Here is a 144,179-nt window from a genome sequence, read left to right as displayed (position 1 = left end):
CAGGCTAGTGCGGGATGTTAGTAAAATTTGTAGTTCTAGAAAGGTCATTTTTGAAATGCTGATAAGATTGGGTTTGTTAAGGGACGGAGATGGCCTCGGTGAGGCATGTGGAATCTGTCCAGGAGCCGAACATATTTTTAATGAGTGTACCAGGTTTAGGAGCTTTCTCCAAGATCTGATTGACAGAAGTTTCCCACAAATATACTACGAGAATAAAGAAGAAGAAGTATCTGCAAACCCAAGAATTGGAAGATAAAGAATTTGCTTGTGATGCTTATTGAAATGTAATCATTTTTAATTAACCTCACTGCTTTGCCCGGAGCCTTGGGCTTCCTATTTTATGGTTGACACTTTCTTTTGCATTTGGTTTAACATTAAATCATGTTTGTTTCGTTTTTTTTTCTCGTGTCTTAAATATTTTTTAAAATCAAATAACATGGATATGACAATGAATGTTTTGAAAACAATAATGTTGTTTTTCCTAATTTTGAGCACCCTATCAATAACATGGAAGATGATTATGATTGACCCGAAACCCTCTCCAAAGTTAATGATATTTGTGAAGCAAGATTCTAAAGAAATAAAACTCCATCAAGTAAAGGTTGAAATCTTTAGTGTAAGAGAAGAAAGCGAGAGAAAAAAGGTAAAAGTCGACACTAGCATGAAGAAAGAGTTCAACACGAGTTATTACTCAAGCCAGAATGTCTTCAGAATCAAAGATGAAGTACAAAAAGCAGTTCGATGCGAGATTTTTAGCTGGGGCAAGATACTCCTAATAGGTGGCAAGTATCGTGTTGAAGAAGGACTATAATGAGCAAATGCATGTCGTCTATCATGATTTAAAGACAATTTCTCATTGTCGCAAACCTGAACAATCAAACTTCCCATCGTCGTCCCAAAGATGAATGGGACTGTCAAGGCCGCTAATAAAAAGATATCAAGAGGAATATACTTTCAGTTACTACACATCGGTACGCATGTCGACTAGGGCAACACCTTTTTCTTTGGTATATGGAACAGAAGCAGTACTACACTTCGAGGTAGAAATCCCATCCCTACAAGTGTTAGTGGAAACCAGTTTGAAGAATCAGATGGAGTTCAAAACCGGTTTGATCAGCTCAATCTCATTGCAAAAAGATTGACCGCAACATGTCATGCGCAACTATACCAGCAAAGGGAATTCCAAGAAGGTGAATTGGTCCTAAAAAAGATTTTGCCAATACTAAAGGATCATAGGGGTAAGTGGACTCCAAATTATGAAGGCCCGTATGTGGTAAAGAAGACTTTTGGTGGTGGTGCACTTATTCTCACCAGAATGGATGGAGAGGGGTTGCCTTTTCTAGTTAATTCTGGCGCAGTCAAAAATTTCTAATGATTCCATGATAGGGAATGCTTTTAAAGTGAAATTGACAATATTATATTGTTTTATTCAATAAATCTTTTTTCATCTCTTTCATAAGGTCGTTCTTAACTTTCAAAATGCCTCCCGAAAATAATAAGCATCACAGGCAGATTCACTGGGTGCGAGTGTATTCTTAAAGGATGTCGTAGAATTAAAACAAAACAGGAAGTATTTGGGTCGCACATGAATTTTCACCCACACATTCATGCATTCATCATAGTGTAGGCATCATCATAGGAAAAGCATGGCACATCATGCATCGCCAACATTCAACAGGAATTCGTAAATTCGATAGAATACAGTTCAAGGAAAATAAATCAGTGACAAAATTCAGAATTTTCAAAAAAAAAAAAGTGCCCAGTTTTCATCCTGGCACCCAAGCACAGTTTTCATCCTGGCACCAAAGCCCAGTTTTCATCCTGGCATACAAAAAAAAAACCCAGTTCTCATTCTGGCACCAAAGCCCAGTTTTCATCCTGCCACTCAAGCCCAGTTTTCATCCTGGCACCAAAGCCCAGTTTTCATCCTGGCACCAAAGCCCAGTTTTCATTCTGGCACCAAAGCCCAGTTTTCATCCTGACACCAAAGCCTAGTTTTCATTCTGACACCAAAGCCCAATTTTCATTCTGGCACCAAAGCCCAGTTTTCATCCTGGCACTCAAGCCCACTTTTCATCCTGGCACCAAAGCCCAGTTTTCATCCTGGCACAAAAAATAAAAAAGGCTTTTACGAGGTTCGTGCGCCTCTCCATTTAATTTTACGAGGTTCGTGCGCCTCACCATCAAGTTATACGAAGTTCGTGCGCTTCTTGATTTAATTTTACGAGGTTCGTGCGCCTCACCATCAAGTTATACGAGGTTCGTGCGCCTCTTCATTTAATTTTACCAGGTTCGTGCACCTCTTCATTTAATTTTACGAGGTTCGTGCGCCTCACCAACAAGTTATACGAGGTTCGTGCGCTTCTCCATTTAATTTTACGAGGTTCGTGTGCCTCACCATTAAGTTACAAGGTGTCATGGCTCTTCTGCAAGGTCCACAAGGTTGCTACATGCTCTACCAGGTACGCTCCGAGGTAATCTCTTTCCTTTTCCTTGGACCCAAACGAAATTAATGTCTTTATCTTTATTTAGCTTTTACAAGGATAACACAAAAACTCTAAGGTTCATGTTATCCAGCAAAATCCAAATAAAAAGGGGCAGCTGTCAACACCCAATTTCGTCCGGGTAAGTAAATATTTAAAAATAGTAAAAAATAGTAAAAAATAAGATAATAATAATTAATGGTGGGTAAAAAGGGATAAAATGATGACTTTAATACAATATTTTTGAAATGTTAGTTTAATATGGTAATGATTTGAATTAATATTATGCTAATAATTACAAACAATAATTAAAATAGTATATTAACATAATTTGTTGCATCAGTTGTTTTTAAAGAGGAAAATATGATTTGTTTTCTGGCAACCATGACTATTTCTTTCCCTATTTTGTTTTATTGTCATTTAATTCACAATTAAAGCAATTCTTTCCCTATTTTGTTTTATTATCAATTAATTCGCAAGATTTCCAATATATTATAATGTGTGTATATAAATATGCACTCTGTCATAGAGAAAAAAGGAAAAAAGGGGAGAAAAGAGGAGGGAGAAATATTTTGAAATAATAGAGATAACAAGAGTACTGAAGAATATAGAGAAAAGTAAGTTCTCAGGTTAGAGGAACTCTGCCAAAAGAGATTACCAGGGGAGAACTAGGGGAATCCTGAAAGCTAAAAAGGTATGTCGCCTCTGCACCATTCTGTTTTCTCTTTTTATTGTACTCTAATGTTTTTTTTCTAAAGGTATGTTTTTTTTATACACAAATAATGTTTTTTTTTAAATCATAATTTTTTTAAGTATGTGTCGGCCTATGGTCGGTTTCTTTCTTTTTCCCACCATTTTTAAATAAATAAAAAATACAAAATCCTCAAAACCAAAAAAGATGTCAATCTTGTTTAAACCAAATCTTTTTCGGATTCACTTTTTTTCAAAAAAATCAAAATCAATCAATAATAATTTTTTTAAACAAACTCACAAACATTTTTCTACATAAAGAACTACGTGATCCCTGATTGTCCATTATAAATGGATGTACGTAGGACCAAGGTCAATTCTTGTCGGGTTCATAAAACAAAAAATATTTTTTGTCTCTTAATAGTTTCTTTATATTTTTTTTAGGGAAAATTAAACATTTAAAAAAAACCACGTCAACCATTTTACGTTTAATTAAAGGTACTGCCTTTGGGCAGGCGCGATAGGGTGCTAACACCTTCCTTATGCGTAACCGATTCCCGAACCTAAAAAATCTACTTTTCGCAGACCATGCCTTATTTTTTGGTTTTCCATAGTTTTTCCATAATAAATATGGTGGCGACTCCACAAATTTATTTCTCAAACTCGTTTGTTTTTCAGCTCGCCGTCCCGTCGCGGTCCTGGTTGCGACAACTGTCTTTGACTGTTTGCAAAGCCATGGTTCGTTTCTCCTTATTGTTTAATATAAAATATGAAAACATTAGACTATCATTTTAATTTCATTATATTTTATTATGTTAATGTGATGAATTTTATTTGATCTGTTAGCATTTGATTTCATTAGTGAAGTACGTTCTCTGGCGTTGAAGTGGTAAACAATGCATCATAAACTTAAAATTTGTCCATTGAAGATAAAAAAACAAAAAAAGAAGTGATTTTGAATAGGGAAAAGACCCCATTTTGTGAAAAAAAAAGGACATCTATCGTCTTGGTTCAAAACCAACCAAGGCAAAAGACCCCCACATACTGTCTGGGTTCAAAACCGAGGCAAAAAGTCTACCCCTTTTTACCTCTCCAGTATATTGTTAAGACTTCGACAAGTGCACCAAATCGTATCAAGTAATAATAAATGGTAACACCAAGTATCGTATCCCAGAAGACTCACGACACTAAACAATCGTGTAATTACTTAACTAATTAAGACTGAAAAGCTATTTTGTTGGTTTTTAAATGCACATGCAACAAAAAGTAAATATGAATGCAAATTGATCAATTGAGGCTTAACACAAGATTGAATGAGTGGTGTTGATGATATGAGATGATTATGTTGTTGGGGTTTAGATTTCACCTTCCTTACTTTCATGCATATACTTTCATGCATATAAGAATTCATCTTCTTCATTAAATTGTTAACGTTACTTTCTAAATTACTTAAAACCCGACCCCTTGGCATAAACATCCTATCCTTAATTATTAGACCACAATCCCTTGCATCCCTAACAATCAATTTTGCATTACGAACAAAAGCTTAAGACAACCAAACATCCTATCTCTATCCCTAGGCAATATTTCTTTTGGGTGAAATTCTCTAGATCATGGTTTCTAGGTATTTCCCAATAATAAAGAAATCCAAACATCATGCTATGAGTGATCAAAACATAACAAGCATTGAGTAATGGAGGAAATCACTAACAATTAATGAAAGAAGCATAAAAAAATTCAGAACATATTCAAATACATGAAAGTTTAGAGGTTACATCTTCCCCAACAACAAATGAGTTTAGTACTCCATCATCATGGAGAACCTTGGTGTACAATGGAGGAATGAGATAAAAAAAACCTAGAAAGAGAAGAGGAGAGCTCTCGCATCCCCAATCTGCCTCCAAAGGGGCGAAAAATATGTTTTTATGCTTCAGCCATCAAAAGATACCAACCCTAGGGTGAGCAAGTCCTTAAATAGATCAAAAATTGGCCCATAAGCCCAAGTCGCTGGCGCTCAACGTCCCAACTAAGGGCAAGCAGGCGAAACTGCGAGAGAGGTGGCGCTCAGTGACCCTCAGAGGGAAGGCAGGCGCTCAATGGTGTAGCTACCTAGTGCTCAACACCCCTAAAGGGGCCCTCAACTTGACTAGGTAGCGCTCAAGGCCCCTGACCTAGGGCCCTCAGCTTGACTTTTTTGCACTGCATCTTTTTCACTTTTTCTGCAATTCTGCTTGCTTCTTGTGGTTGGTTCAGCTCTATACATTGATGGAGGTTCTTCCAAGCACATTATTAGTTGCAAAATAAAGGGATTATAGATGAAATTACATCAAAGTAGCCCAAAACACAATTATTCATAAAACTAAGATAAAAGAGAGGATTAAGCAAGTTCCAAGTTAGAAAAGAGTTGATTTTGTATCAAAATTGCATCACAGATAATGGTAAAATCAACCGTTATCACAACCCCAAACTTGAAACTTTTCTTGTCCCCAAGAAAAATGTAACTTGGCTAAAACAAAATAATCACACTACAATGGTCAAGCACGTCAAAAATCATTTTCTTAAATCACTCATGTATGCTCATCATAGAAAGATCAGTCAAGATATAATGATGTCTTAGCCAATCAAGCTTCAACTACTGTGCTCACATAACAATGAATACACAATAGATGCAAAACCTCATGAGTGATCAACAACCAAGCAGAATGTTAACCTATAATGCATGGAACCATTCCTCACCAAAGAAAGTGTTTCACTCAAACTCAAAGGTGTATATTGAGGTGTTGATGTCTCTTTCACTATACTATCACAATGTCACATAAATCAACTTTTCCCTTCATTTAAACATACCAAAACACATTTGAATGCAAGTTATCATCATAAGGTCTTTTCAAGGCTTGTATCGTGGTTGGGCTAAGAAGAAAAACTGGTTTTTCTGGACAACAAAATTCCTTGAGTTAAGAGAGTACACAATTTCCTTCACCATTAAACATTAACTCTCTTTCTCCTTTTTAACTTGAGAAATCACTTCTTAACTTAATCCCAACTTTTAATCATTTGAGCACATCCTCTCTTTTCTTCTCTTGCTTTTCTTTTCTTTTACTTTGCTCAATGCTCTCTTTTTTTCTTTTAATTCTTTTTATTTTCAAAAAAATTCCAATTTCCCAACAACCTCAAACTTGAACCATTCTCCTCTACCATACAAACATACTTAACTCAACTCAAGGCAAGGATTTCAAAAGGTTTTTCATATTCAGGCTCAAGGTTCAAAGGGTAAAACATAATTTTTTTTCCTTTGGGCATAGGGTTAACTATTTGGCATTGGCTTAAGGAAAAAGAACAGATGGCCTTGATCATTTGAAACAAGCAAGCAAATAGTTCAACAGAAAAACTTAGGCAAAATCAACTATGATTCCAAAGCAATAACATTCAATCAACAATAACTCTGGAGTCCAACCTCTCACCGGTTAACTCAAGTTCCACAATTTGATAAATATTTTTCCCAACATATTAATCGCAATTGAAATCATGCATCTGTTTTTAAAACAACTATGAGCAAAGACCATCTATGCTTAAAAGCTAAACAATCATTAACTCAACTAGCATCTCAAAACAATTAAGCAAACACCAGATAATATTACTCATCACAACCAATTCAAACAGATTATCACCAAACCATTGCAACACAATTCATTAAGCCAAGTACATAAGCAAGCTAAAATAAAAACAAAATAACAAAGTTCAAAAAACATAAACTAAAGAAAGAGAAAAATCCTGATCTAGTAGGATAGCATCCATCAATAGATCATGTCAGTAGCACCCATCAGTAGATGTTGTTATTCACTGCCCTTTTCCATAGCAGCATTTATCAGTAGATGTTGTAGCATAACAGCATCCATCTGTAAATGTTGTCAGTAAATCTTCATCATCCTCTTCCATAGCAGCATCTATCAGTAGATGTTGTCATTCATCATCCTCATCATAGAAGCATCCATCAGTAGATGATGTCATCTGAGTCCCCCACTAGCTTGGGCCTGGTCCACGGGCCAAGACATGCAATTGTTACTCGAAGAGGATGACATTGTTTCACAAAACGTTGCTTTTTCAAAAGCATGCGGAAGCGTTTAATTAATTTTTTTTTCTTAAAACACAAACACATCTGATACCTTTTACTTAAAACTCGACATTCAAAACAAATTAAACAAAATATTTCCATCCTCCAGTTACACTGAAGAAATAATGAAATTACAGTCCAAATAACATTCAATTTATTTAAAACATTCAAAATTCCCATTTAAGGTCGCCACTCGCAAATCCTCGCATTATATTGCTTTATCTTCCTCTGTCTCATCATCTGCTCCCGTATAACATCACGCATTATACGATCATCGCATTCACTAAAAAAAACAGGGTAAGCTAACTGAAACAAACATACAATCCATTCACAATCCTTTAATAATACATCCATAGTATTCAATACAATTAAGCACACCCACTAAACATATTATCACAATATCATTGTTCAACAAAATTACTTTTCCTCTTATCAAAGTATTACAACATGACCTCATTCGACTTACTTACCAAAGTAGCATAAACAAAGTTCTTCTGTCTACTTACCAAAGTAGCGTAGCAAGACAACACTGTCTACTTACCAAAGCAGCATAGTATAATTACTCCGCCTACTTACCAAAGCAACGCGGTTTATATTATTCTCTTTATCTCTTATTCCATCTTGTCATCCTTCCTATTTACCAAAGTAGCACAGATCACCCTGCCTACTTACCAAAGTAGCATAGATCACCCTGCTTACTTACCAAAGTAACCCAGATCCAACATCTTCCTGCCTACTTACCAAAGTAGCCCAAACCAACATCCTTTTGCCTACTTACCAAAGTAGCGCAAACCAACAAAGTTACACTTTCATAACAGATTATTCATATTCAACCAATAATCTCAAACCAATCATGCTCAACAAGCATGTAATAACCAATTAACGTTTCCCAATTCAATTTTGTCTACTTACCAAAGTAGCACAGATTAACCAAACTACATTTTATAACATATCATTCATAGTCAACCACCATCCATCTCATCCAATAATCTCAAACCAGTCATGCTCAACAAGCATATTGAAACCAACCGACATATATCAAATTCAATTATCTCTACTTACCAAAGCAGCACAGATTAACCAAATTACATTTTATAATATATCATTCACAATCAACCATAATTCATCCCAACCAACCATTCTAGACCAATCATGCTCAACAAGCATACAATAATCAATCAACATAATATTAATTCAAACATATCATTAATTCATTCTGCCTATTTACCAAAGTAGCACATACCCAACAGAATACACATCTCCAAATTTAATTCATCCTTAATTATACTTAATAAAGTATATTCACATACATTGCATTCCATACATTTCCCAACACACCATTCACAATTAAACTCACAATTTAATTATCCTCAACCATACTTAACAAAGTATACTTACATACAACTCATTTCCACATCTCTCATCCCACCATTCAAAATCATATTCACTATCTTATTTATGGCATCCTTGATTCCCCACATTTAGGTAGCTCATACAGCTTGAGGACCCTTATCAACAGTTCCAAAAGACATTTGAAACCCCCAAAACCTCCAAAAACAACTTCTGCAGCACGCAGGTGCACCCAGGGGTGCTCGGTGGGCACTAGAGTGCGACCTGCAAAGAAACCAGTAGTGTTGGGGTGCCATGACAGCAACCAGATTCGCGTTTTTCACCCAAATCACAAATTCAACACTTCTAACATCTTTTCAAACATATTTGGAGTCTAATATCACTCGACAATCAACCACAAACATCATAAACATCAACCCATCCATTTTCTCATGCAAAATCAACTCTTAAAGTGCATAACCTTATATTTTTCTGCACAATTTTACCAACTTTTAATCACTCAAACAACTCCAAAAATGAGCCCAATCCATCCCCAAACAGTTTACACACATCACCCATTCATCCATCATCAAAAACATATTTGAAGTTGCAACATTGATAACAGTTGAAAAACCGTTATTTTTATACTTAAATTTGACTTTAAAGACAACCTTTATGACTTAGAAACTAGCTTGGAATCATGTTTTTATTGAAGTTTTGGAAATAAGAGAGTTGGACAGGTTTTATGCTTGATTTCCTTGTTTTTGCAGGCTTTTGAGATGATTTGAGTGAAAGAAGTGAAGGAGCTAGGAGTTGGATTCAGAAAAGGAAGAAAAAGTGCATAATAGGAAGAAGCCGTAAGTACCTCTCAGCATTATTTACCGTTGAGCGACACTTTGAAGACTCGCAGTCACTGCTGAGGGGCAAAATTGCAGCTGAAGGGCAGAATAGCAGTCACGCGCTTATCGTTAAGCGGTATTTAGCGTTGAACGGCATTCTTATGGGCTTGGGCTCACTTTTCTATAATTTCTAGAATACTATATAAGGTTTTATTTGACCTAGGTCAGTCATCTTTGGCTGGAACGAAGCAAAAACACACTATTTCACCCCTTGGAGGAAGATTTTGGATGCTAAGGCTCTTTTGTCACCTTTCTAGGGTTTTATCTTTCACTCTTTCATTGTATTTCATCTAGTTTCACCATGAATATGGTGAACTAAACCCTTATTGTTGTTGGGGAATCAATGTAATCCTTTGAAACTCTCATGTATTGAATTTGTTCTTCAAGATCTTTTTAAGATACATGTTTTCTTTCATTAATTGTTAGGGTTTTTCCTTTGTGCTCAAAGAATGTATTGTTTAACTCATTCGATGTCATGATTATTTATTTTGTCGATATGGACACATACGGGGAAATCTAGATCTGGGGAATCTCTCCCAATAGTAGTATAAACCTAGACATAGGAGTATGATGGTTGGTTGCCTTTAAACTTCTGTGTTGTGTAATGCATGAGTAATTGCTAGGGAGACAAGACATTTTTTTTAATCTTTTTGTGCTAACAAATGTTTTCTAGGGGATTGTGTCTAATGCTTGCAGGATGCAATTTGGACAAGAATTTAACTATATGGGCACTCAATTCTACCAAGGTAATCTCAACCACTGGTGGGAACCTCACTCAAGCATGGATCAAAGTCAATTGCGGCAAGCTGCTGGACAATTTGAGAACCAACCACAACAACAATGGTAGCAACAAAGCTCTCTATCAATGGCAAAGCTGGATGACGTCTTTCAACAATTTATGCAAGAGTCCATCTTCACTCAAAAAAGCATTGAAGCATCATGTAAAAGGATGGAGATGCAGATTGGTCACTTCATTGAGAGATTGGAAGATTTTGGGGTTGAAACTAAAATTAACCCTAGGGAGGAATGTCAAGCCATGATATTTGGAAGTGACAAGACTTTAGATGAGAAAGAGATAGAGAGAAAAGAAAAAGAACAGTTGAGTGGGAAAGATAAAGATGTAGAAAATGAAAGAGAAGTGGTTGAGAGAGAAGAGAGAAAGAAATTTTATGTGAAGATTAAGAAAGTGAGTGGAAAAGGAGAAGAAAAAAAGAAAGTGAGGGAGAAGAAAATTTGTGTGAAGATAAAGAAAGTGAGAGAAAAGAAAAAGAGGACGAGAGGAAAAAAGAAAGAATCATATGAAAAACCTCGTCCTCATCCAAAGAAGTATCATAGGAAAGAGAAGGATTTTGAGCGCTTTAAGGAAATCTTCAAGAAATTGGAGATTAAAGTTCCTATGATTAAGACGTTGCAACAGGTTCCTGGTTTGATCAAATTCCTAAAGAAGTTGTAGAAAGAAGAAAAAGAGAAGATGAAACTTGAACTTTATTAGGTTAAGCTAGTGACGTTAAAAGAGCGCTTGTTGGGAGGCAACCCAGTGATATAAGAATTTTTAATTTTTGGTTTGGTGATGTAATTTTGAACTGTTGGTATTTTTGTTTTGGTTATAAGTTTGTTATAGGGTTTACATCTACTGATGGATATTAGGTGGAAAAGTATCTACTGAAGGATACTATGCTATCACACTAATAAAATACATGGAATTACTGACGGAATTTTATCGACGGAATCATTTTCGTCGGTACAGGATGCATTACCGACAGATTTTATCAACGGATGTAAAAAAAGTAATTACCGACGAATTTTGACCTTCGATAATTACCGAAGGTCAAAATCCGTCGGTAAAGCCTTCGGTAATTACCGACGAACAACATTCGACGATAAATCTGTCGGTAAAGCCTTCGATAATTACCGACGAACAACATCTGTCGGTAAAGCCTTCGATAATTACCGACGAACAAAATCCGTCAGTAAAGCCTTTGGTAATTACCGACCAACAACATTCATCGGTAAATTCGTCGGTAAAGCCTTCGATAATTACCGACGAACAAAATCCATCGGTAAAGCCTTCGATAATTACCGACGAACAAAATTCGTCACTAAATCTGTGCGTAAAAAGAGCGGCAAAATTCCCGCCCATTTTCCCTCTCTCACTGCACGAAGAAGACTACATTTTCATCTCTTATAAATCGTCATTTCTTCTTTCAAGAGCATTTCTCACCTTCTCTGCAACCATTTTTCACTCTCGTGCAACCATCTTCCCATACTGCCATCGCTGTCGTTGGAGAGCGCCACCGCTGTCGTTGAAGTGTCACCACTGCCATAGGAGAACTCCACCACTATCGTAGGAGAACCACGCGGAACGTCACCTCTGCCGTTGGAGAGCGTCATCGTTGCCTTTGGAGAGCGCCACTGCTGTCGTTGGAGAGAGTCACCACTACCATGGGAGAGCGTCGTCACTGCTTCCATGGATGCTCAAAACCTAATTGAGGAGTTTTGTTAATTTTAGGGTTTCTAAAACAATTGGACAACCTAACTTTAGTCTTTGATTTTGGTTTTGGAATGAATTGGATTGTTGTTTTGGTTTATGAACGAAGAAAGTTTGATAAAAAAAAATTAAAATTCGAGGAAACAGACAAAGGGGAAAGAGGAAGAAGATGAACCAGATTGAGATATTTACCGACAGACTTACCGACGGCTTTTTCCTTCAGTAATTACCGACGGATTTTTTTAGCCATTACCGACGGATTTGTCCTTCGGTAATTACCGACGGCCATAAAAAGCCATCGGTAAAGGTTATCGACAACATTATTACCGACGAAGTTAGGCCCGTCGGTAATCTGTCGGTAATCCGTCGGAAAAATGCCATTATCAACGGATTTTTGACGTTTTCGATGGATTTTGATCGTTGGTAATAAATGTTTTTTTTGTAGTGTCAGACACCTACTGATGAGTGTTGATGAAAAGTGTATACACCTACTTATAGGTGTTGGTAAAAAAGATTTGCATCTACTGAAGGGTGCTGGAGGATTTTGGGTCAGGCTCGTGACGTTAAACATACCTAGGAGGCAACCCAGTTGATTGAATTTATTTTTGTTTGTTTGTGTTGATTTTGTTCTAGTTGCATTATAGGGATTGAATGTTTGAGTGATGTGAGAACCTAAATACATTGGGTGAGTCAGAGACATGAGTATAAGACACCTAGGGTAAGCTAGGAAGAAGGAGAGTTGATGCCGCAAGTGCCGCTCAGCGGTAATTACCGCTGAGCGCGACTGCTGCAGACTTGGGTGGACCATTTTGGTTTAATTGGACTCAGCGGGATTAGGCCCATTAGGTTATTTTTATACCCTAGGGCGCGACTTTGCTTCTATTTTCATATCTCCCTCTTCCCACACACTCTTAAGCACTCTCCAAAGAGTTCTCTTCACTTTTCCCTTCTTCCCCCTTCACAAAACCTCTCTTTCAAACACTTTTGCATCAAGTTTCCATCCAAGTTTGGGGTTTCGTGAGAGCATTGTTGTTAGGGGTTGATTTCTTCATATCCCTAGAGCATTCTAAGATAAGGAGTGTTTTAGGGAGTTGTTTGTGGTTTGCTAATGCTTAACAATGTGTCTTGTGGTTTTGTGAATTGTGCTTGATGCAGGGATGGCCACCTCATCGGGCAAAAGAATCAAGACTATAGGATCCTAGAAGAAGGAGAGGAGGAAGATTCGAATGATAGCAGGGGTTGATGAGGAGTTGAGATAGCATCTACTAATGGATGCTATCAGCACTAGAGCAAGATTTTTCTTATCTTTTGTTTTATATTATTGAATTTATTTGCTTCTGTTTTTAGAATAGGGTTTGATGTACTTGGCTTAAAACTTTATCTGTGTGCAATGGTTTGTTGATGCTATGATGTTTGTGATGAGTATTGCTTCATGATGTTAATTATATTGATTGATGTTGAGATGATGCATGATGTTGATACACAGGTGATTGCTTAAAATATTTTGAAACAGATGCACAATGACTTGTGATTGTGATTATGATACTAAGTAGGATGTTTATCTAAATGTTGGAATTTGAGTTAACCTATGTGAGGATTGAACTCCAGAGTTTTTGTGAGTAAGTGTCATTACTTTGAAAGCATGAATGACTTTGCCCAAGTTTTCTATGATTGAATCACTTGCTTGTATGTGTCATCTGATCAAGGCCATTTGTTGTTAACCCTTTTTAGCCAAAATGCATGATTTTAGCCCACTGAAACAGAGCACTATGTGTTCTATCCTTTGAACCTTTAGCCTTGAACATGATTTGAAAACCCTTTGTGAAAATCTTTACCTTGAGTTGAGTTGGGAATATTTTGTGGTATTGATAAAGGTTCAAGTTTGGGGTTGTTGGGAAGTCTAGAAAGGAAAAATAACAAGCATTGAGCTAAGAGATAAGTAGGTGAAAAGCAAAAGAAAAAGGGAAGAAAAGAAAGACAAGTAAAGCTCAATGCAAGGGAAAGTTGGGAATAAGTAAGAATGGTTGTGTTTAAATGATGAAAGTATGAATGATTTTCTTAACTCAAGGATTTTGTGATCCAGAAAAACCAATTTTTCTTCTTAGCCCAGCCATACTACAAGCCATAAAAAAGCTCTTGTGATGATAATTGCTTGTGAGTATATTTAATTATGGTTAAATGAAAGGCAAAGTTAATTCATGTGACATAGTGATAGTGGAGTGAATGAGTGACCTCTTATACACTTGTGTATTTGAGTGAAACAGTTTATCTGGTGAGGAAAGATTCCATGATTACATCTTTTCTTGGTTAATTGATCATTCACGATCATAGCATCTGTTGAATATTTTGTGATTATCTGAGCACCACAATGAGCTTAATTGAATCAAGGCATGTATTCATCTTGACTGATACTCTTTATGATAAGCTGATTTGAGCAATTACTTCTCTTAAAAGAAAAGGTTTTGAAATGTGTGTCTCGCAACCGGGATAGCGACGGGACGGCGAGCCGAAAACAAATGATTTTGGGAAAAAGATTATGGGAGTCGCCACCATAATTTGTTATGGAAAAACTATGGAAAACCCAAAAAAAAAGACATGGTCTGCGAAAACTAGATTTTAAGTTCGAGAATCGATTACGCGTAAGGAAGGTGTTAGCACCTTATCGCGCCTGCCCAAAGGTAGTACCTTTAATTAAATGTATAAAGTTGACGTGGTTTTGCAAAATGTTAATTTTCCCTAAACAAAATAATAAAATAAAAAACTATTAAGAAACAAAAAAAATTGTTTTATGAACCCGACAAGGATTGACCTTGCTCCTACGTAAATCCATTTATGATGGACAATCAGGGATCGCGTAGTTCTTTATCTAGAAAAAGGTTTGTGAGTTTGTTTGAAAATTATTATAGATTTAGATTTTTGAAAAGCGAACCCGACAAATATTTGGTTTAACAAGATTGATTTTTTTGGTTTTAAAGATCTTATATTTTTTTATTTAAGAATGACGGGAAAAAGAAAGAAATCGGCCATAGGCCGACGCATACTTATAAAAAAATTATGATTATAAAAAAACATTATTTGTGTGTAGGAAAAATAACACATTTAGTAAAAACTTCAGAGTACAATAAAAAGAGAAAAGAGAATGGTGTAGAGGTGACATACCTTTTTAGCTTTCAGTACTCTCCTATTTCTTCTTTGGTGATTGTCGTTGACAGAACCCTTGTGGGTGAGAACCTATTTTTCTCTATACTCTCTTTCTCTCTTTTTATTATTTTTGCATATTTCTCCTTCTCTCCTTTTTTTTCGTCACCCCCTTTTTTTTAATCACATGGTGCATACTTATACACACACATTGTAATATTATGGTAATTTTGCCCTTAATTGTGAATTAATTGACAATGAAGAAAATAGGAAAAGAAAATGCATTGGTTGTCAGAAAACAAATTAAATAATATTCAAAACATTGATTATCATTATTGTCAAAAAATTTGTCCATTTTTAAAATCATATTTTTTTAAAAGCAACCGACACAGCAAATTATATTAATATACTATTTTAATTATTGTTTATAATTATTAGCATGATATTGATTCAAATTATTACCATATTAAACTAACATTTCAAAAATATTGAGTCTGGTATTATAGTTATTATTTTATCCTTTTTACCCATCATTAATTATTATTCTCTTTTTTTATTTACTTATTCGGACAAAATTGGGTGTTGGCAACTACCCCTCTTTAATTAGATTTTGCTAGATAACTTGAACTTTAGAGTTTTTGTGTTATCATAGTAAAAGTTAGATAAAGATAAAGACACTAATTTCGTTCTGGTCCAAAGAAAAGAAAAGAGATTACCTCGAAGCGTACCTGGTAAAAAATGTAGCAACCTTGTGGATTTAGCAAAAGAGCTGTGACACCTGTGGAGGGTGTGTCATACCCTATGAACATCGCTGGAGAGGTTTATGAACCTCCTAAATTTGATGGTGAGGCACACAAACCTCGTAATACTTGATAGGGAGGCGAACCTCGTAAAATTTTATGGTGAGGCGCACGAACCTCGTAAAATTTGATGCAGAGGCGCACAAACCTCATAAAACTTGATGGAGGCGCACAAACCTCGTAATTTGTTTTTCTTTTTTGAGTGCTAGGATGAAAACTAGGCTTTGGTGCGTGATGAGTGCGTATTTATGCCCACATTTATGCTTTAAAGTTAAAATTTTTTATGAGATTCATGTGCTTAAATGATTGATTTAAAGTGAATTTGTGATGATTGGAATTGTTGGGTTTGAGAATTAAAGAGACGTAAAAAGAAAGTTTTAGCGCATAAATTATTCTTGGATTTTCTAATATTTATTTGTGCAGTTGAAATTAAAGCTTTATTGGTCTAAATTGCAAATTAAGGCCCAAAATCAGGTTTTATTTGGAAAATAATGTACAGATGGGCCCAACAGACAACTTTTACCCTTGCACCGCCCAAAATCCCTACATACACTCCTATTTCTAAAACAGGCCAACAACCAAGCCCAAATACTAAGCCTTTTCTCCTGCAACCCCTAAATTTTCCTATTCCTGCCACTAACTAAATCAGACTCTGTCAGATTCTGCCACGTGGCAGTCCACCACTAATAGATCCAACCACCCAGATAATGTCACGTCACCATCTTCTTCAACCTTCAGAAACAGAAACCCTAATCTAGGCAAACCCTAGCCGCCGCTCCGCTTCCGCCAGGCCATGCGTCGTCGCAGCCATCATCATCGCCCCACCACGCTGCTATCCTCCATGGTAGCCACCGCATGCTACACACCACCTTCTTCATCGGCCAATCACCATCTCAGACCTTCTAATCCAAAAATCCAGAAACCCGATCGCGATCTTCATCGTGCCTCTCCTTGCGAGTTCAACAATCTCGAACCATCCATCATCTTCACCACAGCACCACTGCGAACAATATCGGGCCACCCAGAAACGTGATCTCTCTCGTTAGGACACCATGCCACCGCGCTGCCAGCTTCTTCCACGCACAACAATCATCACCTAAAGCCGTCAGTATCCGCACAACCAACGCCATCGCGAGATCAATTCTACCTCCAGCCTTCATGTTCGACCACCATGGGAACCTGTATCAAAGCCAGACCTGCAAGAAAAGAAACCAAACAGTCCAGCAGTTCGCGACTGCGGCGTCGGAAGCCCTTCCTCTTTTCCTCATGACGGTGTAGAAGCAAAGGGGCAAGTCCTTTCCCCAATCTGAAACCCTAATTGGGTAAGAAAGAGGGTTGCCACGTGGCGAGCTCTCATTCATCGCGTCCTTCCTCAATCAAAGTAAGTCAACACTGCTTAAGTTTGGTCAAAGCTGGTCAACAGGGGTTCTGGTGCAATTATTGAGAATTCTGAAGGGGCTAAAGTGCAGATAGAGGAAATTTTAGGGTATTTATGCAATTTTCGAAAGTCAAAAAAAGCTAAAAGATAAAATTCAGTTGTTGAATTAATTAATTTGGGAATATCAACAGAAAACATCTTCCAAATAATGTTATAATTATCTAAATCTTTTAGTTATTAGGAAGATATAAGATAAAAGATTCTGTCAACTGAATATTCAAAGTCCAAGCCCAATCAAGCCCTATGTAAAGAGACCTAGGGGACTTCACTTTATTGATTCATTCTCTCATACTCCTCTCACTTTTCTTTCATCTTATATTCAACTCCATTCATGGAGAGCAAAGCATCTAGGGCTATTCTGCTGTAATTCCATGATGGATTCTGAGGTTATGTTCAGTTAATGCAATTATTTATTTTGATTATTGATTTAAGTTGTTATCTCTCTATGTCTTTCATCTCTCTATCTTGTTAAAAGTAAAGATTTTTGCATCATAATGTGTTTGAATCTACATGCATATTGATTATATGAGTTCTAGGGTTTCTAGGTTTAGTTCAGAATCTACTTTGATTTTATTTAGGAACTTTCATACGATTAAATGGTTTTTACTATCAATTGAGAATGTACTTTGGTTGGTAGTAATAATTTCAACTATAATTAATTGAGAATTTACTTTGATTGATTAACTTTTAACTTAGTTAAATGCATGATCGCCCTCAAACACAATAGACATGATTAAACACAATAGAATTTGATTGAGAATGTACTTTGGTTGAATTTATTGTGAATAATCTAGAAAGGTTTTGCATTTGATTGAAAATTTACTTTGGTTAAATGCATGATCGCCCTCAAATTAATTAAGAATGTACTTTAATTAATTTGAAACTTAAACAATAATCAATTGAACAATTATCCGTGAATAACCGATGATGCATCTATCTTGGAAAAGCAGTGGAATTAGCCTATTTAATCATAATTGTTTTTAAGTTTCTTATTTGTTCTTTAAACATTCTCCAAACATTACTTTTATTCTTATTGCATTGCATTCATAAGATTGAAATATTTAAAGGAAATTTCGTATTCATTGGGAGATGACTCAGGGTTACTTTAACCCTATCTACTTTCTTAAATACTACTTTGCAATACTAAAGTTGCCTTCAAAGGTAGTATTAATTTGATAGCCTCAACGACAGCTTATCAGTGCCAGAATGAAAACTGGGCTTGGGTGCCAGGATGAAAACTGGTTTTTTTTTTAATTCTTTGGTGCCAGAATGAAAACTGGGCTTTCTTTTTTTTTTGAATTCTTTGGTGCCAGAATGAAAACTGGGCTTCGGTGCCAAGATGAAAACTGGGCTTTCTTTTTTTTCTTTTTGGTGCTAGAATGAAAACTAGGCTTGAGTGCCAGGATGAAAATTGGGCTTGCGTGCCAGGATGAAAACTAGGCTTGCGTGCCAGGATGAAAACTGGGCTTGCGTGCCAGGATGAAAACTGGGTTTTTTTTTGTGCTAGAATGAAAACTGGGCTTTGGTGCCAGGATGAAACTGGGCTTTGGTGATAGTCATGAGTGGGCGCATGACCTCCCCATATGGGTATTGCTGATGTTGCATGAACTCCCCTTTCTTTCCCTTTTTCCGGATTAAACAATTTTTTTGGAATAGTGGTCGAAGATGTAATTTTCCCATTCTTCAGCTCAATCTCAATTCTTTCGGTCTATGATGATGATACCAGGGAAATTGAGAGTCACACTTTCGATCATATGCTTATGAAAAGGTGGTTGTAGTATACTTACAAACATTGCAACCATCTCCTTGTTCTATAGAGGTGGCTCCACCTGTGCTGCCAATTCTCTCTATAGTTGCGCATACTCCTTAAAAGACTTCTCCTCTTTCTTTGCCATGTGGTGCAATTGTAACCTGTATGGCACAACGTTCATGTGGTATTTGTACTGCCTTACAAAGACATCCGCCAAATCTGCCCAAGAACAGATATGAGAGAATTCCAGATGTGTATACCAACTCAATGATGATTCAGCCAAGCTATCTTGAAAGAAATGGATAAGCAAATTTTCGTCATGAGCATAAGCAGCCATTTTTCGACAATACATGGTCAATTGGTTTTTAGGGCATGTGGGATTATCACACCTAGGGCTAGGCTCAACCTCGCCACATCACCAAACTCATAACTTTCAGACCCCTCTATGATTTTCAGCCTGTCTTCCAACACTTCAAGTTTACTTTTCGCTTCCTCTATGTTTGTGTGCATGGTGGCCTTAGTCGAAACATCATGTGCAACAACTGTGTGAGGAGACTTGGATATTTCATTCACCTTCGTCTCTATCGTGTGGATAGGCCCTTGAGCTCTAGTACGCTATTGGTTATGGGAAATGCCAAAGAAGTTTGCTTTGTCTCTGAGTGATCTCCAATGGGCAGCGTGTACCCTGGAGGCAAACTATACATTGGAAACATGAATTGTATGCCCACAACATTATGTGTTGGAGGATGAGCCTTATCCTCAGCCTTTATAAACGAAGTCTCTCTTGCAACCCTCATGGCTTTCAAAGCTTCCAAGATTTGACCGATTTGATCCTTTAGTTGGCCAATATTAGCCTTTACAGCTTCACGTTCCTCTTCCGAAACTTCCATAGCTTCAGAATTTGCTCGAGTCCTATAAGGATGTCGTGGAAGTCCTGTCATATTTTTTTACTTTTTTATGCTTTTTGGGTTTTAGTACTTCCCTGCATTCTACACCATGGTAATGCGTGCTTGCTGTATGGGTGGGAATTTGTGTGAGATCCTCATTCACCCTTTTTTTGTTTTGAAAATTCTGAACTTTTTCACTGATTACTTTTTGAAATGATTTCCATCGAATTCATGAATTCTCGTTGGAGTTGGCGATGCATGGTGTGTTATGTTTTTTCTTCTCTTTTCTTTGAACCCCTATGATGATGCATGTATGATGCTGAATGTATGAATGCATGGACCTAAAATGAAAAACCTTGTTTCGACCAAAACCTAATAGAAGACTTGGCTAACTAGAAAGAGGAAACCTAGATGTATGCTAAGCTTTTTGTATTTTTTGAATGAAAGAGATTTGATACCCACATAAAAAAAGTTCCAAATAAAGTTTCTCATTGACGAAGATATATACATGATAGTTATTTATGCAGATAAATGGTTATGACTTTTTCATGATGCAATACTATGAAAGTAGTTTTTTTTTTTTGAAAAAAAAAAGCAATGTTCTTCCTTTGATTGATTTTTTTTTGTAATATTATTTTATTTTTGCGAAGTCAATTTGAAAACAATGGATGTCAAAAATTTTGAAGTCTGATATTCAAAACAATGCTTGGCATTTTCTTTTGACATTGATATGTGCATGCTTGAATTCACAGAAAAGTTGAAAGTGGTAAGGGTTTAAAACATTTAAAGGACACTAGAATAACCACGTTGGCGTGTAATATGTGAACACATCAAAATGAGTATGGAGATATGGATCAAAGCTGCCCCAGTTTTTAGGCATGGGTTTTGTTCAAGATAAGGAATGGGTATGGAAAGGATTTATCGAAAAAAGATTGCCCCAATTGGTTTGATTTTCTTTTGCATGCTTTTGGTTAGTTAGGGAGTTCCCAAATAGCACAAGCGAGAATAACTTTGGCAAGACCAATATGCTATTGTTTGTGGGTAGTATTAGTGTTTGTTAGAGTCAAACTCTTTTTCTTTTGGGGAAGGCTGGAGGATGAGTGTTTTCAAGCAATGCGCACACACATATCACAACAGAAAATACTATCAATTACTTAAAATGTTTGATCACAAAAACATATGATAATGAATTACTCAAAATGTAATGATTTCCTTTTCTATGCTTTTTTTTGCGAAATGAAAATGATAAAATTTTTTGAGAAATATTTTTTTTATATTTTCCTCTTATCACATTCGTTTGTTTTTTTCTTCAAGAAATTGAATTTGAAGAAAACTATCAACTGGGCCCAATGGGCTTAAAAAATGTTCTTGTTATAGTGAATGAAAATTAAGTTTGTCATTTCAATTTTTCCTTGTGTTTTGAAATTTTGATTTTTTTTTTCAAAAGCAATTCTTTCTTAAATAACATGATGTCAACCTGACCTGTTCAAAAACGTTTTTTTTTTTACTTTTAAGACTCAAAATAGGTTACATTAAATTATGATCGCCATATTTTCGAAAATCTTAACTTAGATAAGTTGCCCCTGTTTTTTTTTATTCACTTTCAATTTTTTTATTTTTTATTTTCTTGCTAAAAAGATTGCTTGCGATCACTTTGAGGTAGTGCCCCTTATAAACTAATTTTTTTTTATGGATAAAATGGATGATGGAAAATGATGAAGAAGAAAACTATTTTCGTGATTTCATGTTATAAATGCTTCAAAAAAATTAAAGTTTTATTAATTCATTTGACTAAAAAGTGTTTATTTAGCCTTATTAATTTATTCATTACAACATGACATTTTTGTTTTTTTTTTTTAAAACGTGACACATCCATTATTATGTAAAAAGAAAATTAAGGGAGAATGATAAAAATATTGTTAATGCATATGATGCACGTGCCAAAAAATAATTAAAAGACAACATGCTTTTTTTTATGCTTTTAAGGTAGGTCACATGTCTTAAAAGGTCTAAGCATTGTATATGCAATCTCACAGGGATTGCTTCCTAAACCTAAAATAAAGGCCACCAGAGTTATGGTCCTTTTCACAGCATTTTCCACAACAGTTGAGACGCAACTAGGTGTGAAATTGCATGTGAAGAGAACAGACACTGGCTGGGGTTCTCACGATAGCCAAACTGGAAGTAGTCCAAACGTAACACCGCTATGCAACCCCTCTAATTCTATGTTACACTCAGACCCGGGTATAGGGTCTCACTCATGATATGTACAGTAATAATTATTCCAAAAAGAATAAATAAAACATATAAATAAATTACCAAAATGAATAAAGACCAATCATATAGATAAATAAAGGGAAAAATACAATAAAAAATAAAATAAAGAGAAACCACATCAATTTTCACATTTAATTAACAAGCCCTGATTCTCTAGCGTCCCTAGTGGAGTTGTCATCTGTCGCAACCGGGATTGCAACGGGACGGCGAGCCGAAAACAAACGAGTTTGGGAAAAATATTTTGGGAGTCGCCACCATAATTTAGTATGGAAAAACTATGGAAAACCAAAAAAAAAAGACATGGTCTACGAAAACTATATTTTAAGTTCGGGAATCGGTTATGCGTAAGGAAGGTGTTAGCACTCTATCGCGCCTGCCCAAAGGCAGTACCTTTAATTAAATGTATAAAGTTGACGTGGTTTTGCAAAATGTTAATTTTCCCTAAACAAAATAATAAAATAAAAAAAAACTATTAAGAAACAAAAAAATATTTTTTGTTTTATGAACCCGACAAGGATTGACCTTACTCCTACGTATATCCACTTATAATGGACAATCAGGGATCATGTAGTTCTTTATCTAGAAAAAGGTTTGTGAGTTTGTTTGAAAATTATTATAGATTGATTTAGATTTTTGAAAAGCGAACCCGAAAAATATTTGGTTTAACAAGATTGACTTTTTTTGGTTTTAAAGATCTTGTATTTTTTATTTAAGAATGATGGGAAAAAGAAAGAAACCGGCCATAGGCCCCGCATACTTATAAAAAAGATTATGATTATAAAAAAAAAATTATTTGTGTGTAGGAAAAATAACACCTTTAGTAAAAACTTCAAAGTACAATAAAAAGAGAAAAAAGAATGGTGTAGAGGTGACATACCTTTTTAGCTTTCAGTAGTCTCCTATTTCTTCTTTGGTGATTGTCGTTGACAGAACCCTTATGGGTGAGAACCTATTTTTCACTATACTCTCTTTCTCTCTTTTTATTATTTGTGCATGTTTCTCCTTCTCTCCTTTTTTTTCGTCTTCCCTTTTTTTTTATCACATGGTACCTACTTATACACACACATTGTAATATTATGGTAATTTTTCCCTTAACTATGAATTAATTGACAATGAAGAAAATAGGGAAAGAAAATGCATTGGTTGCCAAAAAACAAATTAAATAATATTTAAAACATTGATTATCATTATTGTCAAAAAATTTGTCCATTTTTAAAATCATATTTTTTTAAAAGCAACCGACGCAGCAAATTATATTAATATACTATTTTAATTATTGTTTATAATTATTAGCATAATATTGATTCAAATTATTACCAGATTAAACTAACATTTCAAAATATTATGTTTGGTATTATAGTTATTATTTTATCCTTTTTACCCATCATTAATTATTATTCTATTATTTTATTTTATTTTATTTACTTACTCGGACGAAATTGGGTGTTGACAGTGTGGAATCATTGCATTGATTGGTTGAAAGCTAAGTTACATCTTGTTTGCTTGAAGACAAGAAAAGTTCTAAGTTTGGCGTTATGATAACAGTTGAAAAACTGTTATTTTTATACTAAAATTTGACTTTAAAGACAACCTTTATGACTTAGAAACTAGCTTGGAATCATGTTTTTATTGAAGTTTTGGAAATAAGAGAGTTTGACAGGTTTTATGCTTGATTTCTTTGCTTTTATAGGTTTTAGAGATGATTTGAGTGAAAGAAGTGAAGGAGCTAGGAGTTGGATTCAGAAAAGGAAGAAAAATTGCATAAAGGGAAGAAGTCGTAAGTACCGCTCAGCGACATTAACCGCTGAGCAGCACTTTGAAGACTCGCAGTCACCGTTGAGGGGCAAAACTACAGCTGAGGGGCATAATAGCAGTCACGCGCTTACCGCTGAGCGGCATTCTTATGGGCTTGGGCTCAATTTTCTATAATTTTTAGAATACTATATAAGGTTTTATTCGACCTAGGTCAGTCATCTTTGGCTGGAACGAAGCAAAAACACACTCTTTCACCCCTTGGAGGAGGATTTTGGATGCTAAGGCTCCTTTCTTACCTTTCTAGGGTTTTATCTTTCACTCTTTCATTGTATTTCATGTAGTTTCACCATGAATATGGTGAACTAAACCCTTATTGTTGTTGGAGAATCAATGTAATCCTTTGAAACTCTCATGTATTGAATTTGTTCTTCAAGATCTTTTTAAGATACATGTTTTCTTTCATTAAGTGTTAGGGTTTTTCCTTTGTGCTCAAAGAATGCATTGTTTAACTTATTCAATGTCATGATTATTGATTTTGTCGATATGGACACATACGGGGAGATCTAGATCTGTGGAATCTCTCCCAATATTAGTATAAACCTAGACATAGGAGTATGATGGTTGGTTGCCCTTAAGCTTCTGTGTTGTGTAATGCATGAGTAATTGCTAGGGAGACAAGACATTGTAAACTAGTGATTATGATTAGGCTTTCTTCGCCAAGACATCAGGTTTAAGGTAATTTAGAAAGTGGCATTAACAATTAATGAAGAAAGATGAATTCTTGATTACATGAGAGTGGATAGGATTAAATTGATAAACCCCAAAACATATTCATTCATATATTTCAAACCATGTGTTCTGTTTCTTCTTGCCCATTGATCAATACATGGATTCATATTTACTTTTCAGTATTTTGCATTTAAAACTTACAAGAATTGGTTCTACAAGTCTTAGATAATCAATAAATCACATAACTGTCTAGGTCGTGAGTCCTTTGGGAGAATGATACTTGGTCTTACCAGTTTTATTACTTGATACGATTCGGTCACATTTGCTGAGGGTTAACAACCATGCTTAAGTGAGTTTCCCAAAACTCATCAGTTATTCTACTCATCAAAAACATACCTTTAGATCTAGCAATTTCTAGCACATAAACTTTTATAACATCAACATCTTAATGGTTAGCTCATATACTTCCATCTTTCCAAATATTTCCTCACAAACCATCAATTCATCCATCCAAAATTCATCAACCAACAAAAACACCCAATTTTCATATTTAATTAAAAGTGAGGTAAAACCATCATGTTTCTCATCCCATTTCACAACCCAATCTACCAAATATTGCACATACATATAGATCAACATGCTAGAACGAAAATCCACCATCAATCTAACATAGATCAACAATTTTTTTCATCATAAAGTTCATACCAAAATTCATAAATCAAAGTGAGATTAACAACCCATTAATTCAACTTCTTGAAATCATACCATATATTTAACCAAACCAAATTTCCATACAATCCATCACCACAAACGCAAATCAACAAAATTCATGATTACATCCACAAAAACTCTAGAATCAAAGTTTGAGTTAGCTCCCCTTACCTCTTGAATATTTGACCACTTACACTTCCTCTTCCAAGATAGCAACTTCTCACCTCCTTGCTAGACCAAGTCATATCCACTCTTTTGCACTTAGAAATTTTCGTTCTCCTCTCCACAAGTAATTTATTTGCCCTCTCCAAAACTCCAGATCTAATTTAGACTAAAAGAAAAGAGTCTATACAACCAAGGACCCATCTCCATGATGTTTAGCAAGAATAATTTCAACATCTGATCATCCTAATCTCTTTTCCAGCCCCAAAATCAAGAAAGAATGTCTCCAAAGGGTCCCCAAAATATTCCTACGTGGAAAAGGCAGCCAACCAGCTCATTCTAGTGCAACTCGCAAAAGGAAGATCACCGTTCACGCTCGGGCACCCCACAAAAAGGGCGCTAGGCTGGAACTTTCTCAGCAATCGCGCACTTGGGCGCCTCAGAGGGAGGGTCAATGGGGCGCAAGTCTCCTAGCAACAAAACTTTCACAACTTCGATAGTCCAGTTGAACCCTTTCCCGAAGTCGAAAATACACGTATGAGTACTCAAATCGAAGCTCTTTGAGCCTACTATCCAATGGAAAAATAATCACCTCAATTGGAAATTTGTAGAAAACGTTATAAATAAAATAGTAAATCATGTCAAAGTTGATAACATTCTATTTTACCTTATAACTTTAACTTTTTTACAACTTGGTAACTCTTAAGCTTCAAGGGTCTTACATATTGCACCATTAACCATTAATTACAAACAAAATGCCAAGATATTCTTACAAGACTAAGAACTTTAAATATATTTTCTATCATTTCTTATTACAACCAAAATAAAGGTTGAATACCAAAAAAATAACTTTTGTGGAGAGAATTTACAATGTGACTTTCTTACAAAGTGTTACTGCACATGAAGAAAGATACTTTAAAGATACTATAAGTTACACTTGTTCTTTATGTTACTTCTATGTGGTGCTTTCGACTTTTATGCCTTATTTTTTTTTACTCACATAACATAAGATTAAAACACATTACTGACATGTAACAACATAGTACATCATCAACAATATAAATTTTCCTATACATGACTATTTATGATGTCATTATATCATTAATGAAGAAATTGATGTCATCAATTATAAAAGAAAATAAAAAGAATATTATCTCGTTAGTTTATCACTATTATTTTTCTCTTAGTTCAGTCACGTAAACTCATATTCATCTCTGATTAAATAATAAGTTTATATAAATATAAGAGTGACAAAAATGATAAAACTAAAACTAAATTAAATTACAAAGCAAATTGAATAAGGATGCATAACTACATATATTTATTGAATAAAAAGAAAAACATTTTATGAGAAAGGAAAAAAATTGCAAATATATATATCAATGTATAATGAGAAAAGTTTTAAAGAAAAACTAGATTTTAAAAAATAGTTATGAGTAGTATTTAAAAGAGGTTAAGAAATATAAGCAAAATGAAATTTGTTCGTTTATTAGTTTAATTAAGGAATATAAAATGATACCAAAATAAAACAAAAACGAAACTACAATTAAATACCAAAATTTTTATATGATATTAAACAAATAGTTACACTTGTTAAGAGATGAATTTTAAGTCTAATTCAATCTTACAAAATTGGTTTATTAATCATTTATATACTATAAATTGATATACATCAAGTTGAGAAAACATTTTCATATAAATCCTTGTACTTCATTGCAAACCTTCATGCTTATTTTGTCTTCAAACAATAGATTCAAACGTGCCTTTGTCGGTGGCCTTCTGGTTAAGATTATTTCCACAAACCATTCCTCCATATCCATATTGTTGAACAACTAGCACAGACGAGCGTGAACCAAAATTGTTTGACACCAAAATATCCCCAATAACTCCAAGTTCTAAGCACTCACACCACTCCAACAAATTTGAGAAGACCTTAGAGTTCCTACAATTCCCTTGTCCAACTATGTAAATATCACAACCAATTTTTTCTATCTCTTTGAGGACTACAGGGATATCTTCCTCACTATAAACATCAATCTCTGAGTAGGATATTGTATCGCTATTGTTAACTATTGTAAGTCTAAATGCGCTTATATACTCTTCATCTAACTCTTTTTGCTTGTCCGTATCTATTACCTCAGATAATATCCCTTGTGATTCATTGTGAACTGAAGCATCTATTTCTGCCGCTTCACCCAATAGAAGAATTCGAACCAGTGAGAGTTGTGTTCCTGAACGTCCTGTCATCCTCCATGCAATGGCTAAGGCTTCACGATCATCAGGACCCCCAACAAAGACCACACAAATATGAAGGTTCATTTTGGGAACTAACCCAAAATCACGATCAACAAATATTCCCACGGAGCAGGGAGCACCTTGCATTACATTTTGATTTATATCTTTATATACAACACTGGTTACTTCTAGAGTACCTTCTAAAGTTAATTGTTTGTGAAATGGAAGTAGAATTAAGCTTGTGCGTTTCTCATATGCCGAGTGGTATATGTCCTCATGAATAGTTGTATATGCTGACACCACATTTAAGGTCTCAACTCTAATAGCATTATATGCCTCTTCAAGTGCATCAAATGTATTGTGAATGCTTTCTAACTCTTCCTGTGACTTGGTCAGGTTTTGTTCTCTGAGTTGGTTACTAGGCTTCCCTATATGTGTAGCAACTAAGGCAGCAACACGTCCAGTAAGTTCAACAAGGTACAAGGCAAAAACATGCACAGGGGAAACTCTCGTAGGGTTAAAACATTCAATTATGCTAATCATGCTTATAGCTTGGCGAGTATTGTGAACACACGCTATAAATCGGAGCTCTGCATTAAGTCTTAGTTTTTGTATGGTCTTTAGCTTGTTTTGTTCAAATATTTGTCTTGTTTTGTAGATGGCATTGACGACGGGAGACACAACTATGGTCATCAAAAGAACAGCAGAAGTTATAACGGCATAGGTAGGTACAGAAAATATCTACAAGAACATATCCCAAGAAGGTTTAGATTAGACTACAATTATATATATATATATATATATATATATATATATAAGAAATTAAAGTAATTGAACAAACAATTTTAAATAGATCAATACCGTTCTATCCCAAGCAATGTTTAGCATTATTAATGCCATGGCACCTTTATTATTCAAAATCATGCCCAAGGTCAAACCATCTCGAATACGCATACCAAAGAAAAATGTGACAAATAAAGTGCTTAAAATCTTTAAAGCACACAACAAGAGTATAATCACAATTATAAAGGGCCAACTTTCTTGGGAGAAAATTGTGATCAACATAAGTCTCATTCCAGATCCACTAAAGAAGAGGGGTACTAAAAAGCCACTAACACAATCATCTGAAATTGACATGACCAATTCAGCAAATTTTCCATGAGGTAAAATTAATCCAAAAATAAAAGCCCCAACAATGGCATGTGCACCAAGAAAATCTGAAATACAAGAACAAGCTAAAACCCCCATGATTATAAAGAGCAATTGGTTATCATTCCATTCATCTTTGTTTGCCTTGCGATCAATAAACCATTGAATGAGTGGACGTACCACAAATATGCACACAACAATGAATATTGTCGTGCATAACACGGTGTAGATGGCTTCTTTACCATTAATTGAAAAGGGAACAAATAAAGTGAAAAGAATCCAACCATAGGTGTCACCTATCATGGCTGCTGTTAAAGCCTCTTTGCCAAGACCAGTATAAACGAGCTTAAGCTCAGAAAGTGTGTGTGCTACCACAGGAAAACTTGTAACAATGAGAATTAAAGTCCAAAGTATATAAGCATTATTTGTATTTTCCTCAAGGGGAAACATCATATTATGTCCATAAACTTTTCGAAACAAAGCATACAAGCATGGTGCAACGAGTATGGGAAAGACGATTCCAGCAATCGCAATACTTGCAGCTTTCTTGTTCACGTTTAGAATGGTATTTAAGTTCATCTCCAATCCACTAAGGAATGCATAATAAATGAGACCAATGTGGGAAAGGATCTCAACATTAACAATCCCATTTACTGGAAAAATGAACTCAAAAATTGTCGTGAATCTTCCAAGTAATGGTGGTGTTAGTAGGAAACCAACCTACGTAATTACAATTTAGAATGCCCACACATTACATTGTTAGAATGTCACATATAAAAAATTTTGAGATAATTTTCATAAATAAAACCTCGAGATTTATTTACTTACAGAGATTTGTGAAATGAGACGAGTTTGATGTAGAGGTTTATAGATTATGGAAAAGAGACGAGATAACACAACAACAAAAACAATTTGAATAGCCAGAATAGGTAGCTCTATTTTCAAGACTTTATCGGTTTTCCAAAATTGATTAGGATTAACTATAGATATATTGTAACATGCAGGTATTGTATTTGTCATTGTTACTTCGATTTTGTATTTGATACTCTTTCGATGTTTGTTCTATTGTGGTGCTTTCAACCTTTATATGTTTTTCGTTTTACTCATAAACCTAAGATTAAAACACATTACCGGTATGTAACAACATAGTATTAACAACATAAATTCCACCTATACATATCTATTTATGGTGTCACTTATCTTATGGTTAGTGTTATTTTTTTTCAACATAACAAATAGTCAAAATTTTCTACAATTACATAACTGCATTATTATTTTATACAACAACTTTATAAATATTTTTAGAAAATATTTAAATTTTAAATATCTCAATATAATATATTGTTATTAAAAATCAGTTATTACTGTTTAGAGAAAATGGTTTAACATTTTAATTCCCCATTGATAGTTTATGTGGTTATATATCTTCTTAATATAAAAGAACATGCAAGAATTAGTTTTTAGTTTTATGTGGGTAGGAAAAAAAATCAAGTCAATCATTTTTAAAACAAGCAACCAATCTCTAACCAATCTCTAGTCCATAAAAAGACAATAACATGCATTGATCATGTTGAAAAATAAAACTAAAATATACAATCGCGAAAATTTTTCACATGTAATCAACGATGTCCTTATTTCAAGTCAACTATTACATTAGACTTGCAATAGTCTCTTACGTTGATTAGAATATTTTAAAAAGTGATTTTTTCACTTAATTGAAATTACAAAGTGTTAGATTTTATTTACTCATTTTGTAGAAAGAAGAAACATCAGTATTAAATTTGAAAGCAATGTATTGATTTTAACTATTTTCCAAATACATTTTAAATATATTATCTTCTAAAATGAGTATAAACATGGGAATAAATAAAGTACCATGGTGTGATTAGATTTGAAATGTATGTACAGAGTTAAGAGTGCAATGAATTTTTACTGATAATACTTTCAATACCTAACTTGAGAAAAATGAAATATAATAAAATCAATATAAATACATTCATGATTTTATGGAAATATGTCATCCTAATTTTGTGCATATGAATAAATATTAAATAATTTTAAATTGATATAAATTTTATAAGCATAATTAATGTGAAATGAATTTACAACGGAAAGAAAATATATGCAAAGATCACAAGAACTTATGGATTATATTGAAATTTAATATCTAAAAAACATTTTAAATAGATCAATATTGTTCTATAATAAGCAACGTTCAATTATTAATGTCATGGCGCATTTGTTATTCGAAATCAATTTCAAGGTCATACAATTTCAAATACATAAAAAATAATAATAAATAAAGGGTTTAAAATATTTAGAACACACAACAAAACAAGAGTATAATCAAAATTATAAATAAAAAACTAAATATAATATTTTAATGATTATATTCATTATTCAAATACTAATTTTGTTCATTATACATTTAGTCATTAAATGAACTTTTAGTATAATTGATCACTAAATTAACTTATGATAAATCTATTATTTATAATGGAAACAGAAAAGGTAGTTTATAATTTTATAAAATTTAGTTATTTCAAAATTAGTTGCAAAATTTAAGTTTTTATTATATAATAATTGGAAATTATTAGATAACAGTGCTTAGATAAATGACAATGACTTATATCTATATATGATTAAGTGCTTAGATTTACACATTATAGTGTTTGAATAAAGGAAAATGATTTAGATATACAAGTTAAAATGTCTACATTTAGAGTATTTAGATGAGAGATAAATATATAAATAGTTATGCAAATTTATTGCAAATACGTAACATTTATTGTCATTAATCATGTAATAAAATAAAAGTAAAAATATGAGTCAAAAGTTGAAGAAAAATCAACCAAAAAGTAAATACTCCATATCTAGAACTACACTTTTATCCAACATAGAAGAGATAACTCACAAGAAATATGAAAACTAGACAGGGAATGTTATTTAAAATGCGTGGCAGTGACAATGGAGGCTTCTTCTTCCCAGACAATAGAAGTCTTGGAACACTAGTGCTCTTGTCATAGAACTCTTGGAACACTAGTGCTCTTGTCATAGTGGTTGACCAATCTAAAGCTTGTGGCAGTCTCTATCACGTGTTTTGGTTTGCAATTTTGCAATACAGTTGTGGTTTGGTGGTTCGAGATAAGAGCATGTATGGTTAATAATATTGGATTATCCGCGATAGACAGAGATAGAACGAGAGATCTTACAGAGAGATAGAGCAAGAAATTTGTCGCTCTTTTTTCGATAAATTTTATAAACCAAAAAATTCATCAAGACAAATTTCATTTATCGATAGATTTTATTGATAGAAAAATCCATCAATAAATAAATAAATTTATATTATCGATAAATTTTATGTTGATATTATCAATGAAATAAATTTATTGATAAAATTTATTATGATTAAAATTTCAAAAGTTTATCTATAAAATTATCAATAATTTAAATTTTTTGACAAATTTATTTTCATTAGTAAATTTCATTGATAATTTTAAAACTTTTTGTAAAGAAAAAAAATAATATATATAAATACATTTAGTGAAAATAAGTAAAAGGAATGAAAGATTCATATAAGAAAATTAAATTATTATTAGAAAAACACTTTAGCAATGTATAATTGATACAAAACTTTCACCTCGATTTATACAAGTCACTGAATAAGTGACTACTATTTAATTAATAAATTACATATTAGTGTTTTAATGACAAATTTTGTATGGTCATTAATTACTATAAATATAATCTCTAATTATATTCGAAGTTTTATTAATAATAAAAGTTCTTTTAAATATCAATAATTGTAGTTGAGATTAGGAAAATTAAAATTTTGAGAAAGTCATATTAAGTGTATAGTAGTACTAGTAGGGGACAATAACTTAGATTTATAGGTTAGAGTTTTCATATTACACACCAATCATCATAGTTTTTTCCATCAAACACAAGAAGGTTTTCTAGTATCAATCCTCATAAAGTATATACAACAATACTTTCCAATATTGATAACATAGGTCAAAGGTTTCTTCTCACGAGGTAGTAGCACTAGTGCAAAAAGGTCTTTAACTCACCCTTTAGACGTCTGACCTTCGAATATCCAACGTAAAAAATGACCGGTGGCATTTTTCGTAAATAAAACAACCATATAGACGTCTGTTATGGAAGGAACAGACGTCTAAAGCCATATAGACGTTTGATGTGGGGAAACAGACTTCTATATACTCATTTCTGAAATCTAAAAAGTCACTTTTTGACTCCATTTAGACGTCAGATCCCCTCAATCTGACTTCAACAACCATATAAACGTCCGATGTGGGGGGAACCGACTTCTATATACTCATTTTTTAAATCTAAAAAGTCACTTTTTAACTCCATTTAGACGTTCGATCCTGCCAATCCGACTTCTACAGCCATATAGACGTCCGATGTGGGGGGAACCGACTTCTATATACTCATTTTTAAATCTAAAAAGTTACCTTTTAACTTCATTTAAACGTCTGATCCTACCAATCCGACTTCTACAGCCATATAGACGTCTGATGTGGGGGAACCGACTTCTATATACTCATTTTTAAAATCTAAAAAGTTACTTTTTAACTCCATTTAGACGTCCGATCCCGCCAATCCGACTTCTACAGCCATATAGACGTCCGATGTGGGGGGAACCGACTTCTATATACTCATTTTTTAAATTTAAAAAATTACTTTTTAACTCCATTTAGACTTCCGATCTCGCCAATCCAACTTCTACAGCCATATAGACGTCCAATGTGGGGGGAACCGACTTCTATATACTCATTTTTTAAATTTAAAAAATTACTTTTTAACTCCATTTAGACGTCTGATCTCGCCAATCCAACTTCTACAGCCATATAGACGTCCGATGTGGGGGGAACCGACTTCTATATGGCTGCATTAATACATCGCGAACGCGAGGCAGCAGTTACGCGCACTTAATGTTCATCATCTTCCTCGCGTTTTCTCTCTCCGGGTTACTCTTTTCAGGTACGTTTTCTCACTTTTTGCACCATTTAAAATTAATTTTACTTCGATTACATCACTCTTTGATGCATTATCTTTCATTTGAACCGATTAAAATGCGTTTTTGTGCAGTTTTGCTCGTGTCCTTGGGCGACGATTTCTTGCGTTTTGCACTCCTTCAATTCTCTCTATTATGTTTTTAAAATCATCCAATACAAAAATAACGTACAATACATTCTCTTCAACTAAAACATAAAGTTGTAAACTCGAATCACCATGAGCCATGAGCAACCCGAGAGGCCTCAAGCGGAAAAAGATACAATCAAATACGGCAACGTTTTAGACATTTGATCTATAGTGTCAGATGTCTATATAGACGTTTGACCTGTATGGATCAGACTTCTATATAGACGTCTGATCTGTATGGATTGGACGTATATATAGACGTCAGACCTATTGGGTACGACGTCTCATTAACGTCACTCATATAGACGTCGGACATAGATCAGATGTTAAAAGTCCAAAATAACATACGTCTAAAGATTTTTCTATACGTCTAAAGATTTTTCTACACTAGTGTAGAAATCATTGAACTAGATGTAGCCAGAGAAAAATGAGGAATAAATTTCTATTACTTCTTTTACTTCCATTTGTAATGTTAAATATATTAAAGTACAAAAGAAAATATTGAGAAAAAATTAAATAAACTATAAATTACAAGCTACTTGAAGTAAATTAAAAGTTTAAATTTCTAAAATAAACTACTTTAATATATTTACCGAGTACTTTTGTACTTATCAAACTAGTTTTTAGCTAGTTAAATAAGTGAAAAAATCATTTACTAACCTTACCAAACACAGTGTTTGTATTGGTCAACTAGTTTATAAGAAACAAGATACTAACTTATAAAAAGAAGGGTCTTACCAAACACATTTTCTTATATAAAATGTCACTCTCTCAACTATTATTTAAGCAAATTATTATCTATTCTATATTTTAAAAGGAAGAGTTAAATGAAAATAATGGTTACCTCAAATAATATTATTTCCGAAAGTTAATTAATTGTTACAAAAATATCATTAAATTGTAATCTATTTAAATTATCAGGATTGAAATACAAACACCCACGTTATTAATTCTAAATACCTAAAAAAATATTTTATTAATATGATCATATAGGAAGTCATTCATTTGATTAAAAAATTCAAATTTGATAATACAATGCTCAAAACAAAATTCTACCTTAGACAGTGTGAAAGTGTAATTTAACACACACAAAAATTCTATCCTCTATAATCACAAAAAAATGACCGGTCATTTCTTAAAATTTTACATTGTAGTATTCAACTATCCACATTTCATAAATTTTATCATATAAGTTTGCTTTCGTACATTTCGCCATCATACTTTTTATTTTTTTTCATATTTTACTAATTTGTTGAATGTCTAATAAAGTGGTGACATGACATATATATTTAAAATAACACCATTTTATTATTATTATTTTTCAAAATAACATCGTTTTATTATTAACACATAATGATAAAATATGTAAAATATGATGATAAAGTATGCGGAAAAAAAAATAGATGGTAAATATGAGAAAACGAAAACCTTGATAGTGCATTGTTAAAGAAAAACTTAAACTATGAAATTTGTAAAATCACAATAATTGAGAAATCAAGTATGTAGTTAAGACTCTTCTCCAAAATTTTTTCTCTTCAATTCTAACTTCATTTTTTATTTCTTTCACCGTCAGATATTACCCTATTGTAGATAATTTATTTCATAGTTTTTTTATCTGAACAATTTAGAGTATTAATTCTCCTTACTCAAGCTACGAACCAAAATTTGAGAAATAGAGACAATAACAATCCCCTCTTATCTAGAATCTCAATATTCAAGTTACAATCAATTATTCTAATTAAGAAGTTATGTTCCTTTAAAAAACCTTTTAATTAATTTTCTTAAATAAGTAAGTGTTGAAAGTCTTCTATAAAAATATAAAACCAAATTTATAATGTATAAATAAGTATAAATTTTATGTTAGTTTATAAAATATATAAATAAGTGTAAATTTTACGTTAGTTTATAAAATATATAAATAAGTGTAAATTTTACGTTAGTTTTATAAAATTAAGTTAAATTTAAAATTTATTTTTAACAAGATATATAATTTATGAATTCATTAGTTAAAATTTATCTTAAATTTAATATTTTGATAGTTTGAATGAGAAGGAAACCTAAGTGGAAGCTTTGTTTTATTTGAAATTATCGTTTAACCTAACTATATGATATGGTGAAGGGATGATCTTTTGGTTTCTAAATTGTAAAGTTAATTTACTTAATTTTCCAAACGTTGTTAAGACAGTCAAGAAGAAATAAGACTTGTCGACATTACACAACTTATGGTAAGGTCTTGCTAATATTTTTCAAACTTTGTTTAGTGACATATCTTTATTCAAACAATATTTTTAGAGTCTAATCCATTATCTAATTTAGTTATTCAATGTAATATATTTATGTTATGATTAAAATAATATTATATTTATTTTATGAATGATATTATGAATGATTCGGATTATTCATGCATATATAAACTCTAACCTTTTGCATGTAAAATAAAATAAAGGAAAACTTACCGTAATTAAAAATTTGATTAGTCAATCTTGTTTATTCTTATATGGAATCAAATATAAACATGATTATTATTTATCTAAGAATTTTATAGAAAAGTCAAATAAAGCAAATTTTAAAAAACAAAACTTTTAACTAAAACAATCTCACACTCACACATATATCCTGTATTACGCGATAAATGAAAGAGTTTACAAATGTCAAATTTTTGTAATACATTGATAGTATTTTTAAAAATTAACTAATAATATTTTATTTACTTTTAGGAAAAGTACTAATATTTTCACATTCCAAATGTTGCGGAATCATGAAATTTAATAAAATTTGAATTTTATTTCTGGATTCTGGAAGATTTGAAAAACTAAAATTAGAAAGAAAAGAACAAAAAGGAGAGAAAAGAATTTGACACAATAGCCCATAACATAAGAAGATGAATTCAATGGAAGAAAGCGTGTGAATTTGTTTGTTTATATGTATATTTGTATTTGTTTGACTGGTCTTTGCTCTCTCTCTCCTTTCTCTGTTCTTTCTTTGGAGAGAGAGAGGAAGAGAGAGAAAGGGTCACCGGCCGCCCCCGCCAAACGTACCCTCCTCCCTCCTTCCTGTCTACAATAAAAGTCAATTTCATCACCACCTGCCCAACCGGTAACCGGTCCCTCCCTTCACTATGCACATATATTGACCCTTTTCTCATCTTTCTTAAATTTCAATCTTCATTTGTTGATTTCTTCATCTCTGCTCTTAATTATCATCTGGGTATACGAGTTTCTGGAAAAGGTTTAGTTTTTTTATTTTATTATTGAATTGGAATTTGGCCATGTCTACGTCCGCCGCTGGAGGTGCTGGATCCAATGATTCCAATGCTGGCAGGAGACAAAGCAAGAGGCCCAAGTGTAATGATTCTCTTCTGTTATCGTTTATTTTTTGGCTTTTCGTTTTTATTTTGGTGGGTTTTCTTGTGTTTGTCGTGTGAATTTTTGTTTTTCTTTTTTATGGCGAAGGGTTGATGGTTTTGTTGGGGTTTGTTTCTCAAAGGAGGATGGAGTTTTTCTCTTGAGACCCTTTTTGAAGCTGTTGTCTCAATAATTTATTAGACTTTGTTTAGCAAACATTACCCCTTTTTATCTGCTGGTGTTTTTGTAAGGAAATGTTTTTGACATGGATTTTGTTGTTGAGCTAGTTGGGGATTTTTTGTTACTTTAAGAAGTTAGATGGCCTGTTTTGATTGAACAAACTTTTGCGTTTGTATCCTTTGTTGTTTCTAATTGCACAGAACTTTGTTGACTAAAGTTCTTTGAAATTCTTGAACTTAGACAATATGCTTTGATTTATCAACAATTGTGTTTGTGTCTTTTGTTGCTTCTAACCCCAACTTCTTTTTTGCTTCCCAGACTCAAAGTTTACACAACAAGAACTACCAGCGTGCAAGCCTATTCTCACACCACGAGCAGTAGGTCTACCTGTTTGGATGTGTTGTCAGTGATTTCTTTCATGTTTTTAGAAGTCATGGTTTACATGGTGTGTTACTTTCCATGCAGGTTATTTCAGCCTTCTTGATTGTCACCATAGTGTTCATTCCCATTGGAGTTGCTTCGCTAATTGCTTCGCATGATGTATGCTTGAGTGCAATACTTTGTGAACTATGCTTACCAGTTCTGTATATTATGAGTACTGCTGAGTGCTGATTTTGATTATATCTATCAGGTTGTTGAGATTATTGATAGGTATGACTCTCAGTGCATACCAACAAATGTGACAGACAAGGTGGCATACATTCAGACTCCTGGTGAAAAGCCATGCAATAGGACGCTACATGTAAGTTTTCTTGATTCTGATTTCTCTTATTGGTGTTTAACCATTATTGTCATATTGAATCGTCTCCCATAATTGATGAATTCTGTATTTCAAATTTTGATGGTTGCTTAATTTGTTTGTTTTTCAATACATTGCTCTTGTGAATAGGTGGACAAGCGTATGAAGTCTCCTATCTATGTTTACTACCAGCTTGACAACTTTTACCAGAATCATAGGCGGTATGTTCTCCTTTTATTTCTTGTGAACCACGCAATTCTATCATCAATTTGAATTTAATGTTATCAGCCAATGAGAATTTTATTGTTATTTAGTAAGGATTCAAGCATTCAACAAAGATTTATGGTTGACTGCCAAAAATCTTACAGAACCCTCTCTTTCATTGGGATATTGTGCATGTTGCTAACAGAAGTTATTGAGTTGCACTGAACTTCAGATTTGGTTTCATCCTTTCCTGTTAGTCTGCTACAATTTTACAATGAAAGTACATAAATAACTAGTTTGATATCTGACATGAAATTCATTTAAAATCTAGCATGTAAAATGCAAAAAATATTTTAACAAATAATAATTGTAAATCTTTGAGTTGTAAGTTGTGACTCTTTTTTAACTTGAAGAGTTCAAGGGAAGTGCATCAGATATAAAAGTTTAAGAGGCAATTATGAACTTCTTTATTTTTCATGCATTCATCTTATATTATGAATGGTCCATTATAGTCTTCCGTGACTGAATCCTTCAATAATTCAGTTTCAAAGTTTGTTTGGCTAATGGTGGAATGTAATGCAAATAGTTCTTTTCTCATGTAATTATTATAAATATGTTATTTGGTAATTTAGGTATGTTAAAAGCCGAAATGATGACCAGCTGAGGGATTCCAAAAATGCTAACTCAACAAGTGGTTGTGACCCTGAAGATTCAGCAAATGGAATGCCAATCGTACCCTGTGGTCTTATAGCTTGGAGCTTGTTCAACGATACATACAGCTTCTCACGCAGCAGCATTAATTTGACAGTGAACAAGAACGACATCTCATGGAAAAGTGATAGGGATCACAAATTTGGAAGTGATGTTTTTCCTAAAAATTTTCAGAATGGTTCTTTAATAGGGGGTGGTAGTCTTGATGAAAACACACCTGTAAGTCTTTCTTTGAACTAAAATTTTGATTAAAAAAAAGCATCTGTGTGCATAATTCTCCTTTTCTCATAAAGTCCAGAACAGTAAATTGAGGTTGTTTGATATGTGCTGTACAGCAGTCAATTGTAAGCCCCTTTTAAATATAAATATATTTGTGCTTGCAACTTTTGGTTTAATATTGTTCTGTTTCTACTTAATTACACTTCAGGCTGTCTAATAGTAATGATTGGTGTCCATACTGTGTGCACATAGGTTTTGTATTGTTTTGATCTTTATGTTTTTCTTACTAAAATTGTTCTCTAAACCACAATTTGATTTTAAAAACTGAAACTACCAATATAGTTATCATGCTAAAGTTTGGATATCTGATTAACTATTTGTTTTGAATATAACTGGCTGAAACAACTCAGTTAATCAATCCAAAGACAGGAAAGTTTTTGGAAGGAATGTTAATATATTTATTTTGTAAATGCTCATAGTGTGGAAGCATATAAATAATTAAACCATCAGCCATCCTTTGATTGCAGTGAGGATTGAGCTTTGACCTTTTTCTGTATTCAGAATTCATAATTTAGTCCATACTGAGTGATAGCTGTAGATAATAATTGAGTATGTCATACAACTACTCCAATGTCCTTGTCCAAATTTAATAAAGTTGTTGAATTTCTAGTTAAGATCAGAGACTAGATTCGTAGACTGAAATTTTAGGCACCTTTTGATATGAATGAATCTTCCTATCCAAGTTTTGAGACCTTTGATCCTCCCAACTTTTATTGATTCCTGACTCTGAATAAGCAAATGATGAATATGCTGGTGAACAAAAAGGCATGTTGAGTTGTGCACTGAAATGACTATCCTCTGCATGGTAGTAAATTAGTAATGGTCCATTCTGCACCAGTCTGATTAAGGCATTTGTGTTACTTGTGCTGAGAGGGTAATTGTTTTTTTTTCTCGTTTTTATAATTTACAATCTGTTTCATTTTTCATCTTTTGATTGTCTTGGCATTCTCTATTTGCTTGCATCAATGAGAAAAGTTGCTCACTTTTTGAATGTTTATGTAACAGTTGAATAAGCAAGAGGATCTCATTGTTTGGATGCGAACGGCAGCTTTGCCAACTTTTAGGAAGTTGTATGGAAGGATTGAAGTGGATTTGGAGAAAGGTGATGTCATTCAGGTGAATTTGAACAATGTCTACAACACATACAGTTTTAATGGCAAGAAGAAGCTTGTTCTGTCAACTACTACCTGGCTCGGCGGGAAGAATGACTTCCTTGGCATTGCTTATCTTACTGTTGGAGGATTGAGCTTCTTTTTGGCCATGGTCTTTACTCTTGTATATCTTGTCAAGCCTAGGTAATGAAATCCCCTACTACTTTTTACCTTGCAAGTCTTTTTTGACTCCATTCTGTTCATGGCATAGCATAATGCACTTCCTCATTCTGTTCCTTAGTTTCTTAAATATGTGTTTGACCAGAAATGGTGTTCAATGCCCTCACTTTTTGCACATATTAATAACATTTTTCTAACTTACAAGTTCTCCCATACCACCACTTTTTCAGTTGCTAAACTATTGATCATTACCCCATTAATCAATTTGATTAGAAGCTACATATTGGTCTAGTTAATTGTTTGCCTAGCGTATTGCAAATTAGTTGTGTATCTAATGTAGTTCATGTCATGTGAGAGCTTTCTTCTGGCAAGTAAAGCTGGAACAAATAAAAACAAAATGGCATTATCTCTTACAAAAGTCAAAATATTAGGAGTACATGATGCATGTTGATTCCCTTGTAACATACTCAACTCTATATCCTTTGAAATTGCGAAGTAGTTTCTTGTTTTGTCTGAAGTTCATATATTTCAACACCACGGACAATGGTAGTTGTGAATATAATTTGCTCCTAATATGATGATCGTCTCTTTGTTCAGGCAACTTGGAGATCCCTCTTATCTGTCATGGAATAGGAACCCTGGAGGGCAATGAGCAGAGAAACTGAATGTGATTGATCTTCATAGATTTTTACACGGATTGTGCATTATACAAACTACAATGGCGGTTCTAATTTTGTACATCAATCAATATTCACACATGCTAATAATAATACTATTCAGATGTTAGGTGTTGTTATTGTTCCCTACCCCACAAAAATTATTCTAATGCCTTTCGGTTTTCTGCATCAGAATCTCAATATCTTGTATTTTGTGATGACATAGTGTTCAATATATGAGCTAGTTACTTTTATACAAACTGGGAAACATAGGAAAGTTCCTGCTGGCTACACCTTTTGGCCTTTTTCGTGAGTGAAAAAAAAGAGAAAAAAAAGCAGTGGTTGTTTTGTTTAAACTTGTAGGACACATTCTTCAATGATGTGATGTTAAAATAAACATGATAAATAATACACATTAAGAAACAATTTGAGGAGAGACAACTAGTTGTTGAACTGAAGTTTCTTTGTTTTTGCAGAGTCCTAACCCTTGCCATGGAATCTTTGTATAGCGGTATATTATTGATTATAATGTTAATTGTTTTTTCATTCATCTACGGTTTTGTAGGAGAGTATGTGAATGAAAGCTAGTTATTAATGGTTAAATTGTAAATCATAATAGTAATAACTTTTAGAAATGTTATCAAATCATAATAGTACGTTAAATGTATGTATGTAAATTATTCATACAAAAACTAAACTAATGAATTTTCTTTATCTTAAACGATTATAAAAAACTTATTTCTGCATCACAGTATATTGTTAAAAAGAAAGTTAAAAAAAGATACGATATAGTAGTCAAAAGTATAATTAATATTATTATTATTTAAGTTAAAAATTATAAATAAATTAAAACTAGACTTCTAGTAAGAATTAAATTGTTGTATTGAATATAGTGGAATGTTGATGTGGGTCCCGAGTGTATTAAGAATATTAGTTAATTTGATTGTTCATCTAACTTAGGCATGAAAACCTATTAATTAATGTATTACTTACAAGGAAAGACATTAAAAAAACAATTCACACATTGCCTACAACCCCTAAAGAGATATCTTACCAAAATTCTTCGAGTTTGAAATTTTATCATATGAATATTATTATTAAACATTTCACATTACACATACTATTACAAGTAAATATTAACATTATAGTAGGAGATCATGTTAAACTTTCTCTCTAAGAGGTCCATTTAATAAATTGTAAAATAAACTTACAATTACTATTTTAACTTTTTGGTATTTGGAGAATTACTTTTATGAGTGCAAAACTATTTATGAGACAAATTGTTAAACAAAGGCAAACTCAATCCTATCATGACTAATATCTTTTGGAGAATTACAACTACAAAACAATCCCACCGTATTAAAATCCATTTAGACAATTTTTTCTTGAACAAATCTGAGGTACTAAAAAGGAATATAATATATTTTCTTTACAAACTAAAACTAATTTATCCACAAGTTAAAAAATATATATTTAAAAAATTATAAGAGAAATTTAAAAAATTATAAGAGAAATTTTATAAATTAGTTTATTTATAAATTAATTCTAAGTAGGAAATATATTATATTCTTCTTTCATGAAAAATACACTTTGAAACGAACTTCATCAGCAAATTCAGAAAAGTATATACTATTTTATTTTTATTGTTTTGTAAATTTAATATTCAGGTAAGTTAAATCCTTGGAACTCACCAAAGACCAAAGTATGTTTCAAAACTCAACATTTCAAACTATCCACCAAGAAGATCCCCACATAAAAAGTTACTTACATGTTCTTGAGATAAAGTTCAATTCTTACTAATAAAAATAGATAATATGTAAATAAAAAAAAATCCTTTCACTTCATTTGTGTTGTGTTTACTTGAACATAATTTACTGTTCAGAAGTGATTGAGAGCGAAGAAATGAAGTGATTTATGTGTTCACTGTTCAGAGGAGATTGAGAGTGAAGAAATGAAGTGATTTATGTGTTCACTTGACAAAAAATGGAAGGAACGGTTTGAAAGGATTTGTGGGATGCATCATTTTTTTTATCATCTGTGAAAGTGAAGAGATTTGGAGGGATTGGTTGTGCAAAGTCTCATTTATCCTCTGCGTAATTTATAATTCCAATTCCAATTATCACACATATTTTGTTCTAATTACAAAGAACTCAGTCCAATATTTTGATTAATAATAAAAACATGAGAAGAACATTGATTTATATAGTCACTATAGACTTACAATGAAGAACAAACTGGTTGAAAGATGAAGATGACTTTTGAAGCTGAAGAAGATGAAGAACAGTGATTTGTTGGTGGCGTATTCGGTTCCCAGACAACCCATATTCGGTTCCAGGCGTATGAGGAATTTATATGGAACTTGTATTCGATTCCTACTTCCTTTTATTCGGTTCCAAACATTATGTATTTGGTTTCCAAAATATGGTATTCGATTCCAGCGTGATGGATTAAGTGAGAGCATTGAAAGTGGTGACGAGAAGGAAGCGGAGGACGCGCTTTGGAAGAAACGTGGGTCGTAAAAGGGCTATTGAGAATTGTGATGGTGTTGATGTTGTAGTGGTGGGTTGAAGGGGTGGTGAATCGAGAAACCAGTGGTGGTTGTTGGTGTTGAGCCATGTAGAGTGGAGTTTTGTCAATTAACATGGTAAAATTGTGGTCAAAAACTCGTCTGCGTGTTTTGTCGAGTTTGCCAACAATGACTTCATTTCAAGCAAGGAGTATTATTGATGAGTTCAATTATGAAGGTTTTTGTAAGTGAAGTATTGCAATGTAAAACTGGTAGAGAAAAGTGAGGTTTCAATTTTTGAAATATCCAAGAGTCTAATTTGCAGGGTTTGACTAAGTACTTATAATAATAATAATAATAATCCTAATAATAACAATAATAATAATAATAAATAATAATAATAATAATAACAAATAATAATAAATAATAATAATAAATAATAATAATAATAACAAATAATAATAATAATAATAATAATAATAATAACTAATAAAAATAATAATAGTAATAATAATAATAATAACAAATAATAATAATAACAAAGAATAATAATAATAAAAAAATAAAAAATAATAATAATAATAATAATAATAATAAATAATGATAATAATAATAAAACAAATTTATTTTACTAAATTATAATTTTTTTACTTTTTAAAAATTAATTTTAATAATTATTTTAATTTTTTAGTCTTTATACACATTTTTATAATAAAATATAACATTAACAATTATCATTTTATATTACTTTAATAACTAGAAACATTTCGATAATTTTCAATTTTTACCAATTAAACAAATTTTTTAAAACTGTCAAATCAATCAAATCTTACAGTAATTCTCACAAATTTTACCTCTAAATTTACTCTCAATTACCTTCAAATCCACTCAAATAAACACACAAAAATTTATCCTCAAATCCATTTAGTTACACTCCCTAGATCATCTCCCCGAATCACCCCAAAGTGAACACAATGACAAAACACAAGCCATTGAAAGGACGAATATGTAGTGAAAGTGTCTTCAACCCAAGACTTCTAATGCAATCCAATTCTCAGAGACATCTTTGAGATAGCATCAATGTTTAGAAGGTCTCATTCTGATTTCCATCCCTTGTTCTTGTAAAACTGTGACTGACAGTTTCACATTTCAATTTCAATGATAAAATTAGTATGAGAATAACTGAGACAAACCTATCATCATTTTTTCTTCCTTTCTACTGATGTCTTTTTCACTGATTCTGGTGTGAGGATATTTTGCAAAGTTGCATTAAAATATATAATAGAAAAAAAAAACTTGAATGAATGAAATGAAATCACTTAAATACATTACTCATGAAACTCTCAAAAGAATGTTGGTCAGGTATGCGCCTTCGGGATATGATGGATCAATAGGATGATCACATGCTGCTCCAGACTGTCTGAGAACAGTGATTTTCCTACCTGCCATAGATGCTGCACCCTAATAAAAAGAAATAAGGGTAAGAGCAACTTCAGAGTTGAGAATACAATTGGAACAAATGAATTCTTAGAGCTTTTATAGAAATTGCTTATAAGTATATACATCCAACGGTGCTTAACCATTTAAAAGAAATCACCTTAAATTAAGGTTCTTGTGTGAGTAAAGAATTGGTAAGTCTTCTCTAATCCTATGTGATCCTAAAGCCACAAAAATTTCTCATCAAAACAAGACCTTGAATTTGTTATAATTAATTACAATCAAAATAAGTTTATTCCAGATTATGCTCACCAAAAATGAGATGAAAATAATCTATTTTGTTCAAATAGTATAATTAAATCACTTTTTGTAAATTATAATCCTAGTTATTTATTTTCTTTTAATAATATTTCTATTTTATTTTAACATCAGAACTTGCTGAAATGTTTATTTCTTTCATGTTTTGTCATCAATTTTTATTTTATAAACAGATAAATAAATTTGCACAACTCTTTTCATGAATATGAATATGTCTGAACAAAAAATATATGAGGACAGTTATCTAAAAATAAATAAAGATTTCATTTCAATATAGATAACATTTTGTATTGTTATACTTCTGCTTTTTGTGTACAACTTATATCAAAGCCCTTTTTCTGTACAACTTATTTGGAAAAACTTGCACCAAAATTTGCAGCCATGAAATTTAATATTCAACAATTTTTGAAAAATAAGCTATGATTAAAAATTACATTTACATGATGCTAACATATCCTATCATTTAGAAAAAAACAATTATCTCCTTTATGTTTTGAATGAATAAAACTCATACTCCCTATATATTTTAAAAAGATATTAACTTCCCTCATGATTTTAACAAATAACATTCACCTCTCTTATGCCTTTAATAAAGTGACACTCACCTCCCTTATAAAAAAATGGATTAAATATGTTTTGAGTCTCATAACTTTAATGCAAAATTGGAATTTGTCTATGTTTGAAATTTTAATACATTTTGGTCTTCAAACTCTAGAAATGAATGGTTATAGTCTTTTTAACCAATTATGTAAAAAAATTTACACATTAAAAGGTTAGTATTTGAGTTGTTTGTACACCTTGACATGTTCTCGCTTCAATATCAATTACTAAAAGCATAAGAAAGGTGAATATATATTTAAAAACCAACAAGAATGTGAATGTCATTTTATTACAAACATAAGAGAGGTGGGTGTTTATTTTAAAACCTGAGGGAATTTGAATGTTGTTTAGCATAATTTGATACAAGGAGAGTGCAATTTGTTCTAAAACAAAGGCTAAATATTTCACTGAACATTTTCTTTTATTATTCAAAATTATCCACAGTCTGTTGATAAAACAAGGACATAAAATTAGGACTCGTAAACTCGGTGACCTTCAAAAATCATTTAGAAAACTTAAAGTCTTGGCTGATGAGCCCAGGTTTTAGATCTAAAGCATATAACTTACCTGAAGAATACGTAGAAATATCCCACTTTGGGTCACAGCTCCAGAACAGGAACAGGTCATCAGAAGACCACCTCTTTTGGTGAGTTGCATGGCAAGGGAATTCAAATTCCGGTACATGCCAGATGCACTGTGTAGAACCTATAAGGTGATAAAACATTCAAAGAGAGAAAACTCAGTGAGTAAGTAGAAGAAACAATGACCTGCTAATTGTAAAATTTTAGAGACAATGCCAGCTCAAACAAGAATTTGCAAGATCTATTGTTTTCAGTTTCAAGTACACAGTTTATGGCATTAAATATCTTCATTGAGATTCAATGACTGAAAAAAGCATGCCTTAATCTTATCTTTGTTTCCAATCAAACATTCAACGTAGTAAGCATTTCTATGTGCATCACATATACAAGTACGACCTCAACTGCCTTGCAATTTCCCTGTGTTACTGTTTCAAAACCAACAACACATGAAAATAACTGAATAAAATTTTTCTTTTCTTTGATTAAAAGTAGCTCACCAAGACAAAGAGGAACATAAATTAGAGATGTGATGATAAGGAATCCCCCAAAACAGTAAACAAGTTGGTAAAAGAGAGAAAAATCTGTTGTGTAAGTTACAAAGAATTAAAATCCAAAATCTGTCGACTCACAACAAAGCCTTCTGAAATTCAAAAGTAATATCACCAAACAATTCAATCAGATTGAAGGAGAGTATATGATTCTGTTATGAATCTGATGATTTCACAACAAAGCCTGTAATCACTAACTCTTAGCAGATCTATCTATCTATCTATCCATCCATCTATCTATATATCATACAAAACCTTTACAATGTTACTTTAAATATGACATAAAAATGTTCTTAAAATAACTATACTCTCAATCAAAACTCTATTACTAAACTCAATCACGTACAGTAGAATTACTAAACTCTATTATTCTTTTATAATATTTGTTTTCCAAAGGCAGGAGTGGGTTTAAACTTCAATCTTTTACTTGCAGCAAATCAGTAAACAGAAGACTAGCAATGCAAATACCACTTCAAATCGCTAGATTCATTAAGAAATGTATAAACAATAGAGATATATTTAATCACCTCAAAATGGAAACATTTTTAAGATAGTTACATGTTTATTTTTAAGGTAGTTACATGTTTTGGGGAATAAAAGGGGTATCTAAGAAACATTAGACCAACTTATGTGAAGATCTTCAAGAAAGTGTCATAATGAAAGTGGTTGAGAATTTACAAAACTAAGTATCAGATGTTTTAGACCGTAGAATAAACTGTTGCACCTTGTGGATACACCAGATAAACTCACCAAACATAACAGAATTACAGACACACATATACAGGTACAACCATAACAACCAATCTAATAATAATATTAGTTAATAACAGAATGTTATAGATCATACTACAAAATGAAAGAAAAAATAAACAAAAAACATAAACCATATCACAAACATAATTGGTACCTTTTTTGTTGGTGCTAGTTTAGGAGGATCGATGATGACAATATCCCAAGATTCATTTCTCAAGAGAGCACCCTTCATAAATTCAGTTGCATCTTCCTTCAAAAAGGATATTCTTCCAGGATCAATGCTGTTGAGTAGAACATTTTCTTTAGCAAGCTCCAAAGCTAGCAGTGATGTGTCAATACCTAACAAAGTTGTTGGAATAATCAGCTCGTTAAATCAGTTCAGTAGCCACAATATAATACTGATCAAGTAAACTATCACTGAATATATTTGTTTCTGCAAAGACTTTTTAGAAGATTATTATAATATAAAAAGAAAATTCTCAATTGCTACTGATGAATGTCAAATCTACTTCTGAAGACTTACAGTATTTCAAGCCAGGGAAAAGAAATTCACCTACTTTAAAAAAATAAAAATAAAAAACTCACAGTGGTAATACAGAATAGTTCTTAGGTTATTATAACTTACTGGGGCGGGCCTATATACGGTTAGGGAGACAAACTATACAGAGTCGGTCATTCCCACTCTTAAGTTTTCATCCCATTCTTAATCTTCTTCTCTAACAAACAGGATGAGTCACAGCTGATATACATATGATATGCAGGCAATTCGATGACTTAAAGCCGTTCAGATCAATGGTCCACAATATGGGAAGACTCTTGCTTGATTAATGATTAATTATTAATAGGTTTAACTGTTAAAATTTAGCGATAAATGTTATAAGTTTAGTTCCAAGTTTGGATTCGAGTGAGGAATACTTAACATCACTAGCTCAAGGATGCTACGATGTATGCATCCTTCCTTTCCAAATTTCAAGCATGAGACAGTAAAACAGCAAAGTATCAACAGCATTATAATGTCAATTGTAAGCAGTGATAATTGCTATAAAAAAGATGAGAACTAAAATCATATAACCAACCAGTGACATTTAAAGCACCTCCACGCACAGCATTTAGAGCAAAACCACCACTATAGCAGCAAAGATCAAGAACCTTTAGACCATCTGAAATTGTTGATATAAACTGCCGATTCTCACGCTGATCTGCATAAAATCCTGTCTTCTGGCCCTTAAGTGAAATTGTGTATCCAATTCCATTTTCCACAATCTGAAAAGATCTTAAGAAGTGAGAATGCAGGTCTCAGATCCTTAGTTCTAGACACCTTATATGACTATATAACACATTGTAGAGCAAAAATATACAATTGACAGTAGATAATACGAGAATAACAAAACACACAAGAATCGAGAACAAAAACACACAAGAATATATTATGTTCACTCAATATGGAAATTCCAGTGTATTTTCGCCCTTCTGTAAAAACATCACAGCTTCCATTCAACAAGTTCGGTTCATTTACATCTTCATAAGACATATGCGTGTTAGAAGTGGTTCTTCAAACTGTGATTAACCATATGGAGCACTTATTATTTGTTGTGGCTATTTATTTTGTGCCCCACATCAATTTGATGACTGCAAAGAAATCTATGAAGAAAAAAGTAAGGCTGTTGTCTATGCAGAATACATGCTCCTTTACTAAGATCAAACTCGGGATTAGCCTTTCCCATACAAAACAATGTATGCCCTGCCCCCAAGGTTTAAGTAAAGAAAAAATTGCACTGTTGATCGTTGCATACCTTTGTTCTTTCAGGGCATGTAGATGAATGCATTTCTTTTAAATCAGATTCATTCATCCCGTCCTCCTTCAAAATATCAACAGATGGCCTCCAATTTATATGATGGATATAATTGATTTTCCCGAGGCATGCCTCTATCTCTGATTTGTATTTCTCAACCCAAGCAGCAGATGATGCTACTACAGCTACATCTCCAAAGACGTCAATTATCAATCCTGATAATCTGTAGGGAACAGTCAAACCCAATTCAAAACCATGCAATCTTCTTGATTAGACCTTATTTTGCATTTAAAGCTGTAAGGATAGAAATTCAAATAAAAAGATATATGCATCTGGTAAAACATGTACCAGATATTAATAGCATTTACTGTTGGTACTGGGAAGCACTGTGCATAACTAGATTATTGTTAACAACATCACAAGAAAAGCATTGAAAATAAAGATAAATATCATGTATTTATTGCATAGCAATTCTGTAGTGATAGATTATCTGATATAGAGGAAACCAAGTATTCTCATTATGTGTAATTAATATAACTTGTCTATATAAATCAACTACACATCATTAAAACACATGGTCTCGGCACTATTTGACTAAGTTTTCTTTTCCATTTAACAAAATCAAGAAGATGTAATACATCAATTTATAAAGTGATCGGTAGCCATAATGGTAAACACAGGCATGCTATGTGTATTATTAAAGAAAATCATGAAATGAAGTTTAACATATAGCATACTTACTAATAATCTAAGTTAGATGAAAATCACTCACACCCAGTGGCTCCACCAAAAACACACCAAATGACTCCCTGCCATTTCCCCAAAATTTCCCTCCCCTTTATCTTTGCACTCTGACCATTTCCCCCTCCTTCCTATCCACCTTGCCACATTGGCAAGGGTGCTACAAATAAAATCTATCTTCTGATCCTAACTCTTATTTTTCTTTTAGCATAAATGAGCGCCTGATACAGTACATTAAAGTTGACAATTTGAAACATAAAAAAGAAAAGTTAAAACCTACATCTCTCACCTGTCACCCTCACTGTTGATTAGGCGGTATGCATTTGTGTGGACTGATGGAAGACCCAACCTTCTACGCACTTCAACAGCTGCATCAATTCTTGTTTCAATCAGTTTCTCCATATTGAGTGCACAATATGAATCGCTGTATTATCAAGAATTAATGATCAGAGGTCTGGTGATGCAATGGAAAAGCAATGTTAAGAATTATTGAGTTATTCAGGCATTATTGCAATTCTTGTGAAATTTAAGAAAATATATTCTCAGGTAAATATTATCATGTCAACATTTTTATTTTACCAGAATTTCATAACTTAGGCAATTCACGTTTTGGTAACAATGTCATGCTATTAGAACATTATTATCAAAGGTTTTGTTATATCCAATCGAAATGCAATGTAAAGGATTTGAGTCAATAAGTGTGGACTTCTATCGTGGGGTATATAAGGTCTTGAGCTCCCTAATCACAATAGTTAGCTTTTGTGCTGTGGTTTCCCCAAGGATCTTATCAAATAGTATTAGAGTTGCCTTTGGTGTCTCAGATAAGGCTACTAAGGAGGGTTTTGACCAATGGAAGGTTCTAACCAAAAAGGAAATCAAATGATGAGTCACCGAGTGAACTTCAAAGAGTGTGAGTTGTTGAGACATCAGTTCTCAAGAACAATGCTATCATAGGGAATTGAGTATTATGGGACGCCGCTAGGGTATTCAAGTGTTTGATTCTTCCTCCTTTAGTATTATCTTTGAAGGGTGAGTTCCCCCGAGTGTTTTTGTAATCATCAATCAGTATCACAGCCTATTCCACCATGTCTCGTAGCTGAAAATGTGTGGTGTAGCTGGTGACGCATGCAGTACAATGGTCACCCAGGACTAGTCAAAGGGCTAGTGCACAGAAAACTTGCATGGGCACCAAGCCTGCTGAGCATGGTAGAATGTTAGAATCCAAGTGCAAGTTTTAGGACTTGAGTCCCCCACAGAAAGAATAGGAATGTGGGGCTTCTAAGCCTTGGACTCTCCAATTAAAATAGCAAGCTTTTGTGGCGTTGTGCTTCCAAGTTTCTTATCAAAGTAACTTGTACCCTTTAGATTCTTGTCTTGGTTTGTTTATCAAGGTAGCACATTGCCAAGAAAAACATACATCCATACATACATATATACATCCATACATCCATACATACATATATACATCCATACATCCATACATATATATATATATATATATACACACACACACACACACACATATATATATATATATACAAACCTGGTAGCTTCATCTTCAAGCTGCATGAGCCGAACACAGAACATAGAAACCGAGTTGTACAAACCCCATCCAATTGGTTTCTCCGTCCCATCGGCTACAAGAACAACATCTCCAGTCTTAGGAGGGGGCCGCCCGATTATTCTATCAACAGCTCCACTGTACACCATTGGGTTGCCATCCTTAAAGATTTGTGTCTTCCCCTTTTTCAGCACAACCTTTGCAACACCTACCAAACCCAAACTATTCATAAAATAATTCAGTGAGTTTAAAAGAATATAACTTTCCCATGTATGACACTTGAACTAATCCATAGCACCTCCTGCTTTCTCAGAAAACATTATTAATTAATAACCATTATTCAAAAAAGCTCCACGCTTTCCTTAGCTCGAAGTTTAAGATATTAGTACAGAACTCTCTGTAAGTGCATGAACAACATTTGCCACCAATTTTCTGCAATATCGATTAGGAGAACTGCAACTTAAAACCCTCATTCAGGTACCCTTCTCTTCAAAATGCCTTTTAATTTAAAAAAGTTGGTAAGTTGGACTAGTGAATCACTCTATGCCCAAAATCGAAAAAAGCTCATTCTCTCACTGAGGAACAAAAAACCCAAATACATGCATAACACGAGGGGAGAGAGAGAGAGAGAGAGAGAGAGAGAGAGAGAGAGAGAGAGAGAGAGAGAAATGACACCTTTTGGTTGATGGAGGGCAATTTGTTGAAGGGTGGAAGCAGAAGCTGGTAGAGAACAAACTGAGAGTGACTTCATCAGCAGCGTTTGCAGCGGCTTCATTTCTTCTTCCGAGTTCTTCTCCTGCGATTTGGTTAGTATGGAAGAAAATAAAAATACTCTAGAATTATTTTTTATTTTTTGTAATTTTATTTATTATTTAAAAATAAAATAACTAAATATATTATATTAAAGTTATAATGTACTAAGAAAAACCGATGATATAAAATTAGATTCTAAATATTTATATTGTCACAATTATTATCTCCCAAATTTTCAATAATATTAACATTATTATAAAATAAATGACATATTAATAAAAACAGTAAAAAAAACATATATAAATTTTTTAGTTATCCAAATATAACTATAATACTATAATATAATATAAAAGAGAATAATATATTTATCAACAAATTATCTTACACTAGAAAAGTTAAAGTGTGGTTAGACTCTATAAAAAAAACTATATATATTTATAAACAAATGTATATACAACATCCACAACTAAAAAGACTAAGGTTGGTTCTTTACTATGGCTTTATCTCCTAACATCTGATCTATTCTCATCTGTTCACATAGTAAAGAAAATCATTGCATCTCCACGATATGAACAAACAAACATAAACACAAAAAAATGGTAAGCTAGTTTATTAAAAAGCACACACAAACATCATTTATAATTGTCATTAAATAAATTACTATCATTCACCAATCAATATTCATACACAAATTACCATCTATTGTAAACATGCTGACAAAATCACGAGCAGTATTTCCTGAGACATGTAAAGTCACTATCCTTAAAGACTTATCTGTGGTGTATTGCGCAAGTCTCCAAGATACAATAGGAACTTTCCAGAATATTTATCTGTGGTGTATTGCGCAAGTCTCCAAGATACAATAGGAACTTCCCCGTATATCTCTGAGGATCTCAGTACTAACAAGGATCTCTAAAAAAGAGTATAAAATAATAACCCAAAATATTTTTAGAAGAAGAAAAGAGCTAAAAAATAAAACACAAAGGAGAGGAGAATGAGAAAACCGAGTTTGGTGTGTCTTGGAATGGAGGAAGAACTCTCTATTTATAGAGATAGAGAGATGGTTAACTTTTTTGCTTTGCCAATTAATAAAATACCAACATTCTAAAAAGGAACGTTGCCATCAACGTTTTATTAACGTTGCAAAATATTCATTTGCAATAATATAGCATTATTACAACAATCTCCCACTTATTGCAAAAGAAGCTGAAAGAAAAGATAAGAAACTTTTATTTTGGATCTCATAGGATGTAAAACATTAGAGCTGATATAGCAAGCTATATGAACCAGTCTTAGATTGAGATACTTAACACACAGTGTAGTTGGTATAGCAAGCTATATGAACCAAAGACACTTGACGTGTGCTAGAGATTTCTTAATCACAATACACCCCCACAATCCTTGTTGTTATCACTGTGTTACGCTTACTAGGCCAAGCGCGTGCCCAGTATTCATGAGTGCTCTAGAGATCATGCCAAGATCTCATGCAAGCGGCCCCACTTGACACTCATATAGGTGATTTTATCAAGTGTATGCTGCAAATCATACACCACCCATAAGGGATATGAAAATCATTAAAAACTTTGTTTAAACTAAAATTCTTTCACCACAAAATTTTAATAACAAAGTTTAGTCTCTCAATAATGCAGTCTCTAGCACTTACATACACACCATAGGAATAGACATAATTGATTAAAATCAAATTAGTGTTATCAGAACTAACAAGTGACTTGTTTTTACCCATATGAACCTTATTTATGGGATCTCCAATCACAAAGGTTGGGTTACCATCACTTGTTTGTTTGCCAATGACTTAAGTTTCATTCCCCTCGATGTTTCTAAGATCATATTTCTTCCTAAGGGTTTTGTCAGAGGATCTACTAGATTCCGTTTTGACTTCACATAATCAATGGAAATAGTTCCACTCTTTAGCAACTGCTTCACCAAATTGTGTCTCAATTGGATATGTCTATTCTTTCCATTGTAATTCTTGTTTTTAGCTATAGCTATTGCCGATTGGCAATCACAGTGTATTGACACCGATGTGGTTGGTTTCATTCCTAGTGGAATGTTTGCTAAGAAGTTTTTCAACCACTCAGTCTCATTACCAGCCACCTCAAGAGCAACAAACTCAGATTCCATTATTGATCTTGCAATAATTTTTTGTCTGGCTGATCTCCATGTAATCGCACTACCCCCAAGTGTGAATACATAACCACTAGTGGATTTTGTCTCATCTGAATCAGAGATCCAGTTAGCATCATTGTACCCTTCTAGTACAGCGGGAAATCCACTATATTCAATGGCATAATCCATTGAACTCTTAAGTATCTCATAAGCCTAGCAAGTGCATTCCAATGTTCCTAATTTGGACATTGAGCGTACCTACTCAGTCTACCTACTGCGTAAGCAATATCAAGTCTAGAAAAGCTCATCAAGTGCAGTAAGCTCCCAATTATCTGGGCATACTGAGGCTGAGATATAAATTCTCCTTTATTTTTCATTAATTTAAAATTAACATCATAAGGGATACTCACTTGTTTTAGGAAATAAAACTCAAACTTCTTAAGAAGTTTCTCAACATATTGTTCTTGGAATAGTAATATACTATCTCCCTTCCTTATGATTCTAATACCTAAAATCACATTAATTCACAACCCACATGTACACATTCCAAGATTTATATTTGGACAACATTCACATATCATATATATCTATGCACTTCAATATAAGGATGTACACTAACATTCACAACCCAACAAATATTCCATGAACACACTCAAACCAAACTTGACTAGATTTAATCATTCAAATAACATTATACACATTACCAAAAAATATACCTTAACCATAACATGGACAACTATAACAACCAAGTAGTTCACATAAGTACGTTCAACAATTTTTACAACATACTAATCAACGTGAACGTGAAGCCATAATCTAATCCAAATCAAAATTAGAATTATATATTCAAATAACCAATTCTATAGTACTTGGTATGGTTAACGAATTAGTAATAATATGTCCAAAAACCCATTTTTACATCAAGCAATCACCCCTATTACCCACTAATAAAATCTTATTAAACTTTAACAATTTTAAAGAAGAACTAGCAAATCAACACTCAAATATATTCAACACTTTACTGGACACAATAAACAACACCTTATTTTACACCCATAGACCTTATTGAGTCATAAACTTTTATTCAACTTAAAATCCACTCCCAAAATAATACAAATTATAAGCCATTAATCCATTCCCTTTAATTCTGGATTAGCATGCAGTATTTTCAGTCAAATAACTACTTTTGGTGTAGAAAGAAAAAAGAAAAATAAAACATCCAGGACAACACACTTTTAATGCAGATTTGTCATTCCAAAACAACAAAGCTTCTGATGCACATTTTTAAATGAAACAACAAGGTTTCTGGTGCAGATTTTTACAGAAAACAACAAGATTTTTGGTGCAAATTTTTATAGAAAACAACAAGATTTTTAAGGCCAAAATAGCAACCATTTAGAGCTAAAAACAGTAAGCATTTAGAGTTAAAATAGCAACATATTTGGTGCAACAATTTCAGTCGAAACAACAAAGTTTTAAAACCAAAACGGCAAACATTTGGAGCTAAAAACAACAAGCATATATATTTAAAACAGCATCAGACCCTCAATGTAGTTTCTACAACATAGAGTAACCTTTCCAACATGGGTACAAAACGGCATGCACAGGTACTCTATAGAATTCATGAGTTGGACAACAACCATGCCCAAACAACAAGTAAAGCAATTTAAAACTAGATTAACTCCTCATACCTTTTTAAATTTGGATAGTAACAAGATCGGAAACCAAATGACTAAGACTTCACTAGCTTGTGCCTATATATTCACGTTTAAGTCTCCCAGGATATAACAGGAAATTACCAGAATATCTCTGAGGATCTCAGAACTAGCAAGAATTTCTAAAAAAGAGTATAAAATAATAACCCAAAATATTTTTAGAAGAAGAAAAGAGCTAAAGAATGAAACATAGAGGAGAGAAGAATGAGAAAACAGAGTTTGGTGTGTCTTGGAATGGAGGAAGAAGTCTCTCTTTATAGAACTAGAGAGAAGAATAAACTAAATAAAAGAAATTAAAAATCATAAATGATTAACATTGCAGCAATTAAATATATGAACGTTGGTTAACTTTTTTTCTTTGCCAATTAATAAAATACCAACGTTCTAAAAATAACATTGTCATCAACGTTTAATTAACGTTGCAAAATATTCTTTTGCAATAATATAACATTATTACAACACCATCTAATTCTAGACTGACTATTCGGATACATGTATTGATATTGAATTATAGAGACCTTGCCTTTAAGGTGGTATATATACAATTACAACATCCTCATCAACAAATCACCACACTCCAAGGTTAATTTAGCCATAAATTATGGACATTCTTCTACTCTCCACCACATAATCATCCTTCTTTGCTCTAGACTAGAGTTTATTGAGAGCGTTAAATAATCTCTAATCACTAGCTTCCTATATCAATACATACACTTACACACGTAACCATTTAAAGAAATTATCCTTAAACTCCTTATAACCATCATTCACATGTCATTACACCTTTCAACCATATCACAGAATATAAGGTACATCATTCAATCATTCACAAATAAAAATAGCAGAAAAAACACTTAAAAATCAATAAGAAAACCAGCTCTCACAACTAAGCGAGTTGGCTCACTTAACCCATGCAACTAACACCTAAAAACATTATAAACTCACCTAGCGAACCAAAATCACCCGCCCAACGAGTGTGAAAATAGAGAACTCCCACAAATCAATGAGGGAGCTTACCCAGTCCCTGCAACCCACTGTCAACATCCTTATTTACTCGCCCTGCAAGCTCTCCTTGCTCACCCAACCATCCTACAAAATTCTGCAACATCAAAATCTGCAGACTATGCACCTATCAATACTTCCCTACCTGTTTTATGCATAATTACGAAATTCTATCACTTCCATTAGGCATTTTAAGACACATATGATCTATCCAAATGCATAGGACTCCACTTAAACCAAATCTAAAACTATATGATTATGAGTTTCAGTCCAAATTCACTAAAAATACCACTCTAGAGACTAAATTTCAATTCTAACCACTTTAACCTGTAGGCCAAATTAGGAAAGTGACTCAATAACATACCTAAACCCTTATCTTTACCTCATACCTCAAATTTCCAAAACTCAATGTTCAAAACCTCAAAATTACACTAAAAGTTATTTAAAAACACAACCTTCTTATCTATCATGCATTCCTAAAAAATTTACATAACGAAATCAATCCTAACAAATCATAATTTACCTTACCAAAGATCCTAAATTCCCATTTCTCCTATTTTACCATTTATTTCTACAAATCACATATCCACGACACCTCTTTTTGACCAACAATAAACCTTCAACTTTACAATTTCATTTTTATTCAACATTTCAATCACAAGATAACCTCATCACTTCACAAAACATCATTAACAAGATACTTCCAACAAAACACATACTCATACAATATATGAAGTTTTCATACACATAATTCAAATCAATAAAGAACACAATTATCACAAAGTCATACATCGCTAATATAACTAATTCAAATTTTTATTCTCTAAATTCCTTAATCATACTTGAAATTAAATACTTAAATCATAAAACTAGTTTCTCTTACCTTAAAAGAAATTACCACCTCTCTACACAGCTCGTTGTTCTTAATTTAAGCTCAAGGAATTCTAGAGAAATTTACAAACAATAAGAGCATGATCATAGCAAGTCCTTGGGACCTTTGATCGACAAAGAGATAGATAGAAAAATAACGTAACACATGCAAAGAGAACCTTGTACATGAATATGACTAAAGAATTAAAGGAAAAAGTAGCAGAAACTTAATTGCTTTATAAGGAAAAGTGATCGATAGAAAGGAAGGATTCTCCATCATGATCACTCAGACATCTTTTGATCACCAAACAAATTATCTAAGTGTTAGAAATTGTAAAGAGAATACAGGAAGAGTTAACGAAAAAGTTTCTTTAGGAAGAGTTAAGGGAAAAGTTTCTTGAGAGATGGTTAGTATTTTTTATAATGAAACAAGTTTAAGAGTTTCTATTCATATTATTGAATTATTTAAGTTTAAAATATTTAGTCTCATTATTTTAAAAATCTATAACTCTAATACTCGATAACAATAAACAATCTTTTAAATATTAATATGCAATTAGAATATTTTATTTTTTATTTTATAAATTTAAAATATTTAGAAATTATTTTCCAAATAATAGTATATTTGTTATAATGAATAGACTATTTATTCTAATTAGAATATGAACACTTACTTTTTTTTTAATATAAGTGGAGCTTTTTTTTACCTATTAGTTTTTTTTTCTGTTTTCTCTTTTGTTTTATTGTGTTTTGTTTAACTTTTATACTTCTCATTTTTTTACATGAGTGTTTCTGCGGAGTATAAAAATATTAATAAAAATAAAATACAAAAATAATTTGCATACACTAAATAGAAAATCCTTATTAAATATCACTATTACTAACATAAACACGTGTAATTTCATACATGTTTATCCGCATTTCTGTTAAAATGATATATTTCAAAAAATATATAAAAAATAAATATAGTTATTTTTTTTAAAGTGAGAGATTAGATTACGAGTTTAGTGTGTACTTTATAACATAATAAAACTATTTTAATTTTAATAAAAGGTGAAATTGTCTTATCCAAAAATATGTCAAAAACAATTACAAAAAGTTATATCCTTATATATATATATATATATATATATATATATATATATATATATATATATATATATATATATATATATATATATATATATATATATATATATATATATATATATATATATATATATAGCATTAGCTTACCTTCTTTATTGGTTATTTATATTTTTTTTGCGATGATAAGTTTTACGGTGTGAGCAAACAAATCTACAGATATAATAGTAATGATAGACTTTCAAGGGAAAAAGGAGAGACCAAATATAGGAGTGCTGGGTCTGATGTTTAATAGTGATTTCATAATGTGTAGTTTGGTATATTTATGTCAACACTAAATTTTATAAAGAACTTCTTTTTATTTTCTTAATTATAAAGATTGTTGGATGTAGACTATAGATGCACATTTGAAATTTATTTATGCATATCTTTTGAATACATATCATTAAAGTTGTGTTCAAATATCATTTGTGTATGACTGTTAAAATAAAAATTTCTCAACTTTTGAGATATTACATTAATTATAACCATAGATTTTAAAACCAGCTTTTAACAATATGAAGAAATTAAGAAAGTTGTTGATGATTCTTCCTTAACCTCCTTCCTTCTTTAAAGAAACCATTTCACTCATCATTCACCCTTTTATTTAGAATTCACACATGCTTATCAATTGATATGGCATGGAAGTTAATAGATTAACTTGTAGTGTTGTATAGTTTTGATGTGACTTTGGGTAATAAGTAAAATTTGCCTAGAAGGTACCAAATAAAGGATGTAAGATAGAAAGAAAAAAATGAAAATAAAGAGTTTGATATATAATATAAATAAGTAAAAATATTTTTAAAAAATACAATCCGCAAATCTATTTATTTTATGGCACATGCATAATTATGGAAGATTTAAGAAACTTATATAGATTATCTTTGTTATTATTCCAATGGTACATAATTATGTTTGATGTGTTGGAAATTTGTGTAAAAAATCCATACTTAACCATTTCGTAGATTTTGTGGCATTTGAAATTTTTTTAATGTTAATCCTTGAATGTGATTTTTTTTTTTTGGGTTTAGCTTTCTCCTCTGTATTGGTTGTGTTTTGAGATGAAAGATAAATGTTTATTGTTACATCTCATAATCTCACACACTTGATAATTCATGATTGATATATTGTAGCATTACGTTTAAGGTAACATCCCATAATCTCACACTTGATAATTCATAGTTGATATATACATATATATATATATATATATATATATATATATATATATATATATATATATATATATATATATGTTTTAAACTCAAATTTCAACTAAAAACTTATAAATATAACTCGAATTCTTCTAATTTATTCTTTTATCTCTTTCTTAATTGGCATTCCTTCGTCTGCTCCCGTATAACAAATTATATGATCATCGCACATACACAAACACAAACTAGTAGGGTGAGCTAACATGCAACAAATCATTTATAAAACATGCATTACTTTGATACACCCAACAAACATCATATAATAATTATGTCAGACACCCTCATACCATCATACAATAATCGCACCATAGATACTCATCCCATCATACCACAATTCTTAATAGACACTCATCCCACAATACCCCATAAACATTCATCCCACAATACTCAATAGACACTCATTCCACAATACCAAATAGACACTCATCCCATAATACCCAATAGACACTCATTCGGATGATACGTTGATGAGCAGTCACTAGAGGTTATGCACTTATGATGACTTCTACTTCTTCTTACAAATACACTTCCAAAATACTCCATACCATCCACAAGGTTAGTCCTCAACACTATGTCCAAAACCAGCACATAGACTAGGACCTCCTGCCCCTCTCACCACATAATTCATCCTTCTCTACTTGAGACTGGATGATTATTAGAGTATCAAGATAACCTCCTCCAACATGACCCTCAACATCAATATATACACAAATACAATATCATTACAGAATCTCTCCACGAGACTCATACCATGCTCATATTACTCAACTCATATTATACCATTACAAAATCTCCCCATAATACTCATATAATGTTCAGATGCATAAATTCAAATCTAATATAATAAAATACAATCATCACAGAAATCATACAAAATGAATATATCACAAAATAAATTAACAATACTAAAATATCACCATAAATGGTCACCGGAGAAGAATCAAATGTTTGACGAATCAAACTCACCATAAACGCCACTACATATGACTAGTCACAACTTACTGGATTTGACTAGAGCTGCTCTATGATCAGGAATGTACCAACTCAGGTTTTTAAGATTCCTCTATCCTACCATCACAATTATAACCTTAATATAAACGTTTTGGGGAACTAAGGAGTTGAATCTGGCATAGTCGGTTAGACATCTTCTTATCCTTCCAGAAAGATGAATCCATCAATATTTTATATCAATTGAGTATATTGCATAATAGTTTAACCGTACTTAATCTGTTCAATAGGATTTAAGTTAAAAACCTATCGAGTAGACTTCCAGGAAAGAGAGGTGTGTCACCATGGACAACTTAAGTACCAAGTCTTTCCTTAGCCAGAGTGTTCCTCAACTAATTTTTAACAAATTTCTTATTTACAGATTCAAAACAACAACATATAATATTAACACATAAATTCAATACAATAAGCACCTATGTTTTTCATTAACAATATTCACACAGAATTTCAAGACATGAATAGTAATAAAACAATACTAAATCATAATATAAAGGCTTAGAAAGGCTAGCTTCCCTACCTCTATTCCAGATTAATCTCTTGCTCATAATTTGTTTCCCCGAAAACCCTCCAGAACCTCTACTCTTCTTGCAACTAAAAATTTCTTCCTAACTCTTTCTTCTTTATTTCTCAACATTGTTCACTTGATTCTTCCTCTCTTTGTGCAGAATAATCTCCCCTCTCATGGCTATTTATAGTCCAAAAATTTTACTATTTAACAATTTTTTGATATTATTTATTATTTTAATATTATTTTATTATATTAATATTTTAATCACCACATGACATATATGATCCCTCAATAATGACTTCAAACATGGAGTGCTTATACACTATCACTATTTAAATTTTATTTTTTTTAAACAAAAAGGTAGAAAAGAGTTTGAACCCATGTTCTTGAAATCACCACAATTTTCTACCATTTAAGCTACCAAAATTTCTTATTTAGCTTTCCACATTTTATTTTTACTTAAACTTATTAATTATATTTTCCATTCATAAAGAAAAATTTATTACTACTAGTAATGAAATTGTTACTATTAAGGTAAATATTTTTCATAGGTCTTACATTCTCCCCAACAATAAAAAATTTTTGACCTCGAAAATTATATACTTCAAGAAAATAGTTGAGGGTATAATTGCTTCATTTCTTCTTCTAGTTCCCATGTAAAGTCACATGTTCTCTTATCCCAAATCACCCTGACAAAATTGATAGTTTTTCCTCTAAGTTCCTTTGTTTTAGTGTCTTCTATACAAATAGGTTGTACTTCCACTGAGAGATCCTCTCAGATTTGAATCTCCTCTATTTCTAAAATGTGAGAAGGATCAGGTACATACTTTCTTATTTGGGAAACATGAAAAACTGAATGGAGATTAGCCAACTGAGGGGGTAACGCAATCTCGTAAGCGACTGGCGCAATTCGTCTCAAAATTTGGTATGGACCAATGAACTTAGGAGAAAGTTTCCTCGAGCGAAGGGCTCTTCCAACACCAGTGGTTGAAGTTACTCGTAGGAAAAAATGATTCCCAACCGCAAACTCTAACGGTCTCCTCCTTTGATCTGCATATGATTTTTGTCTACTCTCAAAAGCCTTCATTCTTTCCCATATCAATTTTACTTTATTGGTGGTTTGTTGTAGTAGCTCAGGTCCTATTAAAACGGATTCACCATCATGATACCAGCACAACAGAGTTTGACATCGTCTGCCATACAGAGCCTCATAAGGTGCCATAGATATGCTTGCTTGGAAACTGTTGTTATTGGTAAATTCCATAAGAGGAAGTATTTCATCCTAACTACCAAGATGATCTAATACACAAGTTCTCAATAGGTCTTCTAATGACTTTATAGTTCTTTCAGATTGTCCATTAGTTTGGAGATGATATGAGAAACTCATTCGTAATTTGCTGCCCATAGCTTCCTGTAGGGTTTGCCAGAATCTAGAAGTAAATCTTGGGTCTCTATCTGACACAATGCTAGAAGGTACACCGTGCAATCTCACTATTTCTTTTATGTACAATTGTGTCAGCTTAGTCATTGACATTCTCAGATTTATTGCTAAGAAGTGAGCACTTTTTGTCAATCGATCAATGATGACCCAGATGGCATCATTACCTCTCATTGTTCGTGGTAAATGGGTAACAAAATCCATAGCCATGTTATCCCATTTCCACTCTGGTATGTCTAATTGTTGTAACATTCCTCCAGGCCTTTGGTGTTCCACTTTTGCCTTTTGACAACTCAAACAAGCCGCTACAAACTGCGCTACTTCCTTCTTCATTCCAGGCCACCAAAAGGACTCCTTAAGATCTTGATACATTTTAGTCATGTCGGGATGCATGTTAAAACGTCTCTTGTGTCCTTCTTCAAGGATTAATCTTTTTATCTCTACATTGTCTGGTACACACACTCTACTTCTAAATTTTAATACACCATCAGGTCCTAACCTAAATTCTTTGTTGGTTCTGTTTCGATCAATTCTGCTATCTTTTTCAGGTTAGGGTCCACCAATTATTTCTCCTTGATTAAACTTAGAAAGTCACTAGATATAGTTAGACTACTACATCTAATGAAATCTACTTCATACTCCATCTGTAGCTTCAGATCCCTGAATTTCTCCACTAACTCTAATTCTTTGATCGTCATATGGGAAACATGTACCGTCTTCCTACTCAAAGCATCAGCTACTACATTCGCCTTTCCTGGATAATACAAAAGTTCAAAGTCATAATCCTTTAAAAATTCCATCCACCGCCTTTGCCTCATATTTAGTTCTTTCTGGTCAAATAAGTACTTCAAACTTTTGTGATCGCTGAATACTTGAAATTGGACACCATAAAGATAGTGTCGCCAAATCTTCAGAGAAAACACCACTGCTGCCAATTCTAGATCATGAGTAGGATAATTCTTCCCATGAATCTTTAATTGTCTTGAAGCATAAACCACTACCTTCTTTTCTTGCATGAGCACAGAACCTAACCCCTGGTGTGAAGCATCACAATAAATCTCAAAAGACTTACTTGGATTTGGGATAATCAATATTGGTGCACTTGTCAACCTTTGCTTCAATTCCAGGAAGCTTTTCTCACACTTATCCGTCCAAACAAACGATTGATCTTTGCGAGTTAGCTGTGTTAAAGGCGCTACTATTTTAGAAAAACCTTCTATAAATCTTCTATAGTATCCAGCTAAGCCCACAAAGCTCCGTATTTCCGTTATAGTCTTTGGTCTCTCCCACCGTAGCACTACTTCCACTTTGGTTAGATCCACCGTTATGCCTTGAGTTGATATAACATGTCCCAAGAATTGCACCTTTTGTATCCAGAACTCACACTTTGACAACTTTGCATATAGTTTCTTTTCTCTCAAGATCCCAAGCACAATTCTTAAATGCCCACCATGTTCTTCTCGACTTTTGAAATAAATGAGTATGTCATCTATAAAGATTACGACAAACTTATCTAAGAAGGGTCAAAAAATTATGTTCATGTAATCCATGAACAAAGCTGGAGCATTAGTTACCCCGAACGGCATAACTACATACTCGTAATGCCCGTATCTCGATCTAAAAGCAGTCTTCTGTACATCTTCAGCTTTAACCAAAATTTGAAGATATCCAGACCTTAGATCCATCTTTTAAAATACTTGAGCTCCATGCAAGTGATCCATCAAATCGTCAATCATAGGCAAAGGGTACTTGTTCTTGATGATTAGCTTGTTCAACTTCCTGTAGTCGACACACAATCTAGAGCTACCATCTTTCTTCTTCACCAGCAGTACCGGTGCCCCACATGGTGATACGCTTGGTCGGATGAATTGTTTTTCTAACAGCTCTTCAATTTGCTTCGTTAGCTCTGCCAACTCTGCTGGGGCCATTCGATATGGAGCTATCGATACTGGTCTAGCTCTAGGTATTAAATCGATGGAGAATTGTACTTCTCGTTGAGGTGACAATCCTGGTACTTCTTCTGGGAACACATCACTAAACTCATTAACTATGGGAATATCAAGATTTTGTTCATTTTTCTCAACTTCCACATGAGTCAAGATAATGAAACACGAAGATCCTTCTTTTACTTCTTTTAACACTTGTTGTAATGACAACAACTCTGATTCTTCAGAATCAGGGAAAATCAACTCCTTGTTACAGTCTATACGGATACGATTGGCAGATAACCAATCCATTCCTAAGATTACATCTAAACCTTGTAGAGGTAAAGATATAAGATGTACTTTGAACCTACGTCCTTTTATAACTATTGGGCATTGAGGACACATCCTCGATGTTTTTATCAATTTAGAGGCCGATGTAGATACTATAAGATCATACTACAACTCTTTCACGGGTAGGTTCAACTCTTGAATAAGAGTTTCAGACAAAAAGGAGTGTGTCGCTCTAGAATCAAACAACACATTCAAGTCTCTACCAATTATAATACAACATCCAATGATGAGGTTACCTAATTTGGCAGCTTCTGCTCCCGTTAAAGCATAGACTCTTCCAGTCGCTTATGGCCTATTGTTAGTCCTTCCCTATTGAGGCAGTTGTTGAGGTTGAGTTGTTTCTATTATGTTAAAGGGACAATCTCTAGCAAAATGTCCTTATGCTCCGCAAAGAAAACATTTGTTGCGCATAGTAACTTGTGGACAAACGCTCTTCAGATGAGGTCCTCTGCAGATGTAACATCAGATTATTTTCTGTTGGGGTTGTTGCTGATGAGAATTCCTTTAAGGCTGCGGTCTTTCATAAGGTCGGATCCTTACATTCTGTCCAACTCGTGACCCAGATGGTCCTCCCACCCTTTGTGACTTCTGTTGAACTTCAATCTCACTCGTTAACCTTTCCGCAACTTTGGCATGTTCCACTAAAGCAGAAAACTCTTTAATAGCTAAAGGGTTCACGGCTAATTGTATGTCTGCTCTCAATCCATTTTTAAATTTCCTACACCTCCATTCTTCATTTGCTGGTTGGGTGTAGAAACATCCCAAATGTTTAAACTTATCTGCATACTCAGCTACCGACTTGTTACCTTGCACGAGCTGCAAGAACTCCACCTCTTTTGCATATCTTACATTGTCCGGAAAGTACTCAGCATAAAACATATTCTTAAAAACTTCCCAGGTAATAATCTCACCACCTTCCTTTAATACTAACTTCATGTTGTCCCACCAGTGTACTGCTTCTCCAAACAGCTGATACTCGGAGTATGCCAACCTAGTTTCTGATGAACAATTTTTCGCATAAAAAATCTTTTCCATATTTCTTATCTATAGATCAGCCTCGTCCGGACTTGTCCTCCTATTAAAAGTAGGTGGACGGTGTTGTACAAAGTTTTCTAAGGTCCATTCCTGAATCCTATGAGGTTGAGCTTCCACAGACGTGTCATTCTCAGATAGTTGCCTTAAGGCTTCCACATGTTCTCTTTGGCTGGCTTCAGAATTCAGCCTAGCCGCTTCTAATTGTTGCAGAGTTGTTTCGTGTTGTTGCACTAAAGCAGTGCCCTGTTGTTGAAGAGCAGATGCAATAGCCTCCAAAGCCCTTGCCAAGCTAGGCATATTAGAGGTTTCACAGTTGGGTTGTGTGCATGTCATTTCTCTGTTCACACAGAAAATTATTGTCATTATGATTCATAATATGAGTTCGTAGGATAAATCCATAACTCTTAGGTCGTCATAAGGACGAACCGCTCTAATACCATTAATGTAACATCCCATAATCTCACACTTGATAATTCATAATTGATATATTATAGCATTACATTTAAGGTAACATCCCAAAATCTCACACTTGAAAATTCATAGTTGATATATATATATATATATATATATATATATATATATATATATATATATATATATATATATATATATATTTATATATATATATATATGTGTGTGTGTGTGTGTGTGTGTGTGTGTGTGTGTGTTTGAAACTCATATTTCAACTACAAACTCATAAATATAACTCGAATTCTTCTAATTTATTTTTCTATCTCTTTCTTCATTGGCACTGAATCAGACGACATTCCTTCATCTGCTCCCGTATAACAAATTATACGATCATCGCACATACACAAACACAAACAAGTAGGGTGAGCTAACATGTAACAAATCATTTATAAAACATGCATAATTACTTTGATACACCCAACAAACATCATATAATAATTATGTCAGACACCATCATACATCATACAATAATCGCACCATAGATACTCATCCCATCATACCACAATTCCTAATAGACACTCATCCCACAATACCCCATAAACACTCATCCCACAATACTCAATAGACACTCATTCCACAATACCAAATAGACACTCATCCCACAATACCCAATAGACACTCATTCGGATGATACGTTGATGAGCAGTCACGGGAGGTTATGCACTTGTGATGACTTCTACTTCTTCTTACAAATACACTTCCAAAATACTTCATACCATCCACAAGGTTAGTCCTCAACACTATGTCCAAAACCGGCACATAGACCAGGACATCCTGCCCCTCTCACCACATAATTCATCCTTCTCTACTTGAGACTAGATGATTATTAAAGTATCAAGAAAACCTCCTCCAACAGGACCCTCAACATCAACATATACATAAATACAATATCATTACAGAATCTCTCCACGAGACTCATACCATGCTCATATTCCTCAAGTCATATTATACTATTACAAAATCTCCCCATAATACTCATATAATGTTCAGATGCATAAATTCAAATCCAATATAATAAAATACAATCATCACAGAAATCATACAAAATGAATATATCACAAAATAAATTAACAATACTAAAATATCACCATAAATGGTCACCAGAGAAGAATCAAATGTTTGACGAATCAAACTCACCATAAACGCCACTACATATGACTAGTCACAACTTACTGGATTTGACCAGGGTTGCTCTATGATCAGGGATGTACCAACTCCGGTTTTTAAGATTCCTCTATCCTACCATCACAATCATAACCTTAATATAAACGTTCTGGGGAACTAAGGAGTTGAATCTAGCATAGCCGATTAGACATCTTCTTATCCTTCCAGAAAGATAAATCCATCACATATTTTATATCAATTGAGTATATTACATAATAGTTTAACCATACTTAATCTGTTCAATACGATTTAAGTTAAAAATCTATCGAGTAGACTTCCAGGAAAGAGAGGTGTGTCGCCATGGACAACTTAAGTACCAAGTCTTTCCTTAGCTAAAGTGGTACTCAACTATGTTTTAACAAATTTCTTATTTATAGATTCAAAACAACAACATATAATATTAACACAGAAATTCAATACAACAAACACTTATGTCTTTCATTAACAATATTCACACAGAATTTCAAAACATGAACAGTAATAAAACAATACTAAATCATAATATAAAGGCTTAGAAAGGTTAGCTCTCATACCTCTATTCTAGACTTAATCTCTTGCTCATAATTTGTTTCCCTGAAAACCCTCCAAAACCTCTACTCTTCTTGCAACTAAAAATTTATTTCTAAATCTTTCTTCTCTATTTCTCAAGATTTCTCACTTGATTCTTCCTCTCTTTGTGCAGAATAACTTCCCCTCTCATGGCTATTTATAGTCCAAAAATTTTACTATTTAACAGTTTTTTAATATTATTTATTATTTTAATATTTTTTTATTATATTAAGATTTTAATCACCACTTGACATATCTGATGCCTCAATAATGACTTCAAACGTGGAGTGCTTATCCACTATCACTATTTAATTTTTTTTTTAAACAAAAAGATAAAAAAGAGTTGGAACTCATGTTCTTGAAATCACCACAATTTTCTACCATTTAAGCTACCAAAATTTCTTATTTAGCTTTTCACATTTTATTTTTACATAAACTTATTAGTAATGAAATTGTTACTATATAAAAGTAAATATTTTTCTTAGGTCTTACGTTTACACTTGTACATAAATATACAATTTCAAATTTCTCATTTTTCAAGAAGATAATTATTGTGCTGAAAAATTTAATGCTTTGACTTTAGTAAATAGAGGTTATATGTATTCTAATTTCATGAGAGCTTAGATTTTTTTTATAATAAGTTTTATCTTTTCATATTTGGAATTGTAAATTGTTGGAAAAGTTATATTATAGGTTTGGTTTGGTTCTTAATGCTTATATTATTTGCTTCTTTTATTTCATTTCAATAAATTTTTATATGATGAGAAATTATATATATATTTTGGAGGATTGTACTTTTGATAATAAAGATCTATTTATTTTATTTTAAAGTACTTTCTAAAAAGTATATAACTACAAACAAATTATTTTCTCTTGATACTTTTATTAGTTTTATATCAATAAAATTAAATAAATATTGATGTTTTTTAATTTTAACTTAAACAAAACTTAAAAATATATTTCCATTCCATTGCCCTTTTAAATTTTAATGTTTAAAGAATGGAAAATCTTATTCAGTAATAATCCATTTGATAAAATAATCAATCCGTAATTTATTTCACAAAAATTAAATTAAGTGATTGTTATATTTGATGTCCCTAGTAATAATTAAATGAATAATTTATATATTGTAAATGAATGATCCGCATAAATTCAAAAACTTTCATTTAATGATAATCAAGTGAATGTCTCCTTAAACTGAAAAGATAAATAATAAATATTCCGTAGATTGAACTTCATAGAACATTAATAGTAATCAGTTTGTTTCTAAAAAAAAAAAAGAAGCACTCCATTACAACTAGAATCAAGTTTGTACACAAGAAAACCTCGACGAAAATAAACCTCGAGATTTTTTCGAATTTAATTCCTATCTTAAGGCATACTATTAACTAGTGTTCATAGGAATATCATATTATGTAACAGATGTATGACTAGAGAACAGTTCAAATCCAACGGTTCTCCTCATGCAACCCTATCTTAATGCATGTTTATGTGCGTCCAAATCACAGGGGAAGTACGTCCAAAGGTTTCACTGCTGCAACCTTACCGAGTTCTGGTCTAGAGTACTTTTCGTATGCAACTGTCAATTTTCCAACTCCAGCAGCTTTGTGGAACTTGAGTATCATTTCCGCACAATCCCTACAAATGTTACAGTCAGCATAAATGGAATTCATCCCAAACTTTAAAAGTGATAGAAAAAGTTTGAGTAAATGCCTGAGCTGTGAAACTTCATAACGCGCATGCTTGTGAAGTAATGGGGTCCATGGTGGAGATATTTGCAAAGTACACCGTGCAACATAGAGAGCTGATGCACTAAGTAATGAAGGCTTGAATGCTAAAGCGTCATATTCAACTAAGCATAAGTCAACCAGAAAGAATGCCATGTGTTCAATCTGGAAGAATAAATTCAAGACAAAATGTTAGAAATCAAACTTGATGTGTTCCTGCAAAGAGCAGTCAACTGGTCATATTCATATTGATTTTTTACCCATAACGTCAAGCTGCAATGATAAACTAAATTTGTATGACCATGCATGCTGAATTACATACCTTTTTATTTGATTGTCCAGCCTTCAGAAACCGCACCAAAAAAACATAATGAGTAGGAGCATTGAGACGGAATTTTAATTTTCTAAGAATAAGTTTTTCCTGTACAGAGAGCCAAACGACAAATTAGAATAAAACTTCAAGTAAGATCGTTCACTCTTAAACATAACGATGAAAGGGAGAAGTGCAATTACGTATGCCCTTTAATATCCACTTCTTACCATTCCAAGCATTTCATCTCTAGTATACCCAGCAGAGATGCTAATTAAATCTTTGACCTGGAACATGCAACAAAAGAAAGTGAGCCCGATAAAGCATGTCATCTTTTCTTCAAAAGTGTACATGCTCTAATATGGCTTCTTACCCTAGGATGCCAAAAATCCTCATATTTTGAAGCCAGCAAAAGTGCTGTAAGACCAACTAACTGCATATCAGTCTTTTTGATAGTCACCAGGGAGAGATATTGATCCAGCAACGTAACAGTGAGATACAGTGTTTCTGGCATCAAATCAAATTTGAAGTGTACCTACAACAGCCAATGATGATAGGCAAAGAAAGTGACTATGATAAGTAATAGGCAGAACAAGAAAAATGAAGAAACAATATGATGAAAGAAAAGCCATGGAAATCCTTTACTTCAATTAGCCAGTTGACCAAAATTCCCCGCAAATGTGGTGTAATGTCAGTCTGAATTGACATGTAATTTGCTAGAGCTGGATTACGTGCCTGCAGTTGAAACAATTTTTTAATAAATAAAAACATTATTTGATACTAGAGGATATTGATAAAATGTACAATATAAATTTGTATAGATGGGCCCAGTGGTATGATTACACCAACAAGGAAGCGACAAAATCAGTAAAACAATGTCATTCAAACGATGACAGAAGCTGATCAAGGTTGCATCATCTCCTTCCGTTAGTGTAATAAAGTATTTATTCAAGCATATGGAGAAGATTTTTTAAAAAAAAAAACGGTAAGATTGCATTGAGTGTCAGTGTGCGTATTGGAAGTGCTGATTACGATAGTTGCTGGTCGATTGTCAAGTTTTTTTAAATTATATTTAATACAGTCAACTTTTGGAAATGCATATGTTTGGGTATCATTACAGTAAAAAACAATAACTCAGTGACCAAAGTAAGAAATGAGAAAAAAAAAGGAATAAAAGAACCTCAAAAAGATGAATAATTTTGCTCTCTTAATTTTTCTCTAAATAAACTAAAATTATAGGAAGACTTTGGGATGATTTAAAGACTCCACCAAAGCTTCTCTATGTAGGCTTGGTGGGGGCAAATCACAAAGTAAAACGTTTACTACTTACATCCGACGTGGGATTTTATTCTTAAATACATAGCTTACAAATCTAAAATTGTTTGTTGTAGAAAATTACCTAATTCCATACTTGGTGGAGCTATTAAAGCCTACAGTGGAATGGGAGGGAAATAGAAAGAAAGAGACAAGCACGTTCATTAGAGAAGAACTTCACTCAACTATAAAAGGAAAATTATTTCTTTAGGGTAACGAGTAACAAATTGAAAACCAAATAGCTGAGTCATAGACATCTATGCGGCTGGAGCTATAAATGAAGAAGAATCAAGGTAAAAAAAATGTAAGGAAGACTAATGATTATGAGATGAGATCGTTCTAGGGGAAGTCAAAAATCGCAGTAGATCAAAATTTCAAAGAATTTCAAATACTACAACTGTGGCATGAGTGCACTTGGAGAAAGATTGTTAGCAAAAGAATGGAGAGAGTATCAACGTCTCATAGTTGTTACAAGTATCAACCTCTCAACCACCCATGTTATATTATCAACCTCTCAAACATCTAATATCATCACAGAATAAATTTACTCAACTACAAAAAAAAAGTACATATCTAGAGTAATGGGTAACAAAGAGGATAACATAACATAAAAAGGAGCTGACATCATAGGCACGATGAGTATTACCTCAGTAACCCAATAGTACTGATATATGTCATCAACGTATTCAGAAACTTCAAACTGATTGCTTTCATTATCTATATTGGGTAGGTTATCTTGCTCTCTAACTTCACTTTCCTTGAGAAACTGCAAAATAAGGGGCAACATGTCATTAAATTGACGGAAACTAAAAAGGAACTAGTAGTTTCATTTGAGCATCAAACCTTAGATCCTTCAATTAATGAACTTGTATATGATTTTCGGCGACTGGATTTTTTCCTTGGAATAATCTCTGAAAGATCAGTTTTTAGTGTGCTCTCAGATGGAAGATGTCTTTGATTTGCATCATCAGAAACTGTCGAGTCATTCCCAGGAAGAGACAAAGAAACTGTTTCTTTTTTCTGAGATAAGGTTGCACTAGCCGATTCTAATTTGTTCTGAGCTGATATGGATTTGTTCAGAGATGACGTTGCAATAGTTGATTCTAATTTACTCGGAGCTGATATGGATTTAGATTTTGAAGTCCTTTGTGCAATGGAAGCCTTGAGTGTGGTCTTAACAATTGGCTGAAACGAACAAAAACTCAGGTTCACACTCTACAACAAATTTTCAATTACTTCTCACAAAGTTGGAGAAAAAAAATAAAAATGTAGAGGAAATTATTGACCGAGAAGACACTTCCTTATGTCATTTAAAGAACCAATTAAATATTTAGATCTTGAACAACAGTGCAAGTATCAATCATATAATATACATGTATGCGGTAAAAGGTTTTCTGCTATATTTTACTTAACCAAACTACATTGTACTGTTCGGCCTTATCAATAATCATACAGAAAACTACAGACAACGGAGTGCAGCCACCATACCTTGGCCGACTTCCTTAAGGATGCATGTGAAACATTAGGCTGAACCCTGTACAACAGGTGAATTGCATGAAAGGAACAATTAATATACAAATATGGTCTATCAATTGATAATTAATCTTTTATCAAGAATGTCAGTTAATGATGATAAACAGGCATTCAGCTACAATCTAAATATGATAATGATTTCCTATTTCATAGATTCTGTACATAAATCATCCATCTGTCTTCTTGTTCCTAAATCCTAAAGTCCACTTCCTATTGTCCTATATTCTTCCAAAAAAAGAAATCAAATCTCAGTACATACTAGGGCGAGCCCGTGCATTGTATATGCTGCAAGGCTACTGTTTTTATTTGAGGGGACATGTCAAAAACTTTTATACGGAGTATTACGGGCAGTTATTGTTGGAAAGTAGTAGTAATTCAATATCAGAATGTTTAAACATGTCATTAGTAGTTTACGTACTATTGGAAAATGCTCAATATTAGCAGCCATTTAGGAGCAATTACATTTTCTTTTGAATAGAAAGATATATTTATTGTCTTCTCGTTTGCACAAGGAACTTGTCTCTATTTGTTTGAGTTAGGACAGCAAATACTGTAGTATTACAAGTATTTTGCGATACTAGTTAATTGACGTGGATGCATTTGACAGTCAAAGATACTGTGGATGCATTTGACAGTCAAAGATACTGTGGATGCATTTGATAGTCAAAGATCAAGTGGATTACGCTGAAAAGGGGTAATCATAAATATCACTTCCTTCATGTGGCTCCTTATTTGGCCATCAAAATGCGAAGTGTCCGATGCAGCTAGTTAGTATCGGTTATCTAGACATCACCTGATAATTATATACTGTGGTTGCATTAGATAGTCAAAAAGATCAACAACATCGTAGAATATGGATTACGTTAAGAACGGTAATCTAAATATCACCCCCTTCAAGTACCTCCTTCGGCCCATCAGAATGAAGAGTGTGAATGCAGCTAATAGTATTGGTTTTCTAGACATCACTTCATAATTATATACTGTGAATGCATTCGATAGTCCAAAAGATCAACAACATCGTATAATGTGGATTACGCTAAAAAAGGGTAATCTAAATATCACCGCCTTTAAGTGCCTCCTTCTTTGACCCGTCGGAATGAAGATGCGATGCAGCTAATTAGTATAGGCTTTCTAGACATCACTTCGTAATTATATAGGCTAATTAGCTAGATTCCTCAGTTTTGCAACTTAAAGCTAATCACACAGATAAAATGTACCGGAAGTGCATAATTTACAACAGAGCAAGCAGGAACTAAGCTAATGATATGATTAATTATCACTTACGTCAGAACAAAACCATCACTCACTCGATTCTTCCATAGATGGCTTCTTGCATTAACCAGTTGGGAACTATCTCTTCTATTTGTTGTTGCCTTAGCTGAAATCAATAACATATTAAGTTTAATTAACATAGCAAATGTCAGTTCATTGACATTTTCAAAGTGGCTATCTATGCCACAACTTCTTACAGGGAAGACAACTTTGGTCTTTTGCTGTTTGAGAACTAACATTTTCCTGCAAGGAAGCAAAATGCAAGTATAAGAAAAGGAAAAGGATTTTGAAAAAAAAATGAAAAATATGGCAATCTGAATGAGCTATATTTTTTGGGAACTTTTTACCACTAGAAAAGACAAACAATAACAAAGAAATATTACCTTTGTTTTACTCGTATCTTCTCTGATTACCCTCCTTGGTACTGGTAAAGACTTCCTTGACGTGCTTGGAAAAGACAGAATATACTGGTTTCAGTTCACGTCATTCATAAAACTCACGAGAACCAATAAAATGAAATATTAATAAACCTCGTAGCTGTAGTCTTCCATGTAAACCTGCAAAATATAAAATAAAAGGCAATGTAATTTCTGTAATGATGTCCTTGGAAGCATAAAAATCAACCATTAATAACTTTAATATCCTATTAAATGTAAGTGAACAAAAGACAGTATCCTAAGTACCTGTCCTTTGTGGAGAAAACTGATTGGCCTCCTTTTGTATTATTCTTCTGATCATCTAAAGGGAGAAAAACCTCTAAATGATATTCTAAACTTCCAAAATACAATAAAAATAGTATGAGGTAATGAATCAGTCACCTTTATTGAGAGCATCTAATCGAACATCAGCTTTACTATTATTTCTTTGCACTCTTCCCTAATTTAATCAAGAAAAATTATCAGTGCTTCATCCTAGTATAGACCCAAGGAAGTTTAAATTAATGTTTTATATTTTATAAATGCTTCCCTTTTACCATGACCATCTCAGCAAGATAATGAAAGGTTAAGATGTACAACCGTTAATGCTGCCGAATGAAAAAAAAAATGATTCTCTGATAGAGCTCTTTGGAAAAGCAGAAAACAACTTTTAAAAAACTATTACGCATAATCATATATTTTTTAACAAAGAGAGAAAATAGAAGTGTGAAAATAGGGTTAATGGTTTTATAGGACTTCTTTTCACTTTATTATGCTTTTATACTTCACTTCGTAGATTACATAGCCAAAACTTCATCGATTGGGTCATTTTGGCTTATTGAGTCTTTAACTAACACCAGTAAAAGGAGTACTCCTCTACATAAAGCACTTATCATGTTAAAAAAAACTTGGTCTTAAAAGAAAATTAGTACAATTAGTTAAGTGGGCAAAATACCGTGATGGACTTCCTCAAAGGTACACCCACTATTTTTATACTTGAACCTGTTGAAACCCTGAAAAGGCACATAAGATATGCAAAATCAAATAATGAAGCAAACATTAGAGGAAATAATATACTATCAAGCAATTGGAGAGAATACTGCACCAATGTCTGCCTGACAAAATCAAAAATCACAAGATCAAATTCTATTTCGCATGAAGCATTACCACAAGATCAGTTTCTTTTACGTGAAGCGTCTAGAGATTGAATGTTATTTCAGTGTCAAAGGTCCATGTGACCAAAACATATGAAAGTTGTTAAAATATGAAATAATTCAAGATTTTTTTTTGACATACTTGAGATTGAAACGGTAAAATAATTCTCGAAGGCTTCAATTCAAAGATCGCTCTCACTCTCATTTATATGAAAATTTGATACAAAGTACATGATTAATAGAGTAACCCTAGACACAATATAATGATGATAAATAGAGTAACCCTAGACACAATATAATGATAATAAATAGGGTACACATTATAGCACTCCCCCTCAAGCTGGAACATACCAATTGTATATACCAAGCTGGAACAAATAAACTCAATCCGAGGACCCCTTAATGACGTAATGACTTGGTCAACACATTTGCGAGTTGATCATTTGACCCAACAAACTCAGTACATATTTCTTTAGTCAAAAAATTTTCACGACCAAAAGACAATCAATTTCTATATGTTTAGTCCTCTCGTGAAAAACTGGATTTGATAGAATGTGGAGAGAAGCTTGATTAACGTAATACGTCTTCATAGTATGGATGTCACAAAAGTTAAGCTCTTGAAGGAATTGTTTCACTCATATAAATTCACATGTTAGTGACACCATCGCCCTATACTCGGCTTCCGTTGTTAATCGAGCTACTACATTTTGTTTCTTACTTTTCCATGAAATAATGTTTTCTCCCAGAAAAACACAATATCCTGTAGTAAACCGTCTATCAATAGGAAAACCTGTCCAATCTGCATCACAATAATGTTTCCTTTATCTTCATATAACAATCCTTACCTCGGAGCCTTTTTGACATACCTTAGAATGCGAATGAGAGCATTCCAATGGTCAAGACTAGGGATGACAACGGGTTGGGTCGGGCACAAATAGTGTCTACCCGCAACCCGACCCGACAAAAAAAAAATCCACCCACTACCCGCACGGATACCCGCTTAAAAAATATCCATGGATATTTTAAAACTCGCAGATATCCGTGGATACCAGCGGATACCCGCAAATATTTAAAAAAATATATTTTTATAAATTATTCAAATAAAAGTACAAAAAGTATATAAAATATAATAAAAATTTAATTAAATTTAATCTTATAAAATATAAATTAATGTTAATTTTGATTAAATTTAACTTAATAAAATATAAATTTAATTTTTATTTTTATTTTTTGCGGGTAGCGAATATCCGCGGGTACGGATAGTATAATACCCGCACCCGACCCGTTTATAAGCGGGTATTAAAATACCCGCTACCCGCTACATGCGGGTAGTAAATATCCGCAGATATCCGCGGGTACGGATTTTTTTGCCATCCCTAGTCAAGACATGGAGCCTGCATAAACTAACAAACCACTCCAACTGCAAAGGATAGATTTGACCTTGTAATAGTGAGATAAATCAATTTTCCAACTAGCCTCCTATACCTCTTTGGATCGAAGAATAATTCACCTTCTTCTATCCTTAATATCACCTCTCTGGTTTAGGTCCATGGGATTGTCTACCAGTCTGATATCAATCATGCATGTTTCATGTAATATATCAAGAGCATACTTCCTTTGGGAGATTAGAACTCCATTTTTGATTGTGTTTCTTCAATTCCTAAGAAGTATTTGAGACTTCCAAGATCCTTGGTTGAAAATGTCTACACAAGTACTCTTTCAGTTGAGATATTCTAGTAGCATTATTTCCTGTAATGACAATATCATCAACATATAGTACTAAGTAAACACATTTTCCAAAAGGAAAATGACAGTAAAAGACCAAATGGTCTGCTTCACTGCGTTTTAGCCCAAATTTTTTAACAATGGAGCTAAACTTTCCAAACCAAGCACGTGGTGATTGTTTGAGGCCATATAAAGATTGATGCAATTTGCATACCATACCACACTCCCCCTAAGCAACAAACCCAGGAGGTTGCTCCATATAAACTTCTTCCTCAAGATCACCATGTAGGAAGACATTCTTGATATCCAATTGATGCAGTGGCTAGTGGCGAATGGTTGTCATGACAAAGAAGAGGCGAATAGTAGTCATCTTGGCTACAGGAGAAAGTGTCACAATAATCAAGACCATAAACCTGAATGTAACCTTTTGTAACAAGTCGGGCTTTGAGCCGATCAAGTTCACCATCAGGGCTGACTTTAACTGCATACACCCATTTGCAACCAACTGCTTTTTTGCCCGAGGGAAGGTGCACCAACTCCCAAGTATTACTGTGATCAAGAGCATGCATTTCTACAATCATAGCTTGTCACCATCCAGAATGATCAAATGCTTCTTTCACGTTCTTGGGTATAACAACAGAAGACACTGAGGATAAAAGAGAAAAATAAGAGGGCGACAATCGATGATAGTTAAGAAAATTATAAATGGGATGAGGGTTTTGAGTGGAATGAGTACCTTTTCTGAGGGCAATAGGTCAGGCTGAATCATTTGCACCAGGAGGTGTGGTAGGAGGTGACGAGGGAGAAGAATCTAAAGTAGGAGATTCACCATTTTCTTGTGGAGGTGGACTATCCATTGGGGCCCTGTGTGGGATGATCACAGTATGTGGAAAAGCGGGTGCAGGAGGATTTTGATCAAGACTTAGATTGACAGAGCCAGTGGAGTTATTTGACTCACCCAGTGGAATAGGACGGACCTGCTAGAGGATAAAAACATTCTGAACAGATGGAGAGAAGTAAGGAGTTTGTTCAAAGAATGTGACATTGGCAAACATGTAATACTTCTTAGTTTCATGAGAGTAACACCAATATCCATTTTGGAATCGAGAATTGCCTAAGAAGACACATTTGAGAGTGCGAGCGGAGAGTTTGTCTAGTCCTGGAGACGTGTCATGAACAATACACAGCCAAACACTCGGGAAGATGTGTGAAAGACAGGAACATTAGGAAACAGAATGGAGAAAGGGACTTTATGATCAAGAGAGGAGGAAGGCATGGCATCCCCCAGTGATGGACAGGAATATGGGCATCAAGCAAAAGGGTACGAACAATGTCAACCAAGTGTCTATTTTTTTGTTCTGCTGTACTATTTTACTGCAGTGCATGAGGACAAGTGGGTTAATGTAAGATACAATGAAAACTCGAGATGGCAGAAAAGGAGGATGAGAAATACTCTTTGGCATTATCACTTCTTAATATTTTGATTCCTTGACCAAATTGATTCTTGTTTTCATTTAAAAAGGGTGTAAAGATGGCTAACAATTCAGAACGATTTTTCATAAGATAAACCAAAGTACATCTTGAATATTCATCAATGAAGTTAACAAAATATCTAAAACCAAAGGAGAAGATACGACTAAGTCCCCATATATCAAATGGATGATGGAAAAACTAAAATTACATATTGATTAAGACCTTTAAGAAAAGGTAGATCTAACATGTTTTCCTAGTTGACATGACTCACATTCTAAGGTCTGGAGACCACTAACTTCAGGACACATCTTTTTTAATTTGGACAAATGAGGATGGCCAAATCGATCATGTAACACTTTAGGATTAGGAGCAGCAACACAAGACACCCTTGGACGAGATCCAAAATGGTTTAATCCGTCAGCTTCATATCCTTCTCCAATCTGTCCCTCAAACCACGCTCCTAAATAACAAAAGAACTGTGATCAAAGGTTATTGAACAATTTAACATTCTGGTCAACTGGCTTAGGGAAATTAAATTAAAAGGCCAATTAAGGACAAAAATGACAGAGCTTAGATTGAGGGAGGAAGACAAGGAAACATGACCGAATCCTTTTGAGAAGTTTTAGATCCATTTGCAAGGGTTATATGAAATGAGGTTTTTCTCAAAAGGAAATAGATGAGAACAAAGAGGTATTACCAAAAATGTGATTATAAGCACCTGAGTCAATTACCCATGAATTTTAATCTTCCATGGATTGAAAAATACAGGTTGTTAATGTAATGGGAGATTGAGATGGTTGTGCCAATCTGTTAGACTTTAACCTTAGATATTCTTGATATTCATCCTTGGTGAACTTAGAAGTCGAAGTTTCAATATTCGAAATATTTGCGGTTTTGGAAGGGAAACCATGTAAGGAGTAGAAACTCTCTTGAGTGTGACCCATCACAGTATGTACATTGAGGACATCCCCGACCTCCTCGATCTCCTCGTCCTCCTCCTCTAATGCCACGTTCTCCTCTTCCTTATGTGGCAACCATGACAAATGGTTCCACTAGTTCATGTGCTTCCTAAGTTTGAGGTACCGGGACATGCAGAAGTTGATTGGTCAAAATCGAGATGTAAGACACGAAGGATCAACACCATGTAGTATTTGTCTAGTTTCTTCTTGATATCCTCTAATGAGTCCGCTTTCAAAAACATCCTGAGTTCTTCGACAGTAGATTGGGATTCAACCATGAAGGACACTATATCATGGTTTGTCATTTTAAGAGATGCAAGCTCGTATGGCATAGATACTTTGAGCTTTCTTCCAAAAGGAGTGACAAGTTTTGAAAGCTCTCAGAGATATAAGAAGTTTGGGTTCCATTGATTGTTTTAACAGAGCACACAACTGGAAATCTGCTTGTTTCCACAAGTCAGCTTTATCAGCCGTCTTGCTCAAGGTGATCATAATGACCTTGACCAAGAAACCACATCTCAACGGCAACCAACCAAGATAAGTAATTTTTTCCATTACTTTTCAAACATGATGGAGGGACTTCCAGGTAAAGAGATGGCACTCCCAGAAGCCATTTCGGATCAAGGGATAAAGAATCTGAAGGAGAAATCGCAAACCCTAGGTGACTATCAAAAAGGTTTCTATCTGGACGTTAACAAAACACGGTTCAAAGGGGTAGAACGAAGAGAGGAGAGGCTGGCGACCGCTATGGTGGTGGTGCGATGGCGTTCCGGCAAAAGGATGGAGACATATGAGCAGAACACGCCTGTTCGCAGTGCACAAAGATGTTGTACGTGGCTGCGCGTGGAGGAGAACGAAGCTCTGACACCAGTGGGATTGGTTGTCACGCAAAGAGGCGAACCAGATCTGGTGGTCACCGGACGAAACTGTGATGGTGGCCAGCGGCGGACAACGATGGACAGTGGTGGACGGCATCGGAATGGCAGGGAACAGAAGTTGATGGTAACAAACTTCAGTGGACAGCTTCTCATAGTGGCAAAACAGTGCCAAACGATGGTGGACAGCAACAAACGGGCGCCGAAGAACAGCAAATGGTGTCGGACAGTTGCGAACAGCAACTAGGGTTTGGAGACTAGACAAAAACCAGAGCAGGATCGACCCGCACTGATACCAACTTGAGATTGAAACTGTAAAATAATTCTCAAGAGCTTAAAAGATCTTTCTCACTCTCATTCTATATATATGAAAGTTTGATACAAAAGTACATGATAAAGAGAGTAATCCTAGACACAATATAATGATAATAAATAGGGTAACCCTAAACACAATATAATGATGATAAATAGGTACATATTCTAACATGCATCAAGGAGCTTAAGAATCTAGAAGACTTGGTTATGCCTAGTGTAAATATCATTATTTATGACCATATAATAAATGAATGCAACAAATCATTTTTGGCCCCATTCTTCTAGAGGAATATTAAGCTTCAATCTGATAAGACGGGTCTCTAAACATTGTTCAGTTCTCAAGAACAAAGATCTCTAGTGTTAGAATGTATCTTAACCTACTTAATTATAACATATTCAAGTGATTCTACCCATCAGCTTAAGTGTTTTATATAATAGGATATATAGAAGAACAGAGAATAAACTTATTAATAATTTAAACATGATTTAATGTGATTTCAGACTAGGTGTGTTTGATAGAGAGAAAAGAAATAGAAGAGGAAGTAGGTAGGTGACAAAAGAGAAGACAAATAGGTGAAAATAGGATGGTAATAGATGTTGTTTAGTTGAAAAAGAGAATAATATTATTTTTATTTTGTTTATATTATTATTATAAGTTCGTAAAAGAATAACAAAAGGAAGGGGGTTGTTCAGAGAGTGTTTCATGCAAACACAATTTTCTTGCTCTTCTTTCTTCTGTGCAGAAACTTATTCGTGTGCATTCACCTACCAACTTGACATTTAGTTGAAATTGAAGGATTGAGATAGGAAGGACAAAGAGAGTGAAACTACTCAAAATCTTAAACAGACATAACTTTATGATATAAAATATATATATATATATATATATATATATATATGTATATGTATATATATATAAAAACTAACCCCTTACTTATTCTAATTTAGACTCCTAATCCTAGGGGATCATTTAATAAACTATAAAATATGAAAATACTCCCAAGGGATCATTTAATATACTAAGACTCAAAAGCCAAAGCTAACTAAGTTTGTTGTTACATTTAACAAGAAAAGAAAATTAAAAATGATGCACCAAAATGGAGCTGAACTGGGTTTGAACTACATTAGAGACAGAAGCAGGACAAAATCACGATTAGACCCGAAATTGTCTAGGAACAGACATTGTCTAGAACTAATGACAACACTGACGAAAAGAAGAAATGGATCTTACCATCAAACAAGAAAAGTCGGTGGTCCAATTGAGCCACCTAGCAATGGGAAGGTAGCTAATTGGGACAAGTGGGTTGGATACAACCGGAGATAACTAGGGCAAACGTGTTCTATCATGGACGAGAAAGGTTGACAGTTGAAGTGATATGACGTGACACAAAATAGTTTCATAAACCACTATTTTTTACTAATACTAGATCACTTGACTCCCAAGTCTCAATCCTAATTAATGAAGTGAAAAACCCATGAAATTGAAATCCATAACGACTCCTAAGAGATATTTAACACACTCGAAGATATTCAAACAAAATCTAAGGTGAAAATGTTTAGGTTGCCACTGGATATTATCGAGCAATCTATCAGAAAATCTAAAACAAAACATGTCACAAAAGAATGACGTCAATAGTTGGAGTCTATATCAGCTGATATGTGAGAATAAATATAAATGAAATTTTTATATAACTGTACAAAATAAGTATCCAAAAATAACTTGCAAGTGTTTTATTTAAACAGTGTAATACTACCACCTCCCTTTAACTTTCTTTCTATCCACAATAAATATGATTCTTACTTCATTTTTGAGTTAGCATGCCCAACAGCTGCCGTGAACTTTTCTTCAACATTGCTAACATCAGCCAATGCCTTTCTCACAGCTGTATTTGGTAGCCAGAATAAGCGAAAATGAAAAGTGTGTTATTCCACGCAATTTTAACCCAAAATGAGTTCAGTTAATACTTACAAGTACCATATTTGCCACTACTTTTATCCATACCCTGTTTGAGACCACCCTTCACGATTAAAGTTGCATAATAGTTAGACATATGGAGTGTAATGTAACCAAGGACAGACTCAAGAATACAAATATTTAGACCTGAAAAACTATTAGAAGTTCAGAATGTTTATGTTACCTTTGGATTACTGGTACTGTTAAGAATATTCCCTTTGCCAGCCACCACGGTACTCCTTCTGCATAAATTGCAAAGGAGGAGCGAGAACATATAGATAGATCACTACAGTGCTTTTACATATTTCAGGCATATAGAAACATCTACAAGAAATGAATATCATTCTGCAAAATGTTGTCATGGTTTCACAAAAAACAACTGTTTCAGGCAATGACATAAAAAACACAAAACAAGCCAGCAGATTCAGACTTCATATGAATAGTATATAGCATAAAAGATACAATCTTGAGACAAGCCCGTCCAATTTGAACTACAAGAGGCCGTTAAAAGCTCGGCTTTCTAAAACCCCTTTCACTAATATGACACGACTAAAGGGCTTCCTTATCTATCTGATATCTCATAAAAGCAAACAATTAATCAAAATCATTTTGACAAAACATTAGATTTCTATAGATATTCACGATTTCAACATCTAGAAACCACCTATGGATCAGAAAGCACAACATTTGAAGTCCACTAAGGCACCATACCTTGAATTTGCAACTGTTCCTCTGGCAGAAGTCCTAAAGAAACAACCAAAATCAGTTCTGAATAATATTTACACATACGTATTAGCTATAAATTCCCAATCACAAAAAAAAAAAACTTACGTATTCCCATCACCAGCTTTAGTCCGGTCCATTTCCGAAAATACCTTGAACTTCCTACCACCCACTGCTCAATATACATACAAAATCACCAAAAACATATAGCATTTCGAGAGCAACAAAAAACAACACACAAAAAAAAAAATCAACCAAATACATATATACCGCTTGGGCGAGATTGGGCGGCAGCAGCGACCACAGAGGCTCGAGTGGAGCCCACTCTAGATTTTTCCTGAAGCATGCAAGAACCAAACAAGAATTAGGGTTTAAAGGCAGAATCGAAGGTGAAAACCCCGTGAAGAATGGTAGCAGGATTGTGCGAAATTTGAAAATCGGAGAGTGAAATGATTGAAAGGTGCAAATTGAAATAGTGAAAATTGGGAGTGAAATCCTTACCGTGAGAGAAACCATTGAGGTATTGGTTTGAAATGTTGAAGAGCTTGATGCAGAAAGGCAGAGAAAAAAAGAAGAGAAAAATGTACCGTTGAGAGCGAGTGAAAATTGAATGAGAAAATCACGCGCCTTTGTCTTTAGATTTTGAATTTACATGCTTTCACGTTGATACCCTCCTGCTTTACACAAACAAGACATAAAATATATAAATAGGAATTTCTTTTTATTTTTAATTATATAGTAAATAAGTTTTAAGTCAACGCAAATACGATATTAATTCTTACGATTTACGTAAAAAATAATTTTGGTGTTTGATAGAAGAATTCTTTTTAATTTCTGAAATTGGAAAAGTTTGTTATTATAAAATAATTAACATTTGTAGAAAATAATGTTACTGGAAATGATTTTTAACTAACTTTTTCACCAAAATATTCCCGTAAAGAAAAGTAGAAACTAATTTCTCAAGTTAAATAAGTATTTTGGTGAAATTAATAAACTATCAAGTTATTTTAATAAATCATTTATTGTGGTAAAAACAACATATTATGTTAATAATTTCTATAAATTGTGTACAAATACTTTTCTACAATATTTACTGATCATCAACGAAAGAGACTTTATTCATTTCTTATAATCTTAATTTTCTTATTCCTGATTCTATCAATCATGGTTTTTGGTCATGAAAAAAAAAATCTTTTACAAAACAATAGTGTTATTTTTAGTCCTTACCTTTTATTATAATTAGTTTAATATTAAATTTAGGGTTAAATATGTTTTTAGTCCCTAAACTATTGACCGTTTCTGGTTTTCGTCCCTCTTCCAAAGTAAGGTACAATTTAGTCCTCAATCTTTAAAAAACGTTCGTTTTAGTCGAAAAAAAGAACGTTTTGAGGACTAAAACGAGGACTAAAAACAAAATTTTGAGGACTAAAACGAACGTTTTTCTAAAGAATGAGGACTAAATTGTACCTTACTTTGGAAGAGGGACGAAAACCAGAAACGGCCAATAGTTTAGGGACTAAAAACATATTTAACCCTTAAATTTATTTTGCTTCAATAACTCGCTTTTTAATATTTAGAATTTAATTAGAAAGTTGTCATTTGATTTTAATATATTATTTTTAATTTATAATTACAATTTTGAATTATTATAATGTAATTAATTTTTACTGTTTAAGAGCCTAAATCGTGTATTAAATGTGGTAGAATGTTTTAGATAATGATATTCAATTATTTTAATAAAAAACATAAATAGAATTTTCTATTAAGAAGTTTTATTATCTAAAATTCATTATCTTTCTAAAATTATTTCTCTTAAGAATTCTGCAACTTTTAATTTATGTTAATTTGTCTACAAATTAGAGACCCTTTGAGTGATCCTTGAGGTGAGATTTTCCTTTCTAAATGATCAATTTCTATAAAAAAAAATAAGTTGTTTTTTATTTTTTTCTTTAGGTTTGGGCGTTTTATCCATATTTGAGTTTTTCTCTATCAACCTGAAGTATGAGTCTTTCATAAGACTCTTTGTTCATTAGTGGTACTAAGGATATGTTCTTATAAGAATTTGTGGCTTGTATGAACAAAATAGGCTTTTTGGAGTTGTAAGAGCGGTTATGGTATTAGAAAGTGGGTTTTAAGCCTAACTCAACCCCACAAAACCGGCTTGTAAGGTGAGGTTTGCACCTCACTTATATATTATAATTTGGCCTTATCTCTAGTCGATGTGGGACTTCCAACATATGGACTTCGTATACTCATCTAATTATCAACACATGTAAGGGAAGCTAATTAGTTTAAATTTATTTAATGAACAAGTTTCAATCTATGCTTATATGCTTGTATGATGATTGAATTTTGTGCTTCAGTTGTCAAATGATTTTTGACTTGTTTAGTTGGATTGTAAATGTTGTAATTGGTCTATGAATTATATATGTTTAAATCTTTGAAATGATTGTATATAAGTTGAGAATTTTGGTGGATTATGCATCTAGAATAAGTATTAGATTGTGTTGCAAAGACTGGTAAGTCATAATTATGCAAAACTATTATTCTACATAACTATGCAGACTTGCTAGGCAAGCATAATCTCATTGAGCGAGCTTAAATTCAGAGAGTGACTGACTTTGCTATCGTTGGGCGAGTTTTCTTGGTGTGAAAAAAGAAAGTTAGTGAGCTTATTGACTTTACCCTCACTAGGCGAGCTTAAGATTCAGGGTAACCTTATCTTTCAATGGATAGGCGAGTGAGTTTCGATTAAGTGAATTATGTTTGTATTTTAAGTTTGGGAGCTCCAGTGTTGAGCTCGATGGACGAGCTATTCATTCGCCAAGTGAGTATACTTGCACACGATACTCGTTGAGCAAATGAGATGGCCTCGCTAGGCAAAAGTAACTTAGTTTAATACAACTTTAAGATGTGATACTTATAAATTATGTGGTGATATTTTAGTTTATAAAAGATATTATAAATGATAATATGTGATGTGGAATTGAGAATGTTGGAACCAATCTAAGGGGAATTGGTGATGATGTGTTATAGCGTAAGCTTTGACATATGGACATTTTGAAAGTAGGTATCTTGATATGCAACTAGTCATTAAACTCACATAGAGATAATGGGATAGGGGAGAGAATGACAAGAGGTTCTTACTCTGAACTTTGTTTCAGGTATAAAAGATTAACCTCGTGAGTAGTAGGATGATAACCCCTACGTTTATAACTTTGTAGAGTATAAATACTACTTGGGGTCCACACCTATAGTGAATAGATATGTCAAAGCGTGTAACTAGACAATTGAGTTTAGATTCAACTGATTTTTATTTTTACATGATTGTTATAATATTACAATTGTTGAATGAATATATGATTTGACCACTTATATTATAAAATTTATTTTTAAATACTAGATTACCCTGCTTTATTTTCTATGTGTCTAGTTTAATCTTTTGTAAATCATCTACGGGCATGAGCATAGGGTAAAATAGGTGTTGATATGTCATTGTTGGAGACTAGAGAGACTCCTGATTAGCCTATTGGGTTTACTTAGAGTTTCTTTGTACATAAATATTACTTTTTGAGTAATAGTTAGTTTTTATACATACTATATGTTGATATATAATTATTATATCGGATAACTGTAACAATATTTAAGTGTGTTTCATTTAACCTATCTCATGTGAACTATCAAGCTTATAATATTTTGTTTAGCCGTCTATACTATTAAATGGGATGTTACAACTATACTACAAACATTGATTTTATCTTTAAAAACAAAAATTAATAAAATTATTAAATATCTTATGTATCTTTAAAGTTACTTATTATAATAAATTTACATATATAACATAAAACAATAATCATTATTACTTCCTTTTATTTTTATGTGATTCAAAAGTAATATAAATTTAAGAATCTAGAAATTTGAGTATTAAAATTGATAGATGTTTTAAAATAATGTGACCGAGTATTTTAATATTTTAAAATAATTCAATAATACAAATATAATTTCTTAAACTTGTTTCATTACTTAGAACATAAATCATCTCTCTAAAACACGTTCCTTGAGTTTCTCTACCTTATCTCTAAGAAATATAACTCCTCAATCATCTATTTGACGATCAGAAAGTGCCTAGGAGATAATCTTTTTTCTTTTGTTGTTTTGTTCTTAGAATCTCTGGTTTAGGGGTGACGCATGTGTCATCCAACTATCTTTTCTTGTTCATTGTTGATCGATGGTCTTAAGGACTCACTTTCATTTCAATTATGTGGTTTGTAAGCATTTGTATAGATCCTTGCGTTTGAAGCAACTGTTGGATGTTCTTAGAAATGTGTAATTCTCTCTAAGGTAAGGGAAGCTAGTGATTTTGTTTTACTCTAGATATGAAATTTTGTGGTATTAGAGGTTGGTGATGTGAATTTTGGTTAAAGGTGGAGGAGAGTTAAACTAGTATAGTTATAAGTGAGTTTGGTCAATTTTAGAGGTTTGGATGAGTGATTTTTAGAAGTATTAGTCTAAAGGATGAAGTGATGTTTTAGAACCTATGGTATTATTTATTAGAGCTAGTTTGAGTTGTGAATTGGTAAAGTGTGATCTAGAGTAGAGTGATAAGTTGTTGGCCATGTTTGGAAGGGGTTTTTAGTGGAAATTAGGGGTTTAAAATGGTGAATTTTGGAAATAGGGGTTCTGAGGTGTATTGGAGTGGTTGAGGTATCCCTTAGAGTCATTTGTGACTTGTTTAAACTCATAAGTTGCTAACAAATTAGCTACAACTGTTGGAATTCAATTTTGGGCTCTAAGTGAGGTTTTGGTCTTTTTTTATGGTGAAATAGTTTAAAACTAGTTTAGGATGATTTGTATACATTTGTTTAAGTCCATAGTAGCCTAGAATTTCATTTGGAAGTGGTAGAAGTTGGTAAATTTGAATATTATAGGTCATAGGAGGTATATGGGTATTATTTGTGAAGTTTTGAAACTGTAGAATTATGCAGCAAGACTACGCGAGCATAATGGGCTCGCTAGGCGAGTTTAAAGAGGTTTTAACAATGGGTTCCAAGGGTTGGGCGAGTATTTGGGGTGGTTGACAGAGAGTTGCAGAGGCTAAGCAAGTACGCTCGCTTAGCTTTGAGAGACTTGTCTTGTTTCTCGCTGGAGAGTAGAAGTTGCTCGTTGGGTGAGTGAGTTGAGGTTGTTTGTTTGTTCTGCTTTCCATTTCCACTATATGTTTGGATGTATATGGTATGATTTTTTATATAATACTTAGAGGTATGTTTGTAACACATATTGGTATAGGTTTGAGGTTGGAAGGGTTCTAAGGAGAACTCTTCGTGATTGTATCAATTGTTATTAATATAAATGTAAGAAGTTGAAATGGGGTTATTCTGACACTCTAATGATCATTTATGCTCAATTAGCGAGAGATAAGTTATGTTGTGAGAGTAGCAGAAGGTTTTTAGCATAAAGGCCTTTTTCTAGTTGGCAAAAGACGTTTTAATGAATTAACCTTGTTTGGTAGCTTTGAGTGAGTTAGTTGTTTCACCACACAAGTGCATAACCAACCATGACTCGACATTTATATTATATCCTAATGGGTAAGTCTAAGTTTATGATATGATTAAGATGTTTGTTATGTTATGTGAGAAGTGTGATATATGATGAAATTTTATTGTGCCATGTTGAGTTGTTTTATCATTAGCTTAACCTTCTTGTGTGTTTTGTGTTGTTTATTCGTATATGTTGTTTTCTCTTTGGTGATGATGATCTGGTGGATGTGAAGAGAGAATGATGATGTTTCGATAGTGCAAGTTTTGGATGGAGGATCGCAAATGTTTAGTACTCCTTAGATTAGTTGCTCAGTGTATAGTTTTTATTTTAGTTGGCTTGTATAAGAATATAAATTTGTAGTTATGTTTTATATAACTATAATGAAACTTTATCTTCTTTGTTTTATTAAATATTATATTTTATTAAATATGTGATAGCTTATCTGTATAATATCTATACTATGTAAATTTTGGGAAGTTACAATAAAAAATAGCTAATTTTATTTATAATAAATTAAATATATTTTGAATTTGTTTTACAGAGATGGATTTATGTATAATAAGATTAGATAGTTTCTTCCAACACATCCATAACTTTTTTCTTGTAACTAATTTTTTTCCCTCTTCAGACTATAAAATCCAAAAACATTTATTCTAAAAAAATAATTTTCGGATTACAATATTTTAAAGTTAAGAATAACTTTTGTACAATCCAGAAGTTAAAACTCAATTATGCATTGTGGTATTCAAAAGTTATTTTAAAAATAATACTGCTAAATTAAAGAATATAGAAGTCATTTAGCTTTTAGGTTATACAATTTGGAAGTTATTTTTTATCCGCAGATTATGCAGTCTGGAATTCTTTTTTTATTAGAAAAAAATGGTTTTTTATTGCACAATCTGAAAGTATTTATTTGCTTTCAAATTATATAATCTAAACGTCAAAAGATAAATTTCGAATTATACAATCGAAAGAAAAAGGAAAAAGTACAAAAAATTATAGGAGTGCAAAAAGAAAGTTATGGAGATGAAAAAAAATAGCCGAAAAGGAAAGACACAAATTTGCACATGAGGCAAGTTCTTCCTACACATCTATAAACTTCTTTCAACACTCACCGATAAAAAAAAATTCCATTTTTCTTTATTGATGAAAGTTAAATTTAACTTTTGGATAATGCAATTCGAAAATCAAATTACTTCGAGATGATGTAATCTAAAAGTTATTCTTTATAAAGAATAGGCTTAATACCTTTTTTTGTCCCTCTTTATAAGAGAAATGTTCAATACTTTTTTCAAAAAGTTCAATGTGATCCCAAGTTGTGTAAAAAATGTTCAATTAAATCCTTTTTGGTCACGGTGTTAAATATTTAACGATCTAGTTGACAGCGTGGACTGATATGTGCAACGTGGCTGTTTACGTTCGTAACGTGACTGCATAAGGAGTAAACTTGTGATTTTCATTAAAGTCCACATCAGGTTCATCTTCCACCTCCACCAACCGTGAATTTAGGGTTTCTTTATAAAAAGTTACTCTTTATAAAGAATAATACTTTCTAGTTTGTGTAATTTGAAAGTTATTTTTAACTTCCAATCATATAACCCAAAAAGATTTCAGATTTTAATATCCAGGATTTTTTTATTTTATTTTCAGATTACATAATTCAAAATTCAAAACCATATTGTAATATAGAAAAAGACAAAAAATGTGGATGCAGGAAGAAATTTATAAAGGTGTGGGAAGAAACTGTTACGTATAAACAATTGGTAGAACGATTCAATCAAATTTACTACTATTAGTATAGTCAAGAAAAAAAATGTTATGTATTCTTATGTTAAACTTGTTCTTAATTTTAGAGCTGTCAAAATGAATCCGGCTCATCACGGATTCGGACCGGGTTAAGTTTGAAAAAATTGCATTTTTTTATACGGGTCAGATTTCAACTTGCCTCATTTAAATCCGGCTTATCTAGGTTGAATCCGTAGTGGATTGACCCACCAATCCACCTACCTAATTTTATTTTATTAAATTTTAAATTTAATTTTATAAAAAAATATTTATTATTTTTTTTGTTTGAAAAAATTATTTAAGTTTTCTATTTTCAAAATTAATTATACATCCATGTTGGTAGTGAAATTTGTTTAGATAGGTTTGTAATTTTTTTTATTTTTAAAAAAAATGTAATTAAGTGAGCCCGTGAATCAACCCGTTTACCCACCAATCAACCTGTGGTGGGTTGGATCGAATCCGAATTTTTTTACCTCGCTAATAAATGAGTTGAGCTCATAGTGGACTGGGTCGAGTGACCCGTTTTGATGGCTCTACTTAATTCTATACTTTAAAATAAATTTGTTTAGCCATTAAAGCTTTAATGATGTGTAAATTAGTTGCAAATGTAGCATTGTTAACGAAATTAAAAAACAAAAAACAATTTCAAATAAATTCTTCAAGTAATTATAAATCGTTGAGAGATTATTTAAGTAAGTTTTAAATTTTAGTAAAAAAGGTTTATCACTTATTAACTTTATTAAAATATACATGTTTAAAGATATGAATATATTTAATGTGATACTATAACAAGAAATAATGATTTTTAATTTTAGTTATATTTATTATCATTCAATTTCTTAATGCAAGGTTCATCTAATACTTCTAAATGGTTATGGGATGACCCTCTTAACAGTAAGGTGCAAAAAAGGTAATAGTCAATAGAATTCATGGTCAAGGGAATCAAATTTATACAATGGCTTTCATTTCATATATAGATTTTAACCAATACAAATACATAAATATGCACAGAATTAGCTACAGGGAAACTGTTACAAGTAGGATGAAAGAGAGTGTTAAATTTTATCTGTTTAAGAATGTTTAATCTTTAAACAATTATATGAGAAACAAAAATGGCAAGATTTCATTCTGTAAGAGAATCAAAACAATTCTGCATTATAAAATTCTGATTATAGCATATAGATCTATCTCATCTGTGAAAACTCACCTGACATAAAAACATTCATTTCCTCCAACATCAGAATTGGCAACTTGTACTCTTCTGCATCACTGCCTATATCTATATACACTTTATCCTTAGAGAAAAACCATTTTATGCTATTGACCAAATTTCATCATATCTAACCAACCTATTACAATCTATAGTGTATATATATATATATAATATATATCATCTATGGAACAGTTTATGCTAAAAGTGGTCACCATGAACATGTAGCCACACAATCTTGTGGCAGCAACCCCTCTTCTTGATCCAATGTGCCCTTAACAGATTGATAAAACTCTATCCATGAAGAAGTGTTGGAATCCACAGAACCCCAAGAAAATGTTAGATTTGGACTTGCAGGGCAGGCAGTGACCAAATCCAAAACTGAGACTGGTTTGAGGGTCTGTGGAAAATTGAATGCTAAATTATCAACTTTGTGTTCATAAATTTTCCCATTTCTGTCCAATTTGTACCTTGATGTGCCTTGAAACTCCCCTTTAGCCTCCCATGGAACCCGAGGCACACCCCTCAGGTTCCACCTAATCAATATCACATTCTCTGAAGGTTGCCATATCCTATACACATCCAGAGCAATCTCACGGAACAAAATTTTACCATGAAACCTCAATGCCCAGAAGATCAATTTGTACTTCTCAATACCAGTAAATGTGTTCAAAGGGTCCTTGAATGTTATATCATCCCTGAAATAATCAAATTCAACCTTAAAAAACTCATTTCCTCCTCTAGGAAGAACCACACACAAAAACACCTACAACAAAAGCACACATCTCAAAGATGAAAATTCAAGTACTGAAATGAACAAATTCAACATTCAAAAGCCCGTTTCCCCTGGTAAGAATCATCTTAATCTAACACAAAATCACCAACTCAGTTGAAAATTCAACACCAAAGGCCCAGTTTCCCTGTAAGAAACATCTCAAGTCCAACAGAAACCACACACATATGAAAATTCAAATACTGATATGAACAAATTCAGCACTGAAAAACCCATTTTTACTCTGCGGGAAAGTTTTAAATCTAACAAAACCATACTAACACGACACAAGAGCACACATCTGAAAGATGAAAACTCAAAAACCATATTAAATGTGACAGAAAATCACCCATCCACACACAATCGCACAAGAAGAAAATTCATTTATAGAACGATCAAATTCAGCACTAAAAACCCATTTCCCCCTATATGAAACCTCGTAAATCAAACATAAAACCACACACAGATAACACCAAAATCACAGAGCTCAAGTACGAAAACTAAATACCCAGATGAGAAAATCACCTGTAGATGTCATAATTGAGGTCTTTGACGAAGATCAAGGGCATGTCCTCTCGGAGGGTCCTGACAGCAAGGCCAAGATTGAGATAAAAGTCATCCTTTTGCTGCTGATGCTCATCTTTGGCACCAGTTGTTGGTGTGCTCCCCAGAGCAACCTGTGCAGTGGGAGTTTGGAGGGTGGAAAGCGGAGTAGCACATGAGGTGAAGAACAAAGAAGTACCCTGAGAAGTTGTTGCTTTTGCTGATGAAAGCGTTTGGAAAATGGGTTTTGATTTGGTTTGGGGAAGCAGAGAGGGTTTGAGGTTAGATAGAAGAAAAGCCATGGCCTTTAATGCTCAAAGGGTATCCAAGATTTCAGCCCTTCATCTGATTGAGAGAGAAAAAGAGAGACTTGTGCTGTTTTCGTCTCTTGCATTGGTGACGTGTGTGGCGCTGAAGCTAAATTTTGAGCCTTTCATTGTGTCATTCGTAACTATTTTGAGTGGCTTTGGATGTGCCCATCAAATGAAATCAAAATGAAAAAAAATGAAAAGACAAAGTTTTGGCCTTTCTTATGTTGCCACCTTCATTTTGCATTATTTTTCACTTTCATTAAATCACTCTATATTAGGGCAAAACCGAAAACTTTTACTTGTTTTGACCCGCGAAAAAAATGAGGTGGTGTGGTTTGTTATAATTAATTTTGTAAATGGTTTTTAAGTATGTAAATAATTAATTTATGTATTTAAAGAAATTATTAGAAAGATTATTATATATTTATGTGTTATAATTTATAATTGAATTTTAATTTCTAAATGAACCGTTTGTAAGTTACAATAAATATTAGATTAAATACTCTATTAAGTAATTTTGTCATTTTATTTATAGCATAATAAAGAAAAAGTAATTTTAAATTTATTAGTTTTAGTTAAATTCTTATAAGAATGAATATAATTGAATATATTATCAATTATTATATGTAATTTTGTTATAAAATAAATTAATAATAAAGAGGAGAGGAGAAGAAACAAGAGAGAATGGAGACTCACTTTCTTATTTGGCTTATTATTGATAGGAAAAATTATATTTATACCTATAAAATGTAACCCAAAAGATACAATAGAAATATGTAAATTCATAAAGAATAATCAATTATATAAATAATTGTAACAAATCAATCATACGTAAGGACAACCATTACTTTTATAACATTTTTCTTTGTATTGAAAAGAGAGTGTTTCTAGTTAAAACCTTATTAGAAAAAACCTCTTAAGGACAAAAACATAATAAAGGTAAAAGATAATGATATTTTGACATCAAATTTTCACGAGCCACGTGTCGTGTTCCTATTGGTCCATGAGGATAATGTTTAAAAAAATTGAAAATAGGGTGGAAATTGAAGGGCTGTAGGGTTTTGTTTAAGTGGGATTCATTTGGAATGATGTCGCAACCGGAATCGCGACGGGACGACGATCCAAATGGAACGAATGGGTTTTGAAAAGAGATTTGGAGTCGCCACCATAGTTTATTCTGGAAAACTACGGAAAAACCATAAAATGATAAGGCATGGTCTAGGAAAAACCAGATTCTGGATTCGGGAGTCGGTTACGTGTAGGGAAGGTATTAGCACCCTACAACACCTGCCCTAAGGCAGTACCTTTAACTAAATACGCGAATATGATGTGGTTTTCAAAATGTTTAACTATCCCCTAAAATAAAACTCTAAAGAGACAAAATATATTTTTTAGTTTTTTGGGCCCGACAAAAATTGACCTTGCTCCTACGTATTCTCATTCAGAATGAGAAATCAGGGTTACGTAGTTCTTTTGGAAACTGTGTTGGAAATTTTGTTTAGGAAATTGTTTGAGAATTTTGTTTGGAAATGATTTTGGATTTTTGGGAAGTGAAAGAGGAGAGGTTTTTGGCACAAGGACGATGCGTGCGATCACACATATGCCTAAACCTTTAAAACATTTTTATTATTTTTTAGAAGAGAAGAAGAAAAGGTTCTAACACACGGACGATGCGTGCGATCACACATGTGTCTAAACCTTTAAAATATTTATTATTAAATTTTTTTTAGAAGAGAAGAAGAAAAGGTTCTAACACAAGGACGATGCGTGCGATCACACATGTGCCTAAACCTTTAAAACATGTTATTGTTGAATTTTTAGAAAAAGAAGAAAAAAAGATTTTAGCACAAGGACGATGCGTACGATCACACATGTGCCTAAACCTTTAAAATATTTTTTTTTATCATTTCTTACAAAAGTGCATTTAAAAAGTAGATAAATGTTTAAAATGGGAGCAAAAGAGAGAGAAAAAAAAACTAAATAAAAATAAAAATAAAAATAAAAATAGAAATAAAAATAAAAATAAAAATAAAAATAAAAGGGTAAATAAATAAATAATGAAAATGAAGTACAAAGTAAATGAATAAAATAAAATAAAAGTAAAATAATAAGTAAATAATATATATAAAAAAAGTGTAGGGGTGCCAAATAAGAAACAGGGGTAGTTAGACAAAAACGAATTGGGCCAAAGCCCAGGTGGGGAGGGGTGTGAAAATGAGATAAAGGGGCGTAGGGAAGAAATTCGTTTTTTTTATTTTTTAGTAACAGAATGGGCCTGAGCCCAGACCAAGGGAATTGATAGAGGGTGTGCAGGTGAGAAACGGGGGGTGCGCGAAAGAGAGAAATGTTTTTTTATTTTTTATTTTTTAGTAACAGAATGGGCCTGAGACCAGACCAAGGGAATGGATAAGAGGGTGTGCGGGTGAGAAACGGAGGGTGCGCGTAGGAGAGAAAAGGTTCTTATTAAATATTTACTTTTTTTGGATCAGAAGGCCCAAGGCCCTTTTCACCTCTCAAATCTAGAAAAACCTAGGGGTTCTCACATCCTAACTCATTTCCAACACACCCTCCAAAGACTCGAGCCTCTTTCCGTGGACGAGAAGCCCTAGAGGTACTCGCCACTCCCACTGCCTAGTCTCCGTTCAAACGGCCGGCCGCCGTGACGGATCCCCCCGCTCAGTCCAAGGCGTCACCGGAGCCGCCGCCAACTCTTTCCCCCTTCCTCTTCGTGCGCGGAAAGTTCTCTCCCTTCTCCGTCGAACACCGCTGGGGCGAGCCCAGACGCTTCGAACCGAGACGCCACCAGCGTCGCTCGTCACGACCAAGGTGGCCGCCGGACATCGTCCCCATTGAAACTGGCCGACGCCGCCTCCGGGTCAAGCTTCCCTCTTCCTCTCCTCCTCGCGCACGAAAAAGATGATTCTCTCCTCCGTGAATCGCCTCTTGGGTGAGCTCGGCCACCGCGCTTGCCAGGGCTCCACTAACGTCACCGGTCGTCGCCAGAGATGCCTCCGGTCACCATGTCAACATCCTCCTTCCCTCCTCGCTTGCAAACAGAGGAAGCCCTTTCCCTCTTCTTTTCGCGGCTGCCATCGCCCACAACCCTTGCGAAACACACCTAGGTTCTCTTCTTCATCTTCTCACTGTAATGGGTCCGGTTGTGATGAAGTAATGGGTTTCTCTTCTCTTACAGATGAAAGGAAGTTGTTAGGTGAATGACGGTTAAAGATTGGATGAGGGGATTGGGACGTGCGTGACAGAGAAAATGGTTTCGGTGGGTGTGACTTTGTTGTGTGAATTGTGCGCGAAAGGGAAGTGTGGTTGGGGGTGATGAGCAGAGAAGGGTTGAAGATGGTGGGCGTTGGCCGTGGGATAAGGTGTTAGGATGAAGATGATGGGTGTTGGAGGTGATCACGGGTACGGGTGTTGGAGATCATGGAGAGTGGTCAGAGGTGAATGATGAATGAAGAGTAAGATGAAGATGATAGTGACTCGAAGGAATCGGAGATGAAAGCAGAGAAAGATATGGAGTTCGAAGAGGGTGTTACACGGAGAAGAAAATGGACTTGGCAGGGTCGTGTGGCTGGGAGTGACGGTGGTAAGATATGGCCATGGGTGAATCTGGATGGTGAAGTGGGTGATGGATTATGTTTGTTGAGGCAGTTACGGGTGAGCGCAGTGTGGAGAATCCAAATGGTTGATGGTGGCTGGCGAGAGAAGGAGACAAAGGTTGGAGTCTCTACTGTTACCGTGAGTAGAATGAGGATGTAAGTTGGGGAATGATAGGCTCCTGTGATGTGGGGAAATTCTGAGGAGGTGAATGCTTTGAGTGTATTGGCATGGGATTTGTTTTGCTTTATGAAAATGCGTCTGTTTGCTTTTATTTGCAGCTTTTCTAGGTGCCAAAGGGGTATGCAGTGTTGATGTTAGGGAAGTGTATGCCAATCTTCTATTGTTAGTTAAATAGATGAAAGCACTGAAACTGCATTTTGGGTGCAGTTTTGGTTAACAGAGGAAGGGAAGCAAACGCAAATATATACATTGATCCAACATCAATCATTCATCACTCAGCACGCATAAGGAAAGTATATATAAGGAAAGCATATATACGTGGAGCATGACCAAAGAGCTTAGGTACATGAAGACTTACCTTCGCAGCTTCAAGATGCCTTTCCTCTTGGATTTTAATCCCCTTTGCTCTCCTCGGCCGAACTTCTCTTCCAGTAACCAAAACCGAAATCATCTTGCAAGCACCGGAAAGTGAAGTGGAGTGGACAGCTAGGTTCACATAACACTCGTTGCTTCTTCTCTTTTTTTTTTGTCCGAGGTCTCTCACTCTCTAAGTGATGGTGGTCCGTGATCCCTCTCCAATGTGATTATGCCCTTTTCAAAACCAAAGCCCCTCCTTTCTGTTGTACACTCTGGGATCTCCACTGGCGCGAGATTTTTTCTCTTTTCTTTTTTCATGTTTCCACTTTGAAGTTGGCAAGTGCTCTTTCAAAAATCTTTCCCCTTCCATGTATGGCTGCTGTTGCCGCTTAAGAATTTCAGCAAGAAAAACAAGTAACTTTTCCACGCTGCCACCACGCAAACACATTCTAAGCATTCACTGCAACTGCAACTGATGGCTTCAGGAAGAGGGAAAGAGTTGACCTTGGGATTTTACTTTTCCCTTTTCTTTTTCTTTCACTTCCTTTTTTTTAACATTGCAATGCAAATTTTTACATAAAAGGTAACCTTTTCTTGAACTTTTTAAAAAAAATAAAAATAAAAATAAAAACGAAATTAAAAGGGAAACAACAAAATAATAAAAAAATTAAAAATAAAAAGTAAAATACATAAAAATGAACCCTAAAAAAAACAGAAATAAAAAATAAAATAAAATAAAGCAAAATGGAATAACATAAAAAAAGAAAAAAAGAGAAAAAAACAAAATAAAATAAAACCAAACGAAGTGAAAATAAAAATAAAATAAAGCAAAATAAAATATAAACAGGAGAGAAAATGAATAAAAACGAAACAAAGTAAAAAGAAAAGGACAAAAATAATAAAAAAGGAAAACGGAACAAAAATAATTTTTTGAGACTTCGTATTAAATTTATCTTTGCCCGTTTATTTTATCTTATTACCCCTTCTTAACTCTATATATATTTTTAACTACCCAGACGAAATTGGGTATTAACAAATGGTTTCAAAAAAGAGAAGTTCATTTTGGTGAGGACTTGTCCTCCTTTCCACCTACCCAGAAGCGTGCTTCTTCCCACAAGCATCCCCAACGTTGTCGAAGTTTGAAGTCCACTAGAGTGTCGTCATTGACCACAACAATCTGCCCTCCTCCCTCCCATCCACCGGCAAGCGTTCCTCTACCCACAAGCGTGGCTACCGTTGTAAAAGTTTGGAGTTTGCCGGAGTGTCGCCGTTGACCGCAACGTTGTATGCACTGCCGTTTTGTTGTTTGGAACCAACGAACTTGGAAACCACCATTGGAGGTGGTTTTTGAAGGTTGCCTCGGTTCGTTTCGGTAATTCATTGTTTGTGTTCAATTGGTTTAATTTGTTTAACAAATTTTGGGCATTTAGGGATTGTTGAGTTATTTGAGTGTTTGTCGTGGTATCATTAAGTGTGATTTGAAATTGTGTAGAACATTTTGTTGTTGATGTGGTTTTTGGGTGTAAAGTATGAAGTTTTTGGGTTTGTGGTTGTTGTTGGGTTATTTTGACGATGATTTTGTATTATGTTTGGTTTGAGAGGTATTGTTGGGTTATTTTGACTATGGTTTTGTATTATGTTTGGTTTAAGAGTTGTTGTTGGGTTATTTTGACTATGGTTTTGTATTATGTTTGGTTTGACAGTGATGGATTGCATTAAAGAAGAAGGTCATAACAATGTAAGTAAAATTCATGTATCAAAAATGAATTAGTTTGTATGAAAAATGTTGGTTAATGGTTATTTATTTTGAAAATAATTTGTAGTTTCGATTGCGGTCGTGGTGCGACACCAAAGCCATAGTTGGAATTAATGGTATACTAAGAGAAATTGATTGGACACGTATCGGCAAGACTTCATTCAAGTGGTGTCTTTATATGAACATGCCGATTGACTTATGCATGTTGTGACTTTGGCAAGTGTACCAAATCGTTTCAAGTAATAAACCATGGCAAGACCAAATATCGTTTTCCCAAGAGACTTGTAATACTAGAGAATTGTGCGATTAACAACTCATTTAGACTCAAGAGCGTAACATTCATTTACAAGCATGTGCAAGAAAGATAAATTTATACATAATTACATGGTTGGACTTTGGTGTTTGAAGGCACTTAGAAATGGAATAGACTAGAAATGGTATGAAATGACATTGCTAAGGGTAGGTTTCACCTATTTCACTCTTGTGCATACACAATATCATCTTCTATCCATCAATTAACTATAGTCAATCCACTAAAACACTTTAGCCCTAATCCTTTAGGTGAAAGAACCTAGGTTTTCCCTATTGAACTCTAATCCCTTGGAGAATCTAATAAGCAAACCTGCATTAAAGAGCTAGGATTTTAATACAAGATGTATGTTGAGAGGGTCGCACCTCACACAAAAGTTGATTGCATAAAAGAATGCAGTATAGTGCTAGGAAGTGACTCCTAGGTCGTCTCTCAAGGACCAATTATGTGGTTCAGTCTTAGATCAACACGTAGTGGGGGGGGGGGTTTGAAAATGTTTGTGATTAGAAATGAACTGAATTAAAACTGAAAATTAAATACAACCAAACATAATTGAAAACATTGAAATAATGCACAAAACATGAAGTACAAATGACCGAACGGTTCTACATTGAGACCGAACGGTCTCTAAAGGAAGTGAGGAAATTGGAAATACGGGAAGAAGATAAAGAAGCCGAACAGAATAGACAACATTAAAGTGAATGAAAACAGTAAGCTGAAACACTTAAAACCCCTTGGAATAAAGCGAAATACAAAAGTGCCTGAATCCATTTCAATGCAAGAGTGTGTGAACCACTTGGAATGCAGCAAACAAATCAGCAAACACACACGAAATAAAATTTCTAAAGTAGAAAATGCATAAGCCATGAATATGAGTATTGAAAACGCCAACCATTGAAATTAATTTAAAACGTTCGTAGACATTAATAAAAACAAGACCTGCGTTGGATTAAATGAAAAGTCTAATGCAAAAGTGTTGGAATCGTAACAGCGTGTTGTTTTTCCCAAAGTAAATAAATCACATCATGCCTTTTTAAAAGAAATGAAATGAAAATCGATCACCGCATCCTCCAAAGCTCACATCCCTTTTCCGTGTCCTTCTTCTATGAAAAAGAATACCAACGTGGCAGCAGCAGCTTGGAGACTTTCTTCCATCCATCACCGTGCTTCACAAGCCCTTCATTCCTATCTCTTAAACAACACTTTTAAATCGAACGCGTGCAGGCTTAAAACTAATAGAGAAAAATAAACTCCTTGGACCTAACCCCTCATGGACGTGCGGCTGGAATAAAATAACTTCAATGCAAATTGCTAAATCAATTCAAAGCAACAAGTAAATCACCAAAATGAAATTAAGCAACTCTCATTCCTAGCGTAACAGCGGAACCCTTTTTCATTGCATTAAAACTTAAAACCACGTTCAAAAGAAAAAGGTCCATGAGGATGGCGGCTGCTCCTCACCCGTCCAGCCCCCCTCTACTTCACTCCCAAGCAAAATGTTTTAATCCTCTCAGTAACCCTCCATCTCTGCTTGCTGGACCGTGGGCGTGGAGTGTGCCAGCTTCTTCTTTTTTTGTGGGCCGCTGCTGGACCGATTTCTTTGCTGCAACTCCATTCTGCTCCTGGACGCGTGCATCAGCCTCATTCGCGGGCTCCCTTCTTCAAAGTGAGCGTGCTGGATTTCTTGCTGGACGTGTGCTGCTGAATGGAAGAAGGTGTTGGATGCGAATCAGTTGGGAGCGTGAAAATGGGCGTGTGCTTGCTGGACCGACCAAAAATGAATGTCCGTGTGAAGCCCACCAACACCACTCCTCTACGGGTCTCGCTGCTGGGCGCTTCAATTGAAAGACGTGGCAGCCCTTTGCTTTGCTGTTTTCCTAAAGAAAAAGAAAGGAAACGTGCGGATGTTGTTCATTTCCATGTGCTACTGTCCAAAAATCCCTTCTCATGGGCCCTCTCTCATTTCACGCCGTGACACTTGGAACTCGGACGTGGCAGCTCTCTTGCTACATTCCCTCAAGCCAAAATATAAAATCCTCTCCCTTTGGCGGCTCCAACACGTCCCGTATATTATGGCTCAAATCACCACTCTTATTTCCAGCTTCCAGGACCTATTCCGCGTGAATCCAAGCCCCCTTCCTCCCAAGCCAGCTGGATTCTCATGTGCACAAGGGGTGCCCCTCTTCCGTGTGCAACTCCAAGCTGCTGGACCGTGTGATTGAAGCCCTCCGTGTTGCTGCTGCTTGAAGGCTTCTTCTTTGGACACCACCCGCTGCTATGCTAATTGCCATGGGCCGTGTCATCTCCTGGACGTCCTTCCAAGTGCTGCTGTGTTGGGCTGTGAGCTTCCTTTCTCCAGCTCTTTCTCCTTTACTCCACGTAACATCGTTTTCCCAAAATGAAAGCAGCACATGCACTTTTGCATTCTAGCCAAAATGCTTTTTAAAGCTTCTCTATGTGGACATGGCACGAACCTTGCTGGACGGTCCCCATGAGCCATCTCCGTGTGCACCTCCAGCTAAATGAAAATGAATTTCTTCTTTTTATTTTCTAAATGTCACCCCACACAACTCACAAATTAAAATCACCCGAAATCCATTGAGCCCTCCTTCTTGTGCACACTTCTTTTGTGGAGAGTTTTAAATTATGTGACAACCCTTCAAATGTCCCAAAATATATTTCCAAAATTTTTCCTGCAATCAATGATGAAAATAATTAGCTCAAATAATTCAAATTAATTAAAATAAGAATTTCTAATGAAATTAAGCACAATTAGCAAAAACGGAAAAATACCGAACATTTAAGCACAATTCCCTGATTAAATCTAGCACAATAAGCTAAGTGAAATCAAGAAAATATTGACTCATCAAAATAGACCACACTTAGTCTTTTGCACTCCTGGGCAAAATCAAGACGCAAATCAAGGAATAGTTCAAAGGACATCAGGGAAGTGACACAAACTCAGCACACAGAAAACAAAGACTAACGAGGACAGAAACAGAATTACACAGTTCTCAAGGAATCTGGACCAAGAAAGGAAGTAGACAATATCCAACACAGAATCAATCAGAGAAAGCAGATACTCATGAAATCATCCAAGAAATTCAAGACATGACAAAATAATCAATCAGCTCAAGAGGTGAATCAAAAGTAACAAAACCTCACAGATGCACTATCAGTGTTCCTCTCAAGTGTATAAGGTAAAGAATTTCAACTCAATGCACTCAAGAAAGCAAACAACAACAGACTTGGCAAGACTTTAATATCAACACTCAAAACATATGCATGTTCAAATCAAAAGGTCTTTTGTGGGTGAAACGGGGCCAAGGACAAGGGAGGATAGATATGGATGAGAAGCTACAAACCAAAAGAAATAGAGGAGCAATGGGGAACAAGTGTAGACACAGTCAAACACACCCAAACCTCTAATTGAATCCTCTTCTTGACTCCATTATTCACAATTAGTCACAATTTTTTTCATTTTTTACTGTTTTTCTACTCTCTTTTCTTTCATCCTGTCTCTTTTCTTTACTCTATTAAGCACACAATTTCAAGAGACAAGATGCACCACATATTTACAAAAACAAAACAAGAAGAGGAACTAACTAGCCAACTCATCAGAATCCCCAAGGAGACCACACTTGTTCCCAAAACACTTCCAAAGCTCCAAAATTCCCTAAGGTTAAGGTAATCATGGTTTTTCACTTAGGACTAGTGTATGAGCCTCAAAACAGAGAAATGAGGAAAGTATAGGCTCAAAAGGGGTTTTCAAAGGATCAGAACAAGGTGAGCTTATTTGGCTAGAGAGGCTCAAGAACAAAATTGCCTTCATCACTTCCAAACATGCATATCAATCAAGAGTTATCAACAAGAGTCAAGCCAAGGCATATGCGCAAGCAATCAAGAGACATATCACACAAGAAAGAACATAAAGTGGCTCAAATCTCACACAGGGTAATTGTCACAATCAATTCAACCTCTCAAACATCATAATCATCTTCCCAAGCAAAGTAAAGCAAGGATTTCAAGCCAATAAGTATCAATCAAGTGAAGTGAAAGACAAGTCTACAACTTAAACAAAATCCAGCAAGCAAGAGAAACATGCAAAACTGTACATAAGACACGACAAAAATAACCTAGAAAAGAAAAAATTTAACCAAGAAAACAAAAAATAACAAAGAAAAATCAGAATCTCCCCCAATAGACCACATTTAAACTACACAGTGTCCTCAATGTGTCATAAGCATAAGATCAGAAATTAAAACAGTCAACAGATCATGGACAAGTGCAATAAAAGTAGGAAAAGGGGGAGAAGAGAGAAAGAAAACTCCCCTGGTCATGGTGGCAGTTGCCAATCTTAGACTTGTAGGGAGATGTCTTCCATCAATGGATCCAGTAAGGAAGTTTTGAGGAAGAATTGCTTCATCCTCCAGATTTGATCTAGCAGGGAAATGTCTTCCACAACTGGATCTAAGAAGTAAGGATTGTTGATGAGCGGGTTCAGCCGGTGCCTATTGATCTTCAAACTATTGTGTACACTGGCACCTTTGTCTTCCACCGTGAGCGTTTGTTGGTTAAATTTATGTGTACCTCCTGTAACATGGTTAGTGCAATGTGGTTCTACAGAAATTACATGCAGGGGTATGGCACCTAATCTCAGTGTAACAGGCTGAACCTCAGATACATCCTCAGAACATGAATCAATTTCAAATGTAGAAACGATATCAATAACAGGCTCAGATTCATGTTCAGTGCATGGAGAATAAATATTCAGATGTGGTAGCAAAAAGTGGTTCTCATCATGCACAGAGGGAGAATTAAAAACATGCTCATCAACAGTATAATTATCAACATACCCCTCAACAGCATAATCATCAACAACACAACCATCAACAGAATAATCAAATTGAGGTATGTTTACCTCCACTTCTCTAAAGCTTGGAAAAGTGGTGGAAGATGAAAATGATCTACCTGGCTCACAATTGCTGCTTATACTTGCCTGGTCCTCAAAATCGTCATCAGGATCTATTTCCTCAATCGCCAGAGTAGGGACATCTGAAGGTGGGAGAGTAGGTGGCACAATGAGTGCAAGACTCTGGTTCCCATCTCCTAAGTCAATGACACTAACATCATCTGGAATCTGAACAGTTTGAAATTGTAACTCTGAATCTTGAGACTGTTCCTCAGTGAGTTGAGTGGCCATCTGTCCTATCTGATCAGTCATACTATGAATGACAACTCCTATTTCCTGCTGAAACTGCATGTTCTCTTGCTTGAACTGAAGGTTTTGCATGGTCATCTGCTCCAATAACTCCTTCAATGTAGGCTCAGAAGTAGAAGGCTGAGGAGCTATGTGGGCAGGAGCATCATATTGCTGACTCTGGTTTTGCTGGACTGGTGAAAGCATACAAGTACTCTGGAATGGTGATTCTTGATAATGATGTTGTGAAGTACTATGCCATCCCAGGTTAGGATCATTCCATCCAGGATCGTTGTTGTAACCATACTGCACAGGGGAGAATTTGCTCAGAAACTGATGCTCAAGATATCCCCAATCGGTAACGGATCTTAGAGGAAGAGAGTCTTTCCAATCCTTAGCTACTACTTGTAATGAATGCGGAAATGCCCTCAATAAAATGTGATCAAGAGGGACATGTGGAGGCTTCATTGAAGAGCACATGATGTGGAACTCCTCCAAATGTCTATGTGGGCATTCTCCTGCAAAACCATGAAACTTAGGGAGCAAATATATCAGTCAAATGCTTAGAACATAATGAATATCATCCTTTGTAGGTTGAACCGGCTCACGAGGAGCGCTCTCAGGAAATTGAGGATGAGCCATATAGTTCTCAACATAAAAATCAGCAGAATTACAATCAGAGTACCATGCAGAAGGAGAATCATGATCAGAGGCACTCACAGAATAAGCACTATTTACATAACCAGAATAGGTAGACATGGAAAAATAAAAATACTAAAAATTACGAAACAAATAAAACACAACACATTTATACATACAACACGCACACAGAAAACAGAACATCACAACACAAGAAAAAACACATACGACACGCATACAAAAACGCACATAACAGAAAACAACAAAAGACCCAAAACCGAACCTTTGGTCCCCGGCAACGGCGCCATTTTGTTGAGAGGGTCGCACCTCACACAAAAGTTGATTGCATAAAAGAATGCAGTATAGTGCTAGGAAGTGACTCCTAGGTCGTCTCTCAAGGACCAATTATGTGGTTCAGTCTTAGATCAACACGTAGTGGGGGGGTTTTGAAAATGTTTGTGATTAGAAATGAACTGAATTAAAACTGAAAATTAAATACAACCAAACATAATTGAAAACATTGAAATAAATGCACAAAGCATGGAGTACAAATGACCGAACGGTTCTACATTGAGACCGAACGGTCTTTAAAGGAAGTGAGGAAATTGGAAATACGGGAAGAAGATAAAGAAGCCGAAAAAAATAGACAACATTAAAGTGAATGAAAACAGTAAGCTGAAACACTTAAAACCCCTTGGAATAAAGCGAAATACAAAAGTGCTTGAATCCATTTCAATGCAAGAGTGTGTGAACCACTTGGAATGCAGCAGACAAATCAGCAAACACACACGAAATAAAATTTCTAAAGTAGAAAATGCATAAGCCATGAATATGAGTATTGAAAACGCCAACCATTGAAATTAATTTAAAACGTTCGTAGACATTAATAAAAACAAGACCTGTGTTGGATTAAATGAAAAGTCTAATGCAAAAGTGTTGGAATCGTAACAGCGTGTTGTTTTTCCCAAGGTAAATAAATCACATCATGCCTTTTTAAAAGAAATGAAATGAAAATCGATCACCGCATCCTCCAAAGCTCACATCCCTTTTCCGTGTCCTTCTTCTATGAAAAAGAATACCAACGTGGCAGCAGCAGCTTGGAGACTTTCTTCCATCCATCACCGTGCTTCACAAGCCCTTCATTCCTATCTCTTAAACAACACTTTTAAATCGAACGCGTGCAGGCTTAAAACTAATAGAGAAAAATAAACTCCTTAGACCTAACCCCTCATGGACGTGCGGCTGGAATAAAATAACTTCAATGCAAATTGCTAAATCAATTCAAAGCAACGAGTAAATCACCAAAATGAAATTAAGCAACTCTCATTCCTAGCGTAACAGCGGAACCCTTTTTCATTGCATTAAAACTTAAAACCACGTTCAAAAGAAAAAGGTCCATGAGGATGGCGGCTGCTCCTCACCCGTCCAGCCCCCCTCTACTTCACTCCCAAGCAAAATGTTTTAATCCTCTTAGTAACCCTCCATCTCTGCTTGCTGGACCGTGGGCGTGGAGTGTGCCAGCTTCTTCTTTTTTTATGGGCCGCTGCTGGACCGATTTCTTTGCTGCAACTCCATTCTGCTCCTGGACGCGTGCATCAGCCTCATTCGCGGGCTCCCTTCTTCAAAGTGAGCGTGCTGGATTTCTTGCTGGACGTGTGCTGCTGAATGGAAGAAGGTGTTGGATGCGAATCAGTTGGGAGCGTGAAAATGGGCGTGTGCTTGCTGGACCGACCAAAAATGAATGTCCGCGTGAAGCCCACCAACACCACTCCTCTACGGGTCTCGCTGCTGGGCGCTTCAATTGAAAGACGTGGCAGCCCTTTGCTTTGCTGTTTTCCAAAAGAAAAAGAAAGGAAACGTGCGGATGTTGTTCATTTCCATGTGCTACTGTCCAAAAATCCCTTCTCATGGGCCCTCTCTCATTTCACGCCGTGACACTTGGAGCTCGGACGTGGCAGCTGTCTTGCTACATTCCCTCAAGCCAAAATATAAAATCCTCTCCCTTTGGCGGCTCCAACACGTCCCGTATATTATGGCTCAAATCACCACTCTTATTTCCAGCTTCCAGGACCTATTCCGCGTGAATCCAAGCCCCCTTCCTCCTAAGCCAGCTGGATTCTCATGTGAACAAGGGGTGCCCCTCTTCCGTGTGCAACTCCAAGCTGCTGGACCGTGTGATTGAAGCCCTCCGTGTTGCTGCTGCTTGAAGGCTTCTTCTTTGGACACCACCCGCTGTTGTGCTAATTACCATGGGCCGTGTCATCTCCTGGACGTCCTTCCAAGTGCTGCTGTGTTGGGCCGTGAGCTTCCTTTCTCCAGCTCTTTCTCCTTTACTCCACAAAACATCGTTTTCCTAAAATGAAAGCAGCACATGCACTTTTGCATTCCAGCATGTGGACGTGGCACGAACCTTGCTGGACGGTCCCCATGAGCCATCTCCGTGTGCACCTCCAGCTAAATGAAAATGAATTTCTTCTTTTTTTTTCTAAATGTCACCCCACACAACTCACAAATTAAAATGACCCGAAATCCATTGAGCCCTCCTTCTTGTGCACACTTCTTTTGTGGAAAGTCTTAAATTATGTGACAACCCTTCAAATGTCCCAAAATATATTTCCAAAATTTTTCCCGCAATCAATGATGAAAATAATTAGCTCAAATAATTCAAATTATTTAAAATAAGAATTTCTAATGAAATTAAGCACAATTAGCAAAAACGGAAAAATACCGGACATTTAAGCACAATTCCCTGATTAAATCTAGCACAATAAGCTAAGTGAAATCAAGAAAATATTGACTCATCAATGTGCATCATCTGCCATCCCTAGAATCAATGACTACAAGGACTCTTGTTTCACTTCTAGGTTCCATCTTACGTCCCCATAACCCATGAAACCCCAAAATCATGTCATGAAATTTCCTATTACATGTAAGCTTTAAGATTGGAAAAGACATATATATATATATATATATAATCAAATCATTCAACAAATACACAAGAAGTCAGAGGCTACATCTATCCCCAACAAGATGGGTTTGGCACTCCATTTCCATGGAGAGCCTTTAAGCTTACAAAATTGCCATGGAAGAAGATGAAGAACCCAAGAGGTAGAATGGTCTGTTCCTACGAGCCCTGACAACCCTTCAAGATCTCCTTTAAGTGAGATGCACCTCCAAAGAACCAAAGACCCCAAATGCTTCGAGACAACTTGAATAAATAAACAATTTTAACACATCAGCGTCGTCACCGCTCAAGCGGTAACCCAGCGGCAGCCCAACGACAACATTCTAGAGAGCAAACGGCCTAGCTGCCACCTAACGGAACCCTAGCGCCAGCAATTCCAGTGACAGAAAGCCCAACGGTAGCCCAACAATAGTATTCCAGAATTCTCCCTTTTGGTTGTTTTACTTGCTTTTATGGCTGGTTAAGCTCTATAAATTTGTGGAGGTTCTTCCAAGCACAATATTGGCTACAAAATAAGGGGATTAGTGATGATATTATATCAATGTAGCCTAAAACACATTTATTTAGAAAAGTAAGATAAAAGAGAGGATTAAGCTAGTTACTAGCTAGAAAAGAGTTGATTTTGCTACTGAAATGATGCTTAGATAATGGTAAGAATTAACATTATCAATGCACCCTTTTGTTGAAGGAAATGGTGACCTGTTGGGTTGGCCGCAACGAATGCTTCATTTTGAAGCAAAGAATGGTACTTTTCACAGTCGCGAATTTTTGCATGGGTCTAGGGTTGGGTGTTGGTGGTTTAGATGTGAATTTTGATGATAAGTTTGGTGGTGTTTTTTGTGAACAATTTTCTTCAAATTCATTCACTCTAAAAGAAGTTGTAAATAGGATAAAATTGTTAATAAAAAATAATGAGACCGATGTTGATTGTGTATCTCATTTGTACATTTTACTTTGTTTTATTGTTTTTTACTTTCCTAGAAAATCAAAGGCAGATAGTAACATGCCTTTTACAATATTAGATAACATTGATAATTTGTATCAATATGATTGGGCAAAAGTTGTGCACATATTTGTGGTTAATAGTTTAAGAAAGGGGTCAATGATGATAGGGAGCGTGACATAAAGGATTGTCTAAGCCTTCGTGGCAGTGCTGCAGTAGTGCAGGTAATAATTTTTTTTTACTTTTCTGTTTCGAAATTGTAAAATATTTGGTGTTCATTTTTGTTAATTTTTGGATGATTAGTTATATTTAGATGTTTATAGATATGTTGGGAGTGATTCTTGCGCGAGGAGGACTGTGTGAACCCAATGATTTGTGTTGCCCTTCATTTGGATGAATGGGCAATACCAGAACATGGTGTAAATGAGTTTGGGATGAGTTGGGAAGAACTCATGATGAAGATAATAAAAGACAACCGAAGGAGAACGGTTGAAATGAATAAGGAGTTAAGAAATTTGGCTACGATGATTGGTGATGGGAGGCAAGAAAGAGAGCAACCTTTTTTTTTCAACATGGTGGTACATGTTCTGCTGATGTTCATGGTGCACAATTGCAGAAATAGCCTTTAACGTCACCCCTTAGACGTCGGACCACTAAATATCCAACGTAAAAAATGTCCGATGACATTTTCGTAAATAAAATTCGTATTTAGACGTTCGATTTGGGGGGCATTGACGTCTAAATTGACTAACACATCACTTGCCCCCAAATGGACGCCAAAAATATGGCAGAAATTAATTTTTTATTGGTCTTAGACGTTCAATTTAAGAGCCCCCAACGGCTAATTCGTATTTAGACGTTTGATTACACCATTGGATGCAAAAATGGTTGTGCCAAAATCCCAAAAGCGATTTTTTGATGCCTTAGACGTCGAATTCACCCTAGGAGACTCCAATATGGTCAGCCTAGTGATACGCTATCGTTGAAGCTATCAAATTAATACTTCTTTTCAAGGCAACTTCAGTATTGCCAAGTAGTATACAAGAAAGTAGATAGGGTTAAAGTAACCTTGAGTCGTCGCCCAACGAATACGGAATTGCCTTTCAATATTTGAATCTTATGAATGCAATGCAACGCTCAAGAATAAAAGTGATGTTTGGAGAATGTTTAAAGAACAAATAAGAAACTTAAAAACAATTATGAGGAAATATGCTAATTCCACTGCTTTTCCAAGATAGATTCATCATCGGTTATTCACAGATCATTGTTCAATTGACTATTGTTCAAGTTTCAAATTAATTGATAAAGTACATTCTTAATGTATTTTAGGGCGATCATGCAATTAACCAAAGTAGATTCTCAATCAAATGCAAGACCTTCCTAGATTATTCACAATGAATTAAACTAAAATACATTCTCAATCAAATTCTAATGTGTTTAATCATGTTTATTCTTAAATCTCCTAACCAAATTAAAAGCTAATTAATCAAAGTAAGTTCTCAATTAATTATAGTTGAAATTATTACCACCAACCAAAGTACATTCTCAATTGATAGCAAAAACCAATTTAATCATATGAAAGTTCCTAAATTTAATCAAAGTAGCTTCTCAACCAAACCTAGAAACCCTTGAACTCATATGATCAATATGCATGTAGATTCAAACACCTTATGATGCGAAAATCATTGCTTTTAATATGATTGAGAGATGAAAGACATAGAAGAAGAATAACTCAAATCAATAATCAAAAGAAACAATTGAATTAATTGAACTTAACCTCAGAATCTATAATGAAATTACAGTGGAATAGCCCTAGGAGCTTAGCCCTCCATGAATGGAGTGAAACACATGATGGAATAAAAGTGAGAGGTGTGGTGGATGCTTGCTTCCAGTGGAGGAGTATGAGAGAATGAATGAAGTATCTTTTTTGCCTCCCCTTGGTCTCTTTATATAGGTGATGTAATCTTGCCCGACGTAGTCCTTCTTCTGTATTTTTAGCTTTCATAGGTTAGCTTGTAAGGAGCATGGGTTACTATAAATACCCAGCTTCTTTATTGTAATTGGGACTTTTGAGATTAATGAGAATTGAGTTTTCTGAATCAGAAACTATTCTCTCTTGAAAGTCATAGGCTAGAGAGTCTAAAGACTCCCTCTAACCACCTTCCAAGCACCTATCTCACTTTCATTTTCCAAATTTCACGGTGCTTCTCTCCTCCACGCTACCTCTCCACCATTTCTTTTAATTTCCACCGATTAAAACCTTGTTTCACCTTCGATCCAGACTTTCCACCGTTTGTTTTCCCTTTTCTACCGTTTAATCCACTTTCCACTAAGCAATCTAGCTTTCCCACCGTTCAATCTTGAGTTTGAATCGATTAATCGGTTCATTTTGAGCTTTCCCCCTTTTATAGGGTTTCCTTCGTGTCTCTAGGGTTATCTACCGATTAAACCTTAGATCTTAGGGTTTTCTTGAGTCTGTTCATAGTTTAGTAGTTTTCCTTCGAGTCAGCTCCCGATTTAGAGCTTCGTCTACATTTTCCGCTGCGTATTACTCATCGGAGGAAGCCTCGAGGAGTCCGAATCGTGCTCGCACAGCTTCTATCGTCATCACCTCGGGTGTTCTTCCATCAAGTGGTATCAGAGCTTTGGTCGTCCACGCGTCAAAGGTAAGTATCATGTTTCTGTTTCCTTCGTTGTTTGAGTTTTGTTTTCTTGATTCGGTCTTTTCTGAGTCATGTTTCATTCATTTGATTCTGAGTCGTGTTTATTTTTGTTCATTCTCCGCGTTGTTTTATGATTCCTTTAATGTCTTGTGTTGTTTCACTATTCTGAGTTTCCTTCACTTATGCGTTGTTCATTACATCTCTCTATTGTCTTGATTTGTTATTCTGATTAGAGTTGTTGCATATCTTCTCTATTAGTGTATTGTGCATCTTCATTCAGTGAAGTTCCTGTGTTTATGTTTCCAAGTTGACTTGTTCTGTACACCTGTTTGTGTCGTTCTGTGCTTGAGTCATTATATTGAGTCTTAGTTCATTTTAATTCGGTGAATCTTCTTGTTTGAGTCTTTTAGGTTTGAAATCCATTTCTTTCATGTTCTAGTCTTGTGCTTTGTTTTAATTGTCAATTAAAATCGAGTTTAGCTAGCTGTTGCTTGTGTTTTGTGATTCATTTGAGTTGCCTGCACTGAGTAAGTTCTGTTCACCATGTATAAGCTATGACATTTGGATAAATGAGCTTGGTGGCAGATTTCAGTGTTAAAAATAATGAATCTTATGTTCTTGAATATGTTTGATGGTTGTTGATAGATATGCTTGGTTTCTGCCTAATAAGTAACAAGTGCATACCAAGTGAGCAATGAAAGGCTCAGCCTAGCTCGATTGCACATTGATTAATCAGCAAATTTGTGATTTGGCCAGCTACACCGAACTGGTTTTTTCTTTGAAGCTGTGTTAATGTTTTGAGTGTGTGTCTGTTCTGCTTGGTATTAATTCATTGCTAAGCTTCTAGTTCAATCATATTCAAGAGTCATTTGTGTTTGCTGTTTTGTTATTCAAGTTCAATTTCTACAGTTTTGGTTAAGAGTGAAATTTGATGCTAGAGTCAAAAGTTATCAATGAAACCAATTATATGTGTTTTTTTTATTAAGTTGAACCATTAATTTGATGCAAGTAAAGTGCTGATTTGTAAACTGCATTGATCTTAGTCTATTGTGGATTGTAGCAAGAGCTGTAAGTCAATAACATTTAAAGCAATTAAGGATTAATCCTAGTGTTACAAGTTAAAAAAAAAAGAGCTGAAGGACTTAGTGCAATTCACAATAGCTGCCTCTAATTCAGAACATCAAATATGAAAAATAAAACAAGTTTCTCTGAGGCACAATGTCAAACAGTTTGGTATGCCAATTTATAAATCAAATCTGTTCAGTATTGGTTCAACTTAATTTCTTTTTCTTGCTTTACTAATCTGTTTCTAGTTTTATTCCTTAGGATCTATTTGTTGTGCGTAGCTTTATTAACTAGCCTTGTTTCTTGTTTGTCAATTGTTGGCTGTCTTGGTTTTGTCTTTCACATGTGAACTCTGATCTGTTGTTCTTTAATTGAGCTTTTGTTTGCTTTTGTAATCTAGTCTAGAGTTGATCTTGAGTCAGTTGCTCTTCTGTGTTGTCATTCCATTGCTTGTGGCTGTCCTGTTCTGTTCTGGTTTCTGATTTCTGACCTTAGCCTAGCCATTCTTGATTGAGAGAAGCTTTTACACTTTGGTTTCTGGAATTTGAAAGAAGGTTTGTGTGCTTGGTAGCATCTTAGGTGGTGGTGGTCTGAAAGATTCTCCAGCTTTGAACTGCCAAGGGAGAATCTCCTTTCCAAACCTTTTCATTTATGTGTTTTAAATTTCAAAAGAGAAGATTGAGTGTAGTGAGTTTAGTGAGGCTAATTTGGCCTAATTCCTTGGCACTTTGAAATAGAGAATTCATTGTTAATCTAACTGTTTGTGATTGTTCATTGTGCAGGGAAAAGGAGTTTAAGTGATCAACCTAGAGCAAGTGTGATTGTTATCATTTTAATCTGCTCGTGCATTCATTTTAGATTATAAGTTGTTTACTGAAATCATTGGTATATTAATTGTTTGAATGTGAATGCTGATTTTGATTTGATAAGACCTTGGGAACTTGGTAGATGCATCAGAAATTGCAAATGCTGCTCTGAATTAGTTTTGAGCTTCTTCATTTATGCATCAACACTGTTTTAACTGCCAATTTCTGCATTGCATCATGTTAATCTTTCTCCATTGATTTGATTAGCTTGGGGTGGTTGTTTAATCAGTTGGACTAAGGATTGAACTCCATACATTTGCATTTGGTTTAATATCCATGTTTGTGTGTATTTTGCTGGAATTTGTGTAATTTCTGTGTGCATATTTGAACTGAATCAGTGTAGGGAGAAAGTGTAGAATAGGTGTGTTGTTGTGTGCAAAGTTGATAAATATTTGGAGTCAAGAATTTTAAGCAGCAGCAGAATCTCAGTTGAGTTTAGAGTAAGCTAAACCAACCATTTAATTAGGGGAGTTGCTTAACTTTCTTACCTCTGGATTGTTTAACTGTTTTTGTCTTAGCTGGAAATTGATAGCATTGATGGTTGCTCTGCTAAATTGAGTGCGAATATTTGATTGCAGTTTGTCATTTGAAAGAAAAAGAAATTTATATAGCTGCATCAAGTGCACGAGACTAGGAGAAAAGGGAAGAATCTTTTATATTGTGTGAAGTTAATCCTCTTGATATCTGTGTGTAGATAAGGTACATTGATTCCAATTGTGATTTGTGATTGTAGGATTATACTGGCCAGAAGATTCAAAAGCATTGATTCCAGAAGCTGTCAAGAAGCAATAAAGTTAAGAAAAAGTTTAGTTAGAGCAGGCTAGAAGCTGTCTTCTGAACTAAAGGAGTGGTGAATCAGATCTAAAGAAAGTGGAATCCAGAAGCTAGAAAAGGGTCAAAGCTGCCAGAAACAACAACATCAGTGTACGTGTTTTTAGCACAAGGACTTGGAATCAAAAGTGGATTGTAGCTGAACCAGGACAACCAGGACCAGACCGTGGTAGCGTGCATGTTTTGTATTTTTTTGTTCCATTTGATGTGTAATAGGCCGATAGACTAGTTTTCTTTTAATTTCATTTTTGTTTGTAAAAGGCCTTTTAAAAAAAAGTCCAAGTATTTGGAAGAGTCCTTGGTGCTCTTTCAACTCTTGGCAACTTTTCTTGATTGTTTGAACTTTAATTTGTGTTCACGTTTAGGGGTGATTTAGGCTAAAAGGGATTAAACTCTAAGCCTTATCACATTAGAGTCTGAGAGTCTAGTCTTTTAATTGTGCTTAATTGTTTATGATTGTTTGTGAGTTGTGTTCTTTGATTTTAAAGGTGACTTTTGTTTAAAGGGTAACTAGTAGTAACCTAAGACATTTCTGGCAAGGTAAGACAAGGTACTTAAGCAGTCTTCATGACTCACCTCTCTTACCTAGGACTTGTCTAAGTGTGAATCTTGTATACCTTTCACACAAAGAAAACTTTTAAAAACAAAGATGTCTTGTTATAGTTCATATAGGTCTTCTAGGTTAGATAATGTTGATGAAATGTTTAAACAAGCTAGGAATCTTCCATCCTTTGGTAAAGACATAGGTGCATTAACATACCTAGCATGGGAAAAGGAAATTGATAAAATAAATCCTTGGTTTTATGGAGAGAGTGAATATTATGTCCTTAGCATATATCTCTCTAAGTTAGAAGAGCATGCAAGTGAGTGGTGGGATGAAAGACAATATCATGTTATGAAAGGTAGAAAGTCCTCCATACGTGATTGGCATGATTTAAAAGCTTTCATGAGAAGAAAGTTTGTGCCTTCAAGCATTAAAAGAAACCTAGAACTAATTAGGGAATGCATTGATGATGGAAAATTATTTCTTGAGCGTTTAAATGATCATGGGTTTCTTCGTAGAGAATTAGAATTTGGGGCAAGACTTAAAGAGCTCAAGAATAAGAAAAGAGAAAGAGAGATTGAGAGAAAAGAAGAGGAAGAAAGGAAAGAAGAAGAGAAAAGAGAGAGAAAAGAAAACGAGAAAAGAGAAGAGAGAAGAAGAGAGGAATTAAGAAAGAGGAATTAAGAAGAGAAGAAGAGAGAAGAAGAAGAGAGAAGAAGAAGAGAGAAGAAGAAGAGAAGAAGAAAAGGAAGACGGAGAAGAAGAGGAAAGAAAAGAAGAAGAAAGAAAAGAAAAAGAGAGAAAAGAAGAAAAGAGAGAAATGCAAGAAAGAGAGAAGAAAGAAAAGGAGAAATTGTTGCTGATGACAAATTCTATTCTTTCCAAGACTAAGGAACCTAAAAGGGAAGGTTTCCAAATCTTTACTTCTTTTCCAATCATGGTCTATTCTTCAAATATGGACTTCTCTTTGAAACCAATTGTCATTATATATTCTATGAAAACATTCTCAAAATATGACAATTCAAATATTGAGTTATTGTTATCTTTAAGAAAATAATTAACTCAAGACAAAATTGAATTTGGACTTCTAAAATTTTCAAAGATTACAAATCAAAGTATTAGAAGTTCTTATTCTCTTGTTTTTAAAGAAAAATTCTTTCCTCGATTGATATTAACTGAAGATATATTTGATGTGTATTGCAGATTCGTGTTTGATCCAGGAGGAAGAAAAGTATATCTAAAGGAATAAGGCCACTTCATGGCTCTGCTCCCAAGATTGTGTGGAGCTTCTTCATAAGGCGATGCCAGATTTGAGGACAAATCTTTTTTTTTAAGAGGTAGGGTATGATGTAATCCTGCCCGACGTAGTCCTTCTTCTGTATTTTTACCTTTCATAGGTTAGCTTGTAAGGAGCATGAGTTACTATAAATACCCAACTTCTTTATTGTAATTGGGACTTTTGAGATTAATGAGAATTGAGTTTTCTGAATCAGAAACTATTCTCTCTTGAAAGTCATAGGCTAGAGAGTCCAAAGACTCCCTCTAACCACCTTCCAAGCACCTCTCTCACTTTCATTTTCCAAATTTCACGGTGCTTCTCTCCTCCACGCTACCTCTCCTTCGCTTCCAGCTCGTTAGAGCATGCGTCAGCGCTCTCCATTTCCTTCTTCAACCACGCGTCAGCTCCTCCATTCCACGTCATTGGTTTTTCCTCTCACGCATGAGAAACGCCACTTCATTTCGCAATTCACTCTCGCGCATCCCTTGCACATCACAGAGCATCTCACTCTCTCTCGAGAGCTCTCTTAGTCATGAGCCATTGCTTCCGTCACGGTAATTCTCTTTTTCCTCACAGATCCATCTTCTTCCACCATTTCTTTTGATTTCCACCGATTAAAACCTTGTTTCACCGTCGATCTAAACTTTCCACCGTTTGTTTTCCCTTTTCTACCATTTAATCCACTTTCCAGTGAGTAATCTAGCTTTCCCACGGTTCAATCTTGAGTTTGAACCGATTAATCGGTTCATTTTGAGCTTTCCCCCTTTTCTAGGGTTTCCTTCGTGTCTCTAGGGTTATCTACCGATTAAACCTTAGATCTTAGGGTTTTCTTGAGTCTATTCATAGTTTAGTAGTTTTCCTTCGAGTCAACTCCCAATTTAGAGCTTCGTCTACATTTTCCGCTGCGTATTACTCGTCGGAGGAAGCCTCGAGGAGTCCGAATCGTGCTCGCACAGCTTCTATCGTCATCACCTCGGGTGTTCTTCCATCAATAGGACTTGTTTGGGCTTGAACTCTGAATAGTTTGTTGATAAGATTTTTTCTATTGATATATTATATCTTTCAAATATTCATTAGATTAAATCATTTTTAAAGAATATTTGATAGATATTAACTTAATTATCTTATATCATATATCTTCCAAATAACTAAAAGATTTAGATAATTATAATATTATTTGGAAGATATTTTTTGTTTGATATTCCTAAATTAAATTAATTCAACAATTGAATTTTATCTTTTAGCCTTTCTGTATTTTCCAAAATTACACATAAGCCCTGAAATTTCATTTATATGTGCTTTAGCCCCTCCTTTCTTTACAAAATTGCACAAAAGTCCCTATTTGACCAGCTTTGACCAGATGAACATGGCCAATGATAGTCAACCACGTGGCAGCCCTTCCCCACCCAAAGTTAGGGTTTAGATTGGGGAAAGACTTCTGAGCCGCGAGAATGGAAGAGGGATCGCGTTTCTGGAGGCGCTACTCTTCTCCTTTGCAGTGCGCGAAGGTTGAAATTGATGGAGATTCACGGTTTCAGAATTGGATCTGCAGGTCGCGAAGAAAGATGAACTCGCGCAACGGCCTTCGCGGTGGTGATGGTGCCTCTGTCTCGCGAAGAGGATTGATGAACAATGGCGCGATTTAGGGTTTGATGGTGTGGAACGGCGAGGCACGATGCGGTTGTTGATGGTGGACAACGCGACATTGGCGCGAGGAAGATGGTGGCATGTGGAGGTTGTGCGATTCGACTTTGTAGGTCCGTTAATGGTGTGGTGGCGTAGACTCGTGAAGAAGATGAATTCACCTCTGATGGCGTGTCAACGATTCTGTTGGTTGATGGAGAAGTCGCGATTGCATTCCAATGGAGTTGATGTGCGAGAAAAATGGAGGAGAAGATGATGGTGGTTCGAGATTAGACGAACTCGCGAGGAGAGGTGCGATGAAGATCGCGATTGGGTTTCTGTTGTATTTTTGGATTTGCAGGTCTGATTGTGGTTGCAAGTGGAGGCAAGCAGCGGCGCGATTCTGATCTAGGGGTGGCTCTACGACGATAGTTTGGTGGTGATGGTGGATGTGTGTGATGGATGGTGGCACGACGAAAAGGATGGTGGCGGCGGTCTTGCGGTTGCGGTGGGACAAAGTGGTGGCACGAGGGTTTTTGGCGGAAGGAAGGCAATAACAGAGGGTGCGACGATGTAGAGGAGGATTAGGGTTTCTGGAGAAGGGTTGAAGGAGATGCTGACGTGACAAGGGTGAGGACGTGGCACAATATGGTTGGTTCTCTGATTAGTGCAAGGATGGATGACATGGTCTTACCTGATTGGCTATCTGTGTTAGTGGTGGACTGCCACGTGGCACCATCTTAGGCAATTTGACTGTTGGGTCTGGTTAAGAAAAGAGGGGTGTATGTGGGGAAATTTAGGAGGTGCAAAGGTAATGATTGTATATTGGTTCCAAACAAAATTTGATTTTGGGCCTTAATTTGCATCTTTGGACCAATAACTTGTAATTTCAGCTGCACAAATAAACATAAGAATATCCAAGAATAATTTATGCGCTAAAACTCACTTTTTCCGTCTCTTTAATTCCCAAACCCAATAAATCCAATCGTCACACATTCACTTTAAATCAATCATTTAAGCACATAAATCTCATGAAAAAATTTAATTTTAAAGCATAAAGGTGGGCATAAATATGCACTCATCACCAAGAATCCCAAAAGTCATTTTTTTTCGCCACTCAAACGTGTGATCCTGCCACACTAACGTCTAAATACCCCTTAGACGTTGGCCTCCCTAGAGTTTGTCGCCAAATGACCTGTAGAGGTATGTAAAAAGTGATTGTTTCATTGCCCTTATACGTCGGCTAGTCAGCCCCGACTTCTAAATACCCCTTAGACATCGGTGCCCCTAAAGTTGGAGGACAAAAGGCTTTGCCAAAATTAATATTTTAAATGATTTAAACGTCGGCTTGGTAGGGGCCCTAATGTTTAAATGGATTTAGACGTCGGCCACGGAGGGGACCGACGTCTAAAACATTTTATTACCACAGCGCAAACTCGCGGGCAGTTACGCACATTGTTCATCATCTTCCTCGTGTTTTCTTTCCGCGGTTTGCATTTTTCAGGTGCGTTTTCTCTCTTTTACCCCGTTTAAACTTAGTTTTTCTCCGACTAAATTACTCTTTGATGAATTATCTTCCATTTAAACCGATTAAAATGTGTTTCTTTTGTGTTTTGGTGTAGTTTCTCGCGTGTTCTTGGACGAAGATTTTGACCGTTTTTGGCTTGCGAATTGTTGCGTGCACTCCTCCATTTCCCTCCACTGTGTTTTAATCTGCTAAGAAGGTTTGTTGTGCTGGGACAATTTTCTACTTTTTAGGTGTAGTTTTATTGTAAAAATAATTTAATTTAAAAAAAAACACCCAACAAACGTCTGACTTGTACTGTCTGACATTTATACAGACGTCTGAATTGTACAGTCTGATGTTTATATAGACCTCTGAGTTGTACAGTCTGATGTCTATACAGACTCTAACCATGGGGTCCGACATCTCCCAATAAGACGTTAGACAGTGATCAGACGCCAAAAGCCCCCAATAACATACGTTAAAAGCCTTTTCTGCACTAGTGGTGAAGCAAAGGATGGTGATGTTGATGGTGAAGCAGATGGTGGTCTTGTTCACGTTGAAGTAGATGAGGCATCCCCATGTTTAGAAACGGTCAACTATATGATGACAAATTTATGAACACCGAAAAACGGCGCCAAAAACTTGTTTAATCCTCGGCAAGTGTGACCGAATCGTATCAAGTAATAAACTCGGTAAGACCAAGTATCGTTCTCCCAAAGGACTCACGGCCTAGTTAGTTATATGATTTCTTGATTATTTAAGACTTGAGAACAAATTGTTATAAGTTTCAAATGCAAAAGACAAAAAGTAAACATGTATGCATGTGATGATCAATGTGAAAAAAGAACACAAACACTGAACGAATTATATGGATGAGTATGTTGTTGGGGTAATCAATTTCATCTTATCCACTTTCATATATTTTAGGAATTCATCATTCTTTTCATCAATGTTAATGCCACTCTCTAAATTACCTTAAATCCGATGTCTCGGTGAAGAAAGCCTATCCTTAATTATGAGTTCATACAATTCCTAGCATCCCTAATAATTAATTCTGAAGCAAAAAAGCTTAAAGGCAACCAACCCTCATATCCCTATGTCTAGGCAATACTGCTTTTGGGAGAATTTCCCCAGTTCTAGATTTCCCCGTATGTGTCCATATCGACAAAAGCAATAATCATGACATCGAATGAGTTAAACAATGCATGCTTTGAGCAAAGAAGAAAAACCCTAACTAATGATGAAAGAAAGCATGTATCATAAATATGATGTTTAAACACAAAATTCCATATATGAGAGCTTCAAAAGATTACATTGATTCCCCAACAACAAGAAGTTTAGTTCTCCATCGTCATGGAAGAAATAGATGAACAATGGAATGAAAGAATGGAAGAGATAGAAAAACCCGAGAAAGAGAAGAGGAGAGCCGTCACCATCTCCAATTCTACCCCCAAGGGGTGAAAAGTGTGTTTCTGCTTCGTACTCTGCCAAAGATACCAACCCTAGGAAGTCCTAAAGCTTATATACTATTCTAAATATTACATAAAAGTGGGCCTAAGCCCAAAATAATGGCGCTCAGCGGTAAACTACCGCTCAGCGGTAAGTGCGTGGGTTGAATTCTTCCCCTCAGCTGCACTTTCACCCCTCAGCGGAGCCAACAGGTGTTCATTAGTGCCGCTCAGCGGTAAAATGGCGCTGAGCGGTACTTGCGGCTTCTTTTCTTTTGCACTTTTTGAGTTCTTTTCTGATTCCATCTCTATCGTTCTTCACTTCTTTCATCAAATTCACCTTGAAACCTGCATAAAACATTGAAATCAAGCATAAACCTGTCCAACTCTCTTATTTCCAAAAATATAAGCAAAAACATGATTCCAAGCTAGTTTCTAAGTGTTATGAAAATAACAGTTTTTCAACTGTTATCACTATACTGATATGGGTGATTGTTTGGACGAAGAGAAGGAGGACGTTCAAGACATTGAGGATGTTGCACCTCTCTTAGCCATCCTTCCACGGCTGCACCCGCATGAGGATGTTCCTTTTTTGAACGTGAATCAGAAATACTTGTATAGCTTGGTTATTCTGTATAACCCTCCTTGGAGGTAATGAATTTTAAAACTGTTATTGTTTGAAATCATATTTTTGAGTCAGATGATAACACATCATTACATTTGCGATGTCTTTTGGACGGGTTGTTTTTGAAATTTGCCGTCAAACATTTGGGACCCAGGAGTGTTTCTTTTTAGGACCTGGGAGGCAGGTCGGCAACATGGTAATAATGAAATTTGGTGTGGTTATTTTTGTTATAGTTTTTATGTTGGTGGAATTATGTATAATTATGAAATTGTTGGTTTTGTAAGGGATTTGTTTGCAACAACTGTCTTAATGTACTTTGAACGAAGGTACACTAGAGTAGTGAAAATGATATGTTTTAGTCCATTATATGCGGTTGGTTAAAATATTAGACATTTTCTGTTGTAAAAATTGTATTCACATGACAAATGAAAGCTAAATTAGTGATTTTCTTACAGACCCGTGTTTTATTTAACTCAAGAAGGAAAATGAATAATCGCAAAGTTTAGAAATTAAATGATTACATGAAGAACTACTTCTAGTCCGAGATCATTGGATTTGATGACATTGTTAATGCTGATTTTGTTAGTGCAATTACATTTCATACAATGTAATTTGAGACAATGTTAATGGTTTATTGTATATTTGTTGACAAGATTATTTCTTTGTAGTTGTTTCTCCCAATTATCCATGATGGGCATTGGTTGTTCTACGCTATGAAGATTCCATCAATGGAAATGTTTCCACTCGACTTTGTTGGGCACAATAGAAAAGAACGTAAAAAGATTAACACTGTGATTATATGTCTTGTAATTGATGTGTACTTTGTATTTGTAAATTTCTTTACTAGTTTGGAAAGTAAAGTGGACTATGTTGTTTTGCAGCCACATAATCTTGAATTGTTTTTTGGAGATTTGTTCAATCATTATGAAGGCAACAAACCGTTGTTGTAGGTACAACACTTGCAGAGTCCAATATAACCAAACTTATAAGTTTTTAATGTTTATTTATGTAATGATAATATTTTATTGTTTCATTGATATGTTAAATAACATTATTTGTATGTTGGACTTTATTTCATGTAGATATGATTGTGGAGTTATTATTTTGACATTTGTGGAGTTGTAGGATGGTGTTGAGAAACATACATCGAAACTCACCCATGTTATCTACCCATCGACCACATAACTCAGATAACAAATTCCTAGCTATCTTAATACACTTTGGCAACGATAACAACCAACAAAAAAAATCTTCTCAATGTAACCCTTGTTTTCAGAAGTCAACATTTCGTCCAAAGCACCTATCAACTTGGTCTTGCATAAGTGTCTAAAGACTAACTGCACACAAAAACATGTTTTCTATTTAAATACAAAAAAAAAACCCTAAATCTATGCAAATATAATAGAACCCCACATACCTTCTTCCTGCTATGAGAAGCTTCACTCTGTTCACCAAATTCCTTCATGACACTACACCAAAACCAATTAATGTTACATTTCATAAAATGTAGTTTGAGACAATGTTGATGGTTTACTGCATATTTGTTGACACATTTAGTGTTTTGTAGTTGTTTGTCCCAATTATCCATGACGGACATTAGTGGTGCAACGCCGTGAAGATTCCATCAATGGAAATGTTTGCACTCGACTTTGTTGGGCACAACAGATCAGAACGTAAAAAGATTGACACTCTGATTGTATGTCTTCTAATTGATGTGTACTTTGTATTTTTAAATTTCTTTACTAGTTTGGAAAGTAAAGTGGACTATGCAGTTTTGCAGGCACATAATCTTGAGTTGTTTTTTGGACATTTGTTCTATCGTTATGAAAACAACAAATTGTCATTGCAGGTACAACACTTGCAGACTCCAATCCAACCAAACTTGTAAGTTTACAATGTTTATTTTTGTAATTATAATATTTTATTATTTCATTGATATGTTAAATAACATTATTTGTATGTTGGACTTTGTTTCATGCAGATATGATTGTAGAGTTATTGTTTTGAAACTTGTGGAGTTGTGGGACGATGTTGAGAAACATACATCGAATTCATTATCTACCCATTGACCACATAACTTAGATAAAAAAATTTCTACCTGTCTTAATACACTCTGTCAAACATAACAACCAACAAAAAAAGTCTTCTCAGTGTAACCCTTGTGTTCAGAAGTCAATCTTTCATTCAAGCACCTATCAACTTGGTCTTGCAGAAGTGTCTAAAGACTATCTACTTACATAAACATGCTTTCTATTTAAATACATAAAAATCCTAAATCTATGCAAATCTAATAGAACCCCACATACATTTTTCTTGCTATGTTAACCTTAACTCTGTTCACCAAGTTCCTCCATGACACCACCAAAACCAAACAAGATTAAACAATATTTCAATACGACCCATAAACCAAAAAAACCACTAAATGGTAAAAAAAATTAGAAAACAACTAAAACCCACCAAACAATAAAAAACGATTGCCCAAATGAACGGTCCAACGATGGCGAAATGACGAAAACGCATCCCTTTCGGTGCCCGTTGCTTCCAAATGTTCGAACGACGGTGAATTTTCCTCCGATGAACGGTGCCAGTTCGTGGAAAGGTCAAAACTTCCTCAAACGATGGTTATCCTTACCGCGACGCGAGTCTGCTAGGCGATCTTTCTCTCTAGGGTTCTCTTTGACCCAAACCGATATTCTGATTTTGAAATCACAAAATGAACTCTGCCACTTGAAACCCTACACCCCTTCATTTCCACCTCTTTCGTTTTCTAATTTCTTTTCGATGTAGACCACTGAAATTTTGACATGTGGCCGTGTCAAAATGTTGTCAAAATATGTTGTCAAAGTATCATTATCCAAAGGTAAATAAGTACATCATTATTTATTCTTCAATATAATATTGTTTATCACATTTTCTATTTCTCTTCCTCGTGTAAATTTAATCACATCATTAAGGTGAGAGAGTCCAATCTTCCAAAATTATTTTTTAATCATGATATTCAGAGAAATGGTGATATAAAGATCCAACATATTCAATCATGTGAAAATCTAGCAAATTTATTTACAAAGTTTATGTCGAGGAGAACTTTTGAGCAATTGGTTCACATAATTATTTATTCTTCATTATAATGTTGTTCAGCAATTTTTTTTATTTCTTTATTCTTTAATATAGTATTGTTTATCACATTTTCTATTTCACACGAACGAATTTGTTGGATCTTTATATCATCATATTTTTAATGATCATGAGTTAATTTTTTTTGGAAGAATATGTTTGGTTTGTCTCCTTTAATATATTATTATTTCAATTAAGCAATACATGCACTATTGGCTTCATATATGGTAGTTGATTTCATTTTTTCTAAGGAAATACCACAAGTTTTTCGCACATGTTAAATTATAGACCTTAACTAAATACATTCATGATTTTCCTCATGTAATGCTAACATTTTTGAATGACTTGACGATGTTGTTGTTATGGTTTGTTTCACAGACCGTCATTAAATAATTGTCACCACATGTAAACAAATATCCTGTTTGTGATAGACCATTGTGAGGATATGATAAATAACCTACATTTGTATAACCCATTAGATCTTATTTTGAATTATTTGGATAAAATAAGCTCATATTCATATTACCTTTAAGATAACGAAATATATGCAAATTTTACAGCAAATGCTATATCAAGTCAAATGTAATTAACAATATATAATAGTGTTCTAATAACGCTAAGATATGGTACCTTAGGACCAATAAGTTCGTGATCCTTATTTTGAGGTCTAAAACAATCATTATCAACATTTAACGACCTCATCACCATTGGATTGCATAATGAATGCGATTTATCCATATAGAACCTTTTGAGAACTTTCATTATGTCTTGATGTACAAAAACACATTTATTTAAATACTCAATTATTAATCCCAGAAAAACATTTGTCCTTCCAAGATCCTCATCTCAAATTCTTTCTTTAAACAATCGATTTCCTTTGTGAGCTCATTAGGAGTTCCAATTGTGTTTATGTCATCCACATAAACATCAATTATTTAAATTGATTTTCTAATCTTTTCATATAAATACAAGGACAAATACGATCATTTTTATACCTTTCCTTTAATAAGTACTCACTAAGATTGTTATACCACATATGTCCTGATTCCTTTAATCTATAAAGGGACATTGTCAATTTTACTGAATAATCCTCTTTATAATTTGCTTTGTTGAAAAAATTAAATCCTCAAGGGAGTTTCATATAAATATCATTCTCAAGAGAACCTTACAAATAGGTTGTAGCATCCATTAGATGTAAATGCAAACCTTCGTGTAACTAGGGTAATGAAATATCTAAATGTTGTTGCATCCAATACTTATGAACATGTCTCTTCAAAATCAATACTAGGTCTTTGTGAAAAACCATGAGCAACTAATCGTGCTTTGTATCAAATAATTTCACCATTCTCATTTCATTTTTACAACAAAATCCATTTGGACCCAATGGGTTTTACACCCTCAAGTGTGCGAACTATAGGTCCAAAATCATTTCGTTTAACAAGCGAATCTAATTCTACTTTGATTTCATCTTTCCATTTTGGTAAATCATTTTTTTGTCGACAATCTTCAATGGCCACTAGTTCTTGATCCTCGTTGTCACTTATAACATGCATCACTATATTATATGCAAAAACCTCGTCAATGTTGACTTTATTTTGATTCCATATTATCTTATTCATGACATAATTTATTGAGATCTCATTTTCTTCAACAATTTTAGGTACCTGACATTCTTCTGAAATCAAATCATTAATTATGTCAAATAAATCTTTTGAGATTTCCACCTTTTTTATTAGGTCGTTTTGCTATTTAGCTCCTTTTCTAATTCGAGGATTTTTACCTTTGTAACCAATAGGCCTACCACGCTTCAAGCATGTCTTTCGATCCAATGGGCCTACCATGCTTCAAGCATGTTATTAATTAATATCAATTATATTTGGAGCATTAGCAGTTGATATATGTGATTTAATAATCCTTTTTGTCAGTACAAATATCTGATAATTAATTGACTAATTTTGTAAATGAATTATTCTTTGAACTTCCAGTTTAATTCTTTTGTATGAGGATTAAAATGAGATAATGATAATTCATTCTAATCAATATCTTTTTCCAATTGTTTTCTTTCTCCACTTAATGTTGGGAAAAAACTTATTCATCAATATGACAATCGAAAAATCGAACTACAAATAAGTCTTCTATTGATGGTTCAAGATATTTTATTATTGATGGAGAATCATATCCAACATATATTCTCAATCCTCTTTGAGGACCCATCATAGTCCCTTTTGGTAGAAAAATTAGAACATATACTACACACTCAAAAATCCTTAAATGAGAAATATTAGCTTGTTGACCAAAAACCAACTGCATAATAGAGTATTTGTGATAACTCATTGGATTTATGCGAATCAATATTGTAGCTTGCAAATTCACACATCCCCAAGTAGTCATTTAAAGATTAGTTCCAATAAGTAATGATCTTGCAATCAATTTTAAATGTTTTGTCAATGATCCTACGAGTCCATTTTGAGTATGAACATGCGTTACTGAATGTTCAACTTCATTCCCATTGACATACAATACTTATTAAAAACATGAGATGTAAATTCACTAACATTATCAAGATAGATTTTCTTAATTGGATAATCTGGGAAGTGAGCTCCTAACTTGATCAATTATGCTAATAACTTAGAAAATGTTTGATTGTGGGTTGATAATAAACAAATATGTGACCTTTTAGTTGATATGAAATATCTAAATGGTCTACATATGGGTGTATTGAACCATAAATATCACCTTGTATTTGTTCTAAAAATGAGATTAAATCATTTCTAATTTTTTCTAGTGATGGTCTTATTATCAACTTTCCTTGTGAACATGCAGTACATGATAAATCATTGGATTGAAGAAGTTTTTTACTCTTAAGTGGGGTTTATATAAGTTTTCAACAATCAAGATGAGTAGCATCCATATGACCATAATCAGAATCACCATCTTCATAAGCAAAATGTTTCTATGTTCTCCTCCTTATTTTTAAGTGATTCTTGGTAGAGTCCAACAAGATGCTTTGGTGTATGACAAGTACGATTTTGATGACCTTTACATCGCAACGATAACATATGTTTTCATCTTGTTTACCATTATTTTCTTTTTCCTTTTTCACATTAATCTTCGACTTCTATTCATAAAAAGTCTCTATGAAATTTCCTTCATAATCATGTCCACGACCATGATTACTATCATGACCATGAAAATGACCAACACCATGGCCATGACCAAAACTGCAACCACGACCATAACCTTGATCACGAAGATGTGAATCAGATGTTGCTAGATTCACTTCTGCAAATGGAGTAGAACAAGTTAGGTAGGCCTCCTGATTTTTCATCAAAAGCTCAGTTTTTTGTCCAGCCACAAGAAGGCATGAAATCAATTCAAATTATTTATTAAATCTTTTTTCACGATATTGTTGTTGCAAGAGCAATTTAGTTGCATGGAAAGTAGAGAATATTTTTTCTCACATAACCTCATAATTATTTTTTTCCCCACATAAAGTCAATTGAGAAGTAATTCTAAAAATTGCATAATTAGATTTACTTATAATTTTAAAATCTTACAACTGTAATTGCATCCAATCATAACGAGCTTTTGGAGGAATCGTAATTTTATGGTTGTCATATCTTTCTTTTAAATTGTTCCACATTATATAAGGATCTTTTACAATAGGATATTCAATTTTCAACCATTCACAAAGGTGATAATAAAGGAAAACCATAGTTTTAGTCTTATCTTATTTTAATTCTTTATTTATATCTTTAATGGCATCACCAAGATCTATTGCATCTAAATGTATTTAAGCATCTAATATCCAAGACAAATAATTCTTCTCCATAATATCAAGAACTGCAAATCCAAATTTTGCAAGATTTATGTTGAATATTTTGGCAAGCGTACCAATAGTCAACTGTAGTATAATGATTTTTAAGTGAAAGTGTCAATCCCACGAGGAACAACTTCAATTAAATAGATAATTTTATCTAAAACAACATATATACAAGGATATTCAATCTGATTCATACTGGATTTTAATAATTTCTACTACGTTGCGTGAAAGTAAAATAATAATAGCAAATAAGTTAGAGAAAATTTAATATGAAAAGTTGGGATTGAATTCATATATCTCACTCGTCTGCAATCTGAATGAATATAAACATATAGCATCTGAAATTACCAATATATTTGCAACGCACAAAAGTCATTTATACCAATTCCTCACGTATAAAATTCATAAGATTAGTTCCTTATTCCTCACATATCCAACAAACTGTCCAACATTATGTTCAGGTGTTATAAGCAATTGATATATTGAAATCTATTCCTAGCATAAAAATATGTCAAGTACTTTTGTTCAGATTACATTTTTATAAATACTTTCCTATCGCATCTAAAATTCACATTCATGAAACTATTGATCAGATAGAATCAAGCACTAAGAGCAGACAAAAATATCAATGTTGAATAAAAACATAAATGTTATATATAAATATCACCAAATTACATCCGAGTTCGAATCGATTACATTCAATCCCAAGAGAAAGGATTAGCCACTCATGATAGCCATTGACATTCTAAGAGATGAGGAAGAAGATCCTAAAACTAAAGTTGAAGAAAAACTCTTTCAATAACTATGTGATTTAATTCCCAACTCCCCGTCTGATGGCAACTCCTTTAGGGATTTCCCATCCAAAGAAGTATCAACTTAGACTAAGACTAAGAAAGGGGAGTGAATAAAGACTTTCAACAAAAGCTCTTTCCTTATCCAATTCTTAGATGGATTCTCTTTAACTATGCCTATACATCTTAGAAGGCTATACATCTTAGAAGGCTTTCCAAGCAAAGGAGAGAAAAGGAAGCAAAAAAGAGTGCATTTTCAATAATTTCCGGATTGGACAGAATGACTTCCAGATTAAGTTTCCAAAGGATTTTGGCTTCCGGATTCTACAGAACGCCCAACCACCTGTAGACTGCACCTAGCCACTGCGAACCAGCCTTTTCTTTTATGCATGTTTTAATTAGCTGACTTACGAACCTTGCAAGGCATGTTTCTTTTGTAATTTTAGAAACTTGCAAGGCAAGATTCAGAGCTCTCTCTTTACCTATAAAAGAGAGGTGCATCTCCATGTATTTTCTAATTTTGAATTGATAAGGAAATGTTGTTGAGATATCTTCAGGCCTATCTTCAGAGTTCAATCTTCTTTGTGCTTATTCTGCACTCCCTCCTCTAGTTTCCTTCCCTTTTGGAAGACCTTTTGAGCTTGAGAAGCCTCATACACTCACCACCCCTTCACGAAACCAATCAACAAACACCTTGCGTGCATCTATTCCATCAATCATCTTTCCATTTTGCCGCCTTCTTCCTGTTCGTGGAGCTGCTCTAACTTGAAGAGTGGAGCCACTTCTATCACCGTCACTTTCCTCTTGAATCATGATGCATGAATTCTCGCTTAAGCTAGTTGATTATCTCTTAAGCGAGAAGGTCTTCATAGAAAAGAAAGGTCATTCTCGCCTAAGCTAAATCATTTTCGCTTAGGGGAGAGTGGCTTGTAGAAGGTATTTCTCTAATAAGCTCTCGCTTAGGCGAAATCATTCTAGCTTGGGCGAATTGTTGCAAGATTTGCTCTTCTCTTTTCCTTCTCTCTTAATTTACCAGAAACATATACAAAATAGGGATCACATGATTTCCTTTTAATCAAAAACTCGGAAACACATGATTACATTTCATCTTTATTAAATTAGGAAAATTTGATACAAATGTACACAATTTAAAACAAAAGTGCCAAAATTCCACATCAAAATTTACTTGCACTTATTAATTTAACATGTTTAGAACTAGCTCACAATAAATAATATAATATAATATATATATATATATATATATATATATATTAATAATGATTACTGTAAATAATGTAACCATAAAATGTGAAATAAATTTATATTAACAAATTAATATGAAAAGAGTGTACAACACATATGAAAGGAAAAATAATTATTGCTATATCTATAAACATGTACTGAAAACATTATCTAACTTAATTGATTATAAAATAATGTTGATAACAAAGAGAAAAAGAAAAAGAAAATAAAAGAGGAATAAAAAATAATGAAGAGTGTTATGTTATTAATAGAAAATATCTTATTTATAAATATAAAATGTAACTAAAAAATGATATAAAGTAAATAATTAAAAAAATATATAAATAAATTTTATAAAGAATAATATTTTGTAAATTTATAATTTAGACAGTGTAGCATCCCAAAATACAGTATAAAATACTATAAAATAGTCAGCACAATTTTAATACGATAGGTTAGTCGACAAGTAGAAATATAAAGTTATTACAGTCATTAAAATAACCATAAAGAAACTTTATATATACAAACTATCTATAACTAAAACTATAGACAAAGGCAAGTCTAAAAGAGAAACTAAGCAACCAGTAGTCCCTCCATCAAGAGCCTACTCTAGGAAACCTCATCACCCTTTGCTCACACCCACCAAATGATCATAGCCAAGAATAATGCACCAGAACATACAAACAAATCATAAACAAAAGGGTAAGCTAGCAATACAAACAATTCATAATACATCAAACACATGTTAAACATTTTACACAACATACATATATCACACCAAACCAACCAACCACTTTATGCATGACAACCTTTTGACTGACTATCCATATTTGTATGAATATCGAGCTATCAGAGTTCGTGCACTTGTTGTGGTGAAACAATTGGTCCACCCCAAACTATCACACAAGATTAGTCAATTATCACTTGCCTTAGGCCAAGGTAAAGCCCTTAGACTAGGAGCTTCTGCTATTCTTACGACATTCCTTAACCCTCTCTACCTGAGAATGGATGACCATTAGAATGTCGGGATGAACTTCAAGACTAAGCTTCCCATATTCATACTTATAATACTTGAAACCACCAATGAGAAGTTCCTCCTTGGAACTCTCTTCCATACCTTTGAAACCATTGAGATCACTTCACATTCACATAGTATACTAATACATAAGACTACTGATCATACATTAAAAAAATAGAAACACCCGTACAAGTCATCAGAAATCACACAATAACACAATTTTCTTCATAGCAACTTGATACTCACACTAGGCAAGGAAAACAACTTTGAAACCCTCACCAACAACTCCGAAAGGGTCCAAAACCTACGAAATGACCTAAAGAATGTTCACAATTGATATTCATAACCCCGAATTTAAGATCCCGAAATTGAAAAAAAAAACAAAAACTGGTTGAGGGGCACTCAGCCCCCAAAAGGGGCGCCTGGTGATAACGGTTGAATTTACCGTTATTTGTGATGCTATTTTGATACTAAAATAACCCTTTTTGACTTTGAAGCATGCTTAAACTCTTGTTTTATTGTAATTTGGTAAATTAGGGAAGAGAGGTTATACTTTATGAATTTGATCACTAATTCCCTTAATTTTGTAGGTTATTGGTATGATTGGAAGAGGAGCAAAAGTATAAAGGAGTTGGAACCTAGGAGGGACATCATAAGCATCAGGAAAGAAGGCTGAAAGAAGGCTGAAAGAAGGCTGAAGAAGGACCGTAGGACGCCTGATTGCCTTTTTTAGGGGCCCTCAACGTCACAAGTCTCGCAAGGGCGCCTGGTTGCCCCCATTTAGGGCTCTGAGCGCTAGTATCTTCGTAAGCATGCCTGGGCGCCCCCTCCAGGGGCGTTGAGCGCCAGCCAGCCACACCGCATGACGCTTGGTTGCCCTTAGTCAAGACGGTGAGAGCCAGTATCTTCGCAGTCACGCTAGGGCGTTGAGCGTCAGCGACGTTGGCCCATGATCTAATGTTGATCTATTTAAAGGATTCTACACTCTAGGGTTCATATCTTTGGACGGCTGGAGCACAGAAAAGCTTATTTTCGACCCTTTGAAGGGAGATTGGGCATGCGGGAGCTTTCCTTCTCACTTTGTAGGGTTTCCATTCATTCATTCTTCCATTGTAAGCCAAGGTTCTCCATGACAATGGAGAACTAAACTCATTTGTTGTTGGGGATGATGTAACCTTTAAACTTTCATGTATTTGAATATGATTTAAACATTTTATGCTTCTTTCATTGAATGTTAGTGATTTTCTCTTATTCTTAATGCTTGTTATGTTTTGGTCATTCATGACTTGATGTTTGATTTATTTGAGTATTGGGAAATATCTTATGAATCAAGATCTAGAGAATTTCACCCAAAGGGAATATTGCCTAGGGATATGACGTTTGATTGTCTTAAGCTTCTTTTCTTAATGCAGAATTGATTGTTAGGGTTTTCAAGGGATTGTTGTCTAATAATCAAGACAAGGATTTTTACGCCGAGACATCGGGTTCTAAGTAATTTAGAAAGAGATATTAACATTCCAATGAAGAAGATGAATTCTAATATACATAAAAGTGAAATAGGTGAAATCTAACCCTAACAACATCATCATCTCATATTATCAACCTCATCCACGCATTCTTGTGTCAAGCCTCAATTGATCAATTTGCATTCATATTTACTTTTGTTGCATTTGCATTTAAATACCAACAAAATAGCTCTTGAGTCTTAATTAATTAAGGTATTACACAATTGTTAAGTAAACAGGAGTCTCTTGGGAAACGATACTTGGTCTTACCATTTTATATTACTTGACACGATTTGGTACACTTGCCAATGTGTTAACACCTGGGCGCCAAACCCTTGGAACAAGGGCGCTCACGGGGTGCCCAAGGGCGCTCGAGCGAGTTCCTCTCGGTAAAAGGGTGCTTAAGGGGCGTTAGGAGGGCGCCCAATGTTATACCTAGGGATGACAACGGGTTGGGTCGGACACAGATGGTGCCTACCTGCAACCCGACTCGCATGACAAAAATGTACTCATTACTCGACCCGCTACCCGTATAAAAAAATTCGCGAATTTTTTCAACCCATGGATAATGTTTTCAATCTGCGAATTTTTTAAAGAAATTATTTTATAAGTTCTTAAATGAAATCCAAATTAAATTGGAAAAAAAAATATAAATAATTGAAAGGAAAAGAAAAAAAGGGGTTGGAAAGCGAAATGTCACGCCAAGTTTCATATAAGCCATCTTTGCAACTTAAGAACCAAAAACTATTACGCTTTACGAGATAAGTTTTTATGAGGCCTCTTTTAATTGTTGTCCATAGCAAGATGATTCCAATTATCATCATGAGTGCATTTTCATATGATTCAATTACGGAAAAGTTTATCATAACAAGTGCTGCTTCACACTCATAATGATGCATGTTTCATCCACATGGGAGAAACCTCTCAATGCCTCTTTGTCACTTTTCTTCCACATCCTTCATTCTTAGCTACCCCTTCCTGCGACAAAGTGTGTTTGAAATTTTTTTTAAGGTGCGTTGAATGATTGTAAATCTGGTATAGCGCACATGTGGTGAACTGATATGGAAGGAAGGGTTGATTTTGCAGTGGTAAGCTTTAATTGGTTGAGTGAGAGAAAGAGAGAAGAATGGGATCCAAATAATGACCATATGAAAAATTTCCAAAAGCCATAATAGAACTCACTAGAGGCAAGAAGAAATTAGGAAAAATGAAAAGAGGTAGTTGGAAGAGATACCGTTCTTGGTCGACAAAGTGCGTCTCCGACATTGAACACCGATGATGGTACAATGTGTGTCCTTTCCTCTGGTTTGTATGGTGTCAAGACAGTCATAAATCCAACACAGTATTGTATGTCCACGATGGTGGCACAAAACGTGTTCTGAAAGCACGAACATGAGGAGGTTGTTGCACAAATGCAGAAAGAGGCAAAAGAATAAAACCTAATTTAAACCTAAGGATAAAAATGTATAGTATTCACACCCGACTCGTCTATAAGCAAGTATTAAAATACCCGCTACCCGCAACTCGCGGGTATTAACTTTCCATCGCGAATTTTATTCGCAGATATCCGTGGGCGTAGATTTTTTGCCATGCCTAGTTATACTAGGTTTTAAAATTCACCTATTTTGACATTGGATACCCTCTATACAAGTTTAAATTGTTCCTAAACACTCTTAGACACTGAGATACCTCTGAAAACATACCTTTATCTCAAATTGACCACTTAACACCCCAAACTACCCATTCTAGACTACCTAAACTCAATTCTACCACTCCATACCCCAATTTCAACAAAACAAATGTTGAGATAAGTCCTTAATGACTTAACTACAGACCACAAACTATCCAGACCTATCTCAACTCCTTACTTCAAAATTTCACTCCTCGAAACCCCTAATATACACTTAAAACCTTATAAAACCCCTTCATGGAACCATATCTAATTCTTCAACAAATTATCACCAACTCACGGTGTTAACAACTCACAAATAACATGTAATCAGACTTGCAATACCAGTTTTCTCCATCCAAACACTATTACTCAAAACTACTCATTAATACCTTCATTTTTAACCACTAAAAACTAAAGTATTTGACAATTTACTATTATTTAAGCCTTACATCATATTCCAATCATAAATACAACTTCATAGCACATCAATCACAATAGCAATAAGATCAATATCACCTCATACAAATCATTCAAACATCATGCTATCAATATTCATCATCTAAAATCATACTTACTAGAATAATATTACTATTACATTCACATCATATTGTCACTAATAAATATATTAAACATACACCATAAAGTAATCTCAAGCAAGGACTAGCTTGTTGAAAACTAGTATCACACAACGAAAAGGTTTTAGAGAGCGTGTTACGGTCAATAACCAAGAGGGGATGGGTGAATTGGTTCTTTTAAAAATTATGATTTTCTTTAAGAAATTTTATCAAACAATTTAAGTGCTAAAAATGTAGAGTTAAAGAAAATCAACACAAATGATTGTATCCTGGTTCGAATAAAAATATTCTATGTCCAGTCATTAATCACTATAAACAATGATTAACCTTTTCTACTAAAATATAGCTATGGAAAAGTTTTTTTTCTAAGAGTTGTGGAAAACACTATTTATAACCTAAGGTTCGTGCAGGGTCAGAAACTGAAAAGACATCTCCCAACAGCCAGTGATAATTGATTATTTGTGACCGTTATAGGGTTTTCAAAAAAGTGATAATCAATTATTCTGAGTGATAATCGATTATTTGCGTGACCTGGACAATATTAAATCAAATAGTGAAAATCGATTATTCTGTGTAATAATCGATTATTTGCGCGAGCAATCTCTTTCTACTTTGGCTCGTGATAATCGATTATTACACTTGATAATCGATTATTTGCGCAATGATTCCCTAAAAAGTAAAACTTCTAAGTACTTTTACATCATCAAAGTTATTCGTATATAATTGTTTCTACAAAATGCTTTTAATGTAGATACAACAAGAGTCTTCAATTCTTCAGCTTTTAACATCATCAAAACTTCACAGTAGCTTCAAGATACCAATGCTCCTTATTAGTAAATCTCCCCCTTTTTTATGATGATAAAAAAATTTATTGTTAAAAGCATTTCTAATTTCCTGCACAGATTCAAACTTACAAACACATAAACATGTTAGTAATAACCACACTAATTAGAAGTTTTTCTCTCTCTTTTTAATCATAAACAAAAAGTTCAAAAATAAAGACTCCAACTCAAATGGTTCTTCCCCACAACAAAAGAATAGATGTAATTCAAAATAGAATAAAACGTGAAATTTCATAAAATGGGAGGAAAATACATAATGAAATATGAGAATATAGATAAATAACAAGATATCTAACAAACTTTTATATTTCCCTCTCAAACAGGTGCTAGTTATCACAAGATTATCACATAAGATGTTAACCAAAAATTTCTCCCCCTTTTTTTATCATTATAAAAAAATCATCTAATCTTTATGCTCCCCAAAATTAGTTAACTTAAAAATAATTTATGTCCTTTAAAAAATATTACTCCCCCTAAATATAATATTCTCCTTAAAATAAAAAAGAGATTCCTAAAAAAAAATTAACAAAAGTTTTTTTTATACGTTTAACTTAAGATAATCAATTATCACTTAATATAATCGATTATTTGCGAGCCAAATTTTCAAAATTCATATTGAGACCGAGATAATCGATTATCACCTTTGATAATTGATTATTGCGCATTAATTTCTGAAAAATGCAAAATTGGGCCAAATTTTCATCCTAAGACACATCTAACATCCATAAATTATTTCAAAACTCTTAAAAATTACCAGGATATCATAGAACTTTCTTTTCCTTTTGAACATTTAACCTGCAAAACAAAATAATAGAGTTTTGGTCCCCATAATCTCATTTGGGTCCTTTGAGGTTAGAGGTAAATTATTTTATAATAGGAATCCAAACATATTTTTCATTAGGAACATCAAAATGTTTTATTCTACATTTTTTAGAAGTGTGCCCCTTTTTCATATAGTGAAAACATGTGACAACATTTGAATTTCTATAAAAAGCAGTTCCTTTTTCAACTCATAATACCCTACAAGTTCTTTTAATTTTGTTCTTACTTTTAACAACATTTTTATTTTTATAAACTTTTTTAACAGGTGTATTTCAACATTATTATTTCTTGTTGCCACTTCAAGCGAATTTCCAAGAATGTCAATATCAAGCGTGTGACTCTTACATGACTCACATTCAATATTTGAAACATTTTTCTTTACTAGATCCAAAATTTTATTTTCTAAAGCTTTTATTTCTTCAAGAGCTTTTTCAAATTTCAATTGTAACTCTTTAAACTTCCTTTTTAATTTCTTACAAGCAACATCCAATTTCTCATATTTATCAAGTAATTCAAGAAAAGCATTTTGCAAATCAAACTCACAAGTTTGAGAACTAGAACAACTTACTTGGCTTGTAGTGTCATCAATATTAGATGTCAAACACAAGTTTGCTTCTTCAACAGAATCATTTGAACTACTTGAGCCGTTATCATCCCAAGCAATGTAGGTCTTGTTCTCTTTGTGAATTTTCTTTTCCTTTCTTTCTTCATTTTTCTTGTTGTTTGGACAATCGACATTAATGTGCCCTTTTCTCTACAACCGTAACACCTGTAATTTGAAGAAGATCTTTGTTTCTTCTTCCTGTCCTTTTTAATTTGTTCCTTGCCTCTAGATTTCATGAACTTGTTGAATTTTCTAAATGTGTGAATCATATTTTCGTCATTTGAGTCTCCATCTTTAGATTCCTCATCGTTTTCTAAATCTTACCTTTTGAATATTCAGTTTTGAAGGCCAACGTTTTCTTCTTTCCTTGGACTTTCTCAGCACCCAATCTATTCAACTAGAGTTTGTGCTCTCTCAACTCCCCAAAAAGCACAACCATAGACATGAACATCAAGTCCTGAGATTTAATTATCATAGTAACCTTTGGCTGCCACGTCCTTTTCAAAGATTTTAGAATTTTAACATTTAATTCGTCAGTGTCAAATTTCTTACCTAAACAAAAAGATGGTTGACAATATGTGTGAAGCGTTTTTGCACATCAATGATGGTTTCACCATGTTGCATCTTAAACATCTCATACTCCTATATCAGGGTGTTCTTCCTAGCACGCTTCACATCGTCGGTTCCTTCATGGGTTACTTGAAGAACTTCCCACATTTCTTAAGTCGTTTTGCACACTGCAATCCTATAAAGTTCATTTAATACCAAAGCAGAGGATATTATATTACGAGCTTTTATATAAAATTGAGCTCGTCTGTTTTCTTCAGCAGCCAATTGCAAATATGGTTTTTCTACCTGTATATTATTTACAGTAATGGTGGGAACAAATGGTCCATTCAAAACAGTTTCCCAAATAACCATGTCAATAGACTCCAAACAAATTTGCATTCTTACTTTCCAAAAAGCATAATTTTCACCCGTAAACAAAGGAGGTATATCAATTGAAGCACCCTTACCATAAACTTGATTATGACCGCCCATTTTCGAAAAATTTGAAAAACTATCAAAGCAAGCTCTGAACCAATTGTTGAAAACTGGTATCGCGCAGCGGAAAGGTTTTAGAGAGCGTGTTATGGTCAATAATCAAGAGGGGAGGGGTAAATTGGTTCTTTTAAAAATTATTATTTTCTTTAAGAACTTTATCAAACAGTTTAAGTGCTATAAGTGTAGAGTCAAAAGAACCAATTTTATCGTGGTTCGAATCAAAAGATTCTAGGTTCAGTCATTAATCACTATAAACAATGATTAACCTTTTCCACTAAAATATAGTTTGCAGATTACAATCAGATAAACAAATATTAAAGAACAGAGAACACCTTCCTTCGACAAACAAACGGAAGAACTTCAACTCAATTAACTTGAAGAGAACCGCTTCGACCTTAGACACACTAAGCACAAGCTTCTCCTATTCACAAGACTTGATTCGAGCACACTAATAGTTGAGAACTTTCTCAGACTTTTTTTGTATTCTCTTATGGCTTAGTTCCTTTTAACACACACAAAGCTTCCCTTAGGCACACAACTCCAATACTCTCAAATGAAAAGTTTTTTTTCTAAGAGATGTGGAAAACACTATTTATAGCCTACTGTTCGTGTAGGGTCAGAAACTGAAAAGACATCTCCCAACTTTTAGTGATAATCGATTATTTGAGTGATAATCGATTATTTGCGCGACCTAGACAATATTAAATCAAACAGTGATAATTGATTATTCTGTGTAATAATCGATTATTTGCGCGACCAATCTCTTTCTACTTTGGCTCGTGATAATCGATTATTACACTTGATAATCGATTATTTGCGCAATGACTCCCTAAAAAGTAAAATTTCTAAGTATATATATATCATCAAAGTTATTCCTATACAATTGTTTGTACAAAAATGCTTTTAATGTAGATACAATAAGAGTCTTCAATTCTTCAATTTTTTACATCATGAAAACTTCACAGTAGCTTCAAGATACCAATGCTCCTTATTGGTAACATAACTTTCCTTACCTTAGAAAAAAATCATATGACGCTAAGAATTCTCAACCGTTGCCTCCACCGAAAGAAACTCTAGAAAAGCCTACAAATCACCAAATCGGAATCAGAATCAAACCTTAGAACCTCAAATTGGCCAAGAATCAAGGAAGAAACACATTTGATACATGCAAAACAAATTGTTCTACATAATGAAAGACCGATAATAAAAAGGAAAAGGGATAGAAACTTACTTGCTCTAAACAAAGAAATGATTGGGTAGAAACATAGACCCTGTTGTCGTGGTTGATTAGGCATCTCCTAAACGTCAAAGAGATGCTCAGAAGTTATAACTCTTAGAGAACTCTAGAAAAATAGTTTCTAGAAAAATGATACATTTTAAAATAATAAAACTCGTTTATAACAAATTTATTTATAAATAAATCATTTAATATTAATATAACTGAGTTTTACTATTTTAAAACTATCATCATTTTTAAAATATCATTCTATGAGGTTTTACGGACAGTATATAACAGTAAATAAATAAGACATGATGAAAACTCTATTAATATAAATAATATATATATATATATATATATATATATTTCTTTCTTTATTTTATTTTTAGTTTAATAAAATAAGTATAAATTATTTTTATAGTAATTAGTCGGTCATAATGAATTTTACTATGACTACAAAATAATTCAAAAATATCTCATCTATTAAGTAAAACTTATTTATTTAAATTTTCAAGATGAAACATCCAACTACAAATTAATTTGAACGTGAATAAATTTGTTATTAATAATTACTTTTTAAATTTATTATTTAGACAGTATTACATGTACTATCTCTTTTCACCTTCCTTTCATTCACCTCCCCACACCTATTTATAAGAGCTTTTGTAATCATTACATCTAATTCTTCTAATGATTGAGGTCTTCGACTTACCATATGCAACCTTATTTCATTCTCTTTTTATTTTAACTACCTATTATTAATGACATTATTATACTAATAATAATATTTTTAATTCATTATTTGTTAATTTCTTTTTCTATTCATCTAAAAATAATTTCTCTAAAGTAATAAAGTAATATATACATATAATATTATCTTAAGATGATCGATAATAAAACATTTTCAATTTTTAGCTTTATGGTTGACTTATATTTGGCTAAACTCCAATGCTTACATTTTTCAATTTTTGTGTAACATCCCCATTATATGAAAAATATATAATATATACGTCATCAAATATAATATTATAAAGCACTTACAGTCATACAAAATGACTATAAATTTAAATCTTTAAGTACAAAGAATATTTCAAAATATACGAAAGTAGATATGCATCCTAACTACACTAAGCAGCACTGTCCTTTCCCTCCAAGGTCTGCTCTAGAGGCACCTCATCTAACTCTACTCACATCCGAGTGGATGATCATTGCAAAAGAAAACACCACACACAAGTAGACACAACAATAAGCAGAAGGGTGAGCTAGTAAACAAAAACATATAATATAACAGTGTGTAACATACCAGATTCAATTTCAATCAAAGCAAGCTAAATCATACATCTTAACATGTTGCGTACTAGACTTGACTCATCTGGACTTAGAATGATAGTCGAGCTATGGCGGATCGTGCACTCGTGGTGGCCTCTACTACTTTCTAAAGCCATTGTCAATGGGTTTCACCCTATCACACTCACGAGGTTAGCCTGTTCCGGGCCTTGAGGCATACTAGAAGCCCCCAAGACTAAGACCTCCTACTACTCCTCATGACATGGTTCAATCCTCTCTATTTGAGAATGATTGCTCATTGGAGTTTCAGGATGACCCCCAAGACTGAGCCCCTACTCTCATTCTAAACAACTAAGAATCTCACCAAGAGATTCTAAACTTTGAAACTTATACTTGCAACCTTGAGATCATACCACTTTCCTTTTCAACTCATATACTTTTAATTAGAATCAACATACAGGTTTAAGCTCTTTTAGATAAGGCCATAGATATTAAAACTTGCTTCACAAATAGTGTAACAAACCACTTAATCACTCATAAAACCAAAGGAAATTAAACAACTAAACTCAGGGCTTCTCGTACAACGCACACTGCTCGCATGGCGAAACCAGAGTGGCTCGCATAG

General features: G+C 34.1%; 6 protein-coding genes across 8 annotated transcripts; 1 reads left to right on the top strand and 5 right to left on the bottom strand.

Moving 5' to 3' along the window:
- Positions 1–27,387: 27,387 nt before the first annotated feature.
- Positions 27,388–30,051, bottom strand: LOC124848544 (cation/H(+) antiporter 15-like). Its single transcript, XM_047326243.2, has 3 exons — positions 29,860–30,051; positions 28,744–29,751; positions 27,388–28,623 (listed from the first exon to the last, which is right to left on the bottom strand). The coding sequence occupies exons 1-3, from the start codon at positions 30,049–30,051 to the stop codon at positions 27,388–27,390; spliced, it is 2,436 nt and encodes an 811-aa protein (XP_047182199.2).
- Positions 30,052–37,138: 7,087 nt separating this feature from the next.
- On the top strand, positions 37,139–41,711 carry LOC124848540 (LEM3 (ligand-effect modulator 3) family protein / CDC50 family protein). Its single transcript, XM_047326238.2, has 8 exons — positions 37,139–37,541; positions 38,040–38,098; positions 38,187–38,261; positions 38,353–38,463; positions 38,611–38,681; positions 39,297–39,594; positions 40,660–40,949; positions 41,523–41,711. The coding sequence occupies exons 1-8, from the start codon at positions 37,466–37,468 to the stop codon at positions 41,575–41,577; spliced, it is 1,035 nt and encodes a 344-aa protein (XP_047182194.1). The 5' UTR covers positions 37,139–37,465; the 3' UTR covers positions 41,578–41,711.
- A 3,374-nt stretch (positions 41,712–45,085) lies between these two features.
- On the bottom strand, positions 45,086–53,227 carry LOC124848542 (S-adenosyl-L-methionine-dependent methyltransferases superfamily protein). 3 transcript variants are annotated; one of them, XM_088098021.1, is made up of 9 exons: positions 53,095–53,214; positions 52,402–52,627; positions 51,148–51,282; positions 50,118–50,340; positions 49,401–49,587; positions 48,479–48,663; positions 47,010–47,147; positions 45,685–45,745; positions 45,413–45,548 (listed from the first exon to the last, which is right to left on the bottom strand). In XM_088098021.1, the coding sequence occupies exons 1-8, from the start codon at positions 53,192–53,194 to the stop codon at positions 45,686–45,688; spliced, it is 1,254 nt and encodes a 417-aa protein (XP_087954147.1). In that variant the 5' UTR covers positions 53,195–53,214; the 3' UTR covers positions 45,413–45,548; position 45,685. The 3 variants fall into 3 exon arrangements, with proteins under 3 accessions (XP_047182197.1, XP_087954146.1, XP_087954147.1); XM_047326241.2 differs by lacking the exon at positions 45,685–45,745 and having other exon boundaries at positions 45,086–45,548; positions 53,095–53,227; XM_088098020.1 differs by lacking the exon at positions 45,685–45,745 and having other exon boundaries at positions 45,086–45,548; positions 49,419–49,587.
- A 13,732-nt stretch (positions 53,228–66,959) lies between these two features.
- On the bottom strand, positions 66,960–67,490 carry LOC148192315 (uncharacterized). The gene has a single exon (XM_088098580.1). The coding sequence runs from the start codon at positions 67,488–67,490 to the stop codon at positions 66,960–66,962; it is 531 nt and encodes a 176-aa protein (XP_087954706.1).
- Positions 67,491–70,943: 3,453 nt separating this feature from the next.
- Positions 70,944–86,096, bottom strand: CYCB3;1 (cyclin b3;1). Its single transcript, XM_088098103.1, has 23 exons — positions 85,926–86,096; positions 85,695–85,761; positions 85,533–85,596; positions 85,413–85,445; positions 84,886–84,943; positions 84,717–84,765; positions 84,549–84,630; positions 77,202–77,259; positions 76,649–76,706; positions 76,514–76,568; positions 76,361–76,387; positions 76,214–76,277; positions 76,028–76,073; positions 75,843–75,936; positions 74,514–74,559; positions 73,869–74,210; positions 73,672–73,791; positions 72,357–72,446; positions 72,085–72,246; positions 71,942–71,998; positions 71,724–71,822; positions 71,388–71,566; positions 70,944–71,312 (listed from the first exon to the last, which is right to left on the bottom strand). The coding sequence occupies exons 1-23, from the start codon at positions 85,938–85,940 to the stop codon at positions 71,177–71,179; spliced, it is 2,001 nt and encodes a 666-aa protein (XP_087954229.1). The 5' UTR covers positions 85,941–86,096; the 3' UTR covers positions 70,944–71,176.
- Positions 86,097–93,883: 7,787 nt separating this feature from the next.
- On the bottom strand, positions 93,884–95,691 carry LOC124848439 (uncharacterized). Its single transcript, XM_047326113.2, has 2 exons — positions 95,255–95,691; positions 93,884–94,655 (listed from the first exon to the last, which is right to left on the bottom strand). The coding sequence occupies exons 1-2, from the start codon at positions 95,572–95,574 to the stop codon at positions 94,169–94,171; spliced, it is 807 nt and encodes a 268-aa protein (XP_047182069.1). The 5' UTR covers positions 95,575–95,691; the 3' UTR covers positions 93,884–94,168.
- Positions 95,692–144,179: the final 48,488 nt, after the last annotated feature.

This window comes from Vigna umbellata, chromosome 9, assembly GCF_029865625.1.
Source record: "Vigna umbellata cultivar VRB3 chromosome 9, Vumbellata_1.0, whole genome shotgun sequence".
In the NCBI taxonomy this organism is placed as follows: Eukaryota; Viridiplantae; Streptophyta; class Magnoliopsida; order Fabales; family Fabaceae; genus Vigna; species Vigna umbellata.
Note: the sequence above shows the minus strand (reverse complement) of the source record. Positions and strands in the feature narration are given on the sequence as shown.

Excerpts from the sequence above, each read along its gene's own strand:
- LOC124848544 (XM_047326243.2), bottom strand. The coding sequence starts at position 30,051 with ATGACAAATACAATACCTGCATGTTACAATATATCTATAGTTAATCCT. Across the intron at positions 29,752-29,859 it reads GTCTCATTTCACAAATCTCT|GTTGGTTTCCTACTAACACC; the intron begins GTAAGTAAATAA and ends GTAATTACGTAG. Across the intron at positions 28,624-28,743 it reads ACATTGCTTGGGATAGAACG|ATATTTTCTGTACCTACCTA; the intron begins GTATTGATCTAT and ends ATGTTCTTGTAG.
- LOC124848540 (XM_047326238.2), top strand. The coding sequence starts at position 37,466 with ATGTCTACGTCCGCCGCTGGAGGTGCTGGATCCAATGATTCCAATGCT. Across the intron at positions 37,542-38,039 it reads ACAAAGCAAGAGGCCCAAGT|ACTCAAAGTTTACACAACAA; the intron begins GTAATGATTCTC and ends TTTGCTTCCCAG. Across the intron at positions 38,262-38,352 it reads CGCTAATTGCTTCGCATGAT|GTTGTTGAGATTATTGATAG; the intron begins GTATGCTTGAGT and ends TATATCTATCAG.
- LOC124848542 (XM_047326241.2), bottom strand. The coding sequence starts at position 53,194 with ATGAAGCCGCTGCAAACGCTGCTGATGAAGTCACTCTCAGTTTGTTCT. Across the intron at positions 49,588-50,117 it reads CATGCCCTGAAAGAACAAAG|ATTGTGGAAAATGGAATTGG; the intron begins GTATGCAACGAT and ends AGATCTTTTCAG. Across the intron at positions 48,664-49,400 it reads AGGTGCTTTAAATGTCACTG|GTATTGACACATCACTGCTA; the intron begins GTTGGTTATATG and ends CAACTTTGTTAG.
- LOC124848439 (XM_047326113.2), bottom strand. The coding sequence starts at position 95,574 with ATGGCTTTTCTTCTATCTAACCTCAAACCCTCTCTGCTTCCCCAAACC. Across the intron at positions 94,656-95,254 it reads CTCAATTATGACATCTACAG|GGATGATATAACATTCAAGG; the intron begins GTGATTTTCTCA and ends TGATTATTTCAG.
- LOC148192315 (XM_088098580.1), bottom strand. The coding sequence starts at position 67,490 with ATGGAAAAGATTTTTTATGCGAAAAATTGTTCATCAGAAACTAGGTTG.